Source organism: Scyliorhinus torazame, chromosome 12, assembly GCF_047496885.1.
Source record: "Scyliorhinus torazame isolate Kashiwa2021f chromosome 12, sScyTor2.1, whole genome shotgun sequence".
Taxonomy (NCBI): Eukaryota; Metazoa; Chordata; class Chondrichthyes; order Carcharhiniformes; family Scyliorhinidae; genus Scyliorhinus; species Scyliorhinus torazame.
The window spans coordinates 224,538,627-224,682,805 of NC_092718.1; the positions used below are offsets into that span (position 1 = coordinate 224,538,627).

A 144,179-nucleotide genomic window follows, 5' to 3' on the forward strand; every position below is an offset into this window, starting at 1 on the left:
TCCAGGTTTTTGCACCTCTTAATAATAATCTTTATTAGTGTCACAAGTCGGCTTACACTAACACTTCAATGAAGTTACTGTGAAAAGCCCCCAGTCGCCACATTCCGGCTCCTGTTCGGGTACACAGAGGGAGAATTCAGAATGTCCAAATTACCTAACAGCACGTCTTTCGGGACTTGTGTCGGGAAACCGGCGCGCCCGGAGGAAACCCACGCAGACACGGGGAGAACGTGCAGACTCCGCACAGACAGTGACCCAGCGGGGAAATCGAACCTGGGACCCTGGCGCTGTGAAGCAACAGGGCTAACCACTGTGCTACCGAGCCGCCCATGTGAAGAAGCGATTCCTGACACCACCCCAAGTACCTGCTCACTGTCCTGGAGTCCCCAACGTGTCCACCTCATTCCCCCCCCCCCCTCCCACCGCTGACAAAAATAAATCTCTCTCTCTCTCTCTCGCTCTCTATTGACCCTCAGGAATTCCTTTAATCTTCTGAAAACACCTGAATTAGACCTTGTACATTTTTAACTGACAGGCTTCTTTCAGTTGGCGGATGAGGACCTGAAATCCAGGCGGGAGCTGTTCCTAATTCAAGCACATACTCAGATATTTGGGGGGAGGGGGAGGCAGGGGGTATGGGCTGAATGTACGGCCGGCAATGAAGGAGCGATGGAGAGGGGGTTGAGCCAGGGATCAGATTTTTACTGCAACCTGGGGTTGAAAGTTCAGCTTGTGGTCAAATAAGGAACTAAGTTTGTGAAGACTGCTTCAACATCAGAGAGTAGACAGGGAGACGGACGGTTAAAGAGACAAACAGAGTTTGTGATGGGGCAGAAAAAAAGAGGTTTCAGCCTTTCAAATATCTATTTGATCATCTGGATGTCAGACAAGGACTCTGGCATAGAATCAATGGAATAAATTTACAGCACCCAAGGAAGCCATTCGCCCCATCACCTGTGCTAGTCAAAAAAAGTGATCCAACCTTGTGTCATTTTCCAGCTCTGCTTTGTAACTTTGTAGGTTATAGCAAAGCATTTAAAAAAACATATTGAAGGTGTCTGCTTCCAGCTCCCCGTCAGGCTGAGTTCCAGGTCCCCATCAGCCTCTGCATCACACAAATCCTCAATTCCCTGCTACAATTTCATTGCAGTGTTAATGCAAACCTACTTGTGACAATATTAAAGATTATTATTAATCCTTCAACCAATTGTATTAAATATATGAATGCCTCGCATTCAAAGTATCGTCTTGCATCTTTGACTTTGTCGATATATATGTTTCTGGAACCTACCTCTTCATTCACCTGAGGGAGGAGCTGTGCTCCGAAAGCTAGTGATTTGAAACAAACCTGTTGTTGTAAGACTTCTTACTATGTGTAAAAGTTGTCAGACTTCTTACTGTGCTCACCCCAGTCCAACACCGGCATCTCCACATCGTTAAATCTATAACCCCAGTTATTGACCCCTTTGCTAATGGAAACAGGTGATTACTTTCTACTCGATCTGGGCCCATCATAATTTTATAAACCTCAATTAAATCTTCCCTCATCTTCTTATCTTCCAACGGAAACCATCCCAGTCCATCCAATCTTCCCTCAGAGCTAAAACTCCCCTGCCCAGGCAACATTCTAGTAAATCTCCTGTGTCCTCTCTCTCTCTCTCTTTCGTGTGATCACATCCTTCCTGTAATGTGGTGACCCGAACTGCACACAGTACTCTACTTATCATCTAAAACCACCCTCCTCTTAACGTCCAAGCATTGGCTAATAAATAAATGTTTCCTGTCTGCCTTCCTAACCACATCATCTACCTGTCCTGCTATCTTCAATCTGTAATCTGTGGGCATAAACTTCATTGTCCCTCTGTTCCTCTACATTTATCCACCCTAATTTGTTAGGATTCCGGACCAGACCCCAGCATTTGTTAGGATCCTATAGCAAACTGCAAAACTGCAGACAAACCTGGCTCCTCCCATTAATGACATCAGCTCTATCCCACTAAGATGTCACTAGACCTGTTTAGCTAGGACTAACTACAACCCCTCATAAATTATCTAATCTCCAGCAATCATAGCAATGTTCCATTAGCCCTCTATATGTAAACAAATAAATGGTTAGAATCAATCCTGACCTCATATTTTATGACTTCTTAATTACAGCTTTAGCCAGACACATAGTCTGGATACCTGAACATTGGTTCTTTAATAATATCACTGCAACAAATATACACCTTAATCCAGGTTTTTAATAACATTATTGCCACAGATATAAAATATAATCTATAACAATTCCTATATTCATCAAGCAATACATCACCTTACACTTTTCCAGCCTCACCAATTGCCTGCCCACCTGATCAGTCCAATGGTATCTTTCTGCAGCCTCCAAGTATCCTCCTCACTATTAGCAAATGTTTCTATCATCTGCAAACTTCTTCCTTATGCCCCTACTTTTAAGTCTAAGCCATTGAGATAGTAAGAGAAGGAAGGGAGCAATTATCAAGCTCTGTACAGCTGCACAGGAAGCAGAGACATCAGCCAACCAATACCCTTTGCTTCTTGACACTTTCATTTAAAGAGTGAAGGGGTTGAGAGTGAGATAGACTCTCCCCTCTCCCCCTCAATCTGCCAGTACCCTCCCCTTGTCCAATTCTCCCTCCCCATGCTCCCCATCTCAGCACACTCAGAAGAGCTGGACTGGGCCAATCCTTCACTGAGAAGACAAGCTCTAAGTCTTTTCCAATGCTGGTAATAGGTTGCCCTGCTTGAAATGTGGGATCACCCCCCCCCCCCCCCTGGTCGCTGAAGTGTCCTTCATCCTCAGAATCCAGAGAGCTCGCTGAACATTGCTGCACTATTGATGGTCGAACCGTCAGTTGTCTGGACCCTGAATCCTTTGATTCTTTCCCCTTTAATGATGCTGCTTGAAAGTGCCTGTTTTAATATATCCTCATGTGGCTCAGTATCAAATCTTATCTGGTTTACACTCCTTTGAAGCACCTGGCACTGTTTTACTATAGTGAAAGGTCAGAGGTTATTGCATTGGGGATCCCTGGGAGCCAGTGCAGGCCGAACAGTTACTGGAGAGGAAATCCGCTCAAAGCCCCTGACCCATAAAGAGTTTGATTGGCCAGGGTTGGAATGGCCAGGGTTTGATTGGCCCGGGTTGGATTGGCCAGGGTTGGATTGGCCAGGGTTGGATTGGCCAGGGTTGGATTGGCCAGGGTTGGATTGGCCAGGGTTGGATTGGCCAGGGTTGGATTGGCCCGGGTTGGATTGGCCCGGGTTGGATTGGCCCGGGTTGGATTGGCCAGGGTTTGATTGGCCAGGGTTTGATTGGCCAGGGTTGGAATTACCAGGGTTGGATTGGCCCAGGTTGGATTGGCCAGGGTTGGATTGGCCAGGGTTTGATTGGCCAGGGTTGGATTGGCCAGGGTTTGATTGGCCAGGGTTGGATTGGCCCGGGTTGGATTGGCCAGGTTTGATTGGCCTGGGTTGGATTCGCCATGGTTAGTGAGTGCTCCAGGGTTGGATTGGCCCGGGTTGGATTGGCCCGGGTTGGATTGGCCCGGGTTGGATTGGCCCGGGTTGGATTGGCCCGGGTTGGATTGGCCCGGGCTGGATTGGCCCGGGCTGGATTGGCCCGGGTTGGATTGGCCAGGGTTGGATTGGCCCGGGTTGGATTGGCCCGGGCTGGATTGGCCCGGGCTGGATTGGCCTGGGCTGGATTGGCCAGGGTTGGATTGGCCTGGGTTGGATTGGCCAGGGTTGGATTGGCCCGGGTTGGATTGGCCTGGGTTTGATTGGCCAGGGTTGGATTGGCCAGGGTTGGATTGGCCAGGGTTGGATTGGCCTGGGTTGGATTCGCCATGGTTAGTGAGTGCTCCAGGGTTGGATTGGCCCGGGTTGGATTGGCCAGGGTTTGATTGGCCTGGGCTGGATTGGCCTGGGTTGGATTGGCCTGGGTTGGATTCGCCATGGTTAGTGAGTGCTCCAGGGTTGGATTGGCCCGGGTTGGATTGGCCAGGGTTGGATTGGCCCGGGTTGGATTGGCCTGGGTTTGATTGGCCAGGGTTGGATTGGCCAGGGTTGGATTGGCCAGGGTTTGATTGGCCTGGGCTGGATTGGCCTGGGTTGGATTGGCCCGGGTTGGATTGGCCCGGGTTGGATTGGCCCGGGTTGGATTGGCCCGGGCTGGATTGGCCCGGGTTGGATTGGCCCGGGTTGGATTGGCCCGGGTTGGATTGGCCCGGGCTGGATTGGCCCGGTTTGGATTGGCCCGGGTTGGATTGGCCCGGGTTGGATTGGCCCGGGTTGGATTGGCCCGGGCTGGATTGGCCCGGGTTGGATTGGCCCGGGTTGGATTGGCCCGGGCTGGATTGGCCCGGGTTGGATTGTCCCGGGTTGGATTGGCCCGGGTTGGATTGGCCCGGGCTGGATTGGCCCGGGTTGGATTGGCCAGGGTTGGATTGGCCCGGGCTGGATTGTCCCGGGTTGGATTGGCCCGGGCTGGATTGGCCCGGGTTGGATTGGCCCGGGCTGGATTGGCCCGGGTTGGATTGGCCCGGGTTGGATTGGCCCGGGTTGGATTGGCCCGGGCTGGATTGGCCCGGGCTGGATTGGCCCGGGCTGGATTGGCCCGGGTTGGATTGGCCCGGGTTGGATTGGCCCGGGTTGGATTGGCCAGGGTTGGATTGGCCTGGGCTGGATTGGCCCGGGTTGGATTGGCCAGGGTTGATTGGCCAGGGTTGGAATTGCCAGAGTTGGATTGGCCCGGGTTGGATTGGCCCGGGTTGGATTGGCCCGGGTTGGATTGGCCAGGGTTGGATTGGCCCGGGCTGGATTGGCCCGGGTTGGATTGGCCAGGGTTGATTGGCCAGGGTTGGAATTGCCAGAGTTGGATTGGCCCGGGTTGGATTGGCCCGGGTTGGATTGGCCCGGGTTGGATTGGCCCGGGTTGGATTGGCCAGGGTTGGATTGGCCAGGGTTGGATTGGCCTGGGTTGGATTGGCCAGGGTTGGATTGGCCAGGGTTTGATTGGCCAGGGTTTGATTGGCCAGGGTTAGAGTTCTCCAGGTGGAATTTCATGTACCGTGCGAGGCTCCGTATTCCCTTCACCTGGAATGGTTTGCAGGATGTGGCTGCATTCGACTTGTTGCCCAGTCCAGGGGAACATGAACATCAGGGCACACGGTGGCCGCTGTGCTTTCTGTATCTGAGAAAGGCCGCACTAATTACCCATGTCCTAATTGCCCTCGAGAAGGTGATGGTGAGCGGCTCTTTGGGAGGATCTGGAACTAGAGGTCACATTTAAACGGAAGGGCGGCCCGTTTAAGACAAAGATATGGAAGAGGGTTTTTTCTCAGAGGGTGGTGTGTTTCTGGACCTCTCTTCCTCGAAAGACAGTGGAAGCAGAATCTTTGAATATTTTTGGGGCAGAAATAGATTAACAGGCAAATGGAGAGTATTCCATTACACTCCGGACTGGTGCCTTGTTGATGGTGGACAGACTTTGGGGAGTCAGGAGGTGAGTTACTCGCAGCGGGAATCCAGCCTCTGACAAACAAACAAAGAAATGTACAGCACAGGAACAGGCCCTTCGGCCCTCCAAGCCCGTGCCGACCATACTGCCCGACTAAACTACAATCTTCTACACTTCCTGGGTCCGTATCCTTCTATTCCCATCCTATTCATATATTTGTCAAGATGCCCCTTAAATGTCCCTATCGTCCCTGCTTCCACTACCTCCTCCGGTAGTGAGTTCCAGGCACCCACTACCCTCTGCGTAAAAAACTTGCCTCGTACATCTACTCTAAACCTTGCCCCTCTCACCTTAAACCTATGCCCCCTAGTAATTGACCCCTCTACCCTGGGGAAAAGCCTCTGACTATCCACTCTGTCTATGCCCCTCATAATTTTGTATACCTCTATCAGGTCGCCCCTCAACCTCCTTCGTTCCAGTGAGAACAAACAGAGTTTATTCAATCGCTCCTCATAGCTTATGCCCTCCATACCAGGCAACATTCTGGTAAATCTCTTCTGCACCCTCTCTAAAGCCTCCACATCCTTCTGGTAGTGTGGCGACCAGAATTGAACACTATACTCCAAGTGTGGCCTAACTAAGGTTCTATACAGCTGCAACATGACTTGCCAATTCTTATACTCAATGCCCCGGCCAATGAAGGCAAGCATGCCGTATGCCTTCTTGACTACCTTCTCCACCTGTGTTGCCCCTTTCAATGACCTGTGGACCTGTACTCCTAGATCTCTTTGACTTTTAATACTCTTGAGGGTTCTACCATTCACTGTATATTCCCTACCTCCATTAGACCTTCCAAAATGCATTACCTCACATTTGTCCGGATTAAACTCCATCTGCCATCTCTCCGCCCAAGTCTCCAGACAATCTAAATCCTGCTGTATCCTCTGACAGTCCTCATCGCTATCCGCAATTCCACCAACCTTTGTGTCGTCTGCAAACTTACTAATCAGACCAGTTACATTTTCCTCCAAATCATTTATATATACTACAAACAGCAAAGGTCCCAACACTGATCCCTGTGGAACACCACTGGTCACAGCCCTCCAATTAGAAAAGCATCCCTCCATTGCTACCCTCTGCCTTCTATGGCCTAGCCAGTTCTGTATCCACCTTGCCAGTTCACCCCTGATCCCGTGTGACTTCACCTTTTGTACTAGTCTACCATGAGGGACCTTGTCAAAGGCCTTACTGAAGTCCATATAGACAACATCTACTGCCCTACCTGCATCAATCATCTTAGTGACCTCCTCGAAAAACTCTATCAAGTTAGTGAGACACGACCTCCCCTTCACAAAACCGTGCTGCCTCTCACTAATACGTCCATTTGCTTCCAAATGGGAGTAGATCCTGTCTCGAAGAATTCTCTCCAGTAATTTCCCTACCACTGAAGTAAGGCTCACCGGCCTGTAGTTCCCGGGATTATCCTTGCTACCCTTCTTAAACAGAGGAACAACATTGGCTATTCTCCAGTCCTCCGGGACATCCCCTGAAGACAGCGAGGATCCAAAGATTTCTGTCAAGGCCTCAGCAATTTCCTCTCCAGCCTCCTTCAGTATTCTGGGGTAGATCCCATCAGGCCCTGGGGACTTATCTACCTTAATATTTTTTAAGACACCCAACACCTCGTCTTTTTGGATCACAATGTGACCCAGGCTATCTACACCCCCTTCTCCAGACTCAACATCGACCAATTCCTTCTCTTTGGTGAATACTGATGCAAAGTATTCATTTAGTACCTCGCCCATTTCCTCTGGCTCCACACATAGATTCCCTTGCCTATCCTTCAGTGGGCCAACCCTTTCCCTGGCTACCCTCTTGCTTTTTATGTACGTGTAAAAAGCCTTGGGATTTTCCTTAACCCTATTTGCCAATGACTTTTCATGACCCCTTCTAGCCCTCCTGACTCCTTGCTTAAGTTCCTTCCTACTTTCCTTATATGCCACACAGGCTTCGTCTGTTCCCAGCCTTTTAGCCCTGACAAATGCCTCCTTTTTCTTTTTGACGAGGCCTACAATATCACTCGTCATCCAAGGTTCCCGAAAATTGCCGTATTTATCTTTCTTCCTCACAGGAACATGCCTGTCCTGTATTCCTTTCAACTGACACTTGAAAGCCTCCCACATGTCAGATGTTGATTTGCCCTCAAACATCCGCCCCCAATCTATGTTCTTCAGTTCCCGCCTAATATTGTTATAATTAGCCTTCCCCCAATTTAGCACATTCATCCTCGGACCACTCTTATCCTTGTCCACCAGTACTTTAAAACTTACTGAATTGTGGTCACTGTTACCGAAATGCTCCCCTACTGAAACATCTACCACCTGGCCGGGCTCATTCCCCAATACCAGGTCCAGTACCGCCCCTTCCCTAGTTGGACTGTTTACATATTGTTTTAAGAAGCCCTCCTGGATGCTCCTTACAAACTCCGCCCCGTCTAAGCCCCTGGCACTAAGTGAGTCCCAGTCAATATTGGGGAAGTTGAAGTCTCCCATCACCACAACCCTGTTGTTTTTACTCTTTTCCAAAATCTGTCTACCTATCTGCTCCTCTATCTCCCGCTGGCTGTTGGGAGGCCTGTAGTATACCCCCAACATTGTGACTGCACCCTTCTTATTCCTGATCTCTACCCATATAGCCTCACTGCCCTCTGAGGTGTCCTCTCGCAGTATAGCTGTGATATTCTCCTGAACAAGTAGCGCAACTCCGCCTCCCCTTTTACATCCCCCTCTATCCCGCCTGAAACATCTAAATCCTGGAACGTTTAGCTGCCAATCCTGCCCTTCCCTCAACCAGGTCTCTGTAATGGCAACAACATCATAGTTCCAAGTAGTAATCCAAGCTCTAAGTTCATCTGCCTTACCCGTAATGCTCCTTGCATTAAAACATATGCACTTCAAGCCACCAGACCCGCTGTGTTCAGCAACTTCTCCCCGTCTGCTCTGCCTCAGAGCCACACTGTCCCTATTCCCTAGTTCTCCCTCAATGCTCTCACCTTCTGACCTATTGCTCCCGCGCCCACCCCCCTGCCATACTAGTTTAAACCCTCCCGTGTGACACTAGCAAACCTCGCGGCCAGGATATTTATGCCTCTCCGGTTTAGATGCAACCCGTCCATCTTATACAGGTCACACCTGCCCCGGAAGAGCTCCCAGTGGTCCAGATAACGGAAACCCTCCCTCCTACACCAGCTGTTTAGCCACGTGTTTGTCTGCTCTATCTTCCTATTTCTAGCCTCACTGGCACGTGGCACAGGGAGTAATCCAGAGATCACAACCCTCGAGGTCCTGTCTTTTAACTTTCTGCCTAGCTCCCTGAACTCCTGCTGCAGGACCTCATGCCCCTTCCTGCCTATGTCGTTAGTACCAATATGTACAACGACCTCTGCCTGTTTGCCCTCCCCCTTCAGGATTCCCTCTACCTGTTCGGAGACATCCTGGACCCTGGCACCAGGGAGGCAACATACCATCCTGGAGTCTCTTTCACGTCCACAGAAGCGCCTATCTGTGCCCCTGACTATAGAGTCCCCTATTACTATTACTCTTCTGCGCTTTGACCCTCCCTTCTGAACATCAGAGCCAGCCGTGGTGCCACTGCTCTGGCTGCTGCTGTTTTCCCCTGATAGGCTATCCCCCCCGACAGTATCCAAAGGGGTATATCTGTTCGAGAGGGGGACAACCACAGGGGATTCCTGCACTGACTGCCTGCCCTTTCTGGTGGTCACCCATTTCTCTGCCTGCACCTTGGGTGTGACCACATTTACATAACTGTGATCTATGACGCTTTCCGCCACCTGCATGCTCCTAAGTGCATCCAATTGCTGCTCCAACCGAACCATGCGGTCTGTGAGGAGCTGTAGTTGGGTGCACTTTCTGCAGATGAAGCCATCCGGGACGCTGGAAGCCTCCCGGACCTGCCACATCTCACAGTCAGAGCACAGCACCCCTCTAACTGACATTGCGTCAATTAATTAAAATTAAAATTTGTCTTTTTTTTAAATAAATACTTTTTTTTAAATTGCAAAGTTACTGTCAACTATCTCTTTCCTAGCACTAGATTTCTAATAGAAATGCGATAGCTAACTATAATACTCTCCGATCTCTGGCTTAGATATCCTCTAAATTATAATTAAGTTATTATGTTTAATTAGTTCCCAAATACTCAAATTTTTTTTAAATTTAGGTTAGAATCCCAACCAGCCACTCAGGTCACAGCTTTTCTGTGATGTCACTTCAGTTTCCCCCCGACATACACAATTTGGAAAAAGGTATAAAAGTAAAAATCACTTACTTACCTTCTTACCTTCTGAGTGTCTGAGATGTTCTCAGGTTCTCTCGCTGACAGAGACTGCTCCTCCACCTCCGATCCTTGACCTGCACAATGCTAATAATATAATAATATAATATGGCACTTACCTTACACCAATGGGTCTTATTATTAGGTTAGAGGAGGAGGGCGGGTGGGAGACACTACACGTGTAGTGTCTCGGGTTTCCTCTCCACCAGAATTTATTGGTTGGGGGGGGGGGGGAAACTTGCCAGAGGTCGAACTTCCGGTTCCCGCCTTATATAAAAACAAATAAAACAGAAAAGAAGAACAGACACGGGACCAGGCAAGGCTTTTTAAATTCACTACTCACCTCCCAGAAGGCCCCTGCGCACCGCTGCCGCCGAAATCCAAAGGGCTGCTCCTGTAAAGGTAAGAGCTTTTAAACTCACTACTCACCTCCAAGAAGGCCCCTGCGCACCGCTGCCGCCGAAATCCAAAGGGCTGCTCCTGTAAAGGTAAGGTTTTTAAACTCACTACTCACCTCCCAGAAGGCCCCTGCGCACCGCTGCCGCCGAAATCCAAAGGGCTGCTCCTGTAAAGGTAAGACCTGCCCTGGTAGCCACAGTATTTCTGTGGCTAGTCCATTGAACATAGAACATTACAGCGGAATACAGGCCCTTCGGCCCTCGATGTTGCGCCGACCGTGAAACCACTCGAAAGCCCATCTGCACTATTCCCTTATCGTCCATATGCCTATCCAATGACCATTTGAATACCCTTAGTGTTGGCGAGTCCACTACTGTTGCAGGCATGGCATTCCACGCCCTTACTACTCTCTGAGTAAAGAACCTACCTCTGACATCTGTCCTATATCTATCTCCCCTCAATTTAAAGCTATGTCCCCTCGTGCTAGAATCACCATCCGAGGAAAAAGGCTCTCACTGTCCATCCTATCTAATCCTCTGATCATCTTGTATGCCTCAATTAAGTCACCTCTTAACCTTCTTCTCTCTAACGAAAACAGCCTCAAGTCCCTCAGCCTTTCCTCATAAGATCTTCCCTCCAGACCAGGCAACATTCTTAAATCTCATCTGCACCCTTTCCAATGCTTCCACATCATTCCTATAATGCGGCGACCAGAATTGCACGCAATACTCCAAATGCGGCCGCACCAGAGTTTTGTACAGCTGCAACATGACCTCATGGCTCCGTAACTCAATCCCTCTACCAATAAAAGCTAACACACCGTACGCCTTCTTAACAACCCTCTCAACCTGAGTGGCAACTTTCAGGGATCTATGTACATGGACACCGAGATCTCTCGGCTCATCCACACTGCCAAGAATCTTACCATTAGCCCAGTACTCTGTCTTCCTGTTATTCCTTCCAAAATGAATCACCTCACACTTTTCTGCATTAAACTCCATTTGCCACCTCTCAGCCCAGCGCTGCAGCTTATCTATGTCCCTCTGTAACTTGTAACATCCTTCCGCACTGTCCACAACTCCACCGACTTTAGTGTCATCTGCAAATTTACTCACCCATCCTTCTACACCCTCCTCCAGGTCATTTATAAAAATGACAAACAGCAGTGGCCCCAAAACAGATCCTTGTGGTACCACACTAGTAACTGGACTCCAGTCTGAACACTTCCCATCAACCACCACCCTTTGTCTTCTTCCAGCTAGCCAATTTCTGATCAATGGGAACCCCCAGGATGTTGTGGGGATTCAGTGATCAACCATATCCCTGCATCCAGACTCTCCGGCCCTGTCAGAATTGTATTAGTTTCAATGAGATCCCCTCTCATTCTTCCAAACCCCAGTGATTACAGACCCAATCGAACCAATTTCTCCTCTTCGGTCAATCCCACCATCCCCTGGTTTCCTCTTTTGCAAATTCCTTGGGTAAGGAAACAAAAACTGCACAAAATACTCCAGGTGTGGTCTCACCAAGGCCCTGTATAGCCGCAGACATCCTTGATCCTGTGCGCAGTCGAGATGGAAATGGTAGAGATAATGGATGGGGTGAAAATTGAGAGACAGGATGAACTGGAAAGGCTGTGTTCAGAGTGGATAAGGTGCCTGGTCCAGATGGTTTGCATCCCAGATTGTTTGTTTTTTAAAAATGTTTTTATTCTCCATTTTCACATTTTTCTTCAAAATTTACACCCCTCCCACAGACAGTAAACGGTAACAAATACAAAATCAATCCCCTTAACAATACCAACGGTCCCATCCTCCCACCATCCCAAACAACGGCCCACCTGTCAATATATGCATCCAATAAAACAAACCCTCCCACGGTGGCAACAAAAAACAAAGGAGAAAAATAAAAGAAAAAGGAGTCCGGGACCGCCCATGGTCACCATTGATCTATAGAGTCCACTCCCCCTCCCCCCTACACTCAACGCCATCCAACCTCTGAAAGAGTACCATACATGATACCCAGGAATTGTACCTCCCCCCCCCAGTCTCCAGCTCCTCCCGTCCACTGCCTCTTGTAAAACTCCTCCCCCTACCCTCGGTTCCTTCCCCCCCAACTTTCCACCCCGGCTAGACCACTCGGACCCTGTTCTGCCAGGCTCCGATGGCCGCAGCCCCTCCCCCCACCTCACTCCCGTTCACTGGCCGGCTTAAACCGGCCAGCGTGGAGGCCCCCGCCCGGGTCCCTTTCCCCCTTGTCTGGCCCTAGGAAAGCCCAAAGATCCCTTTTTAGCACACAAACCCCGCCTATCCACCTACACCCCAAAGAGCCCTCATTTTGAGTGAAAGTCCCATCACTTCCCTTGTCCAAATATATACCACATTGGCTCCTTTAGTCTCTACACCCGCGCGCAGTGAAACAAAAAAGAAGAAAATACAGTCCTGAGGTTACATCGGCACATGGCCATTCCTCAATTTGTCAGTTCTGCCACAGTCCTTCTGCTTTCGCAAACTCCTCCGCTGCTTCCGCCGTTCCAAAATAAAAGTCCCTGAGCTTGTAAGTCACCCTCAGCTTCGCTGGATATACAATGCCACGCCGCACCTTGCTAATGTACAGTGCCCTCTTCACCCGGTTGAAGGCAGCCCGCCTCCTCGCCAGCTCCACCGTAAAGTCCTGGTATACACGCATACCTGCTCCAGCCCACTGCACCACCCGCTTCTGCTTGGCCCAGCTCAGGACCTTCTCCTTCACACTGTACCTACGGAAGCACAGAGTCACTGCCCTTGGCGGCTCACTCGCCTTTGGTACAGGCCTCCACGACCGATGAGCCCGATCCAGTTCATATCGGGAGGGGTCCTCCCCCTCCCCCAGTAGTTTTGCCAGCATCGCGGCAAAATACTCAGTCGGCTTCGGTCCTTCAACTCCTTCGGGCAGCCCCACAATCCTCAAGTTCTGTCGCCTGGATCTATTTTCCAGGTCTTCCATTTTTCCTCGCAGATCCTTGTTAGTGTCCATCACCTTCCGCATCTCTTTCCCCATTGAGGCAAGTTGATCACCGTGCTGCAATAACGTCTCCTCCACTTCCTTCAGCGCCTCCCCTTGCTCTCGCACCGCCTCCACTGCGCTCGCCACCTCCGTCCTCACTGGGGAAACCGCCTCCTCCACCGGCGCACTCAAAACCTCTCTCATCTCCTTCCTTATTGTCTCCATGTATTTTGTAAACTGCCTTTCGAATTCCACAGCCATCACCTTAGTTATTTCTTCAGCCGTAAGCAATGCGGTCTCCCCTGGTGCTCCAGCCTCCATTTTCCTTGGTGACCCCGCGGTGACCTTTCCACTCCCCGACGGACCTTCAGCTGTCTTCTTTACAGACGATTTTTTTTTGCTTACCCTCAACATTTTTCTTCACTGTGCCTTCACTGTTTCTTCCTGCTTCTGCCGCCTCCGCGGACCCTAGGACCGGGCTTAAAGCCCCGAAAATGCCGTTCCCGAACGGGAGCTCTCCATTGTGCGGCCGCCTCCCGCCCGCCGTCACCGGAAGTCCGCATCCCAGATTGTTAAAGGGAGTGGAGATAGCGGAAGGGGTACATGGGGATTTGAGAGTAATATAATACAACCACCTGTGTGCTGTTTATGGTTAAAATCATTCAGTGACTTTGTGCAAATCATGGGCACGGTAGCACAGTGGTTAGCGCTGTTGCTTCACAGCACCAGGGTCCCAGGTTCGATTCCCGGCTTGGGTCACTGTCTGTGCGGAGTCTGCACGTTCTCCCCGTGTCTGCGTGGGTTTCCTCCGGGTGCTCCGGTTTCCTCCCACAAGTCCCGAAAGACGTGCTGTTAGGTGAATTGGACATTCTGGATTCTCCCTCTGTGACCCGAACAGGCGCCGGAATGTGGCAACTAGGGGCTTTTCACAGTAACTTCATTGCAGTGTAAGCCTACTTGTGACAATAATAAAAGATTATTAATTATTCAAGGCTGCAAGGACAGTTTGTGCAGTTATAGATCAGTTTGTTTATCATCAGTGGGGAGTCAGGTTTCAGAAACAGTGGTCGCGATTCCGCAGACTCGAGTTACAGTGTGCTGAACAGCGTGTTTCGCGAGGTGTCTGTCGATGGCTACGTCACCGAGAATCGCCCTGCTATTCAATAGCACTTTGCTGGTTTTCTTTGGCATTGGGATGATTCTCTCCACCGAGGCTGCTGGCCAGCTCACAGATCGGGCGCCATGTTGAGGGGCAACCCCGATCTTCCCCACTTTCAGGACCCCCCTCACATTTCTAAACGTGTGCCCCCTCACCTACCCCCCAACCTCAGGGAGGCTCCCGGGAATCCCCGCTACTGTGGCAAGGCCCCAGCCCCCCCGGCAGTGCCAACCTGGCACCTGGTCACTCTGCTGCTGCCAGCCTGGCCCTCTGGTGTCAGTGAGGGTGCCACCCTGCCCTGTTCCCAGCTGTTGTTACCCATGGTTTATAAACTAAACGGTGCCCTGGCGAGTTCTCCCCAGCACAACCAGTGAGTACCGGGTGCTGGCTGAATCCAGTGTCAGGAATTTAAATATTCTGATCTGGAAGAGCGAGGATGTGATCCAGATCGCGCAGGGTAGAAGGAATCGGGTGACTCCCACGAGCCTTCGCGCACATCGCGGAGCCAGATTTGGGGCTCGGCGCGAGACACCCATTGTGCCTAGATCAGCGCTGGGTAGTGATCACGCCCATTAAATAATCAAGGGGAAAATCAACAGGCACTTGGAGAGGTTTGAGTTTATTAAGAGGATTAGTAAAAGGTAAATTGTGCTGACTAATCTAACTGAATATTTTGATGAAATCACGGAGAAAGTTGCTGAATGGAATGCGATGGACACTGATTAGCAGAACTGAGGACCATGGGATAGAAAATTCAGTGTCTTATTTGCACAAAAAAATTGGCTTCAGGGCTAAGAGCAGCGAGTTGGTGAGTGGGTGTTTTTCAGATTGCAGAACGGTAGATTAATGTTCTCCAAGGGCCAGCGCTTCAATCACTGCTTTTTTCAGGTCTTAGATCTGGGGAATGCAGAGGAAAATTTTCCAATGGTATTAAACTTGGTGGTGTGACAGTGAGGAAAATACAAATCAACTGCAATAGGACCTAGGTAGGCCAGCGGAGTGAGCTGATAGAACTTAATAGAGATAGGTGTGTGGTGGTGGATTTTTTCGAAACGGATTATTATATATAGAAAATAAGAGCAGGAGGAGGCCCTTCGGCCCCTCGAGCCTGCTCGGCCATTCATTATGATCATGGCTGATCATCAAGTTCAATACCCTGATCCCGCCTTCCTCCCATATCCCTCGATCCCTTTAGCCCCAAGAGCTGGATCTAATTCCTTCTTGAAATTACACAATTTGGCCTCAACTACTTTCTGTGGGAGTGAATTCCACAGATTCCCCGCTCTCTGGGTGAAGGAATTTCTCCTCACCTCAGTCCTAAAAGGTTTACCCCTTATCCTCAAACTATGATCGCGAGTTCTGGACTACCGCAGCATCATGGGGCAGCACGGTAGCACTGTGGATAGCGCAATTGCTTCACAGCTCCAGGGTCCCAGGTTCGATTCCCCGCTGGGTCACTGTCTGTGCGGAGTCTGCACGTTCTCCCCGTGTCTGCGTGGGTTTCCTCCGGGTGCTCCGGTTTCCTCCCACAGTCCAAAGATGTGCAGGTTAGGTGGATTGGCCATGATAAATTGCCCTTCGTGTCCAAAATTACCCTTAGTGTTGGGTGGGGTTGCTGGGTTATGGGGATAGGGTGGAGGTGTTGACCTTGGGTAGGGTGCTCTTTCCAGGAGCCGGTGCAGACTCGATGAGCTGAATGGTCTCCTTCTGCACTGTAAATTCTATGATAATCGGGAACATTCTTTCTGAATCTACCCTGGCTAATCCTGTTAGAAATTTCTATGAGATCCCCTCTCACTCTTCTAAACTCCTGGACCAGACCCCAACAGTGACCAGGATACGGGTCAGAATCCCCAATACTTTATTTTCATTTGTCAGACTGTGAGGAAAGGATAATTCGCTCCATGACTGATTACACGAAGAAATGGAGATATGGTATATTAGAACAAACTTTATTACTGACAGTATTAAAATATCAGGCAGGACTCTTTGGCCTCGCCTGCCCGGGACCGTAAATTCCTGTCCGATGTCAATGGACCTTCACACGGTCTGCGTCCCGTCCGTGGCGATCTTGGGGCGGGAGGGGTGGAAAAATCCAACCCATCTTTAACATCACACCAGAAAATAGCTTACAATTACCCCTTGAACAATGTGAATCAATAGAATGTAATCAATACAGTGAATACAGTAACCCTTAACTGCTATCTTTATTCCCAGTCAAACAACAAAAAAAAAAAACATCTCCATTCTCAATCCACTGCTAAATACAGTTGGCAAGAGGAATACCTGCTGTACAGAGATGGCTATGAGACTGTTGTTGATCCTCTGGTCTCTGTGTTCCCAAAAGTGGTCAAACAGTCACGTATCAAACAAACACTGAACTTTGATTCAACACAATTTATTCACTAAACTTGCAACAAATACACCATGTATTTAAATCTTATGCTTTACAACTGATCACAATTTGGCTCAAGACTCACATCTTAGGCATAAGTAGATATTACGCCTTTGAACTGAACTGGCCAAATTCTTCTCAGAGGTCTGTTCTGTTCTCTGAGCCTTCACTCAGGGTCACTGCAGTATCGCCGGTTGTTCCGAGGCTGTCGCTGATGCAGAATCTTCGATGCTCTTATACTCTTTCTGACCCGTAATATAGGTCAAACTCGCGTCCCATTTCGAACTGTCGATTGACATCTTTCTTCCAACCACTGATTCATTCTTCACAGATCGAATCAGACATTGTGGTTAAAGGTGTCAACTCAAGTTCTGCTTGGCATTTTGCAATCTTTCCATCTTTGCATTGCAGACTCTAAATAGGTCACTGGTCTAAAGGCAACAGGTCTCATTTGAATTGGCTAGAACCTTCCCATCCTGCCTGCAATCAGTCATTTTAGCACAGACAGGGTCTTATTGATACACTGTTTTAAACATCTGAATCCTGGCAGAACCATGCAGAAAATCTGGCTGGATTTATTCAGAAGCTGCTTCTCAGCTTGTGTCAGCTCACCTTCTAACTGCTTAGAAAGAAACTGCTCATCTAGCAACACACATATCTTTTAATTGAACTGAGCTGTTTGACTTCTGCTCAAATCTCCATTTAAAACTAAACTAAATAACTGTTTTTCTGCACAATGCAGGATACGTTGGCTCCTCCCAGTAATTGCATCATTTTACCAATCTGAAATCTAATTAACTCCACAGGGAATCCCCTTAATCCAAACAACATGCCATTAGCTCAAACTTTGACGATGCTCTAATTGCACCCTGGCTTTCAAAATCTTTCAACCCAGGATTCCTTAAAAAAACACGACAAACCCAGGCTTTTAACTTGCACTGTTCCAAACACCCATAATACAATATATCGGAAATTTCTACCTTCCTCACAGGATTGGGAAAGGCAATATAGACTGATTGGCACAAATTAAAGAAAAAGAAACATTTAGAGTACCCAATTCTTTATTTTCCAATTTAGCCTGGCCAATCCACCTCCCCTGCACAGCTTTGGGTTGTGGGGGTGAGACCCACGCAGACACTGGGAGAATGTGCAAACTCCACATGGACAGTGACCCGGGGTCAGGATCGAACCCGGGTCCTCGGCACCGTGAGGCTGCAGGGCTAGTGTCCAGGAGCAGAAGGTCGAGCAGGGGCATTGGCAAAGAGCGTTGATCATGGCAGATCATATTGAGAGCAGAGTTAGTCGAACATGTGGGACTATGATATTATAAATTGAGGGATTGAGAAACTGGGGTTGTTCTCCTTGAAGCAAAGGAGATTGAGAGGAGTTTCATAGACGTTTACCAGAGTGTGACCTGTTTGGATAAGGTAGACAAGGAAAATCCATTCTATTAACTGATGTTCCCTCACGTCCCAGCTTCGCCCTCAGACAGTGCAGTGTTCCCAGCAGTTGTCCTCAGAATGAGGTATTAACTGACACGGCAGGCAAAGAAACACTTACACAAGATATTTTGTGCAACTGGATCTTTATTACTGTTGAAAACACGAGAAAAACACAGAACTGCTGATTATTTGATTGGCTGAAGTACTGATTTTTAATAACAGTGAATTACAAGACTCACAGCTGGACTCACATACCCATTGCAAACCTCCCTTCCGAAGTTGGTCTGCTTATTGTCGGGATCCCGGATTCAGGGCGGTCCTCTTACACAATGGTTGGTCCCGGATTCAGGGCGGCCCTGTTACACAATGGTTGGTCCCGGATTCAGGGCGGCCCTGTTACACAATGGTTGGTCCCGGATTCGGGGCGGCCCTGTTACACAATGGTTGGTCCCGGATTCGGGGCGGCCCTCTTTCACAATGGTTGGTCCCGGATTCGGGGCGGTCCTGTTACACAATGGTTGGTCCCGGATTCGGGGCGGCCCTGTTACACAATGGTTGGTCCCGGATTCGGGGCGGTCCTGTTACACAATGGTTGGTCCCGGATTCGGGGCGGTCCTGTTACACAATGGTTGGTCCCGGATTCGGGGCGGTCCTGTTACACAATGGTTGGTCCGGGATTCGGGGCGGTCCTCTTACACAATGGTTGCTCCCGGACTCAGGGCGGTCCTCTTACACAATGGTTGGTCCCGGATTCGGGGCGGCCCTCTTTCACAATGGTTGGTCCTGGATTTGGGGCGGCCCCTGTTTCACAATGGTTGGTCCCAGACTCAGGGCGGTCCTCTTACACAATGGTTGGTCCCAGACTCAGGGCGGTCCTCTTACACAATGGTTGGTCCCGGATTCGGGGCGGTCCTCTTACACAATGGTTGGTCCCAGACTCAGGGCGGTCCTCTTACACAATGGTTGGTCCCGGATTCGGGGCGGTCCTCTTACACAATGATTGGTCCCGGATTCGGGGCGGCCCCTGTTTCACAATGGTTGTCCCAGACTCAGGACGGTCCTGTTTCACAATGGTTGCTCCCGGACTCAGGGCGGCCCTCTTACACAATGGTTGGTCCCAGATTCGGGGCGGCCCTCTTTCACAATGGTTGGTCCCGGATTCGGGGCGGCCCTCTTTCACAATGGTTGGTCCCGGATTCGGGGCGGCCCCTGTTTCACAATGGTTGGTCCCAGAGTCAGGACGGTCCTGTTTCACAATGGTTGGTCCCAGACTCAGGGCGGTCCTCTTACACAATGGTTGGTCCCGGATTCGGGGCGGTCCTCTTACACAATGGTTGGCCCCGGATTCAGGGCGGTCCTGTTACACAATGGTTGGTCCCGGATTCGGGGCAGTCCTGTTACACAATGGTTGGTCCCGGATTCGGGGCGGTCCTCTTACACAATGGTTGCTCCCGGACTCAGGGCGGCCCTCTTACACAATGGTTGGTCCCAGATTCGGGGCGGCCCTCTTTCACAATGGTTGGTCCCGGATTCGGGGTGGCCCTCTTTCACAATGGTTGGTCCCGAATTCGGGGCGGCCCCTGTTTCACAATGGTTGGTCCCAGACTCAGGACGGTCCTGTTACACAATGGTTGGCCCCGGATTCAGGGCGGTCCTGTTACACAATGGTTGGCCCCGGATTCAGGATGGTCCTGTTACACAATGGTTGGTCCCGGATTCGGGGCGGTCCTGTTACACAATGGTTGGTCCCGGATTCGGGGTGGCCCTCTTTCACAATGGTTGGTCCCGGATTCGGGGAGGTCCTCTTACACAATGGTTGGCCCCGGATTCAGGATGGTCCTGTTACACAATGGTTGGTCCCGGATTCGGGGCGGTCCTGTTACACAATGGTTGGTCCCGGATTCGGGGCGGTCCTCTTAATCAATGGTTTGTCCCAGATTCAGGGCGGCCCTGTTACACAATGGTTGGTCCCGGATTCGGGGCGGCCCTGTTACACAATGGTTGGTCCCGGATTCAGGGCGGCCCTGTTACACAATGGTTGGTCCCGGGTTCGGGGCGGCCCTGTTACACAATGGTTGGTCCCGGATTCGGGGCGGCCCTGTTACACAATGGTTGGTTCCGGATTCAGGGCGGCCCTGTTACACAATGGTTGGTCCCGGATTCGGGGCGGCCATTACACAATGGTTGGTCCCGGATTCGGGACAGCCCTGTTACACAATGGTTGGTCCCGGATTCGGGGCGGCCCTGTTACGCAATGGTTGGTCCCGGATTCGGGGTGGCCCTCTTTCACAATGTTTGGTCCCGGATTCGGGGCGGCCCCTGTTTCACAATGGTTGGTCCCAGACTCAGGACGGTCCTGTTACACAATGGTTGCTCCCGGACTCAGGGCGGTCCTCTTACACAATGGTTGGTCCCGGATTCGGGGCGGTCCTCTTACACAATGGTTGGCCCCGGATTCAGGGCGGTCCTGTTACACAATGGTTGGTCCCGGATTCGGGGCGGTCCTGTAACACAATGGTTGGTCCCGGATTCGGGGCGGTCCTCTTACACAATGGTTGCTCCCGGACTCAGGGCGGTCCTCTTACACAATGGTTGCTCCCGGATTCGGGGCGGCCCTCTTACACAATGGTTGGTCCCAGATTCGGGGCGGCCCTCTTTCACAATGGTTGGTCCCGGATTCGGGGTGGCCCTCTTTCACAATGGTTGGCCCCAGATTCGGGGCGGCCCTCTTTCACAATGGTTGGTCCCAGACTCAGGACGGTCCTGTTACACAATGGTTGGTCCCGGATTCGGGGCGGCCCTATTTCACAATGGTTGGTCCCAGACTCAGGACGGTCCTCTTACACAATGGTTGGCCCCGGATTCAGGGCGGTCCTCTTTCACAATGGTTGGTCCCGGATTCGGGGCGGCCCTGTTACACAATGGTTGGTCCCGGATTCGGGGCGGCCCTGTTACACAATGGTTGGTCCCGGATTCGGGGCGGCCCTGTTACACAATGGTTGGTCCCGGATTCGGGGTGGCCCTGTTACACAATGGTTGGTCCCGGATTCGGGGTGGCCCTGTTACACAATGGTTGGTCCCGGATTCGGGGCGGCCCTGTTACACAATGGTTGGTCCCGGATTCGGGGTGGCCCTGTTACACAATGGTTGGTCCCGGATTCGGGGTGGCCCTGTTACACAATGGTTGGTCCCGGATTCGGGGCGGCCCTGTTACACAATGGTTGGTCCCGGATTCGGGGCGGCCCTCTTTCACAATGGTTGGTCCCGGATTCAGGGCGGCCCTGTTACACAATGGTTGGTCCCGGATTCGGGGTGGCCCTGTTACACAATGGTTGGTCCCGGATTCGGGGTGGCCCTGTTACACAATGGTTGGTCCCGGATTCGGGGCGGCCCTCTTTCACAATGGTTGGTCCCGGATTCAGGGCGGCCCTGTTACACAATGGTTGGTCCCGGACTCAGGGCGGCCCTCTTTCACAATGGTTGGTCCCGGATTCAGGGCGGCCCTGTTACACAATGGTTGGTCCCGGATTCAGGGCGGCCCTGTTACACAATGGTTGGCCCCAGATTCAGGGCGGCCCTGTTACACAATGGTTGGTCCCGGACTCAGGGCGGCCCTCTTTCACAATGGTTGGTCCCGGATTCAGGGCGGCCCTGTTACAAAATGGTTGGTCCTGTAGGTCTTGCTGCCGAGGCTGCAAAATTACATTTTTATACAGTTTCTTCCAAAATCAAGCAACGTCTTCAGACACGAACACGTCCCATTGCGGTTTTCTCAATGATAACTCGCAAACACAGCACACCTCTGCTGGTCTTTCTCTCTTTATCGGTCATTGTTTTCGAATTCTTCGCAACCGCAGCGATTTCATGTTGATCACGAGCAGAGAAACACTTGTGTTGGGCAAGGTTAGCTAGCTGGCCCATCATGCATTGCAGAGGTTCAGCTGTTGGTCATCCAGCTACAAGCCCTGCCCACCCCCCTAACGGAGTGGCGCTACGCCCAGTCCTGACCCCGCCCCGATCAGACAGCGCTCCCTCACTCCCAATGGGATGTGGAGTCCCCCAGTCCAGACCCCCCAATGGAGCGCCCCTCCCTCGGTACTGACCCTCTGACAGTGCGGCACTCCCTCAGTACTGACCCTCTGACAGAGCAGCACTCCCTCAGCACTGACACTCTGACAGTGCGGCACTCCCTCAGTACTGACCCTCTGACAGTGCGGCACTCCCTCAGTACTGACCCTCTGACAGTGCGGCACTCCCTCGGTACTGACCCTCTGACAGTGCGGCGCTCCCTCGGCCCTGACCCTCTGACAGTGCGGCGCTGACCCTCGGACCGTGCGGCGCTGACCCTCGGACCGTGCGGCGCTGACCCTCGGACAGTGCGGCGCTCCCTCGGCCCTGACCCTCGGACAGTGCGGCGCTCCCTCGGCCCTGACCCTCGGACAGCGCGGCGCTCCCTCGGCCCTGACCCTCGGACAGCGCGGCGCTCCCTCGGCCCTGACCCTCTGACAGTGCGGCGCTCCCTCGGCCCTGACCCTCTGACAGTGCGGCGCTCCCTCGGCCCTGACCATCGGACAGCGCGGCGCTCCCGTTGGCCCTGACCCTCGGACAGTGCGGCGCTCCCTCGGCCCTGACCCTCTGACAGTGCGGCGCTCCCTCGGCCCTGACCCTCTGACAGCGCGGCGCTCCCTCGGCCCTGACCCTCGGACAGCGCGGCGCTCCCTCGGCCCTGACCCTCTGACAGTGCGGCGCTCCCTCGGCACTGACCCTCTGACAGTGCGGCGCTCCCTCGGCACTGACCCTCGGACAGTGCGGCGCTCCCTCGGACAGTGCGGCGCTCCCTCGGCCCTGACCCTCGGACAGTGCGGCGCTCCCTCGGCCCTGACCCTCGGACAGCGCGGCGCTCCCTCGGCCCTGACCCTCTGACAGTGCGGCGCTCCCTCGGCACTGACCCTCTGACAGTGTGGCGCTCCCTCGGCCCTGACCCTCTGACAGTGCGGCGCTCCCTCGGCCCTGACCATCGGACAGCGCGGCGCTCCCTTGGCCCTGACCCTCGGACAGTGCGGCGCTCCCTCGGCCCTGACCCTCTGACAGTGCGGCGCTCCCTCGGCACTGACCCTCTGACAGTGCGGCGCTCCCTCGGCACTGACCCTCGGACAGTGCGGCGCTCCCTCGGACAGTGCGGCGCTCCCTCGGCCCTGACCCTCGGACAGTGCGGCGCTCCCTCGGCCCTGACCCTCTGACAGTGCGGCGCTCCCTCGGCCCTGACCCTCGGACAGCGCGGCGCTCCCTCGGCCCTGACCCTCTGACAGTGCGGCTCTCCCTCGGCACTGACCCTCTGACAGTGTGGCGCTCCCTCGGCCCTGACCCTCTGACAGTGCGGCGCTCCCTCGGCCCTGACCATCGGACAGCGCGGCGCTCCCTTGGCCCTGACCCTCGGACAGTGCGGCGCTCCCTCGGCCCTGACCCTCTGACAGTGCGGCGCTCCCTCGGCCCTGACCCTCTGACAGTGCGGCGCTCCCTCGGCACTGACCCTCTGACAGTGCGGCGCTCCCTCGGCCCTGACCCTCTGACAGTGCGGCGCTCCCTCGGCCCTGACCCTCTGACAGTGCGGCGCTCCCTCGGCCCTGACCCTCTGACAGTGCGGCGCTCCCTCGGCACTGACCCTCTGACAGTGCGTTAATTTGATCCACTCTGCGCTGAAGCAGTGAGCTGACTGGATTACTCTCCCAGGCTGAGCCTGTACACCCCTCATTAAACCCCCAACGTCCACGAGCCCCCACCCACCAGCTCGGTCAATCATCACAAACACACACTGGTTTCCAGATCTTTTATTTATAAATATTCACAGCTGCACATGAATCTATGCTCCACCTGTGCAAGGTTCCTGTGAGCTACCCGCTGGGCCCTGCCTCAGCCTTGTGGGCAGGTATGAAAATAGCAGAGAGATCCGGGCCTGTCGGAGGTCTCGCCCTGAGCCCGTCTCTGAGATACATCAGTCAGCTTCACCTTCAACCCCACTCATCCCCACCCACCCGCCACAGATACCGGAAACCTGCTCGACGACCATTTTAAATCTGCCGTTGTGCCCGGTGGTGGCGTTAGGGGGTTGATGTGGTCATTCAGGATTTTAACCTCAGCTACTTGTTGAAGTGGGGAGTTCCCGGTGAGGCGCGAGGCCGGTTCCAATTCACCTGAAATCTGAAATAAAATCTCCTCCCCCACGCGGTCACCTCCTTCAAATACTGACGGGCCCAGCAGAGGGGGCATGGGACGAGGAAGGGGAGGGTCATGGTGGAGGGAGCGAGGGGGGGAGAGAGCGAGGGGAGAGGGAGCGAGGGAGAGACGGTAGCAAGTAGAAAGGGAAGCAGCACCCTGGAACGGCTGAACTTGCAGGGGGGTCTGCAGCCGACAACCCCACCCCCCAATCAGCCTGTACCCAGGTTGGGCACCGAGCTAATGGGCATGATGTGATGTTGGGTGCTGGACAGGTTGTTGAGGGGACAGGTATCTCTTGCACAGTTTTTGCATTCTGATTCTTTAAACATTTAACATGTGTCAGATCGATTCATATTGTACAAAAACGGAACATCTCTCTTGAAACAACAGTGTGATCTGAACCAGAATCGAAGGTATTAAACATGTTAACAAGGTTAGTGATAAACTTGCCTGCTCCTAACTATTGTGGCACAGAGAAATACTTCCCCTGCTCACCACCTCCCCATAGAAACCAGTTGACCCCTGACATCACCTGTTTGGGCATTGTGACCCGGTCAGAGGTCAGGCAGTCCATTATCAAGACCCCAAATTTTCACCTAAAGGTCTTCCTGATGAGGGTCTGTTCAGCCGTCTCTCTTGATTGGTTAGTTTATTCGTGTTAGTGACGGGGGCACTGCGTGAACCCACAACCATCAACCAAGCTCCCCCGCACCCCCCCCCCCCCTCCCCCGTTCTCCCCACCCTCCCGCTGTGACAGTCACAGGAGCCGGGGGGGGGGGGGTTAAGCAAGGTACGGAGACAGGAGGTTCCAATTAAGCATTAAGATATTGAGTGAATTAACATTCCTGGAACAATCACTAGCACCAAATCGGCAAAAACTTCACCGTCCAAGCCTTGGGCGAGTGCTGGCTGACTGGAGATTCAAAACCAGAATCAGCAGAGAAGATAGAAACTTGCTTTTTTTTTTAAATCCCAGAGTTTCTCGGTTGATTGGATAATTAAAAATCCTGGAAAAGTATTCCTTACTTGCTCCAGCAGAGCCGGACAGAAGTATAATTGGCAGATTCATTGTGTGTTATATGAAAAAAAGCCAACGTGAAAATACCTCAACTTGCTTCACACCTGGATTGGGGGAAGGGTGGCTGCTCGGCCAGGAAGGGCATCGCTCAAGTAATTGTGTGCACATCACGGGGACCCAAGTGTGTTGGATCGCGGGGAAAGTGCTCGTAGCTCATTTGGTGCGTGAAGGTTTAATCGTACTTGTTCCTCTCGCCTTCAGAAGCAGTCACTGGGCTAAGCAAGAAGCCTAATCACCCCGTTATCAGAGCCCAGGAGGAGCAGCCTCTTGGCGGGAAGGAGCCCCAGGCTGGTCAGTGTCCCGCGGAAGTTTTCCGAGCTCAGCTTGTTCATGGCAACAGGGACAGAGGTATCCAACAGGGAGTAGATTCCAATGCGATTGGCCACCGTGCCCGCCACAATCTCGTTACCGTGGAGATCGAAAATGTGCACGGGGTCAGAGGGCGACCTGTAATGGTGGAAAGGTTTCTGTTCACATTCTTTCCAGATGGTCAGGCAGTGGTCAGTGGAGGAACTGACCACAACATTCCCCTCCGCAGTCTGTGCAAAGGAAAAAGGAGAATGGAGTGTCAGGACAGCAACAACTACCTGCATTTATGTAGCACCTGGAAAGCAGCACAATCACCCCCCCCACCCCCAGGAGCTTAACAAGAGCATTCTCAATAAAGACAGTTTTCAGAGTCCGAGAAACAGACTAGGAGACGGGTGATCGAAGGTCTGGGCAAGATGAAGAGGGTTAGAGGTGGAATTCCGGACTGATTGCTACCTACTGGTTTTAAACACGGACATTTCTTCGGCCTTGGCACATGTCACAGAGATCGAGAGGCTCCACAGGGCTGCTGTTTGGGTTATAAAGAGGAGCGATGGGGGGGGACTGCAGAGCAAGGTCAGTGAACTGTGGACCCAGGGTCAGTCACCATCCTGTTTACGCTTCTGTGAAACCTCAGCCAAATTAAAAACACTCCTCGCCCACGCACAGGCCCACAGATCACAAACACAACGCATTTAACCCTCGTCAGCCTGTGACATTCAAACTCCAGACTGGGAACCGGTGGGGATGGAGTGAGACCGGAAGTCAAATGTTACCAACTCCCAGCAGCATTAATTGAGATACCGAATCGGACTGATCGGACTGGAAAAGTGTCAGCTCACCAACAGATACCAATGCCCTTTAGAGATGGAAACCTACCGTTCACTGCTCTGTGCCATGTGACTCCAGTCAGTCATTTACAACACAGGAGTAGGCCATTCGGCTCATTGAGTCCATGCTGGCTCTCCATGGAGCAATCCAATCAGTACTATCCCCCCGCTCTGTCCTCATAGCTCTCAACTGTCCATCCAATTGTCTTTTGAAACCATTTATCATCTCCACTTCCAGCAGCTTGGGAGATGGAGGGCTGCAGGTCATTACCACTCACTGGGTAAAATCGTTCTTCCTCTCATTTCCCCGGCATCTCTTATCTGCCCAAAACTGGGGTCTTTGGACATCAGCGAATGGAAATGGATTTTCCTTGGCCACCTTCACAATCTGGTGAGCCTCTATCAAATCTGCTCTCAAACCCCTTTGCCTCAAGGAGAACAACCCTGCATTCCCCAACCTGGTGGCTAAAATCCCCCCCAATCCCTGGGACCATTGCGGGAGATCTCCTCTGCACCCTCACATCGTTCAAAAGTGTGGTGACCAGAACTGGACACAATACTCTATTTGGGATCAAACCAGAGTTCTACAAACATCCAGCAGAGGGTAACACAGTGGTTAGCACTGTTGCTTCACAGCGCCAGGGTTCGATTCCCGGCTTGGGTCACTGTCTGTGCGGAGTCTGCACGTTCTCCCCGTGTCTGCGTGTTTTCCTCCGGGTGCTCCGGTTTCCTCCCACAGTCCAAAGATGTGCACGTTGGGGGGGGGGGGGGGGGGGGGGGGGTTGTGGGAATAGGGCGGTGGAATGGGCCTGGGTGGGGTGCTCTTTCAGTAGGTCGGTGCAGACTCGAGGGGCTGAATGGCCTTCTTCACTGTAGGTGTTCTATGGATGATGTTGAGATAGATGTTTGGTCTCTTGGGGATTCAGGGGATATGGAGGGTAGAAAACTCGGGTTGAGGCAAAACATCAGCCATGATCATAGGGAATAGCAGAGGTAGCTCGGGAGCACCCAGTGTTCCTTTCCCTTTATATTCTAACATTCTTTTACAAGGTGTGGGTGTCGCTGGTTAGGCCAGCATTGTTTCCATCCCCAATTGCCCTTGGTGGTGGTGAGCTGCTTTCTTGAACCGTAGGTGGTGTAGGTACACCCACTGTGCTGTTAGGGAGGGAGTTCCAGGATGTTGCCCCAGCGACAGTGAAGGAACGGCGATATATTTCCCAGTCAGGGTGGTGAGTGAATTGGAGGGGAACTTCCAGGTGGTGGGGTTCCCAGGTATCTGCTGCTCTTGTCCTTTCAGTCGGTAGAGCTCGTGGATTTGGAAGGAACCTTGGCAGTCAACTGTGGCGAACAAAGGAAGTTAAGGATTGTATAAGATTATAAAGTTGCCAGAAGTGGCATTTGGGAGGATTTTAGGAAACAGCAAAGGGGGACGAAGAAACTGATAGTGGGAGAATAGATTATGAATAGCAAAGAATGGACCATAAAAGCTTCTATTGGGATCTGGAACCTGGAGGTTCTATTGGAGGGCTGTGACCAGTGGTGTTCCACAGGGATCAGTGCTGGGACCTTTGCTCTTTGTAGTATATATAAATGACTTGGAGGAAAATGTAACTGGTCTGATTAGTAAGTTTGCAGACGACACAAAGGTTAGTGGAATTGCGGATAGCGATGAGGACTGTCAGAGGATACAGCAGGATTTAGATTGTTTGGAGACTTGGGCGGAGAGATGGCAGATGGAGTTTAATCTGGACAAATGTGAGGTAATGCATTTTGGAAGGTCTAATGCAGGTAGGGAATATACAGTGAATGGTAGAACCCTCAAGAGTATTGAAAGTCAAAGAGATCTAGGAGTACAGGTCCACAGGTCACTGAAAGGGGCAACACAGGTGGAGAAGGTAGTCAAGAAGGCATACGGCATGCTTGCCTTCATTGGCCGGGGCATTGAGTATAAGAATTGGCAAGTCATGTTGCAGCTGTATAGAACCTTAGTTAGGCCACACTTGGAGTATAGTGTTCAATTCTGGTCGCCACACTACCAGAAGGATGTGGAGGCTTTAGAGAGGGTGCAGAAGAGATTTACCAGAATGTTGCCTGGTATGGAGGGCATTAGCTATGAGGAGCGATTGAATAAACTCGGTTTGTTCTCACTGGAACGACGGAGGTTGAGGGGCGACCTGATAGAGGTCTACAAAATTATGAGGCGCACAGACAGAGTGGATAGTCAGAGGCTTTTCCCCAGGGTAGAGGGGTCAATTCTAGGGGGCATAGGTTTACGGTGCGAAGGGCAAGGTTTAGAGGAGATGTACGAGGCAAGTTTTTTTACACAGAGGGTAGTGGGTGCCTGGAACCCGCTACCGGAGGAGGTGGTGGAAGCAGGGACGATAGTGACATTTAAGGGGCATCTTGACAAATACATGAATAGGATGGGAATAGAGGGATACGGACCCAGGAAGTGTAGAAGATTGTAGTTTAGTCGGGCAGCATGGTCGGCACGGGCTTGGAGGGCCGAAGGGCCTGTTCCTGTGCTGTACTTTTCTTTGTTCTTTGTTTGTTTGGTACGCAAGAAGGAAATGTTTGTCCAAGACAAATGTGGGCCCATTACAGGCAGAATTTATTTATTTATTTTTAAATTTGTCCAATTAAGGGGCAATTTAGCGTGGCCAATCCACCTACCCTGCACATCTTTGGGTTATGGGGTTGAGACCGACGCAGAGACAGGGAGAATGTGCAAACTCCACACGGACAGTGACCCAGGGCCAGGAGTTGAGGGAAATTAGTAAGAAGCTTGCGTTGGAGAAATTCATGGGACTGAAGGTTGATAAGTCTCCAGGATCTGATCTTCTACATCCCAGAGTGTTGAAAGAGGTTGCTATGGAGATAGTGGATTCATTGGTGATCATCTTGGTTCCTGAAGATTGGAATGTAGCAAATGTCGCCCCATTATTTAAGAAGGGAGGGAGAGAGAAAACAGGAACGACAGACCTATTAGCATGACATCAGCAACTGGGAAAATGCTGGAATCTATTATAAAGGACAAGATAAATGGACACTTGGATCATGCTGATCTGATTAGGCAGAGTCAACGTGTATTAAATTACACTTGATGAACCTGTTGAGGTTTTTGAGGATGAAGGGGAGTTGGTGGATATTGTACACTTGGATTTTCAGAAAGGTTTGGATAAAGTCGGCCATAGGAGGTTGGTGAGCAACATTAAAACACATGGGCTAGGAGGTAATAGTGGCATGGATTAAGGATTGGCTAACAGGCAGAAAACCGAGATTGGAATGAATGAGTAATTCTCGTGTTGGCAGGCTGTGACGAGGACAAGGATCCAGCTGTTCACAGTAGCTTTGATCATTTGAATGTGGGGGCCAAATGTAATATTTCCAAGTTTGCGGCTGACACAAAGCTCGACAGGAATATGTATTTTGAGGAAGGTGCAAAGCGGCTTCGAGGATTTGGTCAGACCTCGTGAGAGGGTAAGAACCTGGCAGATGGAATAAAATGTGGGAAAATGTGATGCTATCCACTTTGGTGGGAGTAACAGATGTGCAGAGTATTTCTTACATGGCAAAAGATTAGAAAGTGTCGATATACAGAGGGATTTGAGTGACTTTGTCAATATGCCACTGAAGGCTAACTTGCAGGTGAGCAAACAATTAGGAAGGTTAATGGTAAAAGGATTTGAGTCCAGGAGTAGCAACATCCTGTTTCAATAGGATGGAACCTTGATCAGATTGCCCTTGGGAGCACTGTTTGCAATTTTGGTCACCTTACCTTCAGGATATTATTGCCACAGAGGGAGTGTAACAAAGGTTCACCAGACTTGTTCCCAGGAATCATAGAATCATAGAAGTTTACAGCATGGAAACAGGCCCTTCGGCCCAACCAGTCCATGCCGCCCAGTTTTTTACCATTAAGCTAGTCCCAGTTGCCCGCACTTGGCCCATAACCCTCTATACCCACCTTACCCATGTAACCATCTAAATGCTTTTTGAAAGACACAATTGTACCCGCTTCTACTACTACCTCTGGCAGCCCATTCCAGACACTCACTACCCTCTGAGTGAAGAAATTGCCCCTCTGGGCCCTTCTGAATCTCTCCCCTCTCACCTTAAACCTATGCCCTCTAGTTTTAGACTCCCCTACCTTTGGGAAAAGATGTTGACTATCTACCTTATCTATGCCCCTCATTATTTTATAGACCTCTATAAGATCACCCCTAAGCCTCCTACGCTCCAGGGAAAAAAGTCCCAGTCTATCCAGCCTCTCCTTATAACTCAAACCATCAAGTCCCGGCAACATCCTAGTAAATCTTTTCTGCACTCTTTCTAGTTTAATAATATCCTTTCTATAATAGGGTGACCAGAACTGCACACAGTATTCCAAGTGTGGCCGTACCAATGTCTTGTACAACTTCAACAAGACGTCCCAACTCCTATATTCAATGTTCTGACCAATGAAACCAAGCATGCCGAATGCCTTCTTCACCACCCTGTCCACCTGCGACTCCACCTTCAAGGAGCTATGAACCTGTACTCCTAGATCTCTTTGTTCTATAACTCTCCCCAACGCCATACCATTAACTGAGTAGGTCCTGGCCTGATTCGATCTGCCAAAATGCATCACCTCACATTTATCTAAATTAAACTCCATCTGCCATTCGTCGGCCCACTGGCCTAATTGATCAAGATCCCGTTGCAATCCTAGATAACCTAGGAGGGCAGGACTGTCTTTTGAAGAGAAATTGGGCAAACTGGGCCTATATTCTCTTGAGTTTTGAAGAATGAGAGGTGATCCCATTGACATCTACAAAATACTTAAAGGGATAGGCAGGCTAGATGCAGGACACAATTTCAATATTAGAGCGAAGCCCATTTGGACCGAGATGAGGCTAATTGTTTTTACTCAGGGTTGTAAATCGTTGGAATTCTCTACCCCAAAGAAACTCAGTCACTGAGTATCTTTAAAGTAGAGAGGAGAAATTTCTAAATACCAAAGACATAAAGGGGAAAAGGCATTGAGGTGAATGACCGACCATGATTGTATTGAATGGCGAAGCAGGCTTGATGGGCTGAATGGCTCACCCTCTCCAGAAGTTTGACGATTGTTTTAAGTTCCAAGTCTTTCCTCCAGTTGGAAAGTTATTATTCAATTTGTTTCAGTCGAGATGCCAACTGAGTGGGTTAGCGCTTGTGGCTGCTCATTGGTCAGTCTATGGGAGATCAGAAAACCTTCCACTAATCTGTCACCAATACCAGCAACCCTTTCACTGGGTAATAGATTCCTGAAAGTTGTCCATCGGACCCCTCTGTGTGAAGACAGGGGGACAGGGCTCCACAGCAGGGTGGTTGCTGATTGGCCCATTCCCAACACAACGTCAGTGCGTGCGGAGGAGAAAGCAGAATCCCAGTCCATCCACCCAAACCTCGCCCTCTCTCGCCCTCCACCCACACAACCCCAGCATGGGCAGTTTTTAAAAGCAGGAACTCAATCCTGACCCTGTGACCTGAAAGAGGCCAAGGGGTTTGTTCACCTCTGCAGGTGAAGGACACACTCGTCTCCATATCCACCCACTCGGAGTCAGTCACCCACTGGGGAGCTTCCTGTCGTACACACTCCGGCAAGTGGGCAGTTGGCAGAGGCTGGGCTGGACTAACCGTCCCGAGCTCGGACCCACTAACCTGCGCACTGGTCACTCCCTGTCGGTTCATATCCCTGACGCAGTGACCAGGGATTTGGCACAGTAAACATTGACCTATTGCTGCTGTGGCCCAGGATGCATTGCGTGCTCCCCCCTCCCCGACCGTGTCACCCCCCTCCCCACCCTCCCCGACCTCGTCACCCCCCCCCCCAGTACCAGGAGGCTGTGTGAGGTTCACGGTGTACCTTGAGTTGTAGAATGTCACTGTCGTGGGCTTGCCACACCCTCAGGATCAGACCCGTCCTCGTGTCCAGCAGGTAAATGTAGCCGGATGAGAACCCCACAGCGACCGAGCGGCCGCTCGGACTGACGGCCATGCAGCGAATCAGGCCGGCCGTCACACTCGTATTCAGCTTGAATTCATGCTGCAAAAACAAGCCCCAAAATGGTGATGCCCGGGAACCAAAACATTCATCACAACTTGACACACCCGGTGCAACCTAAACCCCACAGACAGCAGGACTACGGCCCGGCACCGAACCGGCCCCCCCCCAGCACTGAGCCCCCCCCCAGCACCGAGCCCCCCCCCGCCAGCACCGAGCCCCCCCCACCAGCACCGAGCCCCCCCCACCAGCACCGAGCCCCCCCCACCAGCACCAAGCCCCCCCCACCAGCACCGAGCCCCCCCCCAGCACCGAGCCCCCACCCCCAGCACCGAGCCCCGCCCACCAGCACCGAGCCCCCCCCACCAGCACCGAGCCCCCCCCACCAGCACCGAGCCCCCCCCACCAGCACCAAGCCCCCCCCACCAGCACCGAGCCCCCCCCCAGCACCGAGCCCCCACCCCCAGCACCGAGCCCCCACCCCCAGCACCGAGCCCCGCCCACCAGCACCGAGCCCCCCCCACCAGCACCGAGCCCCCCCCACCAGCACCGAGCCCCCCCCACCAGCACCGAGCCCCCCCCACCAGCACCAAGCCCCCCCCACCAGCACCGAGCCCCCCCCCAGCACCGAGCCCCCACCCCCAGCACCGAGCCCCGCCCACCAGCACCGAGCCCCCCCCACCAGCACCGAGCCCCCCCCACCAGCACCAAGCCCCCCCCACCAGCACCGAGCCCCCCCCCAGCACCGAGCCCCCACCCCCAGCACCGAGCCCCGCCCACCAGCACCGAGCCCCCCCCACCAGCACCGAGCCCCCCCCACCAGCACCGAGCCCCCCCCACCAGCACCAAGCCCCCCCCACCAGCACCAAGCCCCCCCCACCAGCACCGAGCCCCCCCCCAGCACCGAGCCCCCCCCCCCCAGCACCGAGCCCCCCCCACCAGCACCGAGCCCCCCCCCAGCACCGAGCCCCCACCCCCAGCACCGAGCCCCGCCCACCAGCACCGAGCCCCCCCCACCAGCACCGAGCCCCCCCCACCAGCACCGAGCCCCCCCCACCAGCACCAAGCCCCCCCCACCAGCACCGAGCCCCCCCCCCAGCACCGAGCCCCCACCCCCAGCACCGAGCCCCGCCCACCAGCACCGAGCCCCCCCCACCAGCACCGAGCCCCCCCCACCAGCACCGAGCCCCCCCCACCAGCACCGAGCCCCCCCCACCAGCACCGAGCCCCCCCCACCAGCACCGAGCCCCCCCCCAGCACCGAGCCCCCACCCCCAGCACCGAGCCCCGCCCACCCCCAAGCCACCGCCCGCACCGAGCCCCCCCCCCCCCAGCACTGAACCCCCACCCCCCCGGCACCGAGCCCCCCCCCGCCCCGCACCGAGCCCCCCCCCCAGCACAGAGCCCCCCCCCAGCACAGAGCCTCCCCCCCCCCAGCACCGAGCCCCCCGGCACTGAGCCTCCCCCCCCCCCCCAGCACCGAGCCCCCCAGCACCGAGCCCCCCCCCAGCACAGAGCCCCCCGGCACTGAGCCCCCCCCCCCCCCAGCACCGAGCCCCCCCGCCCCCCAGCACAGAGCCCCCACCCCCAGCAGAGAGCCCCGGGAGGGGTTTACCTGCAGTCCCGGTTTCCTGGGGTCGATGAAGTGCAGGGCGGAGTCGGCGGTGCCGGTGATGATGCTGCTGTGAGGAGCCGGCATCGAGGTGACAGCAGTGACTGGATTCCGCGAATCAAAGGCATCAAAAATCCGGATTGGCTTCCCTGGAAAAGACAACTGAGAAAGTCCAGAGTGTGTTTGGGAGCTGGGATCGGGGCGCCGGGATCGGGGAGCCGGGATCGGGGCGCTGGGATCGGGATCGGAGCGTCGGGAAGCCGGGATTGGGGCGCCGGGATCGGGGCGTCGGGAAGCCGGGATCGGGGCGCCGGGATCAGGATCGGGAAGCCGGGGTCGCGTCGGGACCGGGATCGGGGCGCCGGGATCGGGATCGGGGCGCCGGGATCGGGGCGCCGGGATCGGGGCGCCGGGATCGGGGCGCCGGGATCGGGGCGCCGGGATCGGGGCGCCGGGATCAGGATCGGGAAGCCGGGGTCGCGGCGTCGGGATCGGGGCGCCGGGATCGGGATCGGGGCGCCGGGATCAGGATCGGGAAGCCGGGGTCGCGGCGTCGGGACCGGGATCGGGGCGCCGGGATCGGGAGCGGGGCGCCGGGATCGGGATCGGGAGCGGGGCGCCGGGATCGGGATCGGGGCGCCGGGATCGGGAAGCCGGGGTCGGGAAGCCGGGGTCGCGGCATCGGGATCAGGGCGTCGGGACCGGGATCGGGGCGTCGGGACCGGGAAGCCGGGGTCGGGGCGTCGGGATCGGGAAGCCGGGGTCGGGATCGGGAAGCCGGGGTCGGGGCGTCGGGATCGGGAAGCCGGGGTCGCGGCGTCGGGATCGGGAAGCCGGGGTCGGGGTCGCGGCGGCGTCGGGGCGAAAGATGGTCTGGAGATTCAAACCTTTACAGAGCTGAGCGTTCCTCTCTCGATCCACCCCCACCCCCCACCCTATTCCACTGCCCCTCTCCCCCATCCCCTGACCCCCATCCCCCTGACTCACTGAGGGTCTCTCCTGGCAGACTCCAGTACAGCACGATGCAGAATTCAGGTGGATCTGCAGCAAATCAGAACTGAAACATGAAGTGGTTCACTGCCCGAAACTGCCCACCAGGAGATCCCGATCCCCCCCCCCCCCCCCCCCCCCGGCAAACCCTGGCTCAGCCTATTTTAGACATTCCCCAAACCCTGACATTTCCCCCAATCCAACCCACTCGACGGGGTTTAATCAAACTGATCCTGTACTCAGCCATTCCCTAACACCCACCCACACAGCCACCCCCCCCCCAACAGCCGCCCCCCCCCCCCCACAGCCGCCCCCCCCCACAGCCGCCCCCCCCCCCACAGCCGCCCCCCCCCACAGCCGCCCGCCCCCCCCCACAGCCGCCCCACCCCCCACAGCCGCCACACCCCCCACAGCCGCCACACCCCCCACAGCCGCCACACCCCCCACAGCCGCCACACCCCCCACAGACCCCACACCCCCCACAGACCCCACAGCCACACACACCCACAGCCACACACACCCACAGCCACACACACCCACAGCCACACACACCCACAGCCACACCCACACCCACACCCACCCACACCCACACCCACACACACCCACACACACCCACACACACCCACACCCACACCCCCCCACACCCCCACACCCCCACACCCCCACACCCACACACCCCCACACCCACACACCCCCACACCCCCACACCCCCACAGCCACACACCCCCACAGCCACACACCCCCACAGCCACACAGCCACACACACACCCACACACAGCCACCCACACACAGCCACACACACAGCCACACACACACAGCCACACACACACAGCCACACACACACAGCCACACACACAGCCACACACACACAGCCACACACACACAGCCACACACCCACACACAGCCACACACCCACACACAGCCACACACCCACACACAGCCACACACCCCCACACACCCACACACAGCCACACAGCCACACACCAACACAGCCACACACCAACACAGCCACACACCAACACAGCCACACACCAACACAGCCACACACCAACACAGCCACACACCAACACAGCCACACACCAACACAGCCACACACCAACACAGCCACACACACACAGCCACACACACACAGCCACACACCGACACACAGCCACACACCCACACACAGCCACACACCCACACACAGCCACACACCCACACACAGCCACACAGCCACACACCAACACAGCCACACACCAACACAGCCACACACCAACACAGCCACACACCAACACAGCCACACACCAACACAGCCACACACCAACACAGCCACACACACACACAGCCACACACACACACAGCCACACACAGCCACACACCCACACACACACAGCCACACACCCACACACACACAGCCACACACACACACACAGCCACAGCCACACAGACACAGACACAGACACACCCTCCCCAGGCCAGGCCCAGTCTGACACTCCGCTCACTGGGTTTTGATCTGAAGTTAGAAGCAGACGTGAATTCCTCTCATCTCTTCAGGACCCTGAGCACAAACCTGAACCCACTCCCCCCTCAGCAGGAGGCTGGGAATTGCTGGGTCAGTGTCTCTGGAGTTTTCATCATGAATCTGAACTGGGTCCTCTTACCTGTGAATTGGTCCCAGATGTGGACGGAACCATCGCAGCTGACCACCTGTTGTAGGGCCTCAGCCTGATGGACGTAGAAGACAGACTTCCTGTGCTCGGAGTAGGTTAAACGTGGCTCCATCTCTCTGGTCCCATCACCATAGTTATACAGAGGCCACAGACGCACTGTCTTGTCCCGGCTCGCACTCAGGAAGAAATCCTCACCACTCAATGCCGACAGGCATTTGACAGTTCCCAGGTGGCCCGTGAAATGCTGCAGCCTGATTTGGTGGAAATAGAAACGTGTATCGTGTTGACTCAAGCCAATCTCATATTGCCAGTAGGCAAGCCAGTTGCCACACAGCATCCTAGCGCTCCGCGGCAGCTCCTCCTTCAGGGAACTCTCCTCCTGGGACCCTGCAAACGACAGCATGTTGGGGCAGGGCTTGACTTTGGCCAGGTGATGACTCCACGCTGTGGTGTCCTGCGGGATCTCAATACGATTTCCTACCGTCACACTGCCAAATGTCCCAGTGACTCTATCATCGCTCGCCACAGTGTCCCGGACACACAGCGCAAAACCCTTGCCCTGCTGGGGCTGTGGAGAGAGGAGGTGTGGAGATTCGGGACCCGTCAGGCTGACCGTTTCTTGGTAGAGAGTCACCAGCTTCCATACGTGATCATGGTTCCACAAAACCTTCTTAATGACTGAATCTCCTGCCAACAGGAAAGAGATCAACAGTCAGAGCCGTCATCACAGGCAGCAAGTCCCAGTTAGAACACACACACACACACAGACACACACACAGATATACACACAGATATACACACACACAGACACACACACAGACACACACACAGACACACACACAGACACACACACACACACAGATATACACACACAGACACACACACAGACACACACACAGACACACACACAGACACACACAGACACACACACAGACACACACACAGACACACACACAGATATACACACAGACAGATATACACACACACACAGACACACACACAGACAGATATACACACACACACAGACACACACACAGATATACACACACACAGACAGATATACACACACAGACAGATATACACACACAGACAGATATGCACACACAGACAGATATGCACACACAGACAGATATGCACACACACACAGATATGCACACACACACAGATATACACACACACACAGATATACACACACAGACACAGATATACACACACACAGACACAGATATACACACACACATACACACACACACAGATATACACACACACACAGACAAACACACAGATAGATACACACACACAGACACACACACAGATATACACACACACACACACACAGATACACACACACAGATACACACACACAGATACACACACACAGATACACACACACAGATACACACACACACACACACACACAGACACACACACACACAGACACACACACAGACACACACAGACAGACACACACAGACACACACAGAGAACAGAGACAGGACGGAATGGAGGGGAGGGGTCAGGGAAGAATGGAACGCACCACACGAGTGAGATCCTCAGTACAAGTTTCCTTCAGAAATTGAGAGCGAGGGAAAGTGAGAAACCGCGAGTGAGAGAAAGGAGAGTGGCACCAGGAGACACAGCTCGCTCCCCACCTCCCCACCCCTCCACCACACTCACCCTCCTGCCCCCTCCCCACCAGCCCTCACCAATTAGGCAGTTGAAAGGGACGTAGGCAGAATAGGCCATCTCCAGATTGAACACCATTTCCAGCTCTTCCAGGGCAGCAGGGTCACAACCCAGTTCATTCCCATCCGACAGCCCGGCCAATCCCTCTCTGGAATCTTCGCTCCCGCCCATCTGCAGAGGAAACAAATCAGAGGGACTGCTGGGATTGTCAAGAGGCAGAAACAATCTATTCATTTAATCAACAACAGTGACTTCTCTGAAAGAGGTGTCTGTGCGTGTGTGTGTGTGCCTGTGTGTGTGCCTGTGTGTGTCTGTGTGCCTGTGTGTGTGCCTGTGTGTGTGCCTGTGTGTGTGCCTGTGTGTGTGCCTGTGTGTGTGCCTGTGTGTGTCTGTGTGCCTGTGTGTGTGCCTGTGTGTGTGTGTGTGCGCCTGTCTGCGCGTGTGCCTGTGTGCGCCTGTCTGCGCGTGTGCCTGTCTGCGCGTGTGCCTGTGTGCGCGTGTGTGTGCCTGTGTGCGCCTGTGTGCGCCTGTGTGCGCCTGTGTGTGCCTGTGTGTGCCTGTGTGTGCCTGTGTGCGCCTGTGTGCGCGTGTGCGCCTGTGCGCCTGTGCGCGCGTGCGCCTGTGCGCGCGTATGCGTGTGCGTGTGTGTATGCGCGCGTGCGCCTGTGCGCGTGTATGCGTGTATGCGTGTATGCGTGCGCGTATGCGCGTGCGCGTATGCGCGTGCGCGTGTGCGCGTATGCGCGTGTGCGTATGCGCGTGTGTGTGCGCGTGTGTATGCGCGTGTGTGTGCGCGTGTGCGTGTGTGTATGCGCGCGTGCGCCTGTGCGCGCGTATGCATGTATGCGTGTGCGTGTGCGTATGCGCGTGTGCGTATGCGCGTGTGCGTATGCGCGTGTGCGTATGCGCGTGTGCGTATGCGCGTGTGTGTATGCGCGTGTGTGTGTGTGTATGCGTGTGTTTTTGTGTGTGCGTGTGCGTGTGTGCGTGTGCGTGTGTGTGTGTGTGTGTGTGCGTGTGAATGCGTACATGTGTGCGTGCGTGTGTGCGTATGTGCGTGAGTGTATGTATGCGTACGTGTGTGTGTGTGTGCGTGTGTGTGTGTGTGTGTGCGTATGCGCGTGTGCGTATGCGCGTGTGCGTATGCGCGTGTGCGTATGCGCGTGTGCGTATGCGCGTGTGCGTATGCGCGTGTGCGTATGCGCGTGTGCGTATGCGCGTGTGTGTATGCGCGTGTGTGTATGCGCGTGTGTGTGTGTGTATGCGTGTGTTTTTGTGTGTGCGTGTGCGTGTGTGCGTGTGTGCGTGTGCGTGCGTGTGTGTGTGCGTGTGAATGCGTACATGTGTGCGTGCGTGTGTGCGTATGTGCGTGAGTGTATGTATGCGTACGTGTGTGTGTGTGTGTGTGTGTGTGTGTGTATGCGTGTGTTTTTGTGTGCGCATGCATGCGTGTCACCTCCACTCCTGGAGAGGTCACTAGGAAAGCTGTTTCCACACTAACCCTCCCAGCACCCAGACCTGGGGGTGTTCCTTCAGGGACAGGCATTCCACACAAACCATGTGGAATAACCAATCAGATGTTTGGCTTCTCGTGTTGTAAATTCAAATAAAAACCTCCACTTCATCACCCCCTTCTCAACGGCAGCACCTCACCGACATTTTAGAATCTCCCCAACGGACCTTACAACAGGACAGCGCACCTCCCGCGCTGACCCTCCGAGAGTGCGGCCCTCCCTCCGCATGCCCTGGGAATATCGGCCTGTTGTCTGTGGAGTTGGATTCGAGCTGAGCGATACCACTGTGCTCTGGGTGGTTATTAACTGCACGAGATGTGGATATTAATGGAGGGGGCCTTACCTGCTCCTTCAGTCCAGAAAGGACAGAGAATCCTTGAAAGAATCGACGCAGTGTCTCGCTCAGGTGCTGGGTCACCATCTCCTGCCCAATTCTCAGAGAAACCAGCACAATCAGACTGAGAGTCTTCACACAGAGAACCGTGCGAGCCTGTACTCTGCTGGGGAAACTGACACACACACATACTGGTTACAAACACCCACCACAACTCACAACCCACCCACCTCGCGACAGCCGAGAATGGCAACTGCTCAGGAATCACCAACACCCGAGACACCGCATTCACCCTGATCACAGAACAGACATCTCTACTGGCAAACCGAGCAAGGCTCTACACTGTTCCCATCAACACTCCCAGGACAGGTACAGCACGGGGTTACATACAGAGTAAAGCTCCCTCTACACTGTTCCCATCAACACTCGCAGGACAGGTACAGCACGGGGTTACATACAGAGTAAAGCTCCCTCTGCACTGACTCCATCAAACACTCCCAGGACAGATACAGCACGGGATTAGATACAGAGTAAAGCTCCCTCTACACTGTCCAAATCAAACACTCCCAGGACAGGTACAGCACGGGGTTAGATACAGAGTAAATCTCCCTCCACACTGTCCCCATCAAACACTCCCAGGACAGGTACAGCACGGGGTTAGATACAGAGTAAAGCTCCCTCTACACTGTCCCCATCAAACACTCCCAGGACAGGTACAGCACGGGATTAGATACAGAGTAAAGCTCCCTCTACACTGTCCAAATCAAACACTCCCAGGACAGGTACAGCACGGGGTTAGATACAGAGTAAATCTCCCTCTACACTGTCCCCATCAAACACTCCCAGGACAGGTACAGCACGGGGTTAGATACAGAGTAAAGCTCCCTCTACACTGTCCCCATCAAACACTCCCAGGACAGGTACAGCACGGGATTAGATACAGAGTAAAGCTCCCTCTACACTGTCCCCATCAAACACTCCCAGGCCAGTTATAGCACAGGGTTAGATACAGAGTAAAACTCCCTCTGCACTGTCCCCATCAAACACTCCCAGCACAGGTACAGCACGGGGTTAGATACAGAGTAAAGCTCCCTCTACACTGTCCCCATCAAACACTCCCAGCACAGGTACGGCACGGGGTTAGATACAGAGTAAAGCTCCCTCTACACTGTCCCCATCAAACACTCCCAGGACAGGTACAGCACGGGATTAGATACAGAGTAAAGCTCCCTCTACACTGTCCAAATCAAACACTCCCAGGACAGGTACAGCACGGGGTTAGATACAGAGTAAAACTCCCTCTGCACTGTCCCCATCAAACACTCCCAGGACAGTTATAGCACAGGGTTAGATACAGAGTAAAACTCCCTCTGCACTGTCCCCATCAAACACTCCCAGCACAGGTACAGCACGGGGTTAGATACAGAGTAAAGCTCCCTCTACACTGTCCCCATCAAACACTCCCAGCACAGGTACGGCACGGGGTTAGATACAGAGTAAAGCTCCCTCTGCACTGTCCCCATCAAACACTCCCAGGACAGGTACAGCACGGGGTTAGATACAGAGTAAAGCTGCCTCTACACTGTCCCCATCCAGCACTCCCAGGACAGGTACAGCACGGGGTTAGATACAGAGAAAAGCTGCCTCTACACTGTCCCCATCAAACTCTCCCAGGACAGGTACAGCACAGGGTTAGATACAGAGTAAAGCTCCCTCTACACTGTCCCTATCAAACACTCCCCGGACAGGTATAGCACAGGGTTAGATACAGAGTAAAACTCCCTCTGCACTGTCCCCATCAAACACTCACAGCACAGGTACAGCACGGGGTTAGATACAGAGTAAAGCTCCCTCGACACTGTCCCCATCAACACTCCCAGCACAGGTACAGCACGGGGTTACATACAGAGTAAAGCTCCCTCTACACTGTCCCCATCAAACACTCCCAGGACAGGTACAGCGCAGGGTTAGATACAGAGTAAAGCTCCCTCTACACTGTCCCCATCAAACACTCCCAGGACAGGTACAGCACGGGGTTAGATACAAAGTAAAGCTCCCTCTACATTGTCCCCATCAAACACTCCCAGGGCAGGTACAGCACGGGGTTAGATACAGAGTAAAGCTCCCTCTACACTGTCCCCATCAAACACTCCCAGGACAGGTACAGCACGGGGTTAGATACAGAGTAAAGCTCCCTCTACACTGTCCAAATCAAACACTCCCAGGACAGGTACAGCACGGGGTTAGATACAGAGTAAAGCTCCCTCTACACTGTCCCCATCAAACACTCCCAGGACAGGCACAGCACGGGGTTAGATACAGAGTAAAGCTGCCTCTACACTGTCCCCATCCAGCACTCCCAGGACAGGTACAGCACGGGGTTAGATACAGAGAAAAGCTGCCTCTACACTGTCCCCATCAAACTCTCCCAGGACAGGTACAGCACGGGGTTAGATACAGAGTAAAGCTCCCTCTACACTGTCCCTATCAAACACTCCCCGGACAGGTACAGCACGGGGTTAGATACAGAGTAAAGCTTCCTCTGCACTGTCCCCATCAAACACTCCCAGGACAGGTATAGCACAGGGTTAGATACAGAGTAAAACTCCCTCTGCACTGTCCCCATCAAACACTCCCAGGACAGGTACAGCACGGGGTTAGATACAGAGTAAAGCTCACTCTCCACTGTCCCCATCAAACACTCCCAGGACAGGTACAGCACGGGGTTAGATACAGAGTAAAGCTCACTCTACACTGTCCCCATCAAACACTCCCAGGACAGGTACAGCACGGGGTTAGATACAGGGTAAAGCTTCCTCTGCACTGTCCCCATCAAACACTCCCAGGCAGGTACAGCACGGGGTTAGATACAGAGTAAAGCTCCCTCTCACTGTCCCCATCAAACACTCCCAGGACAGGTACAGCACGGGGTTAGATACAGAGTAAAGCTCCCTCTACATTGTCCCCATCAAACACTCCCAGGGCAGGTACAGCACGGGGTTAGATACAGAGTAAAGCTCCCTCTACACTGTCCCCATCAAACACTCCCAGGACAGGTACAGCACGGGGTTAGATACAGAGTAAAGCTCCCTCTCCACTGTCCAAATCAAACACTCCCAGGACAGGTACAGCACGGGGTTAGATACAGAGTAAAGCTCCCTCTACACTGTCCCCATCAAACACTCCCAGGACAGCTACAGCGCGGGGTTAGATACAGAGTAAAGCTCCCTCTACACTGTCCCCATCAAACACTCCCAGGACAGGTACAGCACGGGGTTAGATACAGAGTAAAGCTCCCTCTACACTGTCCCCATCAAACACTCCCAGGACAGGTACAGCACGGGGTTAGATACAGAGTAAAGCTCCCTCTACACTGTCCCCATCAAACACTCCCAGGACAGCTACAGCACGGGGTTAGATACAGAGTAAAGCTCCCTCTACACTGTCCCCATCAAACATTCCCAGTACAGGTACAGCACGGGGTTAGATACAGAGTAAAGCTCCCTCTACACTGTCCTCATCAAACACTCCCAGGACAGGTACAGCACGGGGTTAGATACAGAGTAAAGCTCCCTCTACACTGTCCCCATCAAACACTCCCAGGACAGGTACAGCACGGGGTTAGATACAGAGTAAAGCTCCCTCTACACTGTCCCCATCAAACACTCCCAGGACAGGTACAGCACGGGGTTAGATACAGAGTAAAGCTCCCTCTACACTGTCCCCATCAAACACTCCCAGGACAGGTACAGCACGGGGTTAGATACAAAGTAAATCTCCCTCTACACTGTCCCCCATCAAACACTCCCAGGACAGGTACAGCACGGGGTTAGATACAGAGTAAAGCTCACTCTACACTGTCCCCATCAAACACTCCCAGGACAGGTACAGCACGGGGTTAGATACAGAGTAAAGCTCCCTCTACACTGTCCCCATCAAACACTCCCAGGCAGGTACAGCACGGGGTTAGATACAGAGTAAAGCTCCCTCTCACTGTCCCCATCAAACACTCCCAGCACAGGTACAGCACGGGGTTAGATACAGAGTAAAGCTCCCTCGACACTGTCCCCATCAACACTCCCAGCACAGGTACAGCACGGGGTTACATACAGAGTAAAGCTCCCTCTACACTGTCCCCATCAAACACTCCCAGGACAGGTACAGCGCAGGGTTAGATACAGAGTAAAGCTCCCTCTACACTGTCCCCATCAAACACTCCCAGGACAGGTACAGCACGGGGTTAGATACAGAGTAAAGCTCCCTCTACATTGTCCCCATCAAACACTCCCAGGGCAGGTACAGCACGGGTTTAGATACAGAGTAAAGCTCCCTCTACACTGTCCCCATCAAACACTCCCAGGACAGGTACAGCACGGGGTTAGATACAGAGTAAAGCTCCCTCTACACTGTCCAAATCAAACACTCCCAGGACAGGTACAGCACGGGGTTAGATACAGAGTAAAGCTCCCTCTACAATGTCCCCATCAAACACTCCCAGGACAGCTACAGCACGGGGTTAGATACAGAGTAAAGCTCCCTCTACACTGTCCCCATCAAACACTCCCAGGACAGGTACAGCACGGGGTTAGATACAGAGTAAAGCTCCCTCTACACTGTCCCCATCAAACACTCCCAGGACAGGTACAGCACGGGGTTAGATACAGAGTAAAGCTCCCTCTACACTGTCCCCATCAAACACTCCCAGGACAGGTACAGCACGGGGTTAGATACAAAGTACATCTCCCTCTACACTGTCCCCCATCAAACACTCCCAGGACAGGTACAGCACGGGGTTAGATACAGAGTAAAGCTCACTCTCCACTGTCCCCATCAAACACTCCCAGGACAGGTACAGCACGGGGTTAGATACAGAGTAAAGCTCCCTCTACACTGTCCAAATCAAACACTCCCAGGACAGGTACAGCACGGGGTTAGATACAGAGTAAAGCTCCCTCTACACTGTCCCCATCAAACACTCCCAGGACAGCTACAGCACGGGGTTAGATACAGAGTAAAGCTCCCTCTACACTGTCCCCATCAAACACTCCCAGGACAGGTACAGCACGGGGTTAGATACAGAGTAAAGCTCCCTCTACACTGTCCCCATCAAACACTCCCAGGACAGGTACAGCACGGGGTTAGATACAGAGTAAAGCTCCCTCTACACTGTCCCCATCAAACACTCCCAGGACAGGTACAGCACGGGGTTAGATACAAAGTAAATCTCCCTCACACTGTCCCCCATCAAACACTCCCAGGACAGGTACAGCACGGGGTTAGATACAGAGTAAAGCTCCCTCTACACTCTCCCCATCAAGCACTCCCAGGACAGGTACAGCACGGGGTTAAATACAGAGTAAAGCTCCCTCTACACTGTCCCCATCAAACACTCCCAGGACAGGTACAGCACGGGGTTAGATACAGAGTAAAGCTCCCTCTACACTGTCCCCATCAAACACTCCCAGGACAGGCACAGCACGGGGTTAGATACAGAGTAAAGCTCCCTCTACACTGTCCCCATCAAACACTCCCAGGACAGGCACAGCACGGGGTTAGATACAGAGTAAAGCTCCCTCTACACTGTCCTCAATGTAGCTCAGTTCTAATCACAGGAATCCTCAATTGGCATAAAATTGTTTTTCCCATTCCTCACAGCCTCAGTTTTCAGTCCAGTCTGTACTTTGTGAATTGACTGGCGGCTCAGTGAAATTGCCCAGAGGTTTGCACATTGGGGTTGGTACACACACTCCAGAGGATTCAGTTCAGTGTCTGGGTCTGGTTGCTGTTAATCGCAGTTCTCCAGGGCCAGGTTTGGTGCCCATCTCTCCGAGGCTACGTTGGAGGTAAATGCATGAAGCTGTGAGAGGGCCGGATGGGTTGGCCAAGCGGGCGTCCGGCTCCTTGGACCCACCTGGTGTTTGGGGAGGTGAGCACCTCCAGCACTGGAAGCAGCACCTCCTGGTTAATCTTGGGCAGCACATCCATCAAGGTGCTGTCGGACAGGTAAACAATAATCTTCTGCATCAGGACAACACCCGTCAGCAGAGCCGCCTCCTTCCGACTGTTCAAACGCCAAGTGTTGCTGGGACCAACCTGCAGGGTCAGAGGTCAGACCGGCATCAATTCCCTCGTCCACAGTAAGTGGCGAAATTACCTCAATCCAGTATTTAGTGGATTAGCAACTAGCAACAGGTGGTAAATTACAAAAACAAGAGACAGCCTTGGTCACGTGACCTGAATATTTACTGTCATGTGGTGCGTGCGAGGGAACACGAACGTGTTTTGCAGATGCTGGTACAAGACAGAGAAAATATTCCATCAGGTTTCACAGGAGGGAGGTCTGACCGGGGACTCACCTTGGTTCCAGCCTAGAGAACAGGAACTCTTTGGCGAGGAGCTGTGTCCTTGTCCGACTCTCCCTGAGAAAGGAGGGCCTTTCATTCATTTCCTGTTTTGATTTTGTATCTGTCCATTTGTCCAGTGATCAGTCTATCCCGATCACTGCATCTCGCGGGATCTCCGCTGTTTCTAGATTCTCACCACTCGAATATCAATAATCTCACCCTCAGTGGAATTTAAACCCAGCTTCTCCTGCTCACCCCATCCATCCATCTCTTGTCAGCATTCAATACTCCTGTAAACACTGAACCACCAAGAAAGTAGCTGTGAGATGCAGTAACTGGGGCAATGTTCGTAAGGAGGCATTAATCCGCACAGAGCAATATCCCACAGGCGGAAATTCGATAAGGACCAGATTTAATTGAAGGATAAATATTATGAAGGGCAAGGGTGCAAATTCTCCTCATCTTCCTCAAAAAGCAATGCAATCTTCTTTATGCAACCTGAACGAGCATTGGTTTCACATCCGAAAGACAGTGCTGCACCCCCTCAGTACTGACCCTCTGACAGTGCGGCACTCCCTCAGTACTGACCCTCTGACCATGCAACACTCCCTCAGTACTGACCCTCTGACAGTGCGGCACTCCCTCAGTACTGACCCTCTGACAGTGCAGCACTCCCTCAGTACTGACTCTCTGACAGTGCAGCACTCCCTCTGTACTGACCCTCTGACAGTGCAGCACTCCCTCTGTACTGACCCTCTGACAGTGCAGCACTCCCTCAGTACTGACCCTCTGACAGTGCAGCACTCCCTCTGTACTGACTCTCTGACAGTGCAGCACTCCCTCAGTACTGACCCCCTGACAGTGCGGCGCTCCCTCAGTACTGACCCTCTGACAGTGCAGCGCTCCCTCAGTACTGACCCTCTGACAGTGCGGCGCTCCCTCAGTACTGACCCTCTGACAGTGCAGCGCTCCCTCAGTACTGACCCTCTGACAGTGCAGCACTCCCTCAGTACTGACCCACTGACAGTGCAGCACTCCCTCAGTACTGACCCTCTGACAGTGCGGCACTCCCTCAGTACTGACCCTCTGACAGTGCAGCACTCCCTCAGTACTGACCCTCTGACAGTGCTGCACCCCCTCAGTACTGACCCTCTGACAGTGCTGCACCCCCTCAGTACTGACCCTCTGACAGTGCGGCACTCCCTCAGTACTGATCCTCTGACAGTGCAGCACTCCCTCAGTACTGACCCTCTGACAGTGCGGCACTCCCTCAGTACTGACCCTCTGACAGTGCAGCACCCCCTCAGTACTGACCCTCTGACAGTGCTGCACCCCCTCAGTACTGACCCTCTGACAGTGCTGCACCCCCTCAGTACTGACCCTCTGACAGTGCGGCACTCCCTCAGTACTGATCCTCTGACAGTGCAGCACTCCCTCAGTACTGACCCTCTGACAGTGCGGCACTCCCTCAGTACTGACCCTCTGACAGTGCAGCACTCTCTCAGTACTGACCCCCTGACAGTGCGGCGCTCCCTCAGTACTGACCCCCTGACAGTGCGGCGCTCCCTCAGTACTGACCCTCTGACAGTGCAGCGCTCCCTCAGTACTGACCCTCTGACAGTGCGGCGCTCCCTCAGTACTGACCCTCTGACAGTGCAGCACTCCCTCAGTACTGACCCTCTGACAGTGCAGCACTCCCTCAGTACTGACCCACTGACAGTGCAGCACTCCCTCAGTACTGACCCTCTGACAGTGCGGCACTCCCTCAGTACTGACCCTCTGACAGTGCAGCACTCCCTCAGTACTGACCCTCTGACAGTGCTGCACCCCCTCAGTACTGACCCTCTGACAGTGCTGCACCCCCTCAGTACTGACCCTCTGACAGTGCGGCACTCCCTCAGTACTGATCCTCTGACAGTGCAGCACTCCCTCAGTACTGACCCTCTGACAGTGCGGCACTCCCTCAGTACTGACCCTCTGACAGTGCAGCACCCCCTCAGTACTGACCCTCTGACAGTGCGGCACTCCCTCAGTACTGACCCTCTGACAGTGCGGCACTCCCTCAGTACTGATCCTCTGACAGTGCAGCACTCCCTCAGTACTGACCCTCTGACAGTGCGGCACTCACTCAGTACTGACCCTCTGACAGTGCGGCACTCCCTCAGTACTGACCCTCTGACAGTGCGGCACTCCCTCAGTACTGACCCTCTGACAGTGCGGCACTCCCTCAGTACTGACCCTCTCACAGTGCGGCACTCCCTCAGTACTGACCCTCTGACAGTGCGGCACTCCCTCAGTACTGACCCTCTGACAGTGCAGCACTCCCTCAGTACTGACCCTCTGACAGTGCGGCACTCCCTCAGTACTGACCCTCTGACAGTGCAGCGCTCCCTCAGTACTGACCCTCTGACAGTGCAGCACTCCCTCAGTACTGACCAGGGACATTACCAAGCTGCCAGAGAGACTGAATCCAGATGGAAATATGTTAGTTAAAACCTAAAACACAACAGGTCAGACAGAGCATCAATAACAGATTCAGGTAAAACACCTCTCTCCTCACGCTCAGCATTCTCAGCAAGTCACTGGCTGCTGAAATTCCTCTTGGGAGAAGAGGGGAATGTCCACATTGAGCTTACCACATACGCGATGTAGGTGAGGCACTGATAGGTCAGCACTGCTTCCCCGTACAACTGAGCCACATACATCAGACACTCAAGGACAGGCTTCGCAATGAGGTCACCCAGCACTGGCCGTCGCTCAGAGATATTCCCAACATCAGTCTCATTCTCATCACTCAGCAACACAAACTGATGTTTCTCGGGACCTGAAAGGAAGCAGAAGACAGAATGAAAATTAATTCCATTCATTTCAGCTGCCAGGAAGGTTTAGTGGTAAACATTAGAGGAAGAACAGTGTTTCAGTTATCATGTTTGTTCCATCCCACCCCTCCAATATTCCATCAGGCTGTTGGCACAACTCCTCATTCTCCGACAGAGACAACCTGGGACTCGCTCCTGCGGGGAACGGGGACAACCTGGGACTCGCTCCTGCGGGGAACGGGGACAACCTGGGACTCGCTCCTGCGGGGAACGGGGACAACCTGGGACTCGCTCCTGCGGGGAACGGGGACAACCTGGGACTCGCTCCTGCGGGGAACGGGGACAACCTGGGACTCGCTCCTGCGGGGAACGGGGACAACCTGGGACTCGCTCCTGCGGGGAACGGGGACAACCTGGGACTCGCTCCTGCGGGGAACGGGGACAACCTGGGACTCGCTCCTGCGGGGAACGGGGACAACCTGGGACTCGCTCCTGCGGGGAACGGGGACAACCTGGGACTCGCTCCTGCGGGGAACGGGGACAACCTGGGACTCGCTCCTGCGGGGAACGGGGACAACCTGGGACTCGCTCCTGCGGGGAACGGGGACAACCTGGGACTCGCTCCTGCGGGGAACGGGGTCAACCTGGGACTCGCTCCTGCGGGGAACGGGAATAACCTCGGACTCGCTCCTGCGGGGAACGGGGACAACCTGGGACTCGCTCCTGCGGGGAACGGGGACAACCTGGGACTCGCTCCTGCGGGGAACGGGGACAACCTGGGACTCGCTCCTGCGGGGAACGGGGACAACCTGGGACTCGCTGCTGCGGGGAACGGGAACAACCTCGGACTCGCTCCTGCGGGGAACGGGGACAACCTGGGACTCGCTCCTGCGGGGAACGGGGACAACCTGGGACTCGCTCCTGCGTTGAACGGGGACAACCTGGGACTCGCTCCTGCGGGGAACGGGGACAACCTGGGACTCGCTCCTGCGGGGAACGGGAACAACCTCGGACTCGCTCCTGCGGGGAACAGAGACAACCTGGGACTCGCTCCTGCGGGGAACAGAGACAACCTGGGACTCGCTCCTGCGGGGAACAGAGACAACCTGGGACTCGCTCCTGCGGGGAACAGAGACAACCTGGGACTCGCTCCTGCGGGGAACGGGGACAACCTGGGACTCGCTCCTGCGGGGAACGGGGACAACCTGGGACTCGCTCCTGCGGGGAACGGGGACAACCTGGGACTCGCTCCTGCGGGGAACGGGGTCAACCTGGGACTCGCTCCTGCGGGGAACGGGAACAACCTCGGACTCGCTCCTGCGGGGAACGGGGACAACCTGGGACTCGCTCCTGCGGGGAACGGGGACAACCTGGGACTCGCTCCTGCGGGGAACGGGGACAACCTGGGACTCGCTCCTGCGGGGAACGGGGACAACCTGGGACTCGCTCCTGCGGGGAACGGGGACAACCTGGGACTCGCTCCTGCGGGGAACGGGGTCAACCTGGGACTCGCTCCTGCGGGGAACGGGGTCAACCTGGGACTCGCTCCTGCGGGGAACGGGAACAACCTCGGACTCGCTCCTGCGGGGAACGGGGACAACCTGGGACTCGCTCCTGCGGGGAACGGGGACAACCTGGGACTCGCTCCTGCGTTGAACGGGGACAACCTGGGACTCGCTCCTGCGGGGAACGGGGACAACCTGGGACTCGCTCCTGCGGGGAACGGGGACAACCTGGGACTCGCTCCTGCGGGGAACGGGGACAACCTGGGACTCGCTCCTGCGGGGAACGGGGACAACCTGGGACTCGCTCCTGCGGGGAACGGGGACAACCTGGGACTCGCTCCTGCGGGGAACGGGGACAACCTGGGACTCGCTCCTGCGGGGAACGGGGACAACCTGGGACTCGCTCCTGCGGGGAACAGGGACAACCTGGGACTCGCTCCTGCGGGGAACGGGGTCAACCTGGGACTCGCTCCTGCGGGGAACGGGGACAACCTGGGACTCGCTCCTGCGGGGAACGGGGACAACCTGGGACTCGCTCCTGCGGGGAACGGGACTCGCTCCTGCGGGGAACGGGGACAACCTGGGACTCGCTCCTGCGGGGAACGGGGACAACCTGGGACTCGCTCCTGCGGGGAACGGGACTCGCTCCTGCGGGGAACGGGGACAACCTGGGACTCGCTCCTGCGGGGAATGGGGGGAATAATGAAGATACCTTTTGGGGGGAAAGTTGGAAAAAGACATGATAGAGAAAGAAATTGAAGGATAGGGGACAGTGTTAAAAGTCTCATGTGAAGTGTGATGAAAGTAACAAATTGGCATATATATTATATTTTATATCTGTTTCAGAATTAAAGAATCTAGGTTTAAGGCTTCCAGATAATCTGTCTGCAGAAGGAACAATTAAGATGCCACAAAAGTGAGATCATCATTCAGTCCAACAAAGAGAGGATTAATGAAAGCTTTTCATGATTGCTGGAGATTCCCCAGTGAGTAGATAATTTGAGACTTAGGTCGGCATGTGATGGGATCAGAGTGGGATTAAGATGATGCAATTAATGGGAGGGGCCCAGTCTGTACCAGGCAGTTTCGGTTTTGCTGCACTGAGCAGAAGCGTTTGCCAAAGGCTGTCAGGTTAGTCTGACACTGACAGGACCTTGCTCTCTCTTCAAGCGATATTTCCAAGAAATCTCTACTCAAGTGTAAAAGTGACTCTGTGCTTGCTAACTTAATTTACAAGTGGCTTTTCACCTGCTTAATTGCAGATAGAGAAGGTATAAATTAGACGTCAAAGTGTTTCCTTTTATTGTTAAGAATTATTTAACTGTTCATTGTCAACTGTTTTCTGGGATGTTAATGTAGTTTAATCCTGGGTTAATAATAAAAGTTTGTTTTAATATAACATATCCCTATTTTTCTGTGGAATCCCTCCTGGAGCGAAGTATCCCTTTCTCTCAGTTTTAGGAATTGATGTTCTTGTCCTATATCCTACCAAATGTAGGCGTTTGGTCTGGGACCTTGACAGAAGCATAATCACCAGATCGGACAACCGGCCGACTCCTGTGACGAGGAGAGTTTCTGCAATTCTGGTTCAGCTCAGAGTTCAGAGATGGGGGGGGGGGGGCGAGGAGTTATCAGAGCCCCCCAGTTTCAAATCCAATCTGACCATTACTTTGGAGACATGACCGTTGACCTGTAAAGTCAGTGAATCTCAACACGATTCATCAGAGCTGCTGTTGATTCCGAAACTACCTGGGAAAATCCCATTCACCATTCCCAACTGAACACTGCCGGTCACAACTGTCACTGCAACAGCAGCTCTCCAATCTGCAGCCAGCACTCTCCTGTCCCAATAGCCAGGGGGAATGTCCCAATAGCCAGGGGGAATGTCCCAATAGCCAGGGGGAATGTCCCAATAGCCAGGGGGAATGTCCCAATAGCCAGGGGGAATGTCCCAATAGCCAGGGGGAATGTCCCAATAGCCAGGGGGAATGTCCCAATAGCCAGGGGGAATGTCCCAATAGCCAGGGGGAATGTCCCAATAGCCAGGGGGAATGGGCCTCAGAAACTTCGAAAGGATCCGTTTTTTAAAAAAAGCCAACCAATCGGATTTTGGAGCATCAGTAAGTTCAAACGCAACCGAGGCCACGACCTCCTGAGGCCGGGATGGCTGTGCCAATCTCAAACAGCTGGGAATAACTGCAAGATAGTGGAACACATTTAAACCAAGAATATCATTGCACATTGCACACCTGGCTGACCGCGATCGGCTCGGAAAGGGTTAAATTACCAAAGTAGCAGGTGACGAGCAGGCGGAGAAGATTGCGGACAATATATCTGGAGCTGAGTGTTGGTCCCAGCTTTGCGGCTAACCATTTCACCGTCTTACACGCTGTGTCTGCATCAGGAACAAAATCTCACAGTCACCAACCGGCAGGAGCAACAAGACAGACCCCCCCCCCCACCCACCCACCCACAGACCCCCCACCCCGACCCCCCCACCCACCCAGAGACCCCCCACACTGACCCCCCAACCCAGAGACCCCCACCCCGACCCACCCACCCACCCAGAGACCCCCACCCCGACCCACCCACCCACCCAGAGACCCCCCACACTGACCCCCCCACCGAGAGACCCCCCACACTGACCCCCCCACCCAGAGACCCCCACCCCGACCCACCCACCCACCCAGAGACCCCCCACACTGACCCCCCCACCCACCCAGAGACCCCCACCCCGACCCCCCCCACCCAGAGACCCCCCACCCTGACTCCCCCACCCACCCAGAGACCCCCCACCCTGACCCCCCCACCCACCCAGAGACCCCCCACCCTGACCCCCCCACCCAACCAGAGACCCCCACCCTGACCCCCCCACCCACCCAGAGACCCCCCACACTGACCCCCCCACCCAGAGACCCCCCACCCTGACCCCCCCACCCACCCAGAGACCCCCCACCCTGACCCCCCCCACCCACCCAGAGACCCCCCACCCTGACCCCCCCACCCAACCAGAGACCCCCACCCCGACCCCCCCACCCACCCAGAGACCCCCACCCCGACCCCCCCACCCACCCAGAGACCCTCACCCTGACCCCCCCACCCACCCAGAGACCCCCCACCCCGACCCACACACCCACCCAGAGACCCCCCACACCGACACCCCCACCCCGACCCCCCAACCCCGACCCCGACTCCCCCACCCACCCCGACCCCCCCACCCAGAGACCGCCCACACTGACCCCCCCACCCAGAGACCTCCACCCCGACCCACCCACCCACCCAGAGACCCCCCACCCACCCAGAGACCCCCACCCCGACCCCCCCACCCACCCAGAGACCCCCACCCCGACCCACCCACACACCCAGAGAGCCCCCACCCCGACCCACCCACCCACCCAGAGAGCCCCCACCCCGACCCACCCACCCACCCAGAGACCCCCCACACCGACACCCCCACCCAGAGACCCCCCAACCCCGACCCCGACTCCCCCACCCACCCCGCCCCCCCACCCAGAGAGCCCCCACCCCGACCCCCCCACCCAGAGACCCGCACCCCGACCCCCCCACCCACCCAGAGACCCCCCACCCCGACCCCCCCACCCACCCAGAGACCCCCACCCCCACCCACCCACCCCGACCCCCCCACCCACCCAGAGACCCCCACCCCGACCCACCCACCCACCCAGAGACCCGCACCCCGATCCCCCCACCCAGAGACCCGCACCCCGACCCCCCCACCCACCCAGAGACCCGCACCCCGATCCCCCCACCCAGAGACCCGCACCCCGACCCCCCCCACCCACCCAGAGACCCCCCACCCCGACCCCCCCCACCCACCCAGAGACCCCCACCTCGCCCCCCCCACCCAGAGAGCCCCCAACCCGACCCCCCCACCCAGACACCCGCACCCCGACCCCCCCACCCACCCAGAGACCCGCACCCCGATCCCCCCACCCAGAGACCCCCACCCCGACCCCCCCACCCACCCAGAGACCCCCACCCTGACCCCCCCACCCACCCAGAGACCCCCCACCCCGACCCACCCACCCACCCAGAGACCCCCCACACCGACACCCCCACCCAGAGACCCCCACCCCGACCCCCGAACCCCGACCCCGACTCCCCCCCCACCCAGAGAACCCCCACCCCGACCCCCCCATCCACCCAGAGAGCCCCCACCCCAACCCCCCAACCCACTGAGAGAGCCCCCACCCCGACCCACCCACCCAGAGAGCCCCCACCCCGACCCACCCACCCACCCAGAGAGCCCCCACCCCGACCCACCCACCCAGAGAGCTCCCACCCCGGCCCCCCAACCCACCCAGAGAGCCCCCACCCCGACCCACCCAGAGAGACCCCACCCCGACCCACCCACCCAGACACCCCCGACCCCCCCCACCCCCCCCACCCACACAGAGATCCCCACCCCGACCCACCCACCCACCCCGACCCCCCCACCCTCACCCCCCCACCCTCCCCGACCCCCCCACCCACCCAGAGACCCACCACCCCGACCCACCCAGAGACGCCCCACCCTGAACCCCCCACCCACCCAGAGACCCCCCACACTGACCCCCCCACCCAGAGACCCCGCACCCCGACCCCCCCACCCACCCAGAGACCCCCACCCCGACCCCCCCATCCACCCAGAGACCCCCTACCCCGACCCCCCCCCACCCACCCACCCGGAGACCCCCACCCCGAACACCCCACCCACCCAGAGACCCCTCACCCCGATCCACCCACCCCGACCCCCCCACCCCGACCCCCCCACCCCGACCCCCCCCACCCACCCACCCACCCAAAGAACCCCCACCCCGGCCCCCCCCCCACTCAGAGAACCCCTACCCAAACCCACCCCCACACACTCGGAACCCCTACCCTGACCCACCCAGACACCCCCCACCCACCCCGACTCCCCCCACCACCCTTCCAGAGACCCCCCCTACAGTGACCCCCCCACCCACCCAGAGACACCCCTATCCCGAACACCCCACCCACACAGACATGCCTCTACTGCGAACCCCGCACCAAGACCCCCCTACCCCGATCCCCCCTAACACCCTGCACAGGGAGACCCCCCTACCCCAACACCCCCCCCCCCCCCCCGCACAGAAACCTCCCACCCAGACTTCCTCACCCTGACACCCCCTGCCTGCACCCCGCCATCGCCTCACCCCCAACCCCACATCCAAACCCTGGAAAGATGTTACAGGGAATCCTCAAGTTCGACCAAACCAGAATAATGTTCAGCTTTAGAGGACGTAAAGAATCAGAGTCCGGCCTCACTTACCCAGCAATATCTTTTGCTCCTTTCCCTCACTCAGATCCTCCTCTTCCTCCTCCTCCTGCTCCTCCTCCTCCTCCTCCAGACTTTCCCCCTTGGGGAGAGTTTCACTCTCCCTGGGATCCGAAACAGGCAAAGACCCAAAAGCAGCTTCCTCGTCCTCCTCGTCCTCCAGCTCCCCGAGCTGCAGCAAGCTCTCGGCCAGTTTGAGGTCCTGGCTACCGCCTGCCGAATGGGGACTCGGCCTCTCTTTCGAGTCAGAGTCTGTGCCACGATCCTCGGCAGAGGTGTCACTGTTACTGCTCTTGTTACTCAGCTTCCCCAGGCTGACCGACTCCTGCTCGCTCAGGAAGATTCCGTTCTGGAAGTCCTCGCTCTCGGGCAGCTCCGCCTGGTCACTGAAGCTAATTCCGGAGGAGAAATCCGCAAAGCTGGAGGACCGATGTTCAGCTGCGCCCTTCAGATCGCCGCTGCTGTAGGAGTCAGGACTATCGGAGACACCTTCCTCATCGTCTGCTACAACCCCCAGCACACGACTCTCCTCAGCCCCTTCCTGTCCAGTCAGAACCTGGAGGATATGGGGCAGGAGGCTATTGAGGAAAGGCTGGAGGCCCAGTCGTACAATCAACTGAACAATGAAGCAGTCCGTGTACAGGTAGAAGCGACCACAGAGGTAACCGGGCTTCTCATAGACCCCAACCAGAGGCTTCAGCAGATATCGGTACGCATTGCGAGGTCCTAAAGCACAAGCAACAGGTTCAAAGAAATACCAGGCAGCATAGACAGCGGTCAAACTGTCAGACATCAGCCCCAGGATGAACGGTAGCAGAATCTCCAGCCCCTCCGGCTGCATCTTCTCCAGGAGCGAATCCAACTGTTGCCAGAGAGAAAAGACAAAGTCACGGCCTTGCTCAACATTCTCTGCCCAGTGTGAATAGTAAGTGCAGACAAACTGGTGAAGCGAGTTGAAATAAAAAGGGAAGGGGATGATGGGGCAGCAGGGAGTAAGTAGCTGGGCTGGGCTCGGTGGAGGTAATCCTTCAAAGACCGGTGCATAGTCAAACAAGCTGACCTGCTCCCCGTGCACTCGAGTCTTCAATAACTCCTCACAGCTCCTGTGGAGTTGGAGTAGCGAGGATGTGACATGTTGGAGTGGAGCTGCGATCTCCTTCGTGTGGTGAAGGCACAGTTTCCGCACCGCCAGGAATCGATCCAAAAGAGAAGCGTTCTGCCCTAGAGCTCGCAGTCTCGGAGCAAAGGAAATTTCACCGATGAGGACGCCAAACGCTTGCATATCCCTCTGGACAAACTGAGAGTAGGAGAGGTGCAGAGTCGGATTTGGCTGCCTTCCCTCTGGCAGCTGACTGTACAATCCTCGCACCAGGAAGTTATTACTCTTCTCCAGCTCCTCCAAAGCCTGCAGAGCATTGAAGCCGTCAGGGAGCGAGATCCTGGCCTCGCGCAGCTCCTGGTCAGCGGCTCCTCGGTTACGGCTCACTCTGACAGAAATCCGAGGGTCTGCTGTCGACAGACCGCTCACTCCGACCGGAGATAATTGCTCCAAGGGTTTGTCCGGAGCCGACAGGGAATCCAGGGCCTCTGTGCCCTCCTCCAAATCCTCCTCCTTGAACGGATCTCCGGAACCCTGCCGCTCTGGCCAAGCTCCCTCCGAGCCCGCTGTCTCTGGGACCATCCCGTTAATCAGGCTGGATGCCCGGATCTCGGCATGCTGCTCTGCCACCTTCTTCAGGTTGTGAGTGATGATGGGGGCCTCTGGTGGGGCAGAGCTGGCACCTGCCAGTCGCGGAGGGTGGGGTTGTTCAAAGAGCTGGACTACCCCGTAGCTGGTCAGGTGGCTGTGACCATCCACCAGGTGCAAGCAGACATTCTTTGCTTTAACCGCTTCCTTCCCAGTCAGTTTATATCCAAACGTCAGGTCTATCCAGTGATGGAGATTGGATGAAACTTCCTTGGATTCCAGTAGCTTGCGGTGAATGTCAATGAATTCCTGGTAGGAGCCACACCAGTTCGGAATATCCAAGTCCGGCATGTCGGGATGGATGGACTGGAAGATAGTGGGGTCGGTGTAAAACTCGGGGATACATTCATCAGGAGTCCAGGATTGTACCCGCTCCATGCTTGCTGGATACTCATTGGGTTCCCACTGGGATCGGACGTGGCTGCACAGCACAGAGCGAGGGGTTCTCCGAGCTTTGTAAACATAGTAGGTGATGTCGGAGAGGATATCGGAGATGTGGTGGGGGACATGAAGCTGTTCCCCAGCTTGGCCTCCAGCCACGAAAGCCTCCTTGGTCATCTCGTAGGTAAAATCCAGCTGTTTGTCTCCTTTGTTCAGCCGGAATTTGGATTTGCGAAGGTCCCGGAATCTTCCGTACGGGATAGTGAAGTCCACCACCCAAGGTAGGACAGGGTGATAGTTTGGGTCCCCAGCTCTCCGCCCAGCCAGCCTGTTCAGACCCATCAGGTAGCTGAAGTTGCTGATTCCCCCACGGAGCCAGTCAGTGAGCAGACCCGACAGCTCCTCCTGCTGATGGCTGGGGGCTGCCCACTCCGAGCCCCCTTCACCAGCCTTGCCCCCGGTCAGCTCCACATACTCTGGCCTCTCATAGTCCGAGAGGCTGAGCTGAAGCTGGGTACAGAGTCTCTCATCAACCATTAGGTGGTTCAGAGACAGGCTGCCGCAGGTCAAACCCTGACGGTGACAGGCACGCATAGCGTGCAGGACCTGGAAGAGGATGAAGAGCACCTTGGCATGGCTGCTGGACAGCTTGGCAGGACTGTAGGTTACAACATCCCGGAGGGAGTAGCGGGAGAAGGGCTGGATCACATACAGGAAATGGGTTGATTCCAGCAAAGCCTCAGCAGGAAGGAGGTTGGGATGTGGCTCTCGAATGGCATGAAAAGGTGACGGTTCAGGGTCTTTAGTGAGCGAGGAATCGTCGCCAATGGGAATAAAACTGCAGCCCAGGAGCCTGCTGAGTGCCCTCTTCATGGACTCGAGGCAGCAAGTTCCAGTTTTCTCTGAGCCAGCTGCGTGGGGCCTAACGTATTTCCCATGGGCCTCACGCCACAGGTTTCTGTAATTCTGGTCAGCCACATGCTTCATGAAGCCAGAGAGCGAGTCCAAATCCAGCTCTCCGCCCACTCCCCCTGCGTCACCAGACCGTCCCGTCGGGGAACAGGAGCTCGGCCAGAGGTGGTGGCGGAGTCGACTCTTCCTCAGGCTCTGGATGGAGATGCGGGTCCAGCCAGCAGGGAGCTTGTTGACAGAGGGCTGCAGGAAGGTTGTAATCTCAGCCTCAGTCACCCCCTCAGGCCTGGGGCAGCTCAGAAGGACTTTCCTCTCCTTCAGTCCACTCAGCCACTTCAGGGACACAAACGCCACAATCTGGGCTCCTTCTCCAAACACCAGCTGCTTCCTGTCGATGCCCAAATCGTTTTCAACACTGGAAACACGACACTCCATCCTCACAGGACACCCGTTCACAGCTCAATGCCATCAGCTGTCCCAGCACCACACTCTGGCCATGGTCGTCCAACCTTCAATTAAAACAAAAACATCAGCAGAAAAGCAAAACTCACAAATAATCAACAAACTACTTGCTGGGGCTGAGACGAACTGTAGAACTGACAGAATCCACAGCACCAGTCGCACCATCAGCGTGCATCAGGAAAACATGTCTGAATTCTAATCACGTCTGTTAGAGGAAAACACACCTCTCACTTTCTACAAAGAAAGATGCAAAAGAGCACAGCAATAAAGGCCAAATAATCCTTTTGCAGTTCCGCTCCTAGAAGAACAGCACAGGGGTTAGATACAGAGTAAAGCTTCCTCTACACTGTCCACATCAAACACTCCCAGGACAGGTACAGCACGGGGTTAGATACAGAGTAAAGCTTCCTCTACACTGTCCCCATTAAACACTCCCGGGACAGGTACAGCACGGGGTTAGATACAGAGTAAAGCTCCCTCTACCCTGTCCCCATCAAACACTCCCAGGACAGGTACAGCACGGGGTTAGATACAGAGTAAAGCTCCCTCTACACTGTCCCCATCAAACACTCCCAGGACAGGTACAGCACGGGGTTAGATACAGAGTAAATCTCCCTCTACACAGTCCCCATTGAACACTCCCGGGACAGGTACAGCACGGGGTTAGATACAGAGTAAAGCTCCCTCTACACTGTCCCCATCAAACACTCCCAGGATAGGTACAGCACGGGGTTACATACATAGTAAAGCTCCCGCTACACTGTCCCCATCAAACACTCCCACGACAGGTACAGCACGGGGTTAGATACAGAGTAAAGCTCCCTCTACACTGTCCGCATCAAACACTCCCAGGACAGGTACAGCACGGGGTTAGATACAGAGTAAAGCTCCCTCTACACTGTCCCCATCAAACACTCCCAGGACAGGGACAGCACGGGGTTAGTTCCAGAGTAAAGCTCCCTCTACACTGTCCCCATCAAACACTCCCAGGACAGGTACAGCACGGGGTTAGATACAGAGTAAAGCTCCCTCTACACTGTCCCCATCAAACACTCCCAGGACAGGGACAGCACTGGGTTAGATACAGAGTAAAGCTCCCTCTACACTGTCCCCATCAAACACTCCCAGGACAGGTACAGCACGGGGTTAGATACAGGGTAAAGCTCCCTCTACACTGTCCCCATCAAACACTCCCAGGACAGGTACAGCACGGGGTTAGATACAGAGGAAAGCTCCCTCTAACTGTCCCCATCAAACACTCCCAGGACAGGTACAGCACGGGGTTAGATACAGAGTAAAGCTCCCTCTACACTGTCCCCATCAAACACTCCCACGACAGGTACAACACGGGGTTAGATACAGAGTAAAGCTCCCTCTACACTGTCCCCATCAAACATTCCCAGGACAGGTACAGCACGGGGTTCGATACAGAGTAAAGCTCCCTCTACACTGTCCCCATCAAACACTCCCAGGACAGGTACAGCACGGGGTTAGATACAGAGGAAAGCTCCCTCTACACTGTCCCCATCAAACACTCCCAGGACAGGTACAGCACGGGGTTAGATACAGAGTAAAGCTCCCTCTACACTGTCCCCATCAAACATTCCCAGGACAGGTACAGCACGGGGTTAGATACAGAGTAAAGCTCCCTCTACACTGTCCCCATCAAACACTCCCAGGACAGGTACAGCACGGGGTTAGATACAGAGTAAAGCTCCTTCTACACTGTCCCCATCAAACACTCCCAGGACAGGTACAGCACGGGGTTAGATACAGAGTAAAGCTCCCTCTACACTGTCCCCATCAAACAATCCCAGGACAGGTACAGCACGGGGTTAGATACAGAGTAAAGCTCCCTCTACACTGTCCCCATCAAACACTCCCAGGACAGGTACAGCACGGGGTTAGATACAGAGTAAAGCTCCCTCTACACTGTCCCCATCAAACACTCCCAGGACAGGTACAGCACGGGGTTAGATACAGAGTAAAGCTCCCTCTACACTGTCCCCATCAAACACTCCCAGGACAGGTACAGCACGGGGTTAGATAAAGAGTAAAGCTCCCTCTACACTGTCCCCATCAAACACTCCCAGGACAGGTACAGCACAGGGTTAGATACAGAGTGAAGCTCCCTCTACGCCGCCCCCATCAAACACTCCCAGGACGGGTACAGCACGGGGTTAGATACAGAGTAAAGCTCCCTCTACACTGTCCCCATCAAACACTCCCAGGACAGGTACAGCACGGGCTTAGATACAGAGTAAATCTCCCTCTACACTGTCCCCATCAAACACTCCCAGGACAGGTACAGCACGGGGTTAGATACAGAGTAAAGCTCCCTCTACACTGTCCCCATCAAATACTCCCAGGACAGGTACAGCATGGGGTTAGATACAGAGTAAAGCTCCCTCTACACTGTCCCCATCAAACACTCCCTGGACAGGTACAGCACGGGGTTAGACACAGAGTAAAGCTCCCTCTACACTGTCCCCATCAAACACTCCCTGGACAGGTACAGCACAGGGTTAGATACAGAGTAAAGCTCCCTCGACACTGTCCCCATCAAACACTCCCAGGACAGGTACAGCACGGGGTTAGAAACATAGTAAAACTCCGTCTACACTGTCCCCATCAAACACTCCCAGGACAGGTACAGCACGGGGTTCGATACAGAGTAAAGCTCCCTCTACACTGTCCCCATCAAACACTCCCAGGACAGGTACAGCACGGGGTTAGATACAGAGTAAAGCTCCCTCTACACTGTCCCCTTCAAACACTCCCAGGACAGGTACAGCGCGGGGTTAGATACAGAGTAAAGCTCCCTCTACACTGTCCCCTTCAAACACTCCCAGGACAGGTACAGCGCGGGGTTAGATACAGAGTAAAGCTCCCTCTACACTGTCCCCATCAAACACTCCCAGGACAGGTACAGCACGGGGTGAGATACAGAGTAAAGCTCCCTCTACACTGTCCCCATCAAACACTCCCAGGACAGGTACAGCACGGGGTTAGATACAGAGTAAAGCTCCCTCTACACTGTCCCCATCAATCACTCCCAGGACAGGTACAGCACGGGGTTAGATACAGAGTAAAGCTCCCTCTACACTGTCCCCATCAAACACTCCCAGGACAGGTACAGCACGGGGTTAGATACAGAGTAAAGCTCCCTCTTCTCTGTCCCCATCAAACACTCCCAGAACAGGTACAGCACGGGGTGAGATACAGAGTAAAGCTCCCTCTACACTGTCCCCATCAAACACTCCCAGGGCAGGTACAGCACGGGGTTAGATAGAGAGTAAAGCTCCCTCTACACTGTCCCCATCAATCACTCCCAGGACAGGTACAGCACGGGGTTAGATACAGAGTAAAGCTCCCTCTACACTGTCCCCATCAAACACTCCCAGGACAGGTACAGCACGGGGTTAGATACAGAGTAAAGCTCCCTCTACACTGTCCCCATCAAACACTCCCAGGACAGGTACAGCACGGGGTTAGATACAGAGTATAGCTCCCTCTACACTGTCCCCATCAAACACTCCCAGGACAGGTACAGCACGGGGTTAGATACAGAGTAAAGCTCCCACTACACTGTCCCCATCAAACACTCCCAGGACAGGTACAGCACGGTGCTAGATACAGAGTAAAGCTCCCTCTACACTGTCCCCATCAAACACTCCCAGGACAGGTACAGCACACGGTTAGATACAGAGTAAAGCTCCCTCTACACTGTCCCCATCAAACACTCACAGGACAGGTACAGCACGGGGTTAGATACAGAGTAAAGCTCCCTCTACACTGTCCCCATCAAACACTCCCAGGACAGGTACAGCACACGGTTAGATACAGAGTAAAGCTCCCTCTACACTGTCCCCATCAAACACTCCCAGGACAGGTACAGCACGGGGTTAGATACAGAGTAAAGCTCCCTCTACACTGTCCCCATCAAACACTCCCAGGACAGGTACAGCACGGGCTTAGATACAGAGTAAATCTCCCTCTACACTGTCCCCATCAAACACTCCCAGGACAGGTACAGCACGGGGTTAGATACAGAGTAAAGCTCCCTCTACACTGTCCCCATCAAATACTCCCAGGACAGGTACAGCATGGGGTTAGATACAGAGTAAAGCTCCCTCTACACTGTCCCCATCAAACACTCCCTGGACAGGTACAGCACGGGGTTAGACACAGAGTAAAGCTCCCTCTACACTGTCCCCATCAAACACTCCCTGGACAGGTACAGCACAGGGTTAGATACAGAGTAAAGCTCCCTCGACACTGTCCCCATCAAACACTCCCAGGACAGGTACAGCACGGGGTTAGATACAGAGTAAAGCTCCCTCTACACTGTCCCCATCAAACACTCCCAGGACAGGTAAAGCACGGGGTTAGATATAGAGTAAAGCTCCCTCTACACTGTCCGCATCAAACACTCCCAGGACAGGTACAGCACGGGGTTAGATACAGAGTAAAGCTCCCTCTACACTGTCCCCATCAAACACTCCCAGGACAGGGACAGCACGGGGTTAGTTCCAGAGTAAAGCTCCCTCTACACTGTCCCCATCAAACACTCCCAGGACAGGTACAGCACGGGGTTAGATACAGAGTAAAGCTCCCTCTACACTGTCCCCATCAAACACTCCCAGGACAGGGACAGCACTGGGTTAGATACAGAGTAAAGCTCCCTCTACACTGTCCCCATCAAACACTCCCAGGACAGGTACAGCACGGGGTTAGATACAGGGTAAAGCTCCCTCTACACTGTCCCCATCAAACACTCCCAGGACAGGTACAGCACGGGGTTAGATACAGAGGAAAGCTCCCTCTAACTGTCCCCATCAAACACTCCCAGGACAGGTACAGCACGGGGTTAGATACAGAGTAAAGCTCCCTCTACACTGTCCCCATCAAACACTCCCACGACAGGTACAACACGGGGTTAGATACAGAGTAAAGCTCCCTCTACACTGTCCCCATCAAACATTCCCAGGACAGGTACAGCACGGGGTTAGATACAGAGTAAAGCTCCCTCTACACTGTCCCCATCAAACACTCCCAGGACAGGTACAGCACGGGGTTAGATACAGAGGAAAGCTCCCTCTACACTGTCCCCATCAAACACTCCCAGGACAGGTACAGCACGGGGTTAGATACAGAGTAAAGCTCCCTCTACACTGTCCCCATCAAACATTCCCAGGACAGGTACAGCACGGGGTTAGATACAGAGTAAAGCTCCCTCTACACTGTCCCCATCAAACACTCCCAGGACAGGTACAGCACGGGGTTAGATACAGAGTAAAGCTCCTTCTACACTGTCCCCATCAAACACTCCCAGGACAGGTACAGCACGGGGTTAGATACAGAGTAAAGCTCCCTCTACACTGTCCCCATCAAACAATCCCAGGACAGGTACAGCACGGGGTTAGATACAGAGTAAAGCTCCCTCTACACTGTCCCCATCAAACACTCCCAGGACAGGTACAGCACGGGGTTAGATACAGAGTAAAGCTCCCTCTACACTGTCCCCATCAAACACTCCCAGGACAGGTACAGCACGGGGTTAGATACAGAGTAAAGCTCCCGCTACACTGTCCCCATCAAACACTCCCAGGACAGGTACAGCACGGGGTTAGATAAAGAGTAAAGCTCCCTCTACACTGTCCCCATCAAACACTCCCAGGACAGGTACAGCACAGGGTTAGATACAGAGTGAAGCTCCCTCTACGCCGCCCCCATCAAACACTCCCAGGACGGGTACAGCACGGGGTTAGATACAGAGTAAAGCTCCCTCTACACTGTCCCCATCAAACACTCCCAGGACAGGTACAGCACGGGCTTAGATACAGAGTAAATCTCCCTCTACACTGTCCCCATCAAACACTCCCAGGACAGGTACAGCACGGGGTTAGATACAGAGTAAAGCTCCCTCTACACTGTCCCCATCAAATACTCCCAGGACAGGTACAGCATGGGGTTAGATACAGAGTAAAGCTCCCTCTACACTGTCCCCATCAAACACTCCCTGGACAGGTACAGCACGGGGTTAGACACAGAGTAAAGCTCCCTCTACACTGTCCCCATCAAACACTCCCTGGACAGGTACAGCACAGGGTTAGATACAGAGTAAAGCTCCCTCTACACTGTCCCCATCAAACACTCCCAGGACAGGTACAGCGCGGGGTTAGATACAGAGTAAAGCTCCCTCTACACTGTCCCCTTCAAACATTCCCAGGACAGGTACAGCGCGGGGTTAGATACAGAGTAAAGCTCCCTCTACACTGTCCCCTTCAAACATTCCCAGGACAGGTACAGCGCGGGGTTAGATACAGAGTAAAGCTCCCTCTACACTGTCCCCATCAAACACTCCCAGGACAGGTACAGCACGGGGTGAGATACAGAGTAAAGCTCCCTCTACACTGTCCCCATCAAACACTCCCAGGACAGGTACAGCACGGGGTTAGATACAGAGTAAAGCTCCCTCTACACTGTCCCCATCAATCACTCCCAGGACAGGTACAGTACGGGGTTAGATACAGAGTAAAGCTCCCTCTACACTGTCCCCATCAAACACTCCCAGGGCAGGTACAGCACGGGGTTAGATACAGAGTAAAGCTCCCTCTACACTGTCCCCATCAATCACTCCCAGGACAGGTACAGCACGGGGTTAGATACAGAGTAAAGCTCCCTCTACACTGTCCCCATCAAACACTCCCAGGACAGGTACAGCACGGGGTTAGATACAGAGTAAAGCTCCCTCTACACTGTCCCCATCAAACACTCCCAGGACAGGTACAGCACGGGGTTAGATACAGAGTATAGCTCCCTCTACACTGTCCCCATCAAACACTCCCAGGACAGGTACAGCACGGGGTTAGATACAGAGTAAAGCTCCCACTACACTGTCCCCATCAAACACTCCCAGGACAGGTACAGCACGGTGCTAGATACAGAGTAAAGCTCCCTCTACACTGTCCCCATCAAACACTCCCAGGACAGGTACAGCACACGGTTAGATACAGAGTAAAGCTCCCTCTACACTGTCCCCATCAAACACTCACAGGACAGGTACAGCACGGGGTTAGATACAGAGTAAAGCTCCCTCTACACTGTCCCCATCAAACACTCCCAGGACAGGTACAGCACACGGTTAGATACAGAGTAAAGCTCCCTCTACACTGTCCCCATCAAACACTCCCAGGACAGGTACAGCACGGGGTTAGATACAGAGTAAAGCTCCCTCTACACTGTCCCCATCAAACACTCCCAGGACAGGTACAGCACGGGCTTAGATACAGAGTAAATCTCCCTCTACACTGTCCCCATCAAACACTCCCAGGACAGGTACAGCACGGGGTTAGATACAGAGTAAAGCTCCCTCTACACTGTCCCCATCAAATACTCCCAGGACAGGTACAGCATGGGGTTAGATACAGAGTAAAGCTCCCTCTACACTGTCCCCATCAAACACTCCCAGGACAGGTACAGCACGGGGTTAGATACAGAGTAAAGCTCCCTCTACACTGTCCCCATCAAACACTCCCAGGACAGGTAAAGCACGGGGTTAGATATAGAGTAAAGCTCCCTCTACACTGTCCCCATCAAACACTCCCAGGACAGGTACAGCACGGGGTTAGAAACATAGTAAAACACCGTCTACACTGTCCCCATCAAACACTCCCAGGACAGGTACAGCACGGGGTTCGATACAGAGTAAAGCTCCCTCTACACTGTCCCCTTCAAAGACTCCCAGGACAGGTACAGCGCGGGGTTAGATACAGAGTAAAGCTCCCTCTACACTGTCCCCTTCAAACACTCCCAGGACAGGTACAGCACGGGGTTAGATACAGAGTAAAGCTCCCTCTACACTGTCCCCATCAAACACTCCCAGGACAGGTACAGCACGGGGTTCGATACAGAGTAAAGCTCCCTCTACACTGTCCCCATCAAACACTCCCAGGACAGGTACAGCACGGGGTTAGATACAGAGTAAAGCTCCCTCTACACTGTCCCCATCAATCACTCCCAGGACAGGTACAGCACGGGGTTAGATACAGAGTAAAGCTCCCTCTACACTGTCCCCATCAAACACTCCCAGGACAGGTACAGCACGGGGTTAGATACAGAGTAAAGCTCCCTCTTCTCTGTCCCCATCAAACACTCCCAGGACAGGTACAGCACGGGGTTCGATACAGAGTAAAGCTCCCTCTACACTGTCCCCATCAAACACTCCCAGGTCAGGTACAGCACGGGGTTAGATACAGAGTAAAGCTCCCTCTACACTGTCCCCATCAAACACTCCCTGGACAGGTACAGCACGGGGTTAGACACAGAGTAAAGCTCCCTCTACACTGTCCCCATCAAACACTCCCAGGACAGGTACAGCACGGTGTTAGATACAGAGTAAATCTCCCTCTACACTGTCCCCATCAAACACTCCCAGGACAGGTACAGCACGGGGTTAGATACAGAGTAAAGCTCCCTCTACACTGTCCCCATCAAATACTCCCAGGACAGGTACAGCACGGAGTTAGATACAGAGTAAAGCTCCCTCTACACTGTCCCCATCAAACACTCCCAGGACAGGTACAGCAAGGAGTTAGATACAGAGTAAAGCTCCCTCTACACTGTCCCCATCAAACACTCCCAGGACAGGTACAGCACGGGGTTAGATACAGAGTAAAGCTCCCTCTACACTGTCCCCATCAAACACTCACAGGACAGGTACAGCACGGGGTTAGATACAGAGTAAAGCTCCCTCTACACTGTCCACATCAAATACTCCCAGGACAGGTACAGCACAGGGTTAGATATAGAGTAAAGCTCCCTCTACGCCGCCCCCATCAAACCCTCCCAGGACAGGTACAGCACGGGGTTAGATACAGAGTAAAGCTCCCTCTACACTGTCCCCATCAAACACTCCCAGGACAGGTACAGCACGGGGTTAGATACAGAGTAAAGCTCCCTCTACACTGTCCCCATCAAACACTCCCAGGACAGGTACAGCACGGTGTTAGATACAGAGTAAAGCTCCCTCTACACTGTCCCCATCAAACACTCCCAGGACAGGTACAGCACGGGGTTAGATACAGAGTAAAGCTCCCTCTACACTGTCCCCATCAAACACTCCCAGGACAGGTACAGCACGGGGTTAGATACAGAGTAAAGCTCCCTCTACACTGTCCCCATCAAACCCTCCCAGGACAGGTACAGCACGGGGTTAGATACAGAGTAAAGCTCCCTCTACACTGTCCCCATCAAACATTCCCAGGACAGGTACAGCACGGTGCTAGATACAGAGTAAAGCTCCCTCTACACTGTCCCCATCAAACACTCCCAGGACAGGTACAGCACGGGGTTAGATACAGAGTAAAGCTCCCTCTACACTGTCCCCATCAATCACTCCCAGGACAGGTACAGTACGGGGTTAGATACAGAGTAAAGCTCCCTCTACACTGTCCCCATCAAACACTCCCAGGACAGGTACAGCACGGGGTTAGATACAGAGTAAAGCTCCCTCTTCTCTGTCCCCATCAAACACTCCCAGAACAGGTACAGCACGGGGTGAGATACAGAGTAAAGCTCCCTCTACACTGTCCCCATCAAACACTCCCAGGGCAGGTACAGCACGGGGTTAGATACAGAGTAAAGCTCCCTCTACACTGTCCCCATCAATCACTCCCAGGACAGGTACAGCACGGGGTTAGATACAGAGTAAAGCTCCCTCTACACTGTCCCCATCAAACACTCCCAGGACAGGTACAGCACGGGGTTAGATACAGAGTAAAGCTCCCTCTACACTGTCCCCATCAAACACTCCCAGGACAGGTACAGCACGGGGTTAGATACAGAGTATAGCTCCCTCTACACTGTCCCCATCAAACACTCCCAGGACAGGTACAGCACGGGGTTAGATACAGAGTAAAGCTCCCACTACACTGTCCCCATCAAACACTCCCAGGACAGGTACAGCACGGTGCTAGATACAGAGTAAAGCTCCCTCTACACTGTCCCCATCAAACACTCCCAGGACAGGTACAGCACACGGTTAGATACAGAGTAAAGCTCCCTCTACACTGTCCCCATCAAACACTCACAGGACAGGTACAGCACGGGGTTAGATACAGAGTAAAGCTCCCTCTACACTGTCCCCATCAAACACTCCCAGGACAGGTACAGCACACGGTTAGATACAGAGTAAAGCTCCCTCTACACTGTCCCCATCAAACACTCCCAGGACAGGTACAGCACGGGGTTAGATACAGAGTAAAGCTCCCTCTACACTGTCCCCATCAAACACTCCCAGGACAGGTACAGCACGGGCTTAGATACAGAGTAAATCTCCCTCTACACTGTCCCCATCAAACACTCCCAGGACAGGTACAGCACGGGGTTAGATACAGAGTAAAGCTCCCTCTACACTGTCCCCATCAAATACTCCCAGGACAGGTACAGCATGGGGTTAGATACAGAGTAAAGCTCCCTCTACACTGTCCCCATCAAACACTCCCTGGACAGGTACAGCACGGGGTTAGACACAGAGCAAAGCTCCCTCTACACTGTCCCCATCAAACACTCCCTGGACAGGTACAGCACAGGGTTAGATACAGAGTAAAGCTCCCTCGACACTGTCCCCATCAAACACTCCCAGGACAGGTACAGCACGGGGTTAGATACAGAGTAAAGCTCCCTCTACACTGTCCCCATCAAACACTCCCAGGACAGGTAAAGCACGGGGTTAGATATAGAGTAAAGCTCCCTCTACACTGTCCGCATCAAACACTCCCAGGACAGGTACAGCACGGGGTTAGATACAGAGTAAAGCTCCCTCTACACTGTCCCCATCAAACACTCCCAGGACAGGGACAGCACGGGGTTAGTTCCAGAGTAAAGCTCCCTCTACACTGTCCCCATCAAACACTCCCAGGACAGGTACAGCACGGGGTTAGATACAGAGTAAAGCTCCCTCTACACTGTCCCCATCAAACACTCCCAGGACAGGGACAGCACTGGGTTAGATACAGAGTAAAGCTCCCTCTACACTGTCCCCATCAAACACTCCCAGGACAGGTACAGCACGGGGTTAGATACAGGGTAAAGCTCCCTCTACACTGTCCCCATCAAACACTCCCAGGACAGGTACAGCACGGGGTTAGATACAGAGGAAAGCTCCCTCTAACTGTCCCCATCAAACACTCCCAGGACAGGTACAGCACGGGGTTAGATACAGAGTAAAGCTCCCTCTACACTGTCCCCATCAAACACTCCCACGACAGGTACAACACGGGGTTAGATACAGAGTAAAGCTCCCTCTACACTGTCCCCATCAAACATTCCCAGGACAGGTACAGCACGGGGTTAGATACAGAGTAAAGCTCCCTCTACACTGTCCCCATCAAACACTCCCAGGACAGGTACAGCACGGGGTTAGATACAGAGGAAAGCTCCCTCTACACTGTCCCCATCAAACACTCCCAGGACAGGTACAGCACGGGGTTAGATACAGAGTAAAGCTCCCTCTACACTGTCCCCATCAAACATTCCCAGGACAGGTACAGCACGGGGTTAGATACAGAGTAAAGCTCCCTCTACACTGTCCCCATCAAACACTCCCAGGACAGGTACAGCACGGGGTTAGATACAGAGTAAAGCTCCTTCTACACTGTCCCCATCAAACACTCCCAGGACAGGTACAGCACGGGGTTAGATACAGAGTAAAGCTCCCTCTACACTGTCCCCATCAAACAATCCCAGGACAGGTACAGCACGGGGTTAGATACAGAGTAAAGCTCCCTCTACACTGTCCCCATCAAACACTCCCAGGACAGGTACAGCACGGGGTTAGATACAGAGTAAAGCTCCCTCTACACTGTCCCCATCAAACACTCCCAGGACAGGTACAGCACGGGGTTAGATACAGAGTAAAGCTCCCGCTACACTGTCCCCATCAAACACTCCCAGGACAGGTACAGCACGGGGTTAGATAAAGAGTAAAGCTCCCTCTACACTGTCCCCATCAAACACTCCCAGGACAGGTACAGCACAGGGTTAGATACAGAGTGAAGCTCCCTCTACGCCGCCCCCATCAAACACTCCCAGGACGGGTACAGCACGGGGTTAGATACAGAGTAAAGCTCCCTCTACACTGTCCCCATCAAACACTCCCAGGACAGGTACAGCACGGGCTTAGATACAGAGTAAATCTCCCTCTACACTGTCCCCATCAAACACTCCCAGGACAGGTACAGCACGGGGTTAGATACAGAGTAAAGCTCCCTCTACACTGTCCCCATCAAATACTCCCAGGACAGGTACAGCATGGGGTTAGATACAGAGTAAAGCTCCCTCTACACTGTCCCCATCAAACACTCCCTGGACAGGTACAGCACGGGGTTAGACACAGAGTAAAGCTCCCTCTACACTGTCCCCATCAAACACTCCCTGGACAGGTACAGCACAGGGTTAGATACAGAGTAAAGCTCCCTCTACACTGTCCCCATCAAACACTCCCAGGACAGGTACAGCGCGGGGTTAGATACAGAGTAAAGCTCCCTCTACACTGTCCCCATCAAACACTCCCAGGACAGGTACAGCACGGGGTTAGATACAGAGTAAAGCTCCCTCTACACTGTCCCCATCAAATACTCCCAGGACAGGTACAGCATGGGGTTAGATACAGAGTAAAGCTCCCTCTACACTGTCCCCATCAAACACTCCCTGGACAGGTACAGCACGGGGTTAGACACAGAGTAAAGCTCCCTCTACACTGTCCCCATCAAACACTCCCTGGACAGGTACAGCACAGGGTTAGATACAGAGTAAAGCTCCCTCTACACTGTCCCCATCAAACACTCCCAGGACAGGTACAGCGCGGGGTTAGATACAGAGTAAAGCTCCCTCTACACTGTCCCCTTCAAACATTCCCAGGACAGGTACAGCGCGGGGTTAGATACAGAGTAAAGCTCCCTCTACACTGTCCCCATCAAACACTCCCAGGACAGGTACAGCACGGGGTGAGATACAGAGTAAAGCTCCCTCTACACTGTCCCCATCAAACACTCCCAGGACAGGTACAGCACGGGGTTAGATACAGAGTAAAGCTCCCTCTACACTGTCCCCATCAATCACTCCCAGGACAGGTACAGTACGGGGTTAGATACAGAGTAAAGCTCCCTCTACACTGTCCCCATCAAACACTCCCAGGGCAGGTACAGCACGGGGTTAGATACAGAGTAAAGCTCCCTCTACACTGTCCCCATCAATCACTCCCAGGACAGGTACAGCACGGGGTTAGATACAGAGTAAAGCTCCCTCTACACTGTCCCCATCAAACACTCCCAGGACAGGTACAGCACGGGGTTAGATACAGAGTAAAGCTCCCTCTACACTGTCCCCATCAAACACTCCCAGGACAGGTACAGCACGGGGTTAGATACAGAGTATAGCTCCCTCTACACTGTCCCCATCAAACACTCCCAGGACAGGTACAGCACGGGGTTAGATACAGAGTAAAGCTCCCACTACACTGTCCCCATCAAACACTCCCAGGACAGGTACAGCACGGTGCTAGATACAGAGTAAAGCTCCCTCTACACTGTCCCCATCAAACACTCCCAGGACAGGTACAGCACACGGTTAGATACAGAGTAAAGCTCCCTCTACACTGTCCCCATCAAACACTCACAGGACAGGTACAGCACGGGGTTAGATACAGAGTAAAGCTCCCTCTACACTGTCCCCATCAAACACTCCCAGGACAGGTACAGCACACGGTTAGATACAGAGTAAAGCTCCCTCTACACTGTCCCCATCAAACACTCCCAGGACAGGTACAGCACGGGGTTAGATACAGAGTAAAGCTCCCTCTACACTGTCCCCATCAAACACTCCCAGGACAGGTACAGCACGGGCTTAGATACAGAGTAAATCTCCCTCTACACTGTCCCCATCAAACACTCCCAGGACAGGTACAGCACGGGGTTAGATACAGAGTAAAGCTCCCTCTACACTGTCCCCATCAAATACTCCCAGGACAGGTACAGCATGGGGTTAGATACAGAGTAAAGCTCCCTCTACACTGTCCCCATCAAACACTCCCAGGACAGGTACAGCACGGGGTTAGATACAGAGTAAAGCTCCCTCTACACTGTCCCCATCAAACACTCCCAGGACAGGTAAAGCACGGGGTTAGATATAGAGTAAAGCTCCCTCTACACTGTCCCCATCAAACACTCCCAGGACAGGTACAGCACGGGGTTAGAAACATAGTAAAACACCGTCTACACTGTCCCCATCAAACACTCCCAGGACAGGTACAGCACGGGGTTCGATACAGAGTAAAGCTCCCTCTACACTGTCCCCTTCAAAGACTCCCAGGACAGGTACAGCGCGGGGTTAGATACAGAGTAAAGCTCCCTCTACACTGTCCCCTTCAAACACTCCCAGGACAGGTACAGCACGGGGTTAGATACAGAGTAAAGCTCCCTCTACACTGTCCCCATCAAACACTCCCAGGACAGGTACAGCACGGGGTTCGATACAGAGTAAAGCTCCCTCTACACTGTCCCCATCAAACACTCCCAGGACAGGTACAGCACGGGGTTAGATACAGAGTAAAGCTCCCTCTACACTGTCCCCATCAATCACTCCCAGGACAGGTACAGCACGGGGTTAGATACAGAGTAAAGCTCCCTCTACACTGTCCCCATCAAACACTCCCAGGACAGGTACAGCACGGGGTTAGATACAGAGTAAAGCTCCCTCTTCTCTGTCCCCATCAAACACTCCCAGGACAGGTACAGCACGGGGTTCGATACAGAGTAAAGCTCCCTCTACACTGTCCCCATCAAACACTCCCAGGTCAGGTACAGCACGGGGTTAGATACAGAGTAAAGCTCCCTCTACACTGTCCCCATCAAACACTCCCTGGACAGGTACAGCACGGGGTTAGACACAGAGTAAAGCTCCCTCTACACTGTCCCCATCAAACACTCCCAGGACAGGTACAGCACGGTGTTAGATACAGAGTAAATCTCCCTCTACACTGTCCCCATCAAACACTCCCAGGACAGGTACAGCACGGGGTTAGATACAGAGTAAAGCTCCCTCTACACTGTCCCCATCAAATACTCCCAGGACAGGTACAGCACGGAGTTAGATACAGAGTAAAGCTCCCTCTACACTGTCCCCATCAAACACTCCCAGGACAGGTACAGCAAGGAGTTAGATACAGAGTAAAGCTCCCTCTACACTGTCCCCATCAAACACTCCCAGGACAGGTACAGCACGGGGTTAGATACAGAGTAAAGCTCCCTCTACACTGTCCCCATCAAACACTCACAGGACAGGTACAGCACGGGGTTAGATACAGAGTAAAGCTCCCTCTACACTGTCCACATCAAATACTCCCAGGACAGGTACAGCACAGGGTTAGATATAGAGTAAAGCTCCCTCTACGCCGCCCCCATCAAACCCTCCCAGGACAGGTACAGCACGGGGTTAGATACAGAGTAAAGCTCCCTCTACACTGTCCCCATCAAACACTCCCAGGACAGGTACAGCACGGGGTTAGATACAGAGTAAAGCTCCCTCTACACTGTCCCCATCAAACACTCCCAGGACAGGTACAGCACGGTGTTAGATACAGAGTAAAGCTCCCTCTACACTGTCCCCATCAAACACTCCCAGGACAGGTACAGCACGGGGTTAGATACAGAGTAAAGCTCCCTCTACACTGTCCCCATCAAACACTCCCAGGACAGGTACAGCACGGGGTTAGATACAGAGTAAAGCTCCCTCTACACTGTCCCCATCAAACCCTCCCAGGACAGGTACAGCACGGGGTTAGATACAGAGTAAAGCTCCCTCTACACTGTCCCCATCAAACATTCCCAGGACAGGTACAGCACGGTGCTAGATACAGAGTAAAGCTCCCTCTACACTGTCCCCATCAAACACTCCCAGGACAGGTACAGCACGGGGTTAGATACAGAGTAAAGCTCCCTCTACACTGTCCCCATCAATCACTCCCAGGACAGGTACAGTACGGGGTTAGATACAGAGTAAAGCTCCCTCTACACTGTCCCCATCAAACACTCCCAGGACAGGTACAGCACGGGGTTAGATACAGAGTAAAGCTCCCTCTTCTCTGTCCCCATCAAACACTCCCAGAACAGGTACAGCACGGGGTGAGATACAGAGTAAAGCTCCCTCTACACTGTCCCCATCAAACACTCCCAGGGCAGGTACAGCACGGGGTTAGATACAGAGTAAAGCTCCCTCTACACTGTCCCCATCAATCACTCCCAGGACAGGTACAGCACGGGGTTAGATACAGAGTAAAGCTCCCTCTACACTGTCCCCATCAAACACTCCCAGGACAGGTACAGCACGGGGTTAGATACAGAGTAAAGCTCCCTCTACACTGTCCCCATCAAACACTCCCAGGACAGGTACAGCACGGGGTTAGATACAGAGTATAGCTCCCTCTACACTGTCCCCATCAAACACTCCCAGGACAGGTACAGCACGGGGTTAGATACAGAGTAAAGCTCCCACTACACTGTCCCCATCAAACACTCCCAGGACAGGTACAGCACGGTGCTAGATACAGAGTAAAGCTCCCTCTACACTGTCCCCATCAAACACTCCCAGGACAGGTACAGCACACGGTTAGATACAGAGTAAAGCTCCCTCTACACTGTCCCCATCAAACACTCACAGGACAGGTACAGCACGGGGTTAGATACAGAGTAAAGCTCCCTCTACACTGTCCCCATCAAACACTCCCAGGACAGGTACAGCACACGGTTAGATACAGAGTAAAGCTCCCTCTACACTGTCCCCATCAAACACTCCCAGGACAGGTACAGCACGGGGTTAGATACAGAGTAAAGCTCCCTCTACACTGTCCCCATCAAACACTCCCAGGACAGGTACAGCACGGGCTTAGATACAGAGTAAATCTCCCTCTACACTGTCCCCATCAAACACTCCCAGGACAGGTACAGCACGGGGTTAGATACAGAGTAAAGCTCCCTCTACACTGTCCCCATCAAATACTCCCAGGACAGGTACAGCATGGGGTTAGATACAGAGTAAAGCTCCCTCTACACTGTCCCCATCAAACACTCCCAGGACAGGTACAGCACGGGGTTAGATACAGAGTAAAGCTCCCTCTACACTGTCCCCATCAAACACTCCCAGGACAGGTACAGCACGGGGTTAGATACAGAGTAAAGCTCCCTCTTCTCTGTCCCCATCAAACACTCCCAGGACAGGTACAGCACGGGGTGAGATACAGAGTAAAGCTCCCTCTACACTGTCCCCATCAAACACTCCCAGGACAGGTACAGCACGGGGTTAGATACAGAGTAAAGCTCCCTCTACACTGTCTCCATCAAACACTCCCAGGACAGGTACAGCACGGGGTTCGATACAGAGTAAAGCTCCCTCTACACTGTCCCCATCAAACACTCCCAGGTCAGGTACAGCACGGGGTTAGATACAGAGTAAAGCTCCCTCTACACTGTCCCCATCAAACACTCCCTGGACAGGTACAGCACGGGGTTAGACACAGAGTAAAGCTCCCTCTACACTGTCCCCATCAAACACTCCCAGGACAGGTACAGCACGGGGTTAGATACAGAGTAAATCTCCCTCTACACTGTCCCCATCAAACACTCCCAGGACAGGTACAGCACGGGGTTAGATACAGAGTAAAGCTCCCTCTACACTGTCCCCATCAAATACTCCCAGGACAGGTACAGCACGGAGTTAGATACAGAGTAAAGCTCCCTCTACACTGTCCCCATCAAACACTCCCAGGACAGGTACAGCAAGGAGTTAGATACAGAGTAAAGCTCCCTCTACACTGTCCCCATCAAACACTCCCAGGACAGGTACAGCACGGGGTTAGATACAGAGTAAAGCTCCCTCTACACTGTCCCCATCAAACACTCACAGGACAGGTACAGCACGGGGTTAGATACAGAGTAAAGCTCCCTCTACACTGTCCACATCAAATACTCCCAGGACAGGTACAGCACAGGGTTAGATATAGAGTAAAGCTCCCTCTACGCCGCCCCCATCAAACCCTCCCAGGACAGGTACAGCACGGGGTTAGATACAGAGTAAAGCTCCCTCTACACTGTCCCCATCAAACACTCCCAGGACAGGTACAGCACGGGGTTAGATACAGAGTAAAGCTCCCTCTACACTGTCCCCATCAAACACTCCCAGGACAGGTACAGCACGGGGTTAGATACAGAGTAAAGCTCCCTCTACACTGTCCCCATCAAACACTCCCAGGACAGGTACAGCACGGGGTTAGATACAGAGTAAAGCTCCCTCTACACTGTCCCCATCAAACACTCCCAGAACAGGTACAGCACGGGGTTAGATACAGAGTAAAGCTCCCTCTACACTGTCCCCATCAAACACTCCCAGGACAGGTACAGCACGGGGTTAGATACAGAGTAAAGCTCCCTCTACACTGTCCCCATCAAACACTCCCAGGACAGGTACAGCACAGGGTTAGATACAGAGTGAAGCTCCCTCTACGCCGCCCCCATCAAACACTCCCAGGACAGGTACAGCACGGGGTTAGATACAGAGTAAAGCTCCCTCTACACTGTCCCCATCAAACACTCCCAGGACAGGTACAGCACGGGCTTAGATACAGAGTAAATCTCCCTCTACACTGTCCCCATCAAACACTCCCAGGACAGGTACAGCACGGGGTTAGATACAGAGTAAAGCTCCCTCTACACTGTCCCCATCAAACACTCCGAGGACAGGTACAGCACGGAGTTAGATACAGAGTAAAGCTCCCCCTACACTGTCCCCATCAAACACTTCCAGGACAGGTACAGCACACGGTTAGATACAGAGTAAAGCTCCCTCTACACTGTCCCCATCAAACACTCCCAGGACAGGTACAGCAAGGAGTTAGATACAGAGTAAAGCTCCCTCTACACTGTCTCCATCAAACACTCCCAGGACAGGTACAGCACGGGGTTCGATACAGAGTAAAGCTCCCTCTACACTGTCCCCATCAAACACTCCCAGGTCAGGTACAGCACGGGGTTAGATACAGAGTAAAGCTCCCTCTACACTGTCCCCATCAAACACTCCCAGGACAGGTACAGCAAGGAGTTAGATACAGAGTAAAGCTCCCTCTACACTGTCCCCATCAAACACTCCCAGGACAGGTACAGCACGGGGTTAGATACAGAGTAAAGCTCCCTCTACACTGTCCCCATCAAACACTCCCAGGACAGGTACAGCACGGGGTTAGAAACATAGTAAAACTCCGTCTACACTGCCCCATCAAACATTCCCAGGACAGGTACAGCACGGGGTTAGATACAGAGTAAAGCTCCCTCTATACTGTCCCCATCAAACACTCCCAGGACAGGTACAGCACGGGGTTAGATACAGAGTAAAGCTCCCCCTACACTGTCCCCATCAAACACTCCCAGGACAGGTACAGCACGGGGTTAGATACAGAGTAATGCTCCCCCTACACTGTCCCCATCAAACACTTCCAGGACAGGTACAGCACACGGTTAGATACAGAGTAAAGTTCCCTCTACACTGTCCCCATCAAACACTCCCAGGACAGGTACAGCACGGGGTTAGATACAGAGTAAAGCTCCCTCTACACTGTCCCCATCAAACACTCCCAGGACAGGTACAGCACGGGGTTAGATACAGAGTAAAGCTCCCTCTACACTGTCCCCATCAAACACTCCCAGGACAGGTACAGCACGGGGTTAGATACAGAGTAAAGCTCCCTCTACACTGTCCCCATCAAACACTCCCAGGACAGGTACAGCACGGGGTTAGGCTCCCTCTCCACTGTCCCCATCAAACACTCCCAGGACAGGTACAGCACGGGGTTAGATACAGAGTAAAGCTCCCTCTACACTGTCCCCATCAAACACTCCCAGGACAGGTACAGCACGGGGTTAGATACAGAGTAAAGCTCCCTCTACACTGTCCCCATCAAACACTCCCAGGACAGGTACGGCACGGGGTTAGATACAGAGTAAAGCCCCCTCTACACTGTCCCCATCAAACACTCCCAGGACAGGTACAGCATGGGGTTAGATACAGAGTAAAGCTCCCTCTACACTGTCCCCATCAAACACTCCCAGGACAGGCACAGCACGGGGTTAGATACAGAGTAAAGCTACCTCTACACTGTCCCCATCAAACACTCCCAGGACAGGTACAGCACGGGGTTAGATACAGAGTAAAGCTCCCTCTACACTGTCCCCATCAAACACTCCCAGGACAGGGACAGCATGGGGTTAGATACAGAGTAAAGCTCCCTCTACACTGTCCCCATCAAACACTCCCAGGACAGGCACAGCACGGGGTTAGATACAGAGTAAAGCTCCCTCTACACTGTCCCCATCAAACACTCACAGGACAGGTACAGCACGGGGTTAGATACAGAGTAAAGCTCCCTCTACACTGTCCCCATCAAACACTCCCAGGACAGGTACAGCACACGGTTAGATACAGAGTAAAGCTCCCTCTACACTGTCCCCATCAAACACTCCCAGGACAGGTACAGCAAGGGGTTAGATACAGAGTAAAGCTCCCTCTACACTGTCCCCATCAAGCACTCCCAGGACAGGTACAGCACGGGGCTAGATACAGAGTAAAGCTCCCTCTACACTGTCCCCATCAAACACTCCCAGGACAGGTACAGCACACGGTTAGATACAGAGTAAAGCTCCCTCTACACTGTCCCCATCAAACACTCCCAGGACAGGTACAGCACGGGGTTAGATACAGAGTAAAGCTCCCTCTACACTGTCCCCATCAAACACTCCCAGGACAGGCACAGCAAGGGGTTAGATACAGAGTAAAGCTCCCTCTACACTGTCCCCATCAAACACTCCCAGGACAGGTACAGCACGGGGTTAGATACAGAGTAAAGCTCCCTCTACACTGTCCCCATCAAACACTCCCAGGACAGGTACAGCACGGGGTTAGATACAGAGTAAAGCTCCCTCTACACTGTCCCCATCAAACACTCCCAGGACAGGTACAGCACGGGGTTAGATACAGAGTAAAGCTCCCTCTACACTGTCCCCATCAAACACTCCCAGGACAGGTACAGCACGGGGTTAGATACAGAGTAAAGCTCCCTCTACACTGTCCCCATCAAACACTCCCAGGACAGGTACAGCACCGGGTTAGATACAGAATGAAGCTCCCTCTACACTGTCCCCATCAAACACTCCCAGGACAGGTACAGCACGGGGTTAGATACAGAGTAAAGCTCCCTCTACACTGTCCCCATCAAACACTCCCAGGACAGGTACAGCACGGGGTTAGATACAGAGTAAAGCTCCCTCTACACTGTCCCCATCAAACACTCCCAGGACAGGTACAGCACGGGGTTAGATACAGAGTAAAGCTCCCTCTACACTGTCCCCATCAAACACTCCCAGGACAGGTACAGCACGGGGTTAGATACAGAGTAAAGCTCCCTCTACACTGTCCCCATCAAACACTCCCAGGACAGGTACAGCACTGGGTTAGATACAGAGTAAAGCTCCCTCTACACTGTCCCCATCAAACACTCCCAGGACAGGTACAGCAAGGGGTTAGATACAGAGTAAAACTCCCTCTACACTGACCCCATCAAACACTCACAGGACAGGGACAGCACGGGGTTAGATACAGAGTAAAGCTCCCTCTACACTGTCCCCATCAAACACTCCCAGGACAGGTACAGCACGGGGTTAGATACAGAGTAAAGCTCCCTCTACACTGTCCCCATCAAACATTCCCAGGACAGGTACAGCACTGGGTTAGATACAGAGTAAAACTCCCTCTACACTGACCCCATCAAACACTCCCAGGACAGGTACAGCACGGGGTTAGATACAGAGTAAAACTCCCTCCACACTGTCCCTATCAAACACTCCCAGGACAGGTACAGCACGGGGTTAGATACAGAGTAAAGCTCCCTCTACACTGTGCCCATCAAACACTCCCAGGACAGGTACAGCACGGGGGTTAGATACAGAGTAAAGCTGCCTCTACACTGACCCCATCAAACACTCCCAGGACAGGTACAGCACGGGGTTAGATACAGAGTAAAGCTGCCTCTACACTGTCCCCATCAAACACTCCCAGGACAGGTACAGCACGGGGTTAGATACAGAGTAAAGCTCCCTCTACACTGTCCCCATCAAACATTCCCAGGACAGGTACAGCACTGGGTTAGATACAGAGTAAAACTCCCTCTACACTGACCCCATCAAACACTCCCAGGACAGGTACAGCACGGGGTTAGATACAGAGTAAAACTCCCTCCACACTGTCCCTATCAAACACTCCCAGGACAGGTACAGCACGGGGTTAGATACAGAGTAAAGCTCCCTCTACACTGTGCCCATCAAACACTCCCAGGACAGGTACAGCACGGGGGTTAGATACAGAGTAAAGCTGCCTCTACACTGACCCCATCAAACACTCCCAGGACAGGTACAGCACGGGGTTAGATACAGAGTAAAGCTCCCTCTACACTGTCCCCACCTGACTCTGGATTTTGACCGTTGCCTGTTTCTGGCTCCAGCTGTGATCCCGGTTTATTCTCTCAGTTTCGGGATGACCAGGGACTGTTCCAGACTCCGACACTCCTCTCCCGGTGAAGCTGTTGCCCAGTGGGATCAGGTGACTCGTCACATGACCCGCAGTTTGGATACACTTGGATCACGTGACCCGGAACCAGGAAATGCCAAGAAAAGGCGGAAGAAATTCAGAATCTCCGCACCCCCCGCGGGCGGGACACAGAATCTCTCCCCCCCTTCCCTCCCCCCCGCTGGCGGGACAGAGAATCTCTCTCTCCCCCCCCCCCCTCCCCCTCGCGGGCGGGACACAGAATCCCCCACCCCCTACAGGGACTGAGACAGAATCTCCCCACTCCCGCGGGGTGGGGGACAGAATCTGCCACCCCTCCCTCCAGGGATAGAAACACAGAACCCCCCCCCCCCACCACAGAGGCACACAATCTCAGTGTCCCTGGGTGTTGTATGTTGGTTTTGGGTCGCTCAGGAATGGCTGAGACTGAGACCTTTCAGAACAATACCTGGTGTGAATATAGATATTTCAAGAGGACAAACTCTCATTCTTCACGCTTCCTCACATGTCCCACACATTAATCCTTTCAGCCCTGATTCCCTAATTCTACATCTCCCCCAAGTCTTTGTACAAACATATTTGGAAATGAAATGAAAATCGCTTATTGTCACAATAGGCTTCAAATGAAGTTACTGTGAAAAGCCCCTAGTTGCCACATTCCAGCGCCTGTTCGGGGAGGCTGGTACGGGAATTGAACCGTGCTGCTGGCCTGCCTTGGTCTGCTTTAAAAGCCAGCTACTTAGCCCTGTGCTAAACCAGGTTAAGGATGAGCAGATGGGATGTATTGATTGATTTACCTTGAGCACATATAAAGAGGGACTAAGACTTTCGGTGACCACAGAACCATAGAATTTGCACAGTGCAGAAAGAGGCCATTCGGCCTAATGGATCTACACCGACCCTGGGCAGCACGGTGGTGCAGTGGTTAGCACTGTCACCTCACGACGCTGAGGACCCGGGTTCGATCCCAGCCCTGGGTCACTGTCTGTTTGGAGTTTGCAAATTCAACTTGTGTCTGTGTAGATTTAAGCCCCACAACTCAAAAGATGTGCAGGTTAGGTGGATTGGCCATGCTAAATAATAATAATCACTTATTGTCACAAGTAGGCTTCATTGAAGTTCCTGTGAAAAGCCCCTAGTCGCCACATTCCAGTACTTGTTCAGGGAGGCTGGTATGGGAATTGAACCGTGCTGCTAGCTTGCCCTGGTCTGTTTTCAAAGCCAGCGATTTAGCCCTGTGCTAAACCAGCCCCGTGGAGGTATATTTACATCCTGCCCCTTCTCGCCCCAAGTCTGTGACTTTTACCGCTTATTGGGTCTGGAGGTGTGACAATCCCCCCTGATTGTGTTCCCCGGAGTGCCGGCCAATCCAGTATCTCCCTTTGGACTTTGCTTTCATTTGGTTGATCTTTGGTCAGGAGCGCATCTCGTGCATTGTCCGTTTGAATTTCGACATCTGGTTTTTCCAAATGGATAATGGAAGGTTTTCCGGTCTGGATCCAGATTCCTCGTGCTGTGATTTGTCCATTGTTTCTCCCTCAGGATTGGCTTTTGTGAGGGTTTTTCATGGCTTAGTGTTTGGTCTGTCCCATTTCCTTGTGTATTGACTTGACCCTGGTTCCTTTTGACCAGATTCCTTTACTTCTGGAGTGGTGAATACTTGTAACATCTTGTTCATGAAGTCTTGGGTAACCCTGGGCACCGGTGCTGGGGACAATGCTTCAACGCAGAACAGTCAGGCACTTGATCAATGTCTTGCTTTCACTCCAATTCCAGTAACCTGGTGGCGCAGTAAAAGGCTAGTGTCTTCCACAGTCACGACTAGTCTGACTGCTGATATTACTGACTACCCGTTTTGGTGGATGGGTAGCTGTGGTTCCACTTACAAGAGGGTCAAAGTTGTTGGATGAGTCAGGTATTTACACTTATTGAGTATCATCTTCCTGCTCAGCAGAATCTCAGAATAATGAAGGATCACATTCACATTCAGGTACTCATTGGTCCAATTGGTTTGTGTCTTCTTTGGTGAGGATAAGTTGATTTTCTGTCTCCTGCACATCTCCCTGTGAAAGGGCTGGATTATCAATCTCTGTGAAGAGTGTGAACGAAGTCAGCACTAAAGTCCCAATCGAGATTATCAGAGCATGTGGACAGTTTGAGGGACTCCGATTTGGTGTCATTGACGACCGTCTGTCCACTGGCATCCTGCTTGATGAGGTTGAGGTCGACACAAACGTCTCAGCTCAAAAGATATAAATCCAGATTGTAAATGACATCTAATATTTCCAGTATCTGATTGTTTGTGTATTAGAGCATTGTTGGATCATTCTGGGCCGTTTCGCTGAGTTAGGTTGTTTCATGCAGCATGGTTGTTTATTGGAGAGGATTGTTACACTTGCTGATGTATCCAGTTTAAAATCAGCAACGTATGATTCTAACGGGCAGCACGGTAGCACAAGTGATTAGCACTGTAGCTTCACAGCGCCAGGGTCCCAGGTTCGATTCCCCGCTGGGTCACTGTCTGTGCGGAGTTTGCACGTTCTCCCCGTGTCCGCGTGGGTTTCCTCCGGGTGCTCCGGTTTCCTCCCACAGTCCAAAGACGTGCAGGTTAGGTGGATTGGCCATGCTAAATTACCCGTAGTGTCCATAAGGGTTGGGAGGGGTTATTGGGTTGCGGGGATAAGGTGGAAGTGAGGGATTAATGTGGGTCGGTGCAGACTCGATGGGCCGAATGGCCTCCTTCTGCATTGTATGTTCTATGTAATCTATGTATGCATTGACGTGTGTCATGGATCTTTGATCTCGCCCCCGAAGCATAGTTCTTCTTGTTGAAATTTCCCAAGTTTGTTAATTGCCTTGGGTGTGAACATCATCTTGTTATCTTTTGTATATCGAGAAGTTTTTCTTCTGCACATCTTTCCAAAGGGTCCGAATCTTTTTCAATGAAAACATTCTGCAGAGCTAGCAGGACCCAATCCGCACCTGAGGGCTTTTTGCTTTTTATGACACCACAGAGTACTGGCATGGTTAGATAGCTCCATGTACCTTTTGTTAGGATCCCAGAGAGACTCCCAAACTTGAGAGGATATCGGACCAGATCCCAACATTTGTTAGGATCCCAGACCAGATCCCAACATTTGTTAGGATCCCAGACCAGATCCCAACATTTGTTAGGATCCCAGACCAGATCCCAACATTTGTTAGGATCCCAGACCAGATCCCAACATTTGTTAGGATCCCAGACCAGATCCCAACATTTGCTAGGATCCCGGACCAGGTCCCAACATTTGTTAGGATAACGGATAAGATCCCTGCAAAACCCTCCTTACTAACATCTGGGGGCTTGTGCCAAAGTTGGGAGAGCTTCTCACAGACTCGTCAAACTACAGCCTGACACAATCACACTCACAGAATCATACCTCACAGACAATGTCCCAGACTCCACCCTCACCATTCCTGGGTATGTCCTGTCTCACCAGCAGGACAGACCCAGCAGAGGGGCCGGCACAGTGGGATACAGTCGGGAGGGAGTTACCCTGGGAGTCCTCAACATCGACTCTGGACCTGTGAGATTTCATGGCTTCGCATTAAACATGGGCAAAGAAACTGCCAGTTGATTACCACATACCATCCCCCCCCCCCTCCCCCACCGCTCCCCGCCCCCCCCTCGCCCACCACCAGCTGATGAATCAATCCTCCTCCATGTTGAACACCACTTGGAGGAAGCACTGAGGGTGGCAAGGACACAGAATATGCTCTGGGTGGGGATTTCAATGTCCGTCACCAAGAGTGGCTCGGTGATACCACCACAGACCGAGCTGGCCGGGTCCTAAAGGACAGAGCTGCTAGACTGGGACTGCAGCAGGTGGTGAGGGAACCAACAAGAGGAAAAACATACTTGACCTCACCCTCACCAACCTGCCTGCTGCAGCTGCATCTGTCCCTGACAGCATCGGTCAGAGTGACCACCGCACAGTCCTTGTGGAGACAATGTCCCGTCTTCACGTTGAGGATACCCTCCATCGTGTTGTGTGGCACTACCCCGTGTGAAATGGGATAGATTTCAAACAGATCGAGCAACTCCAGACTGGGCCTCCAGGAGGCTGTGGGCCATCAGCAGCAGCAGAATTGTATCACCCACAATCTGTAACCTCCTGGCCCGGCATATCCCCCACTCCCCCATTACCACCCAGCCAGGGGGTCAACCCTGGTTCAATGGAGAGTGCAGGAGAGCGTGCCAGGAGCAACACCAGGCAGACCGAACAATGAAGTGTCGACCTAGTGAAGCTACAACACGGGACTCCTTGTTCCAAACAGCACAAGCAGCAAGTAACAGACAGAGCTGAGCGATTCCACAACGAACACATCAGATCTGAGCTCTGCAGTCCTGCCACATCCAGCTGTGAATGGTGGTGGACAATTAAACAACTCACTGGAGGGGGAGGTTCCACAAATATCCCTGTGGTTAACCACTGTTGCACCTGTATTTGGTGATGTACGGTAAGCCACAATGCTCGCTGTAGACGAGACACTGCCCTTCCAAGTAGAAAGCGACGCATCAGACGTCGCCCTTGCCCCTACCCTCAATCAGGCAGGCAAACCCGTGGCATTCTCTTCCCGCACCCTTCATGCCTCAGATATTCGGCACTCATCCGTCGAAAAGGAAGCCCAAGCTATCGTTGAAGCTGTGCGGCATTGGAGGCATTACCTGGCTGGTAAGAGATTCACTCTCCTTACGGACCAATGGTCGGTAGCCTTCATGTTCAACAACACACAGCGGGGCAAGATCAAAAATGATAAAATCTTGCGGTGGAGAATCGAGCTCTCCACCTATAATTACGAGATTTTGTATCGCCCCAGCAAACTCAGCAAACCTCCAGACGCCCTATCACAAGGTACATGTGCCAGCGCACAGGTACATAAGAACATAAGAACTAGGAGCAGGAGTAGGCCATCTGGCCCCTCGAGCCTGCTCCACCATTCAATGAGATCATGGCTGATCTTTTGTGGACTCAGCTCCACTTTCCGGCCCGAACACCATAACCCTTTATTCCTTTATTCTTCAAAAAACTATCTATCTTTATCTTAAAAACATTTAATGAAGGAGCCTCTACTGCTTCACTGGGCAAGGAATTCCATAGATTCACAACCCTTTGGGTGAGGAAGTTCCTCCTAAACTCAGTCCTAAATCTACTTCCCCTTATTTTGAGGCTATGCCCCCTAGTTCTGCTTTCACCCGCCAGTGGAAACAACCTGCCCGCATCTATCCTATCTATTCCCTTCATAATTTTATATGTTTCTATAAGATCCCCCTCATCCTTCTAAATTCCAATGAGTACAGTCCCAGTCTACTCAACCTCTCCTCGTAATCCAATCCCTTCAGCTCTGGGATTAACCTAGCGAATCTCCTCTGCACACCCTCCAGTGCCAGTACGTCCTTTCTCAAGTAAGGAGACCAAAACTGAACACAATACTCCAGGTGTGGCCTCACTAACACCTTATACAATTGCAGCATAACCTCCCTAGTCTTAAACTCCATCCCTCTAGTAATGAAGGACAAAATTCCATTTGCCTTCTTAATCACCTGTTGCACCTGTAAACCAACTTTTTGCGACTCATGCACTAGCACACCCAGGTCTCTCTGCACAGCAGCATGTTTTAATATTTTATCATTTAAATAATAATCCCTTTGGCTGTTATTCCTACCAAAATGGATAACCTCACATTTGTCAACATTGTATTCCATCTGCCAGACCCTAGCCCATTCACTTAGCCTATCCAAATCCCTCTGCAGACTTCCAGTATCCTCTGCACTTTTTGCTTTACCACTTATCTTAGTGTCGTCTGCAAATTTGGACACATTGCCCTTGGTCCCCAACTCCAAATCATCTATGTAAATTGTGAACAGTTGTGGGCCCAACACTGATCCCTGAGGGACACCACTAGCTACTGATTGCCAACCAGAGAAACACCCATTAATCCCCACTCTTTGCTTTCTATTAATTAACCAATCCTCTATCCATGCTACTACTTTCCCCTTAATGCCATGCATCTTTATCTTATGCAGTAACCTTTTGTGTGGCACCTTGTCAAAGGCTTTCTGGAAATCCAGATATACCACATCCATTGGTTCCCCGTTATCTACCGCACTGTTAATGTCCTCAAAAAATTCCACTAAATTAGTGAGGCACGACCAGCCCTTTATGAACCCATGCTGCATCTGCCCAATGGGACAATATCCATCCAGATGCCTCGCTATTTCTTCCTTGATGATAGATTCCAGCATCTTCCCTACTACCGAAGTTAAGCTCACTGGCCTATAATTACCCGCTTTCTGCCTACCTCCTTTTTTAAACAGTGGTGTCACGTTTGCTAATTTCCAATCCGCCGGGACCACCCCAGAGTCTAGTGAATTTTGGTAAATTATCACTAATGCATTTGCAATTTCCCTAGCCATCTCTTTTAGCACTCTGGGATGCATTCCATCAGGACCAGGAGACTTGTCTACCTTTAGCCCCATTAGCTTGCCCATCACTACCTCCTTGGTGATAACAATCCTCTCAAGGTCCTCACCTGTCATAGGTAGACCGACTCCGGGCCCTGCACAACAGTCTTTGTCACCCAGGAGTCACACGGTTGTACCACTTCATTAAGGCACAAAATCTGCCCTACTCCTTCGATGAAGTAAGGACAATCACCAGGGACTGCCAGGTCTGTGCGGAGTGCAAGCCGCACTTCTACCGGCCGGACCGCGCGCGCCGGGTGAAGGCCTCCCGTCCCTTTGAACGCCTCAGCATGGATTTCAAAGGCCTCCTCCCTCCACCGACTGTCACACATATTTTCTCAGTGTGATCGACGAATACTCCAGATTCCCCTTTGTCATCTGAAGCCCCGACATGCGTCTGCCACCATCATTAAGGACCTCAACACCATCTTCGCTCTGTTCGGTTTCCCCGCCTACATCCACAGTGACAGGATCCTCATTCATGAGTGATGAGCTGCGTCAGTTCCTGCTCAGCAGGGGCATCGCCTACAGCAGAACAACAAGCTACAACCCCCGGGGAAACGGACAGGTAGAAAGGGAGAATGGGACGGTATGGACAGCCGTCCAGCTGGCCCTACAGTCCAGAACCCTCCCGGCCTCCTGCTGGCAGGCGGTCCTCCCTGATGCACTCCACTCCATTCGCTCATTACTCTGCACTGCCACTAACAATACACCCCATGAACGTCTTTTTGCCTTCCCCAGGAAGTTCACATCCGGGGTGTCGCTCCCGACCTGGCTCGCAGCTCCGGGAACCGTGCTTCTCCGTAAGCACGTCCGACTCCACAAGGCGAACCCGTTGGTGGAGAGGGTGCACTTGCTCCACGCAAACCCCCAGTACGCCTACGTGGCGTTCCCCGACGGCCGCCAAGATACCGTCTCCCTCAGGGACCTGGCACCAGCAGGTTCCACACATACACCCCCTCCGCCCCCGGCGCCACCCTCCCCTCTCCCGTCGCTCCCAACAGCACCCTCCCCAGGACCATCTGTCCCCCCCTGCCCACGCCCAACTATGAAGAGAATTTCAGCATGCTCCAGGAGTCACCATCGATCAGATCAGCACCAACATCGCCGCCACCACGGTGTCGCTCCCAGAGGAACATCAAGCCCCCGGACTGGCTAAATCTCTAACCGGTCCACCGGACATCAAAGGACATTTGTTTGCTCAAATCTTGAAAATATTAACTCATTGTTGTATATAGTTATCCACCGCCCCAGCCGGACTCAATTTTTAACAGGGGGTGAATGTGGTAAACCACTGTTGCACCTGTATTAGGTGACTTTTGGTAGGCCTGTACTACAGGTTCGCCGGTAGTCCCTGCCTGCTGGCTCCGCCCAGGAGGCGGGGTATAAATATGCATGTCCTCCAGCCAGCAACCATTTCGCCAGCTGCTGCGGGAGGCCACACATCTGATAGTAATAAAGCCTCAGTTGGATTCAACTATCGTCTTTTGTCCAATTGATCATGCCTCAATCCCCAGCCTCAATGATGGAGGAGCCCAGCAAATCTGTGCAAAAGGCAAGGCTGAGGCATTCATAACATCTTCAGCCAGAAGTGCCGAGTGGATGATCCATCTCGGTCTCCTCCGGGAGTCCCCAGCATCACAGATGCCAGTCTTCAGCCAATACGATTCACTCCACATAATATCAAGAAACGGCTGAAGGCACTGGATACTGCAAAGGCTCTGGGCCCTGACAATATTCCGGCAATAATACTGAAGAGCTGTGCTCCAGAACTTGCCGTACTGCTAGCCAAGCTGTTCCAGTACAGCTACAACACTGGCATCGACCTGGCAGTGTGGAGAACAGCACAGGGATCTCATAGAAACATAAAATTCTAACAGGATTATAATAATCATAATCTTTATTAGTGTCACAAGTAGGCTCACATTAACACTGCAATGAAGTTACTGTAAAAAGCTCCTAGTCGCCACACTCCGGCGCCTGTTCGGGTCACAGAGGGAGAATTCAGAATGTCCAATTCACCTAACAGCACGTCTTTCGGGACTTGTGGGAGGAAACCGGAGCACCCGGGGGAAACCCACGCAGACACGGGGAGAACGTGCAGTCTCCGTACAGACAGTGACCCAGCTGGGAATCGAACCTGGGACCCTGGCGCTGTGAAGCAACAGTGCTAACCACTGTGTTACCGTGCCGCCCATAAACAATTGCACCCAGCGTCGGCTTCAAACCCAAGACACTGAGATAACCAAGTCCCGGTGTGTCCTGTACACGAGAAACAGGACAAATCCAACCCAGCCAATTACCGTCCTGTCCGTCTACTCTCCATCATCAGCAAAGTGATGGAAGGAGTCAGCAACAGTGCTGTCAAGCGGCACTTACTCAGCAATAACCTGCTCACGGACACTCAGTTTGGGTTCCGCCAGGGTCACTCAGCTCCTGACCTCATTACAGCCTTGGTTCAAACACGGACAAAAGAGCTGAATGCCAGAGGTGAGGTGAGAGTGACTGCTCTCGACATCAAGGCAGCGTTTGACCGAGTGTGGCATCAAGGAGCCCGAGCTAAACTGGAATCCATAAGACCATAAGACATAGGAGCAGAATTAGGCCACTCGGCCCATCGAGTCTGCTCCGCCATTCAATCATGGCTGATATTTTCTCATCCCCATTCTCCTGCCTTCTCCCCATGAGTCGATGGGAATCAGGGGGAAAACTCTCCGCTGGTTGGAATCACACTTGGCACAAAGGAAGGTGGTTGTGGTGGTTGGAGGTCAATCATCTCAGCTCCAGGACATCACTGCAGGAGCTCCTCAGGGTAGTGTCCTCGGCCCAACCATCATCAGTTGTTAGACGTTTTAGTTGCTGTGATATGAAGAGTCTAAAGTTCTGCTCCTTTTTCACAAACACACATTTATTTCAATCCAACAGCCTTTGCACAAAACTCTGACTATACATCACCTGACAGAGGCCACCTGAAGCCCCTTTACATATCAGTGTCAATTAATGGATACTTAACATAAATGAGACAACTAATTGCAATGTCTCTTAACCCATTGCTTAACAGTCTCCCCTTCCTTGGAGAAAAAAAATAAATTAGATGAAAACAAAATTTCAAGAAAGCCAAAAACACACACATGATTTCCCCCCCCTTTTTTTTTTTGTTTGGACGAGAAAGAAAAAGAAACAGTCACAGAAACAAGCGCCCTTCATTAACAATATCCAAAAGTTTTCGTGAACTCGCCCCTCTTTTTGTAAAACAGTCTGACAGTTGATAGCTCCTGTTGACCCATTTAATTTTTGTTATTTCCCTCTGTCCAACATCTGCTTCAAACTTGCGGTGTCTATCCGTAACCTCTTTTCATTGACACTTTTTGTAGAGTGCACATTTTCCCACAGGGATTTATTGTCAATGTGACAGTCACTAGGTATATTACCCAAATTCCCTAATCCCAAAATTTCTGTCAATATCATACTTATATAAAAAGCCATATCCACCGCCTCTACAAGGCTTAACGTCTCAGCAGCCAAAGTGCTTTTTACCACTCTCCTTATTTTCTTTGTTTCCCACACAAGCGGGCAATATTTACCATTGTTCCCCAAAAGGAAAATTATAAAACCTACTGCACTTGAAACCCCATCACATAAATTTGCGTAGGACGCATCACTATAAACTATGAGTTTCAAGTTCCAAAGGTCATCTAAAACCGGGAACTTCAAAACACACTCCTGCATATTTAGTCTGGCCAACGCTTTATTTGCTCTTATTATGTCTTCCACTTTGGGATCATTCATTTTTATACTCAACTCCAAGACATCAAAACTCACGTCCGGTCTAGTCTGTCTACCTAACCAGTTCAGTTGCCCAATTAAACTTCGCAGTTGCTCTTTTTCTATCTTTGAAACCATTGCATCTTTTTGTGAAACTCGGCCATGACTAATTGCTATTGGGCTGATGCTTTCCAAATAAGATTGCTGACGTAAAGTTGCCCCTAACTTAGTCTGTCCAATTTCCAGTCCAATATATTTCAATGCACCGGAAGCCTGACTTCCAACCCTGAATTCTTTCCTCAAACCAGAGATTACAATAGCTTCAAAATCACTAGTCCCACCCCACAAAAAAATCATCGACATGCATCATAAAGATGCCAGAAATATTTCCTTTATAGTGCCAATAAAACATTGCAGGATCTGCTTTCAACTGGCAACAGACTAACTTTAACAAAACTGACCTTACTGAAAAATACCAGGCTCTAGATGCATCATTTAATCCATGTACACATTTGTTCAACTTCCAGAGTACCCCTTCTGTGTTAGCTGGAGAAAAATGTCTTTCTGGAACTGATGTCCCTGCAAAAAGGCAGCTTTTATATCTATAGATTTGCATTCCCATGCCTTTGTGGCTAATAGAGCCAAGAAGATCTTTAAAATAACCTTTCCTGCTGTAGGTGAATCTACCCTTAAATCCTGATCTTCTAAGTTTTCTTCAAATCCCCTTGCCACAAGCCTGGCCTTTGCCTTATAAGTTCCATCCGGAAGAACCTTTTCTGTGCAAATCCATCTGTGAGATACAGCTCTTTGTTCCCTATCCAGTACTTCTGTGTATACCCCAAATTCACTCCAACTATGCAATTCTTGCTGTTTAGCTTCTTTGATAACTTTTTCATCTAATTTATTTGAAGCCTCCAAAATCTCACGTGCATGTGGGCTTCTACTCCTATTAGTATTCGTAGTCTTACTCATGTTCCGAGATCTTGATAAACTACGTCCCCTCTCCCGCCTGGTATCTCGTTCCGTACTGCTACTGCTTGATCTTTCCCTTCTGCTGTGGAATGTCCTTTCAATAGTTCTCGACCTTTTCCTGCGGACCTGGTCACTATCCGATGTACTATCTGAACTGGCACTGCGTTTCTGTGCCCTCCATTTTTGAACTTTGTTTTCCCAATCCATTGTCTTGACTCCTTCCCCTGAATGCTGTACATTCAACCAATGTTTATAATTTCCAGTGGCCTTCCCTGCTCTACTAATAACATGATGTGGAGATGCCGGCGTTGGACTGGGGTGAGCACAGTACGAAGTCTTACAACACCAGGTTAAAGTCCAAGAGGTTTGTTTCGATGTCACTAGCTTTCGGAGCACTGCTCCTTCCTCAGGTGAATGAAGAGGTATGTTCCAGTAACATATATATAGACAGATTCAAAGATGCCAAACAATGCTTGGAATGTGAGCATTAGCAGGTGATTAAATCTTTACAGATCCAGAGATGGGGTAACCCCAGGTTAAAGAGGTGTGAATTGTATCAAGCCAGGACAGTTGATAGGATTTCGCAGGCCAGATGGTAGGGGATGAATGTAATGCGACATGAATCCCAGGTCCCGGTTGAGGCCGCACTCATGTGTATCTTACATATTCTGCCTTATTGCAGGCTGACCTACTTGGGACATCAGAGCCATCGGAATCGAATGTTTCCCCAGAAACCTTTGTAAAGCTTTTGTCATCTGTTCGAATAAGGTATCCTTATCAGTAAACTGAACTCCTGTCAAAACCAGCAGCCTATCCATGTTGCTCACTCTAGCACATTTAAAGGCCAACAGAGACTCTGGAAATTCCAGGTTGTGTTTCTGCAGCCTTTTATATAGTCTGCCAAGTTCCATTATATAGTCTTCCATGGAGATATCCTCCATTTTCCGGAACTTATCAAAATCCGTCCATGCTTCATATGCACTTAACAAGTCATCTTTCTTATAAATCAGCAAATCCCTACAGTGCAGATGGAGGCCATTTGGCCCATCGGGTCTCCACCGACCCTCTGAAAGAGCACACACCTGAGTCTGCTCTCCCTCCCTCCCCCCCCCCCTCCCATCCTGTAACCTGTCATAATATCCACGCATGTATATAATGAAGTGCAGACAGGCAGTGATTGACACACAGGATGACCAGTAAGCACACAGTACAGTGCAGCCAATCACCAGACAGGACACCACCACTATAAAGCCAGAGGGCACTAGGTTTCCCGCTCCCTCGGGACCCAGCCACTGAGACAGTCAGAGTCCACGAGCTAGCACAGTGCAAACACCATGCGGTAGCTAGTAAGTCTGGTCAGGCTAGTACAAGGTCTCCAGTCAGGTCAGTGTAGTGTCGATCCACAGTTAATTATGTATGTTAGTTCTTTCGTTCAATAAAACCGTGTTGGATCTTCTGCAGTGTTAGACGTCTGTTACTCGCATCGCTGCATCAAGTGCAGTCCACAGCGAACCGAGCTGCCTAACACATCATGGTGCTACGGAGTGATACTGAAAATTGACGGACCTACCTCGAGTGAATCAGCATTGACCAGCAAGCAGCCATCCGGTGAAATGGAAAACATCCAGCCCCCTCCGCAGCTCCGCATCTCCGGCAACCTCGGCGCAAATCGTAAGCTCTTCAAGCAAAATTTCCTCTGGTACATCGAGGCCTCCGACCTCGAAGCAGCATCGGATGCCAGGAAGATCGCGCTATTTCTCTCCACCGCGGGGGACCACGCCATCCACATCTACATCTCCCTCACATTCGCTGATTCAAAACAGTCCTGCTGAAGTTTGACAGCCTCTGAGGTAAATGAGAGCTTTGAACGGTACGTTTTCCAGCAGAGGCTTCAGGGTAAGGATGAACCTTTTCAGTCCTTCGCCACCCATCTCCGCATCCTAGCGCAGTCATGTAGCTATGACTCGACGGCTGATTCCATGATCCGGGATCAGATCGTTTTCGGGATCCAGTCCGACTCCCTTCGGCAGCAGCTCCTGAAAGTCAAACAGTTGACCCTCTCTGTCGCTATCGAGACGTGCGTTGTCCATGAGCATGCTAAGAATCGTTACTCACACATCAGGGCGGCAGAAACTGCGAAGCTGGCCTCCCACGAGGCGGAATGGGTGCAGGCCATTGCACAGATGCAGGGCCTGAGCATCGAGGAGAGTGGCCGTTTTGCGCGCTTTTCCCGGGTCCCTGCGCATATGCGCCACGACTGAGTGGACGACGAGCCCGACAGGTGCCTACGTCGACCGACCGCACTGCGCATGCGCGATGGCGCAGGGAACGTGCTGACGTTGGCGTCATGACGTGTCCGAATTGTGGCTCCGCCCATTTAAAGCGGCAATGTCCGGCAAAAGGACACCGGTGTCTACAGTGTGGCAAGCTTGGCCACTATGCAGCCCTTTGCAGATCTGCTCCACCGCTCAGCAGCCAGCGATCCCAGCTGCGGCGCAGAAGTATCCGCTCAATACAACAAGGCATGCCAGATTACGATCCCGACAGCCCAACAGACCCTGATGCTGAGTACCTCAAGTCCCCATACAGGTGTGGTATTATCAGGTATTACAGTACCCAAGAGGCCGAAGACCATTGGTTAAACCTAGGAGTTTACCATTGGCTGTTGGTATGTAGCTCCACCTTGACGAGCGGGGTATAAGAACCGGTGCCATCCCAGCAGCCCTCACTTTCTGTACCGAAGCTGTTGGGGAACAGTTCTAGTCGATTAAAGCCTTCAGTTATGTTACAACCTCATCTTTGAGTTTAATTGATCGTGCATCAACCGGGTGGGCATCATAACTACACATGTGCTGCCTTCCACCACACCTACGCAACGCCTCTCGATCCTCAGTGTGGATCTCGATGACAAGTGGTCTGCTGTCCTCACAGTGAACAAGGCTCGCATCCGGTTCAAACTGTACACCGGCGCATCGGCGAACCTCATCTCCAAATCCGACCTCGACACCATCCGCGCCAAACTAAGCATTCTTCCACCGTCCTGCCAGCTCCTTGACTACAATGGCAACGCCACAGCTGCCAGTGGCTCGTGTCAACTGGGGGTGTCCAATAGGGCGATCAAGGCGACACTGTGGTTTGAAATCGTCGGGCCTGACAGAGCATCTCTGCTCGGTGCTCGTGCCTGCAAACTCCTGAACCTGGTTCAACGCATCCACACCATGTCATCATCACCGACAACGGCTTCGCCCGATGGAAACTTGCAAGCCGACATAGATGACATCATCACGCAGTACCACAGTGTGTTCGACGGAATGGGCACACTCCCAGACCGATACAAGATCCTGCTCAAGCCGAACGCCACCCCTGTAATTCATGCACCACGCCGGGTGCTGGCACCCCTCAAGGATCGTCTGAAGAAGCAATTACAGGACCTCCAAGACCAGGGCATCATATTGAAGGTCACAGAGCCCACAGACTGGGTCAGCTCCATGGTCTGCGTCAAGAAGCCGTCAGGGGAGCTTCGCATTTGCATTGACCCTCAGGATCTAAACCAAAACATCATGCGGGAGCATTACCCGATACCAAAACGAGAAGAGTTGACCAATGAGATGGCTCATGCCAAATTCTTCACTAAGCTCGACGCCTCCAAGGGTTTTTGGCCAAATACAACTGGATGCGTCCAGTCGTAAGCTGTGCACGTTCAACACCCCGTTCGGCCGCTACTGCTATAACCGGAAGCCTTTTGGCATCTTATCTGCCTCCGAAGTATTTCACCGCATCATGGAATAGAGGATGGAGGGCATCGAGGGGGTGTGAGTATACATTGACAATGTCATTATTTGGTCCACATGACCCAGTAACACATTGCTCGCCTCAAGCAGGTATTCCAAAGAATCCATGAACATGGTCTTCAGCTCAACAGGGCCAAGTGCTCATTTGGTCAATCGCAGATCAAATTCCTAGGTGACCACATCTCGCAGCAGGGTGTACGGCCAGACGCCGACAAGGTCTCGGCGGTCAACGCCATGAAGACCCCGGAGGACAAAAAAGGCGGTCCTCCACTTGCTCGGAATGGTCAACTTCCTCGGGAAATTCATTCCCAATATGGCACCCCACACCACGGCCCTCCGCCATCTCGTCAAAAAGTCGATGGAATTCCAGTGGCTGCCCACGCATGAAGAGGAATGGCGTGAGCTGAAAGCAAAACTCACGACAGCCCCGGTCCTGGCGTTCTTCGACCCAACCAAGGAAACCAAGATATCAACTGATGCAAACCAGGACGGCATTGGGGCGGTGCTCCTTCAGCGGGATGACTCCGCGTCCTGGGCTCCAGTGGCGTATGCCTCCAGGGCCATGACGCCCACTGAGCAACGGTACGCCCAGATTGAGAAAGAGTGTGTGGGCCTCCTAACAGGGATAGTCAAGTTCCACGACTATGTTTATGGCCTGCTGAAATTCATGGTAGAGACGGACCATAGGCCTCTAGTCCACATAATCCAGAAGGATTTAAACGACATGACACCTCGGTTACAGCGTATCATAGAATCATCAAATCATAGAATTTACAGTGCAGAAGGAGGCCATTCGGCCCATCGAGTCTGCACCGGCTCTTGGAAAGAGCACCCTACCCAAGGTCAACACCTCCATCCTATCCCCATAACCCAGTAACCCCACCCAACACTAAGGGCAATTTTGGACACTAAGGGCAATTTATCACGGCCAATCCACCTAACCTGCACATCTTTGGACTGTGGGAGGAAACCGGAGCACCCGGAGGAAACCCACGCAGACACGGGGAGGATGTGCAGACTCCGCACAGACAGTGACCCAAGCCGGAATCGAACCTGGGACCCTAGAGCTGTGAAGCAATTTGCCAACCACCATGCTACGGTGCTGCCCAATATTCTTCTATGCGTATTGCTTGCATATTCTTTGCGTATTCTTCTAAAGCTACGCCACTATGACTTCGAACTGGCCCACACGCCAGGTAAAGAGATGATCGTTGCAGATGCCCTCTCCAGGTCCATTACCACACCACATGAACAAAGTGACTTCATCTGTCACATAGAAGCCCAAGTGCAGTTGTGTGCCTCGAACCTTCTGGCCTCCGACGAACGGGTGGTCCAAATTCGTGAGGAGACGGCCAAGGATCCTCTGCTGCAGTGCGTGATGCAGCCCCTCAGCAATGGCTGGCAGAAGGGACAATGTCCCCAGTTCTATAACATAAAAGACGACCTGACGGTGGTGGAGGGAATCCTTCTGAAGCTCGACAGAATCGTAATTCCTCAGAGCATGCGGGCTATGGTGCTGGGCCAACTCCATGAGGGTCACCTTGGGGTCAAGAAATGCCGACGCAGAGCTCGGGAGGCGGTCTATTGGTCGGGCATCAGCCAGGACATTGCCGACACAGTCCTCAGCTGCCCTACCTGTCAGAAGTTTCGACCAGCTCAACCCAAGGAAACACTGCAACAGCACGAGATTGTGACCTCTCCGTGGTCCACAGTAGGCGTAGACCTTTTCCACGCCAAGGGGCGTGACTACGTACTCCTGGTCGACTACTTCTCCAGTTACCCAGAAGTGGTGAAACTGTCCGACCTCACATCGAAGGCGGTAATCAAAGCCTGCAAAGTTCGCCAGGCATGGGATTCCGCTCACGGTAATGAGCGACAACGGTCCTCGCTTTTACAGCCAGGAATGGTCTAACTTTGCACAGTCCTACAACTTCCGTCACGTTACCTCCAGTCCCTACTCCCCGCAGTCAAACGGGAAGGCCGAAAAAGGGGTCCACATTGTAAAGCGGTTGCTGTGCAAAGCTGCAGATTCAGGCTCCGACTTCAACCTGGCGATGCTGGCGTACAGGCCAACCCCACTGTCCACTGGATTGTCTCCAGCCCAGATGCTCATGAATCGCACTCTGAGGACCACAGTTCCAGCCATCCATGTTCCAGACCTTGACCACCGCACGGTCTTACAGAAAATGCAGCAGTCACGGGCCCAACAGAAAGCCACATACGATGCCCATGCCACGGATCTGCCCGAGCTGCCCCCAACTGATCATGTTCACGTCCAGTTGCCTGAGGGCGGCTGGTCAGCCACAGCTGTTGTGCTCAAACAAGTGGCCCTAAGATCGTTCCTTGTCCGCATGGCTGATGGCTCCCTGCTACGGCGCAACAGACGGGCACTGCGAAGAGTTCCACGCCCGCTACCTGACCAGCGTGCCCCGCCGCCTACGATGCTTCCTCCGGACGTACCCGACCACGAGGCCACCGATCTACTAGCGATCCTGCCAGTCCACGTGCCCACTGCGATGCCAGCGATCCTGCCTCTCCAAGCACAGGCGGCTCCAAATCTGCCTCTGCGGCGATCAACAAGAATTTGTCGCCCACCACAAAAACTAAATCTATAGACTGAGCTTTTGTACTTTTTGTGACTTCACCAATTGGACCTCTGTAAATATCGTTTTGTTTGCATTTATCTGCACTATCGCAACCTTCCTATGTATAAATGTTCGTTTAGACATCTTTCTGTATATAGTCAGGCACATATATATATATATATATATTTATCAGCATCCATACCTTAGTATGTATTTCTTTTTTAAAAAGGGGGGAGATGTCATAATATCCACGCATGTATATAATGAAGTGCAGACAGGCAGTGATTGACACACAGGATGACCAGTGAGCCCACGGCACGGTGCAGCCAATCACCAGACAGGACACCACCACTATAAAGCCAGAGGGCACTAGGTTTCCCGCTCTCTCGGGACCCAGCCACTGAGACAGTCAGAGTCCACGAGCTAGCACAGTGCAAACACCATGCGGTCGCTAGTAAGTCTGGTCAGGCTAGTACAAGGTCTCCAGTCAGGTCAGTGTAGTGTCGACCCACAGTTAAATATGTATGTTAGTTCTTTCGTTCAATAAAACCGTGTTGGATCTTCTGCAGTGTTAGACGTCTGTTACTCGCATCGCTGCATCAAGTGCAGTCCCCACCGAACCGACCTGCCTAACACATCATAACCCAATAACCCCACCCAACCTGTTAGACATCTTTTAGTTGTGCCTCACGAACCTTATTGAGTTCTTTGAGAAGGTTACCAAACAGGTGGATGAGGGTAAAGCAGTTGATGTGGTGTATATGGATTTCAGTAAAGCGTTTGATAAGGTTCCCCACGGTAGGCTACTGCAGAAAATACGGAGGCATGGGATTCAGGGAGATTTAGCAGTTTGGATCAGAAATTGGCTAGCTGGAAGAAGACAAAGGGTGGTGGTTGATGGGAAATGTTCAGACTGGAGTCCAGTTACTAGTGGTGTACCACAAGGATCTGTTTTGGGGCCACTGCTGTTTGTCATTTTTATAAATGACCTGGAGGAAGGCGTAGAAGGATGGGTGAGTAAATTTGCAGATGACACTAAAGTCGGTGAAGTTGTGGACAGTGCTGAAGGATGTTACAAGTTACAGAGGGACATAGATAAGCTGCAGCGCTGGGCTGAGAGGTGGCAAATGGAGTTTAATGCAGAAAAGTGTGAGGTGATTCATTTTGGAAGGAATAACAGGAAGACAGAGTACTGGGCTAATGGTAAGATTTTTGGCAGTGCGGATGAGCAGAGAGATCTCGGTGTCCCTAAAAGTTGCCACCCAGGTTGAGAGGGTTGTTAAGAAGGCGTACGGTGTGTTAGCTTTTATTGGTAGAGGGATTGAGTTTCGGAGCCATGAAGTCATGTTGCAGCTGTACAAAACTCTGGTGCGGCCGCATTTGGAGTATTGCGTACAATTCTGGTCGCCGCATTATAGGAAGGATGTGGAAGCATTGGAAAGGGTGCAGAGGAGATTTACCAGAATGTTGCCTGGTCTGGAGGGAAGATCTTATGAGGAAAGGCTGAAGAACTTGAGGCTGTTTTCGTTAGAGAGAAGAAGTTTAAGAGGTGACTTAATTGAGGCATACAAGATGATCAGAGGATTGGATAGGGTGGACAGTGAGAGCCTTTTTCCTGGTGATGTCTAGCACGAGGGGACATAGCTTTAAATTGAGGGGCGATAGATATAGGACAGATGTCAGAGGTAGGTTCTTTACTCAGAGAGTAGTAAGGGCGTGGAATGCCCTGCCTGCAACAGTAGTGGACTCGCCAACACTAAGGGTATTCAAATGGTCATTGGATGGACATATGGACGATAAGGGAATAGTGTAGATGGGCTTTAGAGTGGTTTCACAGGTCGGCGCAACATCGAGGGCCGAAGGGCCTGTACTGCGCTGTAATGTTCTATGTTCTATGTTCTAAGGACAATTTGCCATGGCCAATCCACCTAACCTGCACATCATTGGACTGTGGGAGGAAACCGGAGCACCCGGAGGAAACCCACGCAGACACGGGGAGGAAGTGCAGACTCCGCACAGACAGTCACCCAAGGCTGGAATTGAAATCGTGACCCTGTCACTGTGAGGCAACAGTGCTAACCACTGTGCTACCGTGCTGTCCGGATCCCTGCCACTGTGAGGCAGCAGTGCTAACCACTGTGCTACTGTGCCATCCAGATCCCTGCCACTGTGAGGCAGCAGTGCTAACCACTGTGCTACCGTGCCACCCAGGTCCCTGGCACTGTGAGGCAGCAGTGCTAACCACTGTACTGCCTGGGTCCCTGGCACTGTGAGGCAACAGTGCTAACCACTGTGCTACCGTGCTGTCCGGATCCCTGCCACTGCGAGGCAGCAGTGCTAACCACTGTGCAACCGTGCCGTCCGGATCCCTGCAACAGCAAGACAGCAGTGCTAACCACTGTGCTGCCTGGGTCCCTGGTGCTGTGAGGCAGCAGTGCTAACCCACTGTGTAATAGAGAGAAACTGTTCCCACTTGTGAGAGGACCGAGAATGAGAGGGTACAGAGTTAAAGTAATTAGTAAAAGGAACAAGAGCAATATGAGGAGAAATGTTTTGACACAATGAGTGGTTAGGATCTGGAATGTACTGTCTGAGAGTGTGGTGGAGGCAGATTCACACAGCGAGTGGTTAGGATCTGGAATGTACTGTCTGAGAGTGTGGTGGAGGCAGATTCACACAGCGAGTGAATAGGATCTGGAATGTACTGTCTCTGAGTGTGGTGGAGGCAGATTCACACAGCGAGCGGTTAGGATCTGGAATGCACTGTCTGAGAGTGTGGTGGAGGCAGATTCACACAGCGAGTGGTTAGGATCTGGAATGTACTGTCTGAGAGTGTGGTGGAGGCAGATTCACACAGCGAGTGAATAGGATCTGGAATGTACTGTCTCTGAGTGTGGTGGAGGCAGATTCACACAGCGAGCGGTTAGGATCTGGAATGCACTGTCTGAGAGTGTGGTGGAGGCAGGTTCACACAGCGAGTGGTTAGGATCTGGAATGCACTGTCTGAGAGTGTGGTGGAGGCAGATTCACACAGTGAGTGGTTAGGATCTGGAATGCACTGTCTGAGAGTGTGGTGGAGGCAGATTCACACAGCGAGTGGTTAGGGTCTGAAATGCACTGTCTGAGAGTGTGGTGGAGGCAGATTCACACAGCGAGTGGTTAGGGTCTGAAATGCACTGTCTGAGAGTGTGGTGGAGGCAGGTTCACACAGCGAGTGGTTAGGATCCGGAATGTTCTGTATGAGAGTGAGAGAGACAGATTCACACAGCGAGTGGTTAGGGTCTGGAATGTACTGTCTGAGAGTGTGGTGGAGGCAGATTCACACAGCGAGTGGTTAGGATCTGGAATGCACTGTCTGAGAGTGTGGTGGAGGCAGATTCACACAGCGAGTGGTTAGGGTCTGGAATGTACTGTCTGAGAGTGTGGTGGAGGCAGATTCACACAGCGAGTGGTTAGGATCTGGAATGCACTGTCTGAGAGTGTGGTGGAGACAGATTCACACAGCGAGTGGTTAGGATCCGGAATGTTCTGTCTGGGAGTGAGAGAGACAGATTCACACAGCGAGTGGTTAGGATCTGGAATGTACTGTCTGAGAGTGTGGTGGAGGCAGGTTCCAGTGAGGCATTGAAAAGGAAATTGGGTTGTTATCTGAAAGAGAAGAATGTGTGAAGTTACTGGGAGATGACAGGGAAATGGCACTCATTGAATTGTTCATTCGGAGAGCTAGTGCAAACACGATGGGCAGAATGGACTCCTCTGCGATAGTCTGTGATCTATATTGTCAGTCCAGACTGAAGAGAGCATGAGAGAGGAGAGAGTAGCCTGTTGGGTCAGACACTAAATATAGGACAGCTCTTAGCTCACTGAACCCACATCCTCTGGAAACATTGCTAAGGACAGTGGCTATATCACGTAACATCAATGTCTCTTACTGCAAGCATGCAATGCTTGTGGTAATGTTAATCGAAGGGGGATGGTTCATTTTCTAGCTTGTGCCCAGTCAAATCAGACAGAGCTTCAGTTTAACCCTTTGAGGGTGAAGTGATATTTTTATTCTCAAAACAGAACCCTCTCCCCACTTTTCCCCTTCAATGAGGGTGCGGACGTTCACTGAGGGACAGTTCTTTAAGGTGCTGGAGTACCACAGTGAGAGTCAGCACCTTCAGGAACTGTGTCCCAGTGAGAGTCAGCACCTACAGGAACTGTGTCCCAGTGAGAGTCAGCACCTTCAGGAACTGTGTCCCAGTGAGAGTCAGCACCTTCAGGAACTGTGTCCCCCAGTGAGAGTCAGCACCTTCAGGAACTGTGTCCCAGTGAGAGTCAGCACCTTCAGGAACTGTGTCCCAGTGAGAGTCAGCACCTTCAGGAACTGTCCCCCAGTGAGAGTCAGCACCATCAGCAACTGTGTCCCAGTGAGAGTCAGCACCTTCAGGAACTGTGTCCCAGTGAGAGTCAGCACCTTCAGGAACTGTGTCCCAGTGAGAGTCAGCACCTTCAGGAACTGTGTCCCCCCAGTGAGAGTCAGCACCTTCAGGAACTGTGTCCCAGTGACAGTCGGCACCTTCAGGAACTGTCCCCCAGTGAGATTCAGCACCTTCAGGAACTGTGGCCCATTGAGAGTCAGCACCTTCAGGGACTGTGTCCCAGTGAGAGTCAGCACCTTCAGGAACTGTGTCCCAGTGAGAGTCAGCACCTTCAGGGACTGTGTCCCAGTGAGAGTCAGCATCTTCAGGAACTGTGTCCCAGTGAGTGTCAGCACCTTCAGGAACTGTGTCCCAATGAGAGTCAGCACCTTCAGGAACTGTCTCCCAGTGAGAGTCAGCACCTTCAGGAACAGACTCCCAGTGAGAGTCAGCACCTTCAGGGACTGTGTCCCAGTGAGAGTCAGCACCTTCAGGAACTGTGTCCCAGTGAGAGTCAGCACCTTCAGGAACTGTCTCCCAGTGAGAGTCAGCACCTTCAGGAACAGACTCCCAGTGAGAGTCAGCACCTTCAGGAACTGTGTCCCTGGGTGAGTCAGCACCTTCAGGAACTGTGTCCCAGTGAGAGGCAGCACTTTCAGGAACTGTGTCCCAGTGAGAGTCAGCACCTTCAGGAACTGTGTCCCAGTGAGAGTCAGCACCTTCAGGAACTGTGTCCCAGTGAGAGTCAGCACCTTCAGGAACTGTCCCCCAGTGAGAGTCAGCACCTTCAGGAACTGTCCCCCAGTGAGAGTCAGCACCTTCTGGAACTGTGTCCCAGTGAGAGTCAGCACCTTCAGGAACTGTCTCCCAGTCAGAGTCAGCACCTTCAGGAACAGACTCCCAGTGAGAGTCAGCACGTTCAGGAACTCTCCCCCAGTGAGAGTCAACACCTTCAGGAACTGTGTCCCAATGAGAGTCAGCACCTACAGGAACTGTGTCCCAGTGAGAGTCAGCACCTTCAGGAAATGTCCCCCAGTGAGAGTCAGCACCTTCAGGAACAGACTCCCAGTGAGAGTCAGCAACTTCAGGAACTGTCCCCCAGTGAGAGTCAGCACCTTCAGCAACTGTGTCCCAGTGAGAGTCAGCACCTTCAGGAACTGTGTCCCAATGAGAGTCAGCACCTTCAGGAACTGTATCCCAGTGAGAGTCAGCACCTTCAGGAACAGACTCCCAGTGAGAGTCAGCACGTTCAGGAACTCTCCCCCAGTGAGAGTCAGCACCTTCAGGAACTGTGTCCCAGTGAGAGTCAGTACCTTCAGGAACTGTCTCCCAGTGAGAGTCAGCACCTTCAGGAACTGTCCCCCAGTGAGAGTCAGTACCTTCAGGAACTGTCTCCCAGTGAGAGTCAGCACCTTCAGGAACTGTCCCCCAGTGAGAGTCAGCATCTTCAGGAACTGTGTCCCAGTGAGAGTCAGCACCTTCAGGGACAGTGTCCCAGTGAGAGTCAGCACCTTCAGGGACTGTGTCCCAGTGAGAGTCAGCACCTTTAGGAACTGTGTCCGAGTGAGAGACAGCACCTTCAGGAACTGTGTCCCCCGTGAGAGTCAGCACCTTCAGGAACTGTGTCCCAGTGAGAGTCAGCACCTTCAGGAACTGTCCCCCAGTGAGAGTCAGCACCTTCAGGAACTGTCCCACAGTGAGAGTCAGCACCTTCAGGAACTGTCTCCCAGTGAGTGTCAGCACCTTCAGGAACTGTGTCCCAGTGAGAGTCAGCACCTTCAGGGACTGTGTCCCAGTGAGAGTCAGTACCTTCAGGAACTGTGTCCCAGTGAGAGTCAGCACCTTCAGGAACTGTCCCCCAGTGAGAGGCAGCACCTTCAGGAACTGTGTCCCAGTGAGAGTCAGCACCTTCAGGAACTGTGTCCCAGTGAGAGTCAGCACCTTCAGGAACTGTCCCCCAGTGAGAGGCAGCACCTTCAGGAACTGTGTCCCAGTGAGAGTCAGCACCTTCAGGAACTGTCCCCCAGTGAGAGTCAGCACCTTCAGGAACTGTGTCCCAGTGAGAGTCAGCACCTTCAGGAACTGTCCCCCAGTGAGAGTCAGCACCTTCAGGAACTGTCCCCCAGTGAGAGTCAGCACCTACAGGAACTGTCCCCCAGTGAGAGTCAGCACCTTCAGGAACTGTGTCCCAGTGAGAGTCAGCACCTTCAGGAACTGTCCCCCAGTGAGAGTCAGCACCTTCAGGAACTGTGTCCCAGTGAGAGTCAGCACCTTCAGGAATTGTGTCCCAGTGAGAGGCAGCACCTTCAGGAACTGTGTCCCAGTGAGAGTCAGCACCTTCAGGAATTGTGTCCGAGTGAGAGGCAGCACCTTCAGGAACTGTGTCCCAGTGAGAGTCAGCACCTTCAGGAACTGTCCCCCAGTGAGAGTCAGCACCTTCAGGAACTGTCCCCCCAGTGAGAGTCAGCACCTTCAGGAACTGTCCCCCCAGTGAGAGTCAGCACCTTCAGGAACTGCCCCCCAGTGAGAGTCAGCACCTTCAGGAACTGTGTCCCAGTGAGAGTCAGCACCTTCAGGAATTGTGTCCCAGTGAGAGTCAACACCTTCAGGAACTGTGTCCCAGTGAGAGTCAGCACCTTCAGGAACTGTCCCCCAGTGAGAGTCAGCACCTTCAGGAACTGTGTCCCAGTGAGAGTCAGCACCTTCAGGAATTGTGTCCCAGTGAGAGTCAGCACCTTCAGGAACTGTCCCCCAGTGAGAGTCAGCACCTTCAGGAACTGTCCCCCAGTGAGAGTCAGCACCTTCAGGAACTGTCCCCCAGTGAGAGTCAGCACCTTCAGCAATTGTGTCCCAGTGAGAGTCAGCACCTTCAGGAATTGTGTCCCAGTGAGTGTCAGCACCTTCAGGAATTGTGTCCCAGTGAGAGTCAGCACCTTCAGGAACTGTGTCCCAGTGAGAGTCAGCACCTTCAGGAACTGTGTCCCAGTGAGAGTCAGCACCTTCAGGGACTGTGTCCCAGTGAGAGTCAGCACCTTCAGGAACTGTCCCCCAGTGAGAGTCAGCACCTTCAGGAACTCTCCCCCAGTGAGAGTCAGCACCTTCAGGAACTGTCCCCCAGTGAGAGTCAGCACCTTCAGGAACTGTCCCACAGTGAGAGTCAGCACCTTCAGGAACTGTGTCCCAGTGAGAGTCAGCACCTTCAGGAACTGTGTCCCAGTGAGAGTCAGCACCTTCAGGGACTGTCCCCCAGTGAGAGTCAGCACCTTCAGGGACTGTGTCCCAGTGAGAGTCAGCACCTTCAGGGACTGTGTCCCAGTGAGAGTCACCACCTTCAGGAACTGTGTCCCAGTGAGAGTCAGCACCTTCAGGGACTGTCCCCCAGTGAGAGTCAGCACCTTCAGGAACTGTGTCCCAGTGAGAGTCAGCACCTTCAGGAACTGTGTCCCAGTGAGAGTCAGCACCTTCAGGAACTGTGTCCCAGTGAGAGTCAGCACCTTCAGGGACTGTGTCCCAGTGAGAGTCAGCACCTTCAGGGACTGTGTCCCAGTGAGAGTCAGCACCTTCAGGGACTGTCCCCCAGTGAGAGTCACCACCTTCAGGAACTGTGTCCCAGTGAGAGTCAGCACCTTCAGGAACTGTCCCCCAGTGAGAGTCAGCACCTTCAGGAACTGTGTCCCAGTGAGAGTCAGCACCTTCAGGAACTGTGTCCCAGTGAGAGTCAGCACCTTCAGGAACTGCCCCCAGTGAGAGTCAGCACCTTCAGGAACTGCCCCCAGTGAGAGTCAGCACCTTCAGGAACTGTGTCCCAGTGAGAGTCAGCACCTTCAGGAACTGTGTCCCAGTGAGAGTCAGCACCTTCAGGAACTGATCCCAGTGAGAGTCAGCACCTTCAGGAACTGTCCCCCAGTGAGAGTCAGCACCTTCAGGAACTGTGTCCCAGTGAGAGTCTGCACCTTCAGGAACTGTCCCCCAGTGAGAGTCAGCACCTTCAGGAACTGTGTCCCAGTGAGAGTCAGCACCTTCAGGAACTGTCCCCCAGTGAGAGTCAGCACCTTCAGGAACTGTCCCCCAGTGAGAGTCAGCACCTTCAGGAACTGCCCCCCAGTGAGAGTCAGCACCTTCAGGAACTGTGTCCCAGTGAGAGTCAGCACCTTCAGGAACTGTCCCCCAGTGAGAGTCAGCACCTTCAGGAACTGTGTCCCAGTGAGGGTCAGCACCTTCAGGAACTGTGTCCCAGTGAGAGTCAGCACCTTCAGGAACTGTCCCCCAGTGAGAGTCTGCACCTTCAGGAACTGTCCCCCAGTGAGAGTCAGCACCTTCAGGAACTGTCCCCCAGTGAGAGTCAGCACCTTCAGGAACTGTCCCCCAGTGAGAGTCAGCACCTTCAGGAACTGTCCCCCAGTGAGAGTCAGCACCTTCAGGAACTGTCCCCCAGTGAGAGTCAGCACCTTCAGGAACTGTCCCCCAGTGAGAGTCAGCACCTTCAGGAACTGTCCCCCAGTGAGAGTCAGCACCTTCATGAACTGTCCCCCAGTGAGAGTCAGCACCTTCATGAACTGTGTCCCAGTGAGAGTCAGCACCTTCAGGAACTGTGTCCCAGTGAGAGTCAGCACCTTCAGGAACTGTGTCCCAGTGAGAGTCAGCACCTTCAGGAATTGTGTCCCAGTGAGAGTCAGCACCTTCAGGAACTGTGTCCCAGTGAGAGTCAGCACTTTCAGGAACTGTGTCCCAGTGAGAGTCAGCACCTTCAGGGACTGTGTCCCAGTGAGAGTCAGCACCTTCAGGAACTGTCCCCCAGTGAGAGTCAGCACCTTCAGGAACTCTCCCCCAGTGAGAGTCAGCACCTTCAGGAACTGTCCCCCAGTGAGAGTCAGCACCTTCAGGAACTGTCCCACAGTGAGAGTCAGCACCTTCAGGAACTGTGTCCCAGTGAGAGTCAGCACCTTCAGGAACTGTGTCCCAGTGAGAGTCAGCACCTTCAGGGACTGTCCCCCAGTGAGAGTCAGCACCTTCAGGGACTGTGTCCCAGTGAGAGTCAGCACCTTCAGGGACTGTCCCCCAGTGAGAGTCACCACCTTCAGGAACTGTGTCCCAGTGAGAGTCAGCACCTTCAGGGACTGTCCCCCAGTGAGAGTCAGCACCTTCAGGAACTGTGTCCCAGTGAGAGTCAGCACCTTCAGGAACTGTGTCCCAGTGAGAGTCAGCACCTTCAGGAACTGTGCCCCAGTGAGAGTCAGCACCTTCAGGGACTGTGTCCCAGTGAGAGTCAGCACCTTCAGGGACTGTGTCCCAGTGAGAGTCAGCACCTTCAGGGACTGTCCCCCAGTGAGAGTCACCACCTTCAGGAACTGTGTCCCAGTGAGAGTCAGCACCTTCAGGAACTGTCCCCCAGTGAGAGTCAGCACCTTCAGGAACTGTGTCCCAGTGAGAGTCAGCACCTTCAGGAACTGTGTCCCAGTGAGAGTCAGCACCTTCAGGAACTGCCCCCAGTGAGAGTCAGCACCTTCAGGAACTGCCCCCAGTGAGAGTCAGCACCTTCAGGAACTGTGTCCCAGTGAGAGTCAGCACCTTCAGGAACTGTGTCCCAGTGAGAGTCAGCACCTTCAGGAACTGATCCCAGTGAGAGTCAGCACCTTCAGGAACTGTCCCCCAGTGAGAGTCAGCACCTTCAGGAACTGTGTCCCAGTGAGAGTCTGCACCTTCAGGAACTGTCCCCCAGTGAGAGTCAGCACCTTCAGGAACTGTGTCCCAGTGAGAGTCAGCACCTTCAGGAACTGTCCCCCAGTGAGAGTCAGCACCTTCAGGAACTGTCCCCCAGTGAGAGTCAGCACCTTCAGGAACTGTGTCCCAGTGAGAGTCAGCACCTTCAGGAACTGTGTCCCAGTGAGAGTCAGCACCTTCAGGAACTGTCCGCCAGTGAGAGTCAGCACCTTCAGGAACTGTGTCCCAGTGAGGGTCAGCACCTTCAGGAACTGTGTCCCAGTGAGAGTCAGCACCTTCAGGAACTGTCCCCCAGTGAGAGTCTGCACCTTCAGGAACTGTCCCCCAGTGAGAGTCAGCACCTTCAGGAACTGTCCCCCAGTGAGAGTCAGCATATTCAGGAACTGTCCCCCAGTGAGAGTCAGCACCTTCAGGAACTGTCCCCCAGTGAGAGTCAGCACCTTCAGGAACTGTCCCCCAGTGAGAGTCAGCACCTTCAGGAACTGTCCCCCAGTGAGAGTCAGCACCTTCAGGAACTGTCCCCCAGTGAGAGTCAGCACCTTCATGAACTGTCCCCCAGTGAGAGTCAGCACCTTCATGAACTGTGTCCCAGTGAGAGTCAGCACCTTCAGGAACTGTGTCCCAGTGAGAGTCAGCACCTTCAGGAACTGTGTCCCAGTGAGAGTCAGCACCTTCAGGAACTGTGTCCCAGTGAGAGTCAGCACCTTCAGGAACTGTGTCCCAGTGAGAGTCAGCACCTTCAGGAACTTTGTCCCAGTGAGAGTCAGCACCATCAGGAACTGTGTCCCAGTGAGAGTCAGCACCTTCAGGAACTGTCCCCCAGTGAGAGTCAGCACCTTCAGGAACTATGTCCCAGTGAGAGTCAGCACCTTCAGGAACAGTCCCCCAGTGAGAGTTCGCGCCTTCAGGAACTGTCCCCCAGTGAGAGTCAGCACCTTCAGGAACTGTGTCCCAGTGAGAGTCAGCACCTTCAGGAACTGTGTCCCAGTGAGAGTCAGCACCTTCAGGAACTGTGTCCCAGTGAGAGTCAGCACCTTCAGGAACTGTACCCCAGTGAGAGTCAGCACCTTCAGGAACTGTCCCCCTGTGAGAGTCAGCACCTTCAGGAACTGTGTCCCAGTGAGAGTCAGCACCTTCAGCAACTGTCCCCCAGTGAGAGTCAGCACCTTCAGGAACTGTGTCCCAGTGAGAGTCAGCACCTTCAGGAACTGTGTCCCAGTGAGAGTCAGCACTTTCAGGAACTGTGTCCCAGTGAGAGTCAGCACCTTCAGGAACTGTGTCCCAGTGAGCGTCAGCACCTTCAGGAACTGTGTCCCAGTGAGAGACAGCACCTTCAGGAACTGTGTCCCAGTGAGAGTCAGCACCTTCAGGAACTGTGTCCCAGTGAGAGTCAGCACCTTCAGGAACTGTGTCCCAGTGAGAGTCAGCACCTTCAGGAACTGTCCCCCAGTGAGAGTCAGCACCTTCAGGAACTGTGTCCCAGTGAGAGTCAGCACCTTCAGGGACTGTGTCCCAGTGAGAGTCAGCACCTTCAGGAACTGTGTCCCAGTGAGAGTCTGCACCTTCAGGAACTGTGTCCCAGTGAGAGTCAGCACCTTCAGGAACTGTCCCCCAGTGAGAGTCAGCACCTTCAGGAACTGTCCCCCAGTGAGAGTCAGCACCTTCAGGAACTGCGTCCCAGTGAGAGTCAGCACCTTCAGGAACTGTCCCCCAGTGAGAGTCAGCACCTTCAGGAACTGTGACCCAGTGAGAATCAGCACCTTCAGGAACTGAGTCCCACTGAGAGTCAGCACCTTCAGGAACTGTGTCCCAGTGAGAGTCAGCACCTTCAGGAACTGTCCCCCAGTGAGAGTCAGCACCTTCAGGAACTGCGTCCCAGTGAGAGTCAGCACCTTCAGGAACTGTCCCCCAGTGAGAGTCAGCACCTTCAGGAACTGTGACCCAGTGAGAGTCAGCACCTTCAGGAACTGAGTCCCACTGAGAGTCAGCACCTTCAGGAACTGTGTCCCAGTGAGAGTCAGCACCTTCAGGAACTGTGTCCCAGTGAGAGTCAGCACCTTCAGGAACTGTCCCCCAGTGAGAGTCAGCACCTTCAGGAACTGTGTCCCAGTGAGAGTCAGCACCTTCAGGAACTGAGTCCCACTGAGAGTCAGCACCTTCAGGAACTGTGTCCCAGTGAGAGTCAGCACCTTCAGGAACTGTGTCCCAGTGAGAGTCAGCACCTTCAGGAACTGCGTCCCAGTGAGAGTCAGCACCTTCAGGAACTGTCCCCCAGTGAGAGTCAGCACCTTCAGGAACTGTGACCCAGTGAGAGTCAGCACCTTCAGGAACTGTGTCCCAGTGAGAGTCAGCACCTTCAGGAACTGATCCCAGTGAGAGTCAGCACCTTCAGGAACTGTCCCCCAGTGAGAGTCAGCACCTTCAGGAACTGTGTCCCTGTGAGAGTCTGCACCTTCAGGAACTGTCCCCCAGTGAGAGTCAGCACCTTCAGGAACTGTCCCCCAGTGAGAGTCAGCACCTTCAGGAACTGTCCCCCAGTGAGAGTCAGCACCTTCAGGAATTGTCCCCCAGTGAGAGTAAGCACCTTCAGGAACTGTGTCCCAGTGAGAGTCAGCACCTTCAGGAACTGTGTCCCAGTGAGAGTCAGCACCTTCAGGAACTGTCCCCCAGTGAGAGTCAGCACCTTCAGGAACTGTGTCCTAGTGAGAGTCAGCACCTTCAGGAACTGAGTCCCACTGAGAGTCAGCACCTTAAGGAACTGTGTCCCAGTGAGAGTCAGCACCTTCAGGAACTGTCCCCCAGTGAGAGTCAGCACCTTCAGGAACTGCGTCCCAGTGAGAGTCAGCACCTTCAGGAACCGTCCCCCAGTGAGAGTCAGCACCTTCAGGAACTGTGACCCAGTGAGAGTCAGCACCTTCAGGAACTGAGTCCCACTGAGAGTCAGGACCTTCAGGAACTGTGTCCCAGTGAGAGTCAGCACCTTCAGGAACTGTCCCCCAGTAAGAGTCAGCACCTTCAGGAACTGTCCCCCAGTGAGAGTCAGCACCTTCAGGAACTGTGTCCCAGTGAGAGTCAGCACCTTCAGGAACTGTGTCCCTGTGAGAGTCAGCACCTTCAGGAACTGTCCCCCAGTGAGAGTCAGCACATTCAGGATCTGTCCCCCAGTGAGAGTCAGCACCTTCAGGAACTGTTTCCCTGTGAGAGTCAGCACCTTCAGGAACTGCCCCCCAGTGAGAGTCAGCACCTTCAGGAATTGTGTCCCAGTGAGAGTCAGCACCTTCAGGAACTGTGTCCCTGTGAGAGTCAGCACCTTCAGGAACTGCCCCCCAGTGAGAGTCAGCACCTTCAGGAATTGTGTCCCAGTGAGAGTCAGCACCTTCAGGAACTGCCCCCCAGTGAGAGTCAGCACCTTCAGGAACTGTTTCCCAGTGAGAGTCAGCACCTTCAGGAACTGTCCCCCAGTGAGAGTCAGCACCTTCAGGAACTGTGTCCCAGTGAGAGTCAGCACCTTCAGGAACTGTGTCCCAGTGAGAGTCAGCACCTTCAGGAACTGTCCCGCAGTGAGAGTCAGCACCTTCAGGAACTGTGTCCCAGTGAGAGTCAGCACCTTCAGGAACTGTCCCCCAGTGAGAGTCAGCACCTTCAGGAACTGTGTCCCAGTGAGAGTCAGCACCTTCAGGAACTGAGTCCCACTGAGAGTCAGCACCTTCAGGAACTGTGTCCCAGTGAGAGTCAGCACCTTCAGGAACTGTGTCCCAGTGAGAGTCAGCACCTTCAGGAACTGCGTCCCAGTGAGAGTCAGCACCTTCAGGAACTGTCCCCCAGTGAGAGTCAGCACCTTCAGGAACTGTGACCCAGTGAGAGTCAGCACCTTCAGGAACTGTGTCCCAGTGAGAGTCAGCACCTTCAGGAACTGATCCCAGTGAGAGTCAGCACCTTCAGGAACTGTCCCCCAGTGAGAGTCAGCACCTTCAGGAACTGTGTCCCTGTGAGAGTCTGCACCTTCAGGAACTGTCCCCCAGTGAGAGTCAGCACCTTCAGGAACTGTCCCCCAGTGAGAGTCAGCACCTTCAGGAACTGTCCCCCAGTGAGAGTCAGCACCTTCAGGAATTGTCCCCCAGTGAGAGTAAGCACCTTCAGGAACTGTGTCCCAGTGAGAGTCAGCACCTTCAGGAACTGTGTCCCAGTGAGAGTCAGCACCTTCAGGAACTGTCCCCCAGTGAGAGTCAGCACCTTCAGGAACTGTGTCCTAGTGAGAGTCAGCACCTTCAGGAACTGAGTCCCACTGAGAGTCAGCACCTTAAGGAACTGTGTCCCAGTGAGAGTCAGCACCTTCAGGAACTGTCCCCCAGTGAGAGTCAGCACCTTCAGGAACTGCGTCCCAGTGAGAGTCAGCACCTTCAGGAACTGTCCCCCAGTGAGAGTCAGCACCTTCAGGAACTGTGACCCAGTGAGAGTCAGCACCTTCAGGAACTGAGTCCCACTGAGAGTCAGGACCTTCAGGAACTGTGTCCCAGTGAGAGTCAGCACCTTCAGGAACTGTCCCCCAGTAAGAGTCAGCACCTTCAGGAACTGTCACCCAGTGAGAGTCAGCACCTTCAGGAACTGTGTCCCAGTGAGAGTCAGCACCTTCAGGAACTGTGTCCCTGTGAGAGTCAGCACCTTCAGGAACTGTCCCCCAGTGAGAGTCAGCACATTCAGGATCTGTCCCCCAGTGAGAGTCAGCACCTTCAGGAACTGTTTCCCTGTGAGAGTCAGCACCTTCAGGAACTGCCCCCCAGTGAGAGTCAGCACCTTCAGGAATTGTGTCCCAGTGAGAGTCAGCACCTTCAGGAACTGTGTCCCTGTGAGAGTCAGCACCTTCAGGAACTGCCCCCCAGTGAGAGTCAGCACCTTCAGGAATTGTGTCCCAGTGAGAGTCAGCACCTTCAGGAACTGCCCCCCAGTGAGAGTCAGCACCTTCAGGAACTGTTTCCCAGTGAGAGTCAGCACCTTCAGGAACTGTCCCCCAGTGAGAGTCAGCACCTTCAGGAACTGTGTCCCAGTGAGAGTCAGCACCTTCAGGAACTGTGTCCCAGTGAGAGTCAGCACCTTCAGGAACTGTCCCGCAGTGAGAGTCAGCACCTTCAGGAACTGTGTCCCTGTGATAGTCAGCACCTTCAGGAACTGCCCCCCAGTGAGAGTCAGCACCTTCAGGAATTGTGTCCCAGTGAGAGTCAGCACCTTCAGGAACTGCCCCCCAGTGAGAGTCAGCACCTTCAGGAATTGTGTCCCAGTGAGAGTCAGCGCCTTCAGGAACTGTGTCTCAGTGAGAGTCAGCACCTTCAGGAACTGTGTCCCAGTGAGAGTCAGCACCTTCAGGAACTGTCCCCCAGTGAGAGTCAGCACCTTCAGGAACTGTGTCCCAGTGAGAGTCAGCACCTTCAGGAACTGTGTCCCAGTGAGAGTCAGCACCTTCAGGAACTGTCCCCCAGTGAGAGTCAGCACCTTCAGGAACTGTGTCCCTGTGAGAGTCAGCACCTTCAGGAACTGCCCCCCAGTGAGAGTCAGCACCTTCAGGAATTGTGTCCCAGTGAGAGTCAGCACCTTCAGGAACTGCCCCCCAGTGAGAGTCAGCACCTTCAGGAACTGTTTCCCAGTGAGAGTCAGCACCTTCAGGAACTGTGTCCCAGTGAGAGTCAGCACCTTCAGGAACTGTGTCCCAGTTAGAGTCAGCACCTTCAGGAACTGTGTCCCAGTGAGAGTCAGCACCTTCAGGAACTGTGTCCCAGTGAGAGTCAGCACCTTCAGGAACTGTCCCCCAGTGAGAGTCAGCACCTTCAGGAACTGCGTCCCAGTGAGAGTCAGCACCTTCAGGAACTGTCCCCCAGTGAGGGTCAGCACCTTCAGGAACTGTGACCCAGTGAGAGTCAGCACCTTCAGGAACTGAGTCCCACTGAGAGTCAGCACCTTCAGGAACTGTGTCCCAGTGAGAGTCAGCACCTTCAGGAACTGTCCCGCAGTGAGAGTCAGCACCTTCAGGAACTGCGTCCCAGTGAGAGTCAGCACCTTCAGGAACTGTCCCCCAGTGAGAGTCAGCACCTTCAGGAACTGTGACCCAGTGAGAGTCAGCACCTTCAGGAACTGAGTCCCACTGAGAGTCAGCACCTTCAGGAACTGTGTCCCAGTGAGAGTCAGCACCTTCAGGAACTGTCCCCCAGTGAGAGTCAGCACCTTCAGGAACTGTCCCCCAGTGAGAGTCAGCACCTTCAGGAACTGTGTCCCAGTGAGAGTCAGCACCTTCAGGAACTGAGTCCCACTGAGAGTCAGCACCTTCAGGAACTGTGTCCCAGTGAGAGTCAGCACCTTCAGGAACTGTCCCCCAGTGAGAGTCAGCACCTTCAGGAACTGCGTCCCAGTGAGAGTCAGCACCTTCAGGAACTGTCCCCCAGTGAGAGTCAGCACCTTCAGGAACTGTGACCCAGTGAGAGTCAGCACCTTCAGGAACTGTGTCCCAGTGAGAGTCAGCACCTTCAGGAACTGATCCCAGTGAGAGTCAGCACCTTCAGGAACTGTCCCCCAGTGAGAGTCAGCACCTTCAGGAACTGTGTCCCTGTGAGAGTCTGCACCTTCAGGAACTGTCCCCCAGTGAGAGTCAGCACCTTCAGGAACTGTCCCCCAGTGAGAGTCAGCACCTTCAGGAACTGTCCCCCAGTGAGAGTCAGCACCTTCAGGAACTGTCCCCCAGTGAGAGTCAGCACCTTCAGGAACTGTGTCCCAGTGAGAGTCAGCACCTTCAGGAACTGTGTCCCAGTGAGAGTCAGCACCTTCAGGAACTGTCCCCCAGTGAGAGTCAGCACCTTCAGGAACTGTGTCCTAGTGAGAGTCAGCACCTTCAGGAACTGAGTCCCACTGAGAGTCAGCACCTTAAGGAACTGTGTCCCAGTGAGAGTCAGCACCTTCAGGAACTGTCCCCCAGTGAGAGTCAGCACCTTCAGGAACTGCGTCCCAGTGAGAGTCAGCACCTTCAGGAACTGTCCCCCAGTGAGAGTCAGCACCTTCAGGAACTGTGACCCAGTGAGAGTCAGCACCTTCAGGAACTGAGTCCCACTGAGAGTCAGCACCTTCAGGAACTGTGTCCCAGTGAGAGTCAGCACCTTCAGGAACTGTCCCCCAGTGAGAGTCAGCACCTTCAGGAACTGTCCCCCAGTGAGAGTCAGCACCTTCAGGAACTGTGTCCCAGTGAGAGTCAGCACCTTCAGGAACTGTGTCCCTGTGAGAGTCAGCACCTTCAGGAACTGTCCCCCAGTGAGAGTCAGCACATTCAGGATCTGTCCCCCAGTGAGAGTCAGCACCTTCAGGAACTGTTTCCCTGTGAGAGTCAGCACCTTCAGGAACTGCCCCCCAGTGAGAGTCAGCACCTTCAGGAATTGTGTCCCAGTGAGAGTCAGCACCTTCAGGAACTGTGTCCCTGTGAGAGTCAGCACCTTCAGGAACTGCCCCCCAGTGAGAGTCAGCACCTTCAGGAATTGTGTCCCAGTGAGAGTCAGCACCTTCAGGAACTGCCCCCCAGTGAGAGTCAGCACCTTCAGGAACTGTTTCCCAGTGAGAGTCAGCACCTTCAGGAACTGTCCCCCAGTGAGAGTCAGCACCTTCAGGAACTATGTCCCAGTGAGAGTCAGCACCTTCAGGAACTGCCCCCCAGTGAGAGTCAGCACCTTCAGGAACTGCCCCCCAGTGAGAGTCAGCACCTTCAGGAACTGCCCCCCAGTGAGAGTCAGCACCTTCAGGAACTGTTTCCCAGTGAGAGTCAGCACCTTCAGGAACTGTCCCCCAGTGAGACTCAGCACCTTCAGGAACTGTGTCCCAGTGAGAGTCAGCACCTTCAGGAACTGTGTCCCAGTGAGAGTCAGCACCTTCAGGAACTGCCCCCCAGTGAGAGTCAGCACCTTCAGGAATTGTGTCCCAGTGAGAGTCAGCACCTTCAGGAACTGCCCCCCAGTGAGAGTCAGCACCTTCAGGAATTGTGTCCCAGTGAGAGTCAGCGCCTTCAGGAACTGTGTCTCAGTGAGAGTCAGCACCTTCAGGAACTGTGTCCCAGTTAGAGTCAGCACCTTCAGGAACTGTGTCCCAGTGAGAGTCAGCACCTTCAGGAACTGTGTCCCAGTGAGAGTCAGCACCTTCAGCAACTGTGTCCCAGTGAGAGTCAGCACCTTCAGGAACTGTGTCCCAGTGAGAGTCAGCACCTTCAGGAACTGTCCCCCAGTGAGAGTCAGCACCTTCAGGAACTGTGTCCCAGTGAGAGTCAGCACCTTCAGCAACTGTGTCCCAGTGAGAGTCAGCACCTTCAGGAACTGTGTCCCAGTGAGAGTCAGCACCTTCAGGAACTGTGTCCCAGTGAGAGTCAGCACCTTAAGGAACTGTGTCCCCGTGAGAGTCAGCACCTTCAGGAACTGTGTCCCCGTGAGAGTCAGCACCTTCAGGAACTGTGTCCCAGTGAGAGTCAGCACCTTAAGGAACTGTGTCCCAGTGAGAGTCAGCACCTTCAGGAACTGTGTCCCAGTGAGAGTCAGCACCTTCAGGAACTGTCCCCCAGTGAGAGTCAGTACCTTCAGGAACTGTGTCCCAGTGAGAGTCAGCACCTTCAGGAACTGTGTCCCAGTGAGAGTCCGCACCTTCAGGAACTGTGTCTTAGTGAGAGTCAGCACCTTCAGGAACTGTGTCTCAGTGAGAGTCAGCACCTTCAGGAACTGTGTCCCAGTGAGAGTCAGCACCTTCAGGAACTGTGTCCCAGTGAGAGTCAGCACCTTCAGGAACCGTCCCCCAGTGAGAGTCAGCACCTTCAGGAACTGTGTCCCAGTGAGAGCCAGCACCTTCAGGAACTGTGTCCCAGTGAGAGTCAGCACCTTCAGGAACTGTCCCCCAGTGAGAGTCAGCACCTTCAGGAACTGTGTCCCAGTGAGAGTCTGCACCTTCAGGAACTGTCCCCCAGTGAGAGTCAGCACCTTCAGGAACTGTGTCCCAGTGAGAGTCAGCACCTTCAGGAACTGTCCCCCTGTGAGAGTCAGCACCTTCAGGAACTGTCCCCCAGTGAGAGTCAGCACCTTCAGGAACTGTGTCCCAGTGAGAGTCAGCACCTTCAGGAACTGTGTCCCAGTGAGAGTCAGCACCTTCAGGAACTGTCCGCCAGTGAGAGTCAGCACCTTCAGGAACTGTGTCCCAGTGAGGGTCAGCACCTTCAGGAACTGTGTCCCAGTGAGAGTCAGCACCTTCAGGAACTGTCCCCCAGTGAGAGTCTGCACCTTCAGGAACTGTCCCCCAGTGAGAGTCAGCACCTTCAGGAACTGTCCCCCAGTGAGAGTCAGCATATTCAGGAACTGTCCCCCAGTGAGAGTCAGCACCTTCAGGAACTGTCCCCCAGTGAGAGTCAGCACCTTCAGGAACTGTCCCCCAGTGAGAGTCAGCACCTTCAGGAACTGTCCCCCAGTGAGAGTCAGCACCTTCAGGAACTGTCCCCCAGTGAGAGTCAGCACCTTCATGAACTGTCCCCCAGTGAGAGTCAGCACCTTCATGAACTGTGTCCCAGTGAGAGTCAGCACCTTCAGGAACTGTGTCCCAGTGAGAGTCAGCACCTTCAGGAACTGTGTCCCAGTGAGAGTCAGCACCTTCAGGAACTGTGTCCCAGTGAGAGTCAGCACCTTCAGGAACTGTGTCCCAGTGAGAGTCAGCACCTTCAGGAACTTTGTCCCGGTGAGAGTCAGCACCTTCAGGAACTGTGTCCCAGTGAGGGTCAGCACCTTCAGGAACTGTCCCCCAGTGAGAGTCAGCACCTTCAGGAACTGTCCCCCAGTGAGAGTCAGCACCTTCAGGAACTATGTCCCAGTGAGAGTCAGCACCTTCAGGAACAGTCCCCCAGTGAGAGTTCGCGCCTTCAGGAACTGTCCCCCAGTGAGAGTCAGCACCTTCAGGAACTGTGTCCCAGTGAGAGTCAGCACCTTCAGGAACTGTGTCCCAGTGAGAGTCAGCACCTTCAGGAACTGTACCCCAGTGAGAGTCAGCACCTTCAGGAACTGTCCCCCTGTGAGAGTCAGCACCTTCAGGAACTGTGTCCCAGTGAGAGTCAGCACCTTCAGCAACTGTCCCCCAGTGAGAGTCAGCACCTTCAGGAACTGTGTCCCAGTGAGAGTCAGCACCTTCAGGAACTGTGTCCCAGTGAGAGTCAGCACCTTCAGGAACTGTGTCCCAGTGTGAGTCAGCACCTTCAGGAACTGTGTCCCAGTGAGCGTCAGCACCTTCAGGAACTGTGTCCCAGTGAGAGACAGCACCTTCAGGAACTGTGTCCCAGTGAGAGTCAGCACCTTCAGGAACTGTGTCCCAGTGAGAGTCAGCACCTTCAGGAACTGTGTCCCAGTGAGAGTCAGCACCTTCAGGAACTGTCCCCCAGTGAGAGTCAGCACCTTCAGGAACTGTGTCCCAGTGAGAGTCAGCACCTTCAGGGACTGTGTCCCAGTGAGAGTCAGCACCTTCAGGAACTGTGTCCCAGTGAGAGTCTGCACCTTCAGGAACTGTGTCCCAGTGAGAGTCAGCACCTTCAGGAACTGTCCCCCAGTGAGAGTCAGCACCTTCAGGAACTGTCCCCCAGTGAGAGTCAGCACCTTCAGGAACTGCGTCCCAGTGAGAGTCAGCACCTTCAGGAACTGTCCCCCAGTGAGAGTCAGCACCTTCAGGAACTGTGACCCAGTGAGAGTCAGCACCTTCAGGAACTGAGTCCCACTGAGAGTCAGCACCTTCATGAACTGTGTCCCAGTGAGAGTCAGCACCTTCAGGAACTGTCCCCCAGTGAGAGTCAGCACCTTCAGGAACTGCGTCCCAGTGAGAGTCAGCACCTTCAGGAACTGTCCCCCAGTGAGAGTCAGCACCTTCAGGAACTGTGACCCAGTGAGAGTCAGCACCTTCAGGAACTGAGTCCCACTGAGAGTCAGCACCTTCAGGAACTGTGTCCCAGTGAGAGTCAGCACCTTCAGGAACTGTCCCCCAGTGAGAGTCAGCACCTTCAGGAACTGTCCCCCAGTGAGAGTCAGCACCTTCAGGAACTGTGTCCCAGTGAGAGTCAGCACCTTCAGGAACTGAGTCCCACTGAGAGTCAGCACCTTCAGGAACTGTGTCCCAGTGAGAGTCAGCACCTTCAGGAACTGTGTCCCAGTGAGAGTCAGCACCTTCAGGAACTGCGTCCCAGTGAGAGTCAGCACCTTCAGGAACTGTCCCCCAGTGAGAGTCAGCACCTTCAGGAACTGTGACCCAGTGAGAGTCAGCACCTTCAGGAACTGTGTCCCAGTGAGAGTCAGCACCTTCAGGAACTGATCCCAGTGAGAGTCAGCACCTTCAGGAACTGTCCCCCAGTGAGAGTCAGCACCTTCAGGAACTGTGTCCCGGTGAGAGTCTGCACCTTCAGGAACTGTCCCCCAGTGAGAGTCAGCACCTTCAGGAACTGTCCCCCAGTGAGAGTCAGCACCTTCAGGAACTGTCCCCCAGTGAGAGTCAGCACCTTCAGGAACTGTCCCCCAGTGAGAGTCAGCACCTTCAGGAACTGTGTCCCAGTGAGAGTCAGCACCTTCAGGAACTGTGTCCCAGTGAGAGTCAGCACCTTCAGGAACTGTCCCCCAGTGAGAGTCAGCACCTTCAGGAACTGTGTCCTAGTGAGAGTCAGCACCTTCAGGAACTGAGTCCCACTGAGAGTCAGCACCTTAAGGAACTGTGTCCCAGTAAGAGTCAGCACCTTCAGGAACTGTCCCCCAGTGAGAGTCAGCACCTTCAGGAACTGCGTCCCAGTGAGAGTCAGCACCTTCAGGAACTGTCCCCCAGTGAGAGTCAGCACCTTCAGGAACTGTGACCCAGTGAGAGTCAGCACCTTCAGGAACTGAGTCCCACTGAGAGTCAGGACCTTCAGGAACTGTGTCCCAGTGAGAGTCAGCACCTTCAGGAACTGTCCCCCAGTGAGAGTCAGCACCTTCAGGAACTGTCCCCCAGTGAGAGTCAGCACCTTCAGGAACTGTGTCCCAGTGAGAGTCAGCACCTTCAGGAACTGTGTCCCTGTGAGAGTCAGCACCTTCAGGAACTGTCCCCCAGTGAGAGTCAGCACATTCAGGATCTGTCCCCCAGTGAGAGTCAGCACCTTCAGGAACTGTTTCCCTGTGAGAGTCAGCACCTTCAGGAACTGCCCCCCAGTGAGAGTCAGCACCTTCAGGAATTGTGTCCCAGTGAGAGTCAGCACCTTCAGGAACTGTGTCCCTGTGAGAGTCAGCACCTTCAGGAACTGCCCCCCAGTGAGAGTCAGCACCTTCAGGAATTGTGTCCCAGTGAGAGTCAGCACCTTCAGGAACTGCCCCCCAGTGAGAGTCAGCACCTTCAGGAACTGTTTCCCAGTGAGAGTCAGCACCTTCAGGAACTGTCCCCCAGTGAGAGTCAGCACCTTCAGGAACTGTGTCCCAGTGAGAGTCAGCACCTTCAGGAACTGTGTCCCAGTGAGAGTCAGCACCTTCAGGAACTGTCCCCCAGTGAGAGTCAGCACCTTCAGGAACTGTGTCCCTGTGATAGTCAGCACCTTCAGGAACTGCCCCCCAGTGAGAGTCAGCACCTTCAGGAATTGTGTCCCAGTGAGAGTCAGCACCTTCAGGAACTGCCCCCCAGTGAGAGTCAGCACCTTCAGGAATTGTGTCCCAGTGAGAGTCAGCGCCTTCAGGAACTGTGTCTCAGTGAGAGTCAGCACCTTCAGGAACTGTGTCCCAGTGAGAGTCAGCACCTTCAGGAACTGTCCCCCAGTGAGAGTCAGCACCTTCAGCAACTGTGTCCCAGTGAGAGTCAGCACCTTCAGGAACTGTGTCCCAGTGAGAGTCAGCACCTTCAGGAACTGTCCCCCAGTGAGAGTCAGCACCTTCAGGAACTGTGTCCCTGTGAGAGTCAGCACCTTCAGGAACTGCCCCCCAGTGAGAGTCAGCACCTTCAGGAATTGTGTCCCAGTGAGAGTCAGCACCTTCAGGAACTGCCCCCCAGTGAGAGTCAGCACCTTCAGGAACTGTTTCCCAGTGAGAGTCAGCACCTTCAGGAACTGTGTCCCAGTGAGAGTCAGCACCTTCAGGAACTGTGTCCCAGTTAGAGTCAGCACCTTCAGGAACTGTGTCCCAGTGAGAGTCAGCACCTTCAGGAACTGTGTCCCAGTGAGAGTCAGCACCTTCAGGAACTGTGACCCAGTGAGAGTCAGCACCTTCAGGAACTGAGTCCCACTGAGAGTCAGGACCTTCAGGAACTGTGTCCCAGTGAGAGTCAGCACCTTCAGGAACTGTCCCCCAGTGAGAGTCAGCACCTTCAGGAACTGTCCCCCAGTGAGAGTCAGCACCTTCAGGAACTGTGTCCCAGTGAGAGTCAGCACCTTCAGGAACTGTGTCCCTGTGAGAGTCAGCACCTTCAGGAACTGTCCCCCAGTGAGAGTCAGCACATTCAGGATCTGTCCCCCAGTGAGAGTCAGCACCTTCAGGAACTGTTTCCCTGTGAGAGTCAGCACCTTCAGGAACTGCCCTACAGTGAGAGTCAGCACCTTCAGGAATTGTGTCCCAGTGAGAGTCAGCACCTTCAGGAACTGTGTCCCTGTGAGAGTCAGCACCTTCAGGAACTGCCCCCCAGTGAGAGTCAGCACCTTCAGGAATTGTGTCCCAGTGAGAGTCAGCACCTTCAGGAACTGCCCCCCAGTGAGAGTCAGCACCTTCAGGAACTGTTTCCCAGTGAGAGTCAGCACCTTCAGGAACTGTCCCCCAGTGAGAGTCAGCACCTTCAGGAACTGTGTCCCAGTGAGAGTCAGCACCTTCAGGAACTGTGTCCCAGTGAGAGTCAGCACCTTCAGGAACTGTGTCCCTGTGAGAGTCAGCACCTTCAGGAACTGCCCCCCAGTGAGAGTCAGCACCTTCAGGAATTGTGTCCCAGTGAGAGTCAGCACCTTCAGGAACTGCCCCCCAGTGAGAGTCAGCACCTTCAGGAACTGTTTCCCAGTGAGAGTCAGCACCTTCAGGAACTGTGTCCCAGTGAGAGTCAGCACCTTCAGGAACTGTGTCCCAGTTAGAGTCAGCACCTTCAGGAACTGTGTCCCAGTGAGAGTCAGCACCTTCAGGAACTGTGTCCCAGTGAGAGTCAGCACCTTCAGGAACTGTCCCCCAGTGAGAGTCAGCACCTTCAGGAACTGCGTCCCAGTGAGAGTCAGCACCTTCAGGAACTGTCCCCCAGTGAGAGTCAGCACCTTCAGGAACTGTGACCCAGTGAGAGTCAGCACCTTCAGGAACTGAGTCCCACTGAGAGTCAGCACCTTCAGGAACTGTGTCCCAGTGAGAGTCAGCACCTTCAGGAACTGTCCCCCAGTGAGAGTCAGCACCTTCAGGAACTGCGTCCCAGTGAGAGTCAGCACCTTCAGGAACTGTCCCCCAGTGAGAGTCAGCACCTTCAGGAACTGTGACCCAGTGAGAGTCAGCACCTTCAGGAACTGAGTCCCACTGAGAGTCAGCACCTTCAGGAACTGTGTCCCAGTGAGAGTCAGCACCTTCAGGAACTGTGTCCCAGTGAGAGTCAGCACCTTCAGGAACTGTCCCCCAGTGAGAGTCAGCACCTTCAGGAACTGTGTCCCAGTGAGAGTCAGCACCTTCAGGAACTGAGTCCCACTGAGAGTCAGCACCTTCAGGAACTGTGTCCCAGTGAGAGTCAGCACCTTCAGGAACTGTGTCCCAGTGAGAGTCAGCACCTTCAGGAACTGTCCCCCAGTGAGAGTCAGCACCTTCAGGAACTGTGTCCCTGTGAGAGTCAGCACCTTCAGGAACTGCCCCCCAGTGAGAGTCAGCACCTTCAGGAATTGTGTCCCAGTGAGAGTCAGCACCTTCAGGAACTGCCCCCCAGTGAGAGTCAGCACCTTCAGGAACTGTTTCCCAGTGAGAGTCAGCACCTTCAGGAACTGTGTCCCAGTGAGAGTCAGCACCTTCAGGAACTGTGTCCCAGTGAGAGTCAGCACCTTCAGGAACTGTGTCCCAGTTAGAGTCAGCACCTTCAGGAACTGTGTCCCAGTGAGAGTCAGCACCTTCAGGAACTGTGTCCCAGTGAGAGTCAGCACCTTCAGGAACTGTGACCCAGTGAGAGTCAGCACCTTCAGGAACTGAGTCCCACTGAGAGTCAGGACCTTCAGGAACTGTGTCCCAGTGAGAGTCAGCACCTTCAGGAACTGTCCCCCAGTGAGAGTCAGCACCTTCAGGAACTGTCCCCCAGTGAGAGTCAGCACCTTCAGGAACTGTGTCCCAGTGAGAGTCAGCACCTTCAGGAACTGTGTCCCTGTGAGAGTCAGCACCTTCAGGAACTGTCCCCCAGTGAGAGTCAGCACATTCAGGATCTGTCCCCCAGTGAGAGTCAGCACCTTCAGGAACTGTTTCCCTGTGAGAGTCAGCACCTTCAGGAACTGCCCCCCAGTGAGAGTCAGCACCTTCAGGAATTGTGTCCCAGTGAGAGTCAGCACCTTCAGGAACTGTGTCCCTGTGAGAGTCAGCACCTTCAGGAACTGCCCCCCAGTGAGAGTCAGCACCTTCAGGAATTGTGTCCCAGTGAGAGTCAGCACCTTCAGGAACTGCCCCCCAGTGAGAGTCAGCACCTTCAGGAACTGTTTCCCAGTGAGAGTCAGCACCTTCAGGAACTGTCCCCCAGTGAGAGTCAGCACCTTCAGGAACTGTGTCCCAGTGAGAGTCAGCACCTTCAGGAACTGTCCCCCAGTGAGAGTCAGCACCTTCAGGAACTGTGTCCCTGTGAGAGTCAGCACCTTCAGGAACTGCCCCCCAGTGAGAGTCAGCACCTTCAGGAATTGTGTCCCAGTGAGAGTCAGCACCTTCAGGAACTGCCCCCCAGTGAGAGTCAGCACCTTCAGGAACTGTTTCCCAGTGAGAGTCAGCACCTTCAGGAACTGTGTCCCAGTGAGAGTCAGCACCTTCAGGAACTGTGTCCCAGTTAGAGTCAGCACCTTCAGGAACTGTGTCCCAGTGAGAGTCAGCACCTTCAGGAACTGTGTCCCAGTGAGAGTCAGCACCTTCAGGAACTGTCCCCCAGTGAGAGTCAGCACCTTCAGGAACTGCGTCCCAGTGAGAGTCAGCACCTTCAGGAACTGTCCCCCAGTGAGAGTCAGCACCTTCAGGAACTGTGACCCAGTGAGAGTCAGCACCTTCAGGAACTGAGTCCCACTGAGAGTCAGCACCTTCAGGAACTGTGTCCCAGTGAGAGTCAGCACCTTCAGGAACTGTCCCCCAGTGAGAGTCAGCACCTTCAGGAACTGCGTCCCAGTGAGAGTCAGCACCTTCAGGAACTGTCCCCCAGTGAGAGTCAGCACCTTCAGGAACTGTGACCCAGTGAGAGTCAGCACCTTCAGGAACTGAGTCCCACTGAGAGTCAGCACCTTCAGGAACTGTGTCCCAGTGAGAGTCAGCACCTTCAGGAACTGTGTCCCAGTGAGAGTCAGCACCTTCAGGAACTGTCCCCCAGTGAGAGTCAGCACCTTCAGGAACTGTGTCCCAGTGAGAGTCAGCACCTTCAGGAACTGAGTCCCACTGAGAGTCAGCACCTTCAGGAACTGTGTCCCAGTGAGAGTCAGCACCTTCAGGAACTGTCCCCCAGTGAGAGTCAGCACCTTCAGGAACTGCGTCCCAGTGAGAGTCAGCACCTTCAGGAACTGTCCCCCAGTGAGAGTCAGCACCTTCAGGAACTGTGACCCAGTGAGAGTCAGCACCTTCAGGAACTGTGTCCCAGTGAGAGTCAGCACCTTCAGGAACTGATCCTAGTGAGAGTCAGCACCTTCAGGAACTGTCCCCCAGTGAGAGTCAGCACCTTCAGGAACTGTGTCCCTGTGAGAGTCTGCACCTTCAGGAACTGTCCCCCAGTGAGAGTCAGCACCTTCAGGAACTGTCCCCCAGTGAGAGTCAGCACCTTCAGGAACTGTCCCCCAGTGAGAGTCAGCACCTTCAGGAACTGTCCCCCAGTGAGAGTCAGCACCTTCAGGAACTGTGTGACAGTGAGAGTCAGCACCTTCAGGAACTGTGTCCCAGTGAGAGTCAGCACCTTCAGGAACTGTCCCCCAGTGAGAGTCAGCACCTTCAGGAACTGTGTCCTAGTGAGAGTCAGCACCTTCAGGAACTGAGTCCCACTGAGAGTCAGCACCTTAAGGAACTGTGTCCCAGTGAGAGTCAGCACCTTCAGGAACTGTCCCCCAGTGAGAGTCAGCACCTTCAGGAACTGCGTCCCAGTGAGAGTCAGCACCTTCAGGAACTGTCCCCCAGTGAGAGTCAGCACCTTCAGGAACTGTGACCCAGTGAGAGTCAGCACCTTCAGGAACTGAGTCCCACTGAGAGTCAGCACCTTCAGGAACTGTGTCCCAGTGAGAGTCAGCACCTTCAGGAACTGTCCCCCAGTGAGAGTCAGCACCTTCAGGAACTGTCCCCCAGTGAGAGTCAGCACCTTCAGGAACTGTGTCCCAGTAAGAGTCAGCACCTTCAGGAACTGTGTCCCTGTGAGAGTCAGCACCTTCAGGAACTGTCCCCCAGTGAGAGTCAGCACATTCAGGATCTGTCCCCCAGTGAGAGTCAGCACCTTCAGGAACTGTTTCCCTGTGAGAGTCAGCACCTTCAGGAACTGCACCCCAGTGAGAGTCAGCACCTTCAGTAATTGTGTCCCAGTGAGAGTCAGCACCTTCAGGAACTGTGTCCCTGTGAGAGTCAGCACCTTCAGGAACTGCCCCCCAGTGAGAGTCAGCACCTTCAGGAATTGTGTCCCAGTGAGAGTCAGCACCTTCAGGAACTGCCCCCCAGTGAGAGTCAGCACCTTCAGGAACTGTTTCCCAGTGAGAGTCAGCACCTTCAGGAACTGTCCCCCAGTGAGAGTCAGCACCTTCAGGAACTGTGTCCCAGTGAGAGTCAGCACCTTCAGGAACTGCCCCCCAGTGAGAGTCAGCACCTTCAGGAATTGTGTCCCAGTGAGAGTCAGCACCTTCAGGAACTGCCCCCCAATGAGAGTCAGCACCTTCAGGAACTGTTTCCCAGTGAGAGTCAGCACCTTCAGGAACTGTCCCCCAGTGAGAGTCAGCACCTTCAGGAACTGTGTCCCAGTGAGAGTCAGCACCTTCAGGAACTGTGTCCCAGTGAGAGTCAGCACCTTCAGGAACTGCCCCCCAGTGAGAGTCAGCACCTTCAGGAATTGTGTCCCAGTGAGAGTCAGCACCTTCAGGAACTGCCCCCCAGTGAGAGTCAGCACCTTCAGGAATTGTGTCCCAGTGAGAGTCAGCGCCTTCAGGAACTGTGTCTCAGTGAGAGTCAGCACCTTCAGGAACTGTGTCCCAGTTAGAGTCAGCACCTTCAGGAACTGTGTCCCAGTGAGAGTCAGCACCTTCAGGAACTGTGTCCCAGTGAGAGTCAGCACCTTCAGCAACTGTGTCCCAGTGAGAGTCAGCACCTTCAGGAACTGTGTCCCAGTGAGAGTCAGCACCTTCAGCAACTGTGTCCCAGTGAGAGTCAGCACCTTCAGGAACTGTGTCCCAGTGAGAGTCAGCACCTTCAGCAACTGTGTCCCAGTGAGAGTCAGCAACTGTGTCCCAGTGAGAGTCAGCACCTTCAGGAACTGTGTCCCCGTGAGAGTCAGCACCTTCAGGAACTGTGTCCCAGTGAGAGTCAGCACCTTCAGGAACTGTGTCCCAGTGAGAGTCAGCACCTTCAGGAACTGTGTCCCCGTGAGAGTCAGCACCTTCAGGAACTGTGTCCCCGTGAGAGTCAGCACCTTCAGGAACTGTGTCCCAGTGAGAGTCAGCACCTTCAGGAACTGTGTCCCAGTGAGAGTCAGCACCTTCAGGAACTGTGTCCCAGTGAGAGTCAGCACCTTCAGGAACTGTCCCCCAGTGAGAGTCAGTACCTTCAGGAACTGTGTCCCAGTGAGAGTCAGCACCTTCAGGAACTGTGTCCCAGTGAGAGTCCGCACCTTCAGGAACTGTGTCCCAGTGAGAGTCAGCACCTTCAGGAACTGTGTCTCAGTGAGAGTCAGCACCTTCAGGAACTGTGTCCCAGTGAGAGTCAGCACCTTCAGGAACTGTGTCCCAGTGAGAGTCAGCACCTTCAGGAACCGTCCCCCAGTGAGAGTCAGCACCTTCAGGAACTGTGTCCCAGTGAGAGTCAGCACCTTCAGGAACCGTCCCCCAGTGAGAGTCAGCACCTTCAGGAACTGTGTCCCAGTGAGAGCCAGCACCTTCAGGAACTGTGTCCCAGTGAGAGTCAGCACCTTCAGGAACTGTCTCCCAGTGAGAGTCAGCACCTTCAGGGACTGTCTCCCAGTGAGAGTCAGCATCTTCCTTTCTGTCCTAAAAATGAGACTCTATTTTTATAACAGCGCCCCCTAGTTCTGGTCTGACCAACAAGAGGAAACATCCTTTCCACGCCCACCTTGTCAAGACTGTTCAGGATCTTATAAACTTCAGTCAAGCCACCCCTCAGTCTTCTGAACTCTCGTGAAAACAAGCTCAGTCCATCCAACCCTTCCTCACAAGACAACCCGTTCATCCCAGGTATGAATTTCGTAAACCTTCTCTGAACCGCCTCCAACACATTTACTCCCTTTTTTAGTTAAGGAGACCAAAACTGCACAAAATATTCGAGATGAGTTCTCGCCAAAGTCCTGTATAACTGAACCGTAACATCCGTACAGTGATATTCAATTCCTCTCATTATACAGGGTAGTATTCCATTTGTTACTTGCTGTACCTGCTTCTTATTCTCCTTGCCAAGGTGAATACTTCACAATTTCCCACATTAAACTCCATCTATCAGATTTCTGCCCACTTAGGAGCAGCACGGTGGCACAGTGGTTAGCACTGCTGCCTCACAGCCCCCGCGGTCCCAGGTTCGATCCCGGCTCGGTCACTGTCCGTGTGGAGTTTGCACATTCTCCCCGTGTCTGCGTGGGTTTCGCCCCCACAACCCAGAGATGTGCAGGGTAGGTGGATTGGCCACGCTAAATTGCCCCTTAATTGGAAAAATTTAATTGGGTACTCTAAATTTATATTCAAAAAAAGATTTCTACCCACTCACTCAACCTATCTATATCTGTCTGCAACTTCCTTCTGCCCTCTTCACAATATACTTTCCTACCTATCTTTGTCATATGTAAATTTAACTAACGTGCCTTCACTCCCCTCATCCTAGTCATTGATATAACTTATATAAAGTCGAGGTCTGTTATCGAAAATATGGAAAGATGTGTCATTTGAAACATGGAAGTCTGGCAATATCTGGTCTGAGAGAAACATGAGAGGATACAGGGAAAGATCCCACAAAGGGTTAACAGCAGCTGCCAGGGAAGGATTGTAAAATGCAGATAGCCTTGGTCAAGCAAACAAGACAAACAGGATTTTGAATGAAGCAAAGACAATGGCTCACACCTTCATTGAAAGTAACTATCTTAGTAAGGATCTGGAAAAGAATGGATGAGGTTCAGTTGAATTTGGTGAGAATTCTAGGTGTGAAAATTTGCCAATACCAGGTAAATTAAAGAAAACTGGAGACTATCAGTCTACGAGAAACATAAATCTTGCAGTCAAAGCATTTTGAACATCACAAAGGAAACAATGTAATCAGATCTATGAGATGAGGTTATGTCAAAATGAATACTTAGTTGGATTAGAAGGTTTAGATCAAAGATACTTTTTACAATCAAAGAAAAAAAGAGTTACTTTACAATAATGTCATAAAAACTTAATTGTTAGAAAGAGAATATAAACCGAGAGACCAGAGCAGGAACTACCCAGAACCAGCACCAGAACTCAGAGGGAGAGGGAGAGAAGCAGAGAAGGAACAAGCAGATAGAGTCAGATTACAGTCAGCTCGGCCATGGGAAAGAGACAGGGCAAAGCAGCCAAGCTAAAATAGCTAATACATCTAAGGAAGACTAGAATTTAAAGAGTAGGCAGATTCAGCTCAGAGTCAGCTCAGAGATAGCCAGCAGAGCCAGCTCTCATATCTCGGTACATGGGAAAGATAGGACATAGCAACCGAGCTCATCAGCGAATACATCTAAAGAAGACCAGATTTTAAGAAGAAGCTTGATTGTCAAGTTGGGCCTGAAGGTCCCTTCAACCAACCAGAAGGATCCAGAAGCAAGATCTTTTTACCTTTCTGTAAGGACAGTAATTGCAGCTTTTAAAAAGAGAAAAAAATATATAAAAATAAAATAACTTAAAAGTTTTAACCTGAAACAGTGGTTATTAGTCTACTTTACTTACTTAGCAATGCGGGACCCAGGATCGATGCTACTAAGTGGTAAGTAGATGAAATCTTTGGTGAAGGTCTGGGTTATACCGGGGGATAACTTGAAAACATAGTTTGACCTGAATAGCTCCCACTGAAGCCTGTATGGGAGTCGGGGAGTGAGAATCCTTGATCACCATTTAGAATGTCGGCCCTTTTTGATATGGGGGGACTTCTAAGAATAGTGGTGAGTTTTCAAAAACAGGTCCCAGCACAGACACCTGCGGGACTCCACTCCTCACACCCTGCCAACCAGGAATATAAACATTTATGCATACGCTCAGTTTTCAGCCAGCGAATCTCCTACCCATGCTTATGTGATACCCGCTCCACCATGAGCTTTTATTTTCTATAATAACCTTTGATGTGGCACCTGACCCAATCGCTTCTGAAAACCCAAGTATAGTACATCTACACACACCCCTTTATCACAGCGTATGTCACTTCTTCAAAACATTCCGATAAATTGGTTAAAGATGATTTCCCTGTCACAAAACTTGCTGATTCCTCCTGATTACCTTGGATTTTTCGAAGTGCCAAAGCTGTAACCCCTTTAATGATCAATTCTAACACCTTACCCACAACAGACGTCAGGCTAACTGGCCGATAGTTTCCTATATTCTGGGTCCCACCCTTCTTGAATAGAGGGGTTATATTTGTTCCATTCCAGCCTGATAGAACCTTCCCAGAATCTAGCAAATTTTGGAAAATTAACACCAACACATCTTCTACCTCGTTTAAGGCCCTAGGACCTGGAGACTTGTCAGCCACAGCTCCATCACTTTGCTCAGCAATTTCACCAAGTTCCCCTTTCCCTTCCACCTCCCGATTTACAACTATTACTGGAATGTTTTTTTGTACCTTCTATGGTGAAGACAGAAGCAAAATATTTGTTTATTTTATCCGCCATTTCCTTATCGAATATTAACTCCCCATTCTCATTCTCTAAAGGACCAAGACTCACTTTCCTAATTCTCGTTCTTTCCTAATACTTACAGAAACTCTTGCTGTCCATTTTTACATTTCCAGGTACCTACTCTAATTCCTTTCTCCTGATTAACCTTTTAGTCATTCTCTGCCTTTCTTTATATTCTGACCAATCAACTGACCTGCTCATTTTGCACAGTTCTACACCTTTTCCTTTAAGTTTGATGCTTTTCTTAACTTCTTTAGTTAATCACGGATGGTGAATCATCCTCTTAGAATGTTTTGTTATGGTAGGAATACGCTTCTTCTGGGTATTCTGAAATATCCCTTAAAAGTCTGCCACTGCTCCTCTTTTGATCTATCCTCTAGCTTAGTATTCCAGTACACGTCAGCTAGCTCAGCTTTCAAGCTGCCTAGTTGCCCTTATTTAATAATAATAATTGCTTATTGTCACAAGTAGGCTTCAATGCAGTTACTCTGAAAAGCCCCTAGTCGCCACATTCCTGCGCATGTTCGGGGAGGCTGGAACAGGAATTGAACCTGCACTGCTGGTCTTGTTCTGCATTACAAGCCAGCTGTTTAGCCCACTGTGCTATACCAGCCCCAGATTTAAGTTTAAAATACTAGTCTTAGACTCCCTTTCAAACTAGATGTAAAATTCAATCACAAAGTAGTTCCTGTTTCCTTAGGGGTGCCTTTCCTCTGAGGTCATTCATTAATCCCCTCACATTCCACAATGCCAAGTCTAATATAACCTGCTCTCTGGTTGGTTCCAGAACCAGCTGCTCTGAGAATCTATCCCGAAAGCATTCCATGAACTCCTCATCCAGGCTACTACTGCCAATCTGATTTTCCAGTTTATATGTCGATTAAAATAATCCAAGTTTATTGCTGTCCCTTTATCACAAGCCCCCAATATTTCTTCTTGTATATTTTGTCCTACATTGTGGTTACTGTTAGGGGGGCCTGTAGACCACTCCCACTAGTGACTCTTTCCCCAACTATCCCTCATCTCCACCCAAACCGATTCTACACGCTGATCTCCTGAACCAAGGTTATCTCTAACTCTCCCACCGGTGCCACCCCTGATTAACAGTGCTACCCCTCCACCTTTACCTAACTTCCTATTCTGCTTAATGTGATATACTCCTCAATATTCAGGACCCAATCCTTGTCACCCTGCAACCACATCTCCGTAATGGCTATCAGAACATATTGACTTACTTCAATGAGCATTATCAATTAATTTCCTGAATTCTGAATGCCACTCACATTGAGATAAAGAAACTTTAGTTTTGTCTTTTTGTTATTTTTGTAACATCTCGTCTTGCCTGTTGGTATATTCTTAGGTTTTTTTCCCTCTGTCCCTTCCTGTCCTGTTGCTATTATGGTCCTCTGCTTTGAATCTACTTCTTGATTTCTATTTCAATCGAAGCCCGACCCTTGATCTATCTTGTTCAGTTTAAAGCTCTCCCTGGGCAGGATTCTCCGTTTCTGAGACTAAGTGTTGACGCCAGCACAGAACTTGTGGACTTTCAGAACAGCAAACTGCCGCTGGACGTGGACCGGGGACGCGGGGAACACAATCGATTCCAATGGAAACGGGGCCGGATTCGCCGGGTCCGTGATTCACACTCGGGAGGCTGACAAGCTGCAGCCGCAGATACACATTGCAGTCCCCACACACACATTACAGTCCCCACACACACATTACACTCCCCACACACACATTACACTCCCCACACACACATTACACTCCCCAAACACACATTACACTCCCCACACACACATTACACTCCCCAAACACACATTACACTCCCCACACACACATTACACTCCCCACACACACATTACACTCCCCACACACACATTACACTCCCCACACACACATTACACTCCCCACACACACATTACACTCCCCACACACACTCATGCCAGCCCCACACACACATTACACTCCCCACACACACATTACACTCCCCACACACACATTACACTCCCCACACACACTCATGCCAGCCCCACACACACATTACACTCCCCACACACACATTACACTCCCCACACACACATTACACTCCCCACACACACTCATGCCAGCCCCACACACACATTACACTCCCCACACACACTCATCCCAGCCGCACACACACATTACACTCCCCACAATCACTCATCCCAGCCGCACACACTCATTACACTCCCCACACACACTCATCCCAGCCGCACATACACATTACACACCCCACACACACTCATCCCAGCCGCACACACACATTAGACACCCCACACACACTCATCCCAGCCGCACACACACATTACACTCCCCACACACACTCATCCCAGCCGCACACACACATTACACTCCCAACACACACTCATCCCAGCCGCACACACATTACACACCCCACACACACTCATCCCAGCCGCACACACACATTACACTCCCCACACACACTCATCCCAGCCGCACACACACATTACACACCCCACACACACTCATCCCAGCCGCACACACACATTACACTCCCCACACACACTCATCCCAGCCGCACATACATTACACTCCCCACACACACTCATCCCAGCCACACACACACATTACACATCCCACACACACTCATCCCAGCCGCACACACACATTATACTCCCCACACACACTCATCCCAGCCGCACACACACATTACACTCCCCACACACACTCACCCCAGCCACACATACACACTGCACTCCCCACACACACTCATCCCAGCCGCACACACGCATTACACTCCCCACACACACTCACCCCAGCTGCACACACACATTACACTCCCCAAACACACTCATCCCAGCCGCACACACACATTACACTCCCCACACACACTCATCCCAGCCGCACACACACATTACAATCCCCACACACACTCATCCCAGCCGCACACACTCATTACACTCCCCGCACACACTCATCCCAGCCGCACACACACATTACACTCCCCGCACACACTCATCCCAGCCGCACACACACATTACACTCCCCACACACACTCATCCCAGCCGCACACACACATTACACTCCTCACACACACTCATCCCAACCGCAGATACACATTACACTCCCCACACACACTCATCCCAGCCGCACACACATTACACTCCCCACACACACTCATCCCAGCCACACACACATTACACTCCCCACACACACTCATCCGAGCCGCACACACACATTACACTCCCCACACACACTCATCCCAGCCGCACACACACATTACACTCCCCACACACACTCACCCCAGCCGCACACACACATTACACTCCCCACACACACTCATCCCAGCCGCACACACACATTACACTCCCCACACACACTCATCCCAGCCGCACGCACACATTACACTCTCCACACACACTCATCCCAGCCGTACACACACATTACACTTCCCACACACACTCACCACAGCCGTACACAGACATTACACTCCCCGCACACACTCATCCAAGCCGCACACACACATTACACTCCCCACACACACTCATCCCAGCCGCACACACACATTACACTCCCCACACACACTCACCCCAGCCACACACACACATTACACTCCCCACACACACTCATCCCAGCCGCACACACTCATTACACTCCTCGCACACACTCATCCCAGCCGCACACACACATTACACTCCCCGCACACACTCATCCCAGCCGCACACACACATTACACACCCCACACACACTCATCCCAGCCGAACACACACACTGCACTCCCCACACACACTCATCCCAGCCGCACACACACATTACACTCCTCACACACACTCATCCCAGCCGCACACACATTACACTCCCCACACACACTCATCCCAGCCACACACACATTACACTCCCCACACACACTCATCCCAGCCGCACACACACATTACACTCCCCGCACACACTCATCCCAGCCGCACACCCACATTACACTCCCCGCACACACTCATCCCAGCCGCACACACACATTACACTCCCCACACACACTCATCCCAGCCGCACACACATTACCCTCCCCACACACACTCATCCCAGCCACACACACATTACACTCCCCACACACACTCATCCCAGCCGCACACACACATTACACTCACCACACACACTCATCCCAGCCGCACACACGCATTACACTCCCCACACACACTCATCCCAGCCGCACACACATTACACTCCCCACACACACTCATCCCAGCCACACACACATTACACTCCCCACACACACTCATCCCAGCCGCACACACACATTACACTCCCCACACACACTCACCCCAGCCGCACACACACATTACACTCCCCACACACACTCATCCCAGCCGCACACACACATTACACTCCCCACACACACTCATCCCAGCCGCACACACACATTACACTCCCCACACACACTCACCCCAGCCGCACACACACATTACACACCCCACACACACTCATCCCAGCCGCACACACACATTACACTCCCCACACACACTCACCCCAGCCGTACACACATATTACACTCCCCGCACACACTCACCCCAGCCGCACACACACATTACACTCCCCACACACACTCATCCCAGCCGCACACACACATTACACTCCCCACACACACTCACCCCAGCCACACACACACATTACACTCCCCACACACACTCATCCCAGCCGCACATACACATTACTCTCCCCACACACACTCATCCTAGCCGCGCACACACATTACACTCCCCACACACACTCATCCCAGCCGCGCACACACATTACACTCCCCACACACACTCACCCCAGCCACACATACACACTGCACTCCCCACACACACTCATCCCAGCCGCACACACATTACACTCCCCACACACACTCATCCCAGCCGCACGCACATTACACTCCCCACACACACTCATCCCAGCCGCACACACACATTACACTCCCCACACACACTCATCCCAGCCGCACACACACATTACACTCCCCACACACACTCACCCCAGCCACACATACACACTGCACTGCCCACACACACTCATCCCAGCCGCACACACAAATTGCACTCCCCACACACACTCATCCCAGCCGCACACACACATTATACTCCCAACACACACTCATCCCAGCCGCACACACACATTACACTCTCCACACACACTCATCACAGCCGCAGATACACATTACACTCCCCACACACACTCACCCCAGCCGCACACACACATTGCACTCCCAACACACACTCATCCCAGCCGCGCACACACACATTACACTCCCCACACACACTCATCCCAGCCACAGATACACATTACACTCCCCACGCACACTCATCCCAGCCGCACACAAACATTACACTCCCCACACACACTCATCCCAGTCGCACGCACACATTAGACACCCCACACACACTCATCCCAGCCGCACACACACATTACACTCCCCGCACACACTCATCCCAGCCGCACACAAACATTACACTCTCCACACACACTCACCCCAGCCGCACACACACATTAGACACCCCACACACACTCATCCCAGCCGCACACACACATTACACTCCCCGCACGCACTCATCCCAGCCGCACACACACATTACACTCCCCACACACACTCATCCCAGCCCCACACACACATTACACACCCCGCACACACTCATCCCAGCCGCACACACACATTACACTCCCCGCACACACTCATCCCAGCCGCACACACACATTGCACTCCCCACACACACTCATCCCAGCCGCACACACACATTATACTCCCAACACACACTCATCCCAGCCGCACACACACATTACACTCCCCACACACACTCATCCCAGCCGCAGATACACATTACACTCCCCACACACACTCATCCCAGCCGTGCACACACATTACACTCCCCACCCACACCATCCCAGCCGTACACACACATTACACTCCCCACACACACTCATCCCATCCGCACACACACATTACACTCCACACACACAGTCACCCCAGCCGCACACACATTACACTCCCCACACACACTCATCCCAGCCGCCCACACACATTACACTCCCCACACACACTCACCCCAGCCGCACACACACATTACACTCCCCACACACACTCATCCCAGCCGCGCACACACATTACACTCCCCACACACACTCACCCCAGCCACACATACACACTGCACTCCCCACACACACTCATCCCAGCCGCACACACATTACACTCCCCACACACACTCATCCCAGCCGCACGCACATTACACTCCCCACACACACTCATCCCAGCCGCACACACACATTACACTCCCCACACACACTCATCCCAGCCGCACACACACATTACACTCCCCACACACACTCATCCCAGCCGCACATACACATTACTCTCCCCACACACACTCATCCTAGCCGCGCACACACATTACACTCCCCACACACACTCATCCCAGCCGCGCACACACATTACACTCCCCACACACACTCACCCCAGCCACACATACACACTGCACTCCCCACACACACTCATCCCAGCCGCACACACATTACACTCCCCACACACACTCATCCCAGCCGCACGCACATTACACTCCCCACACACACTCATCCCAGCCGCACACACACATTACACTCCCCACACACACTCATCCCAGCCGCACACACACATTACACTCCCCACACACACTCACCCCAGCCACACATACACACTGCACTGCCCACACACACTCATCCCAGCCGCACACACAAATTGCACTCCCCACACACACTCATCCCAGCCGCACACACACATTATACTCCCAACACACACTCATCCCAGCCGCACACACACATTACACTCTCCACACACACTCATCACAGCCGCAGATACACATTACACTCCCCACACACACTCACCCCAGCCGCACACACACATTGCACTCCCAACACACACTCATCCCAGCCGCGCACACACACATTACACTCCCCACACACACTCATCCCAGCCACAGATACACATTACACTCCCCACGCACACTCATCCCAGCCGCACACAAACATTACACTCCCCACACACACTCATCCCAGTCGCACGCACACATTAGACACCCCACACACACTCATCCCAGCCGCACACACACATTACACTCCCCGCACACACTCATCCCAGCCGCACACAAACATTACACTCTCCACACACACTCACCCCAGCCGCACACACACATTAGACACCCCACACACACTCATCCCAGCCGCACACACACATTACACTCCCCGCACGCACTCATCCCAGCCGCACACACACATTACACTCCCCACACACACTCATCCCAGCCCCACACACACATTACACACCCCGCACACACTCATCCCAGCCGCACACACACATTACACTCCCCGCACACACTCATCCCAGCCGCACACACACATTACACTCCCCACACACACTCATCCCAGCCGCACACACACATTATACTCCCAACACACACTCATCCCAGCCGCACACACACATTACACTCCCCACACACACTCATCCCAGCCGCAGATACACATTACACTCCCCACACACACTCATCCCAGCCGTGCACACACATTACACTCCCCACCCACACCATCCCAGCCGTACACACACATTACACTCCCCACACACACTCATCCCATCCGCACACACACATTACACTCCACACACACAGTCACCCCAGCCGCACACACATTACACTCCCCACACACACTCATCCCAGCCGCCCACACACATTACACTCCCCACACACACTCACCCCAGCCGCACACACACATTACACTCCCCACACACACTCATCCCAGCCGCACACACACATTACACTCCCCACACACACTCACCCCAGCCACACATACACACTGCACTCCCCACACACACTCATCCCAGCCGCACATACACATTACACTCCCCACACACACTCAACCCAGCCGCACACACACATTACACACCCCACACACACTCATCCCAGCCGCACACACACATTACACTCCCCACACACACTCATCCCAGCCGCACACACACACATTACAATCCCCACACACACTCATCCCAGCCGCACACACTCATTACACTCCCCGCACACACTCATCCCAGCCGCACACACACATTACACTCCCCACACACACTCATCCCAGCCGCACACACACATTACACTCCCCACACACACTCATCCCAGCCGTACACACACATTACACTTCCCACACACACTCACCACAGCCGTACACAGACATTACACTCCCCGCACACACTCGTCCAAGCCGCACACACACATTACACTCCCCACACACACTCATCCCAGCCGCACACACACATTACACTCCCCACACACACTCACCCCAGCCACACACACACATTACACTCCCCACACACACTCATCCCAGCCCCACACACACATTACACACCCCGCACACACTCATCCCAGCCGCACACACACATTACACTCCCCGCACACACTCATCCCAGCCGCACACACACATTACACTCCCCACACACACTCATCCCAGCCGCACACACACATTATACTCCCAACACACACTCATCCCAGCCGCACACACACATTACACTCCCCACACACACTCATCCCAGCCGCAGATACACATTACACTCCCCACACACACTCATCCCAGCCGTGCACACACATTACACTCCCCACCCACACCATCCCAGCCGTACACACACATTACACTCCCCACACACACTCATCCCATCCGCACACACACATTACACTCCACACACACAGTCACCCCAGCCGCACACACACATTACACTCCCCACACACACTCATCCCAGCCGCCCACACACATTACACTCCCCACACACACTCACCCCAGCCGCACACACACATTACACTCCCCACACACACTCATCCCAGCCGCACACACACATTACACTCCCCACACACACTCACCCCAGCCACACATACACACTGCACTCCCCACACACACTCATCCCAGCCGCACATACACATTACACTCCCCACACACACTCAACCCAGCCGCACACACACATTACACACCCCACACACACTCATCCCAGCCGCACACACACATTACACTCCCCACACACACTCATCCCAGCCGCACACACACACATTACAATCCCCACACACACTCATCCCAGCCGCACACACTCATTACACTCCCCGCACACACTCATCCCAGCCGCACACACACATTACACTCCCCACACACACTCATCCCAGCCGCACACACACATTACACTCCCCACACACACTCATCCCAGCCGCACACACACATTACACTCCCCACACACACTCACCCCAGCTGCACACACACATTACACTCCCCAAACACACTCATCCCAGCCGCACACACACATTACACTCCCCACACACACTCATCCCAGCCGCACACACACATTACAATCCCCACACACACTCATCCCAGCCGCACACACTCATTACACTCCCCGCACACACTCATCCCAGCCGCACACACACATTACACTCCCCACACACACTCATCCCAGCCACACACACATTACACTCCCCACACACACTCATCCCAGCCGCACACACACATTACACTCCCCACACACACTCACCCCAGCCGCACACACACATTACACTCCCCACACACACTCATCCCAGCCGCACACACACATTACACTCCCCACACACACTCATCCCAGCCGCACACACACATTACACTCCCCACACACACTCATCCCGGCCGCACACACACATTACACTCCCCACACACACTCATCCCAGCCGTACACACACATTACACTCCCCACACACACTCACCCCAGCCGTACACACATATTACACTCCCCGCACACACTCACCCCAGCCGCACACACACATTACACTCCCCACACACACTCATCCCAGCCGCACACACACATTACACTCCCCACACACACTCACCCCAGCCACACACACACATTACACTCCCCACACACACTCATCCCAGCCGCACATACACATTACTCTCCCCACACACACTCATCCTAGCCGCGCACACACATTACACTCCCCACACACACTCATCCCAGCCGCGCACACACATTACACTCCCCACACACACTCATCCCAGCCGCACACACATTACACTCCCCACACACACTCATCCCAGCCGCACGCACATTACACTCCCCACACACACTCATCCCAGCCGCACACACACATTACACTCCACACACACACTCATCCCAGCCGCACACACACATTACACTCCCCACACACACTCACCCCAGCCACACATACACACTGCACTGCCCACACACACTCATCCCAGCCGCACACACAAATTGCACTCCCCACCCACACTCATCCCAGCCGCACACACACATTATACTCCCAACACACACTCATCCCAGCCGCACACACACATTACACTCTCCACACACACTCATCCCAGCCGCAGATACACATTACACTCCCCACACACACTCACCCCAGCCGCACACACACATTACACTCCCAACACACACTCATCCCAGCCGCGCACACACACATTACACTCCCCACACACACTCATCCCAGCCACAGATACACATTACACTCCCCACGCACACTCATCCCAGCCGCACACAAACATTACACTCCCCACACACACTCATCCCAGTCGCACGCACACATTAGACACCCCACACACACTCATCCCAGCCGCACACACAGATTACACTCCCCGCACACACTCATCCCAGCCGCACACAAACATTACACTCTCCACACACACTCACCCCAGCCGCACACACACATTAGACACCCCACACACACTCATCCCAGCCGCACACACACATTACACTCCCCGCACGCACTCATCCCAGCCGCACACACACATTACACTCCCCACACACACTCATCCCAGCCCCACACACACATTACACACCCCGCACACACTCATCCCAGCCGCACACACACATTACACTCCCCGCACACACTCATCCCAGCCGCACACACACATTACACTCCCCACACACACTCATCCCAGCCGCACACACACATTATACTCCCAACACACACTCATCCCAGCCGCACACACACATTACACTCCCCACACACACTCATCCCAGCCGCAGATACACATTACACTCCCCACACACACTCATCCCAGCCGTGCACACACATTACACTCCCCACCCACACCATCCCAGCCGTACACACACATTACACTCCCCACACACACTCATCCCATCCGCACACACACATTACACTCCACACACACAGTCACCCCAGCCGCACACACACATTACACTCCCCACACACACTCATCCCAGCCGCCCACACACATTACACTCCCCACACACACTCACCCCAGCCGCACACACACGTTACACTCCCCACACACACTCATCCCAGCCGCACACACACATTACACTCCCCACACACACTCACCCCAGCCACACATACACACTGCACTCCCCACACACACTCATCCCAGCCGCACATACACATTACACTCCCCACACACACTCAACCCAGCCGCACACACACATTACACACCCCACACACACTCATCCCAGCCGCACACACATATTACACTCCCCACACACACTCATCCCAGCCGCACACACACACATTACAATCCCCACACACACTCATCCCAGCCGCACACACTCATTACACTCCCCGCACACACTCATCCCAGCCGCACACACACATTACA

At 53.4% G+C, this 144,179-nt stretch overlaps 1 protein-coding gene across 1 annotated transcript; it reads right to left on the minus strand.

The window, feature by feature from the left end:
• Positions 1 to 24,025: 24,025 nt before the first annotated feature.
• Positions 24,026 to 82,615, minus strand: wdr81 (WD repeat domain 81). Its single transcript, XM_072470013.1, has 11 exons — positions 82,487 to 82,615; positions 56,419 to 59,973; positions 53,413 to 53,520; positions 49,438 to 49,625; positions 46,369 to 46,550; positions 40,467 to 40,632; positions 38,630 to 38,780; positions 36,915 to 37,610; positions 34,288 to 34,433; positions 32,536 to 32,715; positions 24,026 to 26,045 (listed from the first exon to the last, which is right to left on the minus strand). Exons 2-11 carry the CDS (start codon positions 59,897 to 59,899, stop codon positions 25,722 to 25,724), a joined length of 5,622 nt encoding a protein of 1,873 aa, XP_072326114.1. The 5' UTR covers positions 59,900 to 59,973; positions 82,487 to 82,615; the 3' UTR covers positions 24,026 to 25,721.
• Between the last annotated feature and the right edge of the window lie 61,564 nt (positions 82,616 to 144,179).

Coding starts and splice junctions, on each gene's coding strand:
- wdr81 (XM_072470013.1), bottom strand. CDS start 59,899: ATGGAGTGTCGTGTTTCCAGTGTTGAAAACGATTTGGGCATCGACAGG. Junction 53,521..56,418: donor GGAGCAAAAGATATTGCTGG/GTAAGTGAGGCC, acceptor TTCCTGATGCAG/ACACAGCGTGTAAGACGGTG. Junction 49,626..53,412: donor GCTCGTCACCTGCTACTTTG/GTAATTTAACCC, acceptor GCTTCCTTTCAG/GTCCCGAGAAACATCAGTTT.